The sequence below is a fragment of the Tachysurus fulvidraco genome, chromosome 12, assembly GCF_022655615.1.
Source record: "Tachysurus fulvidraco isolate hzauxx_2018 chromosome 12, HZAU_PFXX_2.0, whole genome shotgun sequence".
Classification (NCBI taxonomy): Eukaryota; Metazoa; Chordata; class Actinopteri; order Siluriformes; family Bagridae; genus Tachysurus; species Tachysurus fulvidraco.
The window spans coordinates 5,672,193-5,793,475 of record NC_062529.1 but is presented as its reverse complement, the minus strand read 5'-3'; the positions used below and the strand labels follow the sequence as shown (position 1 = coordinate 5,793,475).

Here is a 121,283-nt window from a genome sequence, read left to right as displayed (position 1 = left end):
ACAGATACAGGCCAGCGGTTTTGAGTAATGTTCACAAAGATAACCACTCTGTACAGTCGTGCATCTCAGAAGGTACAACACTTGCAACCTTGAGGTGGATGGGCAAAAGACCAGAATGAGCTCAAAGAATGAGCCAAGAACACAAATCTGAGGCTGCAGTTGGCACTGTACTGCTGAAGACTGAAAAAACGTCTGCTGAATCTAAATTTGTGCTGAGGCAATATTTAGTGCCAACAACATGAATCCATAAATATTACCTGCCACAAAGATCTTAATATGTATTGAGAGCAAAGTGAGGCCTTACCCAGTGCTCAGTGGTTTAGTGAGTGTTTATATACGCATAAATACATACATACATACATATATACTGATTTGTGCTGCATGATTAATCATATCGCAATCGCGATATCAAGCCTGTGCGATTATTTGATGCAAAATGCTGCGATTTTATGATATAAATAAATAATAAATACATGCATGTGTGGACATGACAACCCATTCTCTCTGAAAGCTGTTTGCCTATTTAATACACTACACCGCTATCCGCTAATAAAAAAAAAAGACCAGTGAGTTTCAGTTTAGGCAGTGGCACGTGTGGCGCGTATGGTCATGTCTTGACTTGTTCCAGTGTGCAGCGCGGAACGGATGGAGATGGATGCCGAGCAGAAGGACACTGAACTGGCACTGACACTGAACTGGTGGCCAGAAAAAATGCTACCTCTGTTATACGTAGTGTAAATTTCGTCAGACGAGACGAGACTAAATATGTTCGTCAACAACCTTTTTTTCATGACTAAGACGAGACGATGACAAGACTGCGCCGCTGTCCAAAAACGCTGACTAAGACTAAATTAACATGCATTATTGTTGACGAAAATGTTTTGTATAAATATTTTGTTTTCGTCTACATTTGTCTCTGCTTCAGAACGAGGCGGCTTCACGCTGTTGCTCAAGTTACATGTCTCATACGCCTGTGGCTGCAACACGAAACTGCTGAACAATTGTATTGCTTCCGCTGAAGAAAATAGTGCACTCGTCTCTACGGTTAGAATTCAGTGTGTCCATGGCAACGCTCTGTTTTTCATGGCAACGGTGTTATAGTTAGCAGCGGTCTGTTATCAAGAAATAAAATAGTTTATGCGCTGAAAAAAGTCGTCCACATGCCGCTCAAAAAAATAAAAAAATAAAAAAAATAAATAAAATAAAAAATCCTGAGCGCAAGTCCACCATCTAGGCAGCTGTTTGTGTTAAATTATATTTCCTGTCGCTGTGCAGGCGCTTTTATTGTACATGACAGCTTATGTCCGCATGACCGGTCTTTGCATTACGATTAAAAGCAGTATCAGTAAAGTAAAAAATGTGATGTGCAGTCAAGTTCGAGTGTATGTACTGTTTAAACGAGTGTTCTCAACTTCTCACTGATACTTTTGTGATTCGGAGTTTTGACAAGTTTTATAGCCTTGATATTGTTTCTTATTCAAAAGTGGTGAAAGAAAAAACTCTTTACCCCAACCTGGAACCTCTTCCCCTGTCACAATCACATCATAATCAAAATTAATAATTAGGCTTAAAAGCAAAGGTACACCAACAGTTTTGATCTTAGGCTTTTCATTAATCAGCATTAATGTGTTATTTTATATTTTAATTTGAAAACGTTTTGCATTTGTTTGTTGTTGTTGCTAGTTTGAGTTTAGAAATACAAATTTCAGCATTATCAGAAATCTGTGTGTGCATTTTCCTTGAGAACCAAGCTAGTTGACTCATGATACCATTTGTTTATTATATCGCATATTGCAATCGTAATATTGACCTCAATAATCGCAATATGACAGCCCTAAATCGTGCAGCCCTAATACTGATCTAGGACCTTGTTGCATGATGCAACCTCAACACCAAGACCAGGGTTGATGGTGATGGACTTCAGAAGGCCCAGGCCTGAATCAGAGCCTGTGACTATCAGTGGGGACTGTGTGGAGTTTGTAAAGACATACAAATACCTAGGAGTGCATTTGAATGAGAAACTGGATTGGACTGCTAACACAGATGCTCTGTGTAGAAGAGGACAGAGCAGCTTGTACTTCATCAGCAAGCTGGTGTCCTTCAATAACTGCAAAAGTCTGCTGCAGATGTTTTATTAGACTGTTGTAGCGAGTTCCCTCTTCTATGCAGAGGTGTGCTGGGGAGGCAGCATCAAGAGGAAGGACGCCTCATGTCTGGACAAGCTGGTGAGGAAGGCGTGTCAATCATGGACAATCCACTACATCCATTGCACAGCAACATCTCCAGGTGGAGGAGCAGTATTCTACATCACCCACAATGCATTTCAAACAAAACACACCCACCCTGTATTACTGCAGTGTATATATGTATATATATATATTGAATGAAATTCTTTCTTTCATTCATTCATTCATTCATTTTCTACCGCTTATCCGAACTTCTCGGGTCACGGGGATATATATATATATATATATATATATATATATATATATATATATATATATATATATATATATATATTCACACTGCAGTAATACAGGATGGGTGTGTTTTATTTGAAATGCATTGTGGGTGATGTAGGATACTTATAATTTGGAGTCGTTTCTTAGTCGTTACTGTAGTACTACATATCCCAGAATGCATTGTACAAAAGTAATGGGATGGGCTGACTTCTTTGCAGACATACGACGATGATGTGGCGAAGTCTCTCATCATTGCACCTTTAGTCGTTACACAAACGGTCTGTAGAATTCTTTGTGGCCCAACATGTCGGACGGTGGAGGAGACGACAGTGGAGGCACTATGGAGGTCTCTGCTGCTGTGCAGACGGTCGCTGATGCCTCGGTTCTGCAGAAACACATCCGCAAACTGGTGCCTCTGCTGCTAGAAGATGGCGGCGAAGTGCCGGCCGCACTGGAAACCACCCTGGAAGAGAAGAGCTCCGTGGAGCAGATGAGGAAATTTCTCTCGGATCCTCAAGTTCACACCATTCTAGTAGAACGGAGCTGTCTAAAAGGTCTCTTAATGTTCTTTACAGAAATGACAAAATAATAGATAAGATAATATAAATACCAAACTGATTAAAATGGGTGGTGTAAGTGACTCAGTAATGTAAACGGTTGTTTATTGTACTGGTCTCGATAAGGAGAGTCTGTTTGTGTCACAGCCATTAGACTTCTGATGTAAACCTTTCACAGTAAATCACAGGACCGCAGTGACGCCTTTATTAGTTAGTAAACAAAGGCTTTAATGAGAAACACAGCTGGATGACGACATAGTGTTCAGTTATGTAGACCATTAATTTTATAGAATGTCGTCGCTGGACGTTACATTTTGGTTGTAGAAAGATTTATTTATTTATTTTTATTTTTTTATTAAATTAGTTATTTGTGATGGAGCACGAAAAACTAGTCCTTTTTGCTGAAGACAAAGCATGCGCATGCGCAATGGCAGCTGTGAACAGACAAGCAGCAAGGCGTGTCTCAAGCCGCATAATGATCGACAGTATTACCAAATGTCCATGACAATTCCACGCTGGAACACATTATATATGCTTATAATCAAACGTTTGTAATGTACATAGTGTTTGTGGTGCTAGTTTGTTGGATGGAATGCTGTAACAATGGGGAGCTGGATATCAAACATCATTGATCAGGATCAGGTTTTGTTTTTAGCTCTTATCACGCATGAGCATGGGCTTCTTTTGTGATTGTTCTTCCAGTCAGGCTCTTAAGAATAATAAATTCAACTTAGAAGTAGTGGAGACGGTGACCGTAGTCGTTAAAGGTTCAGAATTGAAGTAGGCAGAGACTTTGACAAGGCCCCAAGATACATTCATGAGGTTCAACGCATGTTAAAAAAAAAAAAAATCCCTTCGTCATTTATCTTCAGGAAGGAAAGAAACTAGCTAGGAGGATGATTTGTGCCTTTGCATTGAAACACAGTGAGCGTTGATTCAGATTACCTGGCATTTAAAACCTGTGAGTCAACCCTAAAGTCTTTTAGTCGATTCCACACAATGGAAATGGATTCTAGTGAATCTAGAAAAAATTGAATTAACCGGTTTGTTTTTCTTTTAAATTTAATTTGTTTGATCAGATTGGGGCTTTAATTGGGTTTAATCATATAGTTCAGAAGAGAACATCGGTTTGTGTCTCAATTATGATTTAGCAAAAATAGTTTATAAGGTGAAGTACTAGTGGCAGGTAGGCATCATGCTGTTAAATAAGCTAAAATGTTAAATAAAACTAAATGTGTTCGTATGCTGCAGGGGTTGGTTGTCTGCTCTCTTTATATGCAATGTCCAGGCTTGTATTTCACCTGTTTTTTCCTTTTGTGGTGTTAAACAAAAAAAAGAAGAAGAAGAAGAAGAAAGTAGTGATATGATTTCCCACCTAGGCATGTTTACAACTACCAGCGTTGACGCATTTCACCCATGTCGACGAATTTTCGTAGTCGAAGTAATCGATGACGTTGGGCATCATTGCAGCACTACTCCACTCATTGATCACTTTTTCACACTGAATAGCACAGTGCAACAACAGCATGGAAGCTGCCCTTTGTGCTTTCTTACTGGCAGCAATTGTATTGCGCAACTGAACCGAGGCTTTTGTATTACAAACAAAAAAAAGTTTGCAGTAGTTACATTTGATTTCAAGTTAAATTGGTGTTAAAGTTGTTGCCTGAAAGAGCAAAACCTCCTCAAGAGGCTTATTTTAACTAGTCCTGTAGTTTCTATAACTTTTATACCTCAGACTTGTTTTGTCCAATTTAGAAAAATCGGGTCAGAAAGAGGTTACAGGGATCTGATGCTAAGGCTAGGAAGAAGGATGAGATGCAGACTTTGGGTTCAGATACACCCATGCCTGTGACATGCTTTTGTTTATGATTGCCAACATACTCTATGGAGATGTTCCACCTCCCATAATTGCTGTACAATATAAGCATAAAACAGCAGATTCCGGTCATGTGGTGACTGTGTGTCAACACAGTAGACCACACTAATTTTTCATGTCAAGCCATGTTCTTTTTGACCAGAAACAATGAGCCTCACAGTTTCTGCGATTAAAAAATGGTCACAGTGCTGCCGCCACCACAGTGTACTGTGTGAACGCTCAGTCTTGTAGACATGGGTGCCTAAAATGTTTGCTGCTTCTGCTCTGCTTTTGCTTCCATTGTGAAACAGCCGTAATAAAAACAATGTTTAGTTTTACATTGATAGCATTATTTACTAGATGGTTTAATGTACAGACATAGTATTTGGTTAAATCAACAACACTGACCATCAGGTCTGTAACTGTTAAACTGGGTTTTTATTAGCTTTACGTGGCTGATGGAGCAAGCAAGGCACACTTTTTGTTTTCAAAAGGCATCCATGTTTTTATTTTCCATAGATCTTAAAAGGTGTGAAATGATGTCATTGCAACTTAAAAGGCACTATGAATGCAGCATACCAAATTAGCAAGTTACCTTGAAATTGGAGGTAGGGCATTGTAAGTTCTTAAACACAACTCTCTTTCATTTTATTGGCCAATTAAAACCTTTTAGTTTTCCCTGTTTTTTAGAAAGAAAAACTTTTTTTTCTGGTCTTGTGGACGACTTCTGTGCTTGTTGTGTGCAAGTTTGAAGGCAGACATCCATGTGACTGGCTGCACATGTCCACAAATAACTGGAGGCAGAAACATAAGCAAAGAGAACTCCTGATATGAAGAGCAAGGTTGGGTAATGTTTAAAAAGTCCCTGTGTTAGGTTTACACTGTCATCTATTGTAGAGACAGTCACAGTGCAATAATCATCCACACCATTCCCCAAAGTGGCTTCTTTTGTGATGAGATCAGTGAGGCAGGGTGAATATTCAATGCCAGCAGGGTCAGCACAGGCTCCAGCACAGAAAGTTTTTTATTTCATTAAACAGTGATGTTCATAATTTAGTCATTTCATGTTTGGTAGCTGAATCACGTCACGTACAGATGATTTAGATTTTCTTTTTCTAATTATTCAATTTTCTTTTCCAATTATTGTGGAATTGAAGTTATTAAATGATTTAGGAAGTTATCTAACTATCTAATATATATAATGTGTTTTTTTTTCTTTTTTAGAGGATGTAGGAGATGAAGGAGAGGAGGAGAAGGAATGCATTTCCTACAGCATTAATATTGATATCCATTATGGGATTAAGTCCAACAGGTGAATTGGTCTTCAATGATTTGCAGTCTGTATACAGTGTTTGGTAAATCATTTCTGATGTTCAAGGCATTGATTAAATTCATATTATATATTTGTTTTAGCCTGGCTTTTATTAAGAGGACTGGAGTCATTGATGCTGACAAGCCCATTTCAACCCAAGTCCGTGTTTTGACACTCAGTGAAGATTCTCCATATGAGACGTTGCACTCTTTTATCAGTAATGCTGTTGCTCCCTTCTTTAAGTCTTACATCCGCGAGTCAGGCAAAGCTGACAGGTAAGGCCAGAATATTGAACTACTGGATAATCTTGGTTAAAGTTATGAGTTTGTTGTGGCCATGCACATGTTTGATAGATGTTCCTGTGTTTTTATTATTGCTCACACTCGGGCCTGTTTTTTTTTTTTTTTTTTTTTTTTTTTTTATAATTTAGGGATGGAGACAAGATGGCTCCATCTGTGGAAAAGAAGATTGCAGAGCTTGAAATGGGTTTGTTACACCTGCAGCAAAACATAGAGATTCCAGAGATAAGTCTTCCGATCCATGCCATAATCTCTAACACTGCAAAGCAGTGCTATGAACGGGGAGAAAAGCCTAAAGTTACTAACTTTGGTGACAAAGTAGAGGATCCCACTTTCCTCAACCAGCTACAGTCAGGGGTTAATCGCTGGATTAGGGAAATTCAGAAGGTATTGATTTTTTTTAAAAAATTTATTTATTATTAATTAGTATCCGTGTTTAATTTAATGTTTTGTCTTGTAGGTGACTAAACTTGACAGAGACCCTGCCTCTGGGACGGCCCTTCAGGAAATCAGCTTTTGGCTTAACCTTGAACGTGCCCTCAATCGCATCCAGGAGAAGAGGGAGAGTCCAGAAGTGCTGCTTACCTTGGACATTCTTAAACATGGCAAACGATTTCATGCCACTGTTAGCTTTGACACAGACACTGGTGAGGGTTCAACATGACGCATTACTTTTGCTGTTAGATTTTATTTATATTTGTAGAATGCAATGATTTTTTATGTTTTTTTTAGGTCTGAAGCAGGCTGTGGAGACGGTAAACGATTACAACCCTCTGATGAAGGACTTCCCACTCAACGATCTGTTGTCGGCCACTGAACTGGACAAAATCCGTCAGGCTTTGGTGGCCATTTTTACACATCTACGCAAAATTCGAAACACAAAGTATCCCATTCAGCGTGCGCTGCGCTTGGTGGAGGCCATTTCTCGTGACCTCAGTGCACAACTTCTTAAAGTGCTGGGCACCCGGAAACTCATGCATGTGGCATATGAAGAATTTGAGAAGGTACTGATCATTGACATTATTCTTATTATTCTCATTGTGGTGGTTTTTAACCAGTAAACAACACCTTTTATTTACTCCTTAGGTGATGGTAGCTTGTTTTGAAGTGTTCCAGACCTGGGAAGATGAATATGAAAAACTTCAGGTTCTCCTTAGAGATATTGTGAAGAGGAAGAGGGAGGAGAATCTTAAAATGGTGTGGCGCCTCAGCCCTGCGCATAGAAAACTGCAGTCTCGCTTAGATCACATGAGACGCTTTAGGAGACAGCATGAGCAACTGAGAGCTGTAATTGTCCGTGTACTGAGACCTCAGGTACTTGTGAATGTCTGCAACATTTAGATTCACTGTGTGATTTTCAGTCAGTGATATATATTTTTTTCTTTGACCATTTGTTCACTTTCCCCCCTTGTATTTATTGGCTTATCAGCCCTTCTCAATTATATTTATTGTTTTTGGTCTGTGATTCCAGGTGTCTGCTGTGCCACAGCATGGCCAGAGTGAAGTAGTAGAACCCCCTGACATGAAAGTGGCTGAAGTCCTCTTTGATGCTGCAGATGCTAATGCCATTGAAGAAGTTAACTTGGCTTATGAAAATGTAAAGGAGGTAGATGGATTGGATGTCTCAAAGGAGGGAATGGAGGCATGGGAAGCCGCGATGAAGCGGTACGATGAGCGCATTGATCGCGTTGAGACCCGCATCACAGCCCGTCTTCGTGACCAACTAGGCACTGCAAAGAATGCCAACGAGATGTTCCGCATCTTCTCCCGCTTCAATGCTCTCTTTGTGCGTCCACATATTCGTGGAGCCATACGTGAATACCAGACCCAGCTAATCCAGCGCGTGAAGGACGACATAGAGTCTTTGCATGACAAGTTTAAAGTACAATACCCACAAAGCCAGTCTTGTAAGATGAGTCATGTACGTGACTTGCCCCCAGTCTCCGGGTCGATCATCTGGGCCAAGCAGATTGACCGGCAGCTAACCGCCTACATGAAACGTGTGGAGGATGTTCTGGGAAAAGGTTGGGAAAATCATGTGGAGGGTCTGAAGCTGAAGCAGGATGGGGACAGCTTTCGTGCCAAACTAAACACACAGGAGATTTTTGATGACTGGGCCCGCAAAGTACAGCAGCGCAATCTTGGCGTTTCAGGTCGGATCTTCACAATTGAAAGCAGCCGTGCCCGTGGGCGCACTGGGACCATTCTGAAACTGAAAGTTAACTTTTTACCAGAGATCATCACTCTGTCTAAGGAGGTTCGTAACCTGAAGTGGCTTAGCTTCCGTGTACCCTTGGCCATTGTTAACAAAGCCCATCAAGCAAATCAACTTTACCCATTTGCCATTTCTCTTATTGAGAGTGTGCGTACATATGAGCGCACTTGTGAAAAGGTCGAGGAGCGGATTTCAATTTCACCATTGGTGGCTGGTTTAAAGAGAGAGGTTCAAGCCCTCGTTACTGAGGGTATTACTTTAGTTTGGGAGTCCTATAAACTTGATCCCTATGTTCAGCGCCTGGCAGAAACGGTCTTCAATTTCCAAGAGAAGGTTTGTTCCTTGGTTTGATAAACACACCGTCTATATATGAAGTGGAGAGAACAAAAGGTAATAATTGTACTGTACTTTTTACATATAGGTGGATGACCTTCTGTTGATTGAAGAGAAAATTGACTTGGAGGTACGCTCTCTTGAAACTTGCATGTATGACCATAAGACCTTCTCAGAGATCCTCAGCCGTGTCCAGAAAGCTGTTGATGACCTAAATCTGCATTCCTACTCTAATTTGCCCATTTGGGTCAACAAACTGGACATTGAGGTAAGCTATGTGAAATGGATCTGTGAAAATTGTTCCTAAACTGGTGAATCCACAAAAATGGTTAATCCAGTGAAATTTTAAAATTTGTTTTAATTATGATCGTTGACTTTTTTAGATTGAGCGGATCTTGGGAGTACGTCTGCAGGCTGGACTCAGGGCATGGACACAGGTTCTTAGAGGACAAATGGAGGACAAAGCTGATGTGGACATGGACACCGAAGCACCACAAGTCAGCCACAAGCCCGGAGGAGAGCCAAAGATTAAGGTGAAATATTTTCAGTTAAGGATGTAGAGACTGCTGTAACAAAGATGTTTTTTTAAAATTCTGATTTATTTTTTTAACAGTTTACAATATTAATATTGTGACACATTATCTCTGTATAGAATGTGGTCCATGAGCTCAGAATTACAAACCAGGTTATATACCTGAATCCTCCTATTGAAGACTGCCGTTATAAACTCTACCAAGAAATGTTTGCCTGGAAGATGGTCATTCTGTCTTTACCAAGGATACAGAGTCAAAGATACCAGGTTGGTATAGCAATGAAACCTTCTTTACTTGGGTAAAGTTCGAAGTGACTGATTTTTTTTTCTTTCTGTGAACAGGTTGGTGTCCACTTTGAGTTGTCTGAAGAGGAGAAGTTTTACAGAAATGCTCTGACTAGAATGCCTGATGGTCCAGCAGCCCTTGAAGAGGCTTACAATGCGGTCAAGGAAAATGTCTCGGAGGTTGAGCAGTATGTCAAGGTAATACACAGCCTTCTATTTAGATCTCTGTTCAGTTATATACTGTTGCGCATATATATATATCAGCCTAGAAAGATGCCCCCAAATTTTTTTTTCTGTCTCTTGATTTTAGGTTTGGCTGCAGTACCAGTGTTTGTGGGATATGCAGCCTGAGAACATCTATAATCGCTTGGGGGAAGACCTGAATAAGTGGCAAGCTCTATTGGTGCAGATCCGAAAAGCAAGAGGAACCTTTGATAATGCTGAAACTAGAAAGGAATTCGGCCCAGTGATCATTGACTATGGCAAGGTAAATCCATCCACATTAACTGTGTGTAAATATAATGTGTGTGTATATGTATGTATGGTTGTATGTGTGTGTATATATGTATATATAAAATAAATACATTTTGCACAAAATCATATATCATATGCACAAAATATGTCGCCATAATGAAGAATGTCATGTTTTTATTTTTATCCATCACATATTAGGTCCAATCTAAGGTGAACCTAAAGTATGACTCCTGGCATAAGGAAGTACTCAGCAAATTTGGGCAGATGCTAGGTCAAAACATGCAGGATTTCCACTCACAAATATCCAAGGTATATGGAGTTGTAATAGTTGTGAATGCTTGTTTTTATAGTATTGATGCACTAACTTTTTAAATAAAATGTTTATGCATTTATTTTGTTATTCCAGTCACGCCAAGAGCTGGAACAGCATTCTGTGGATACAGCCAGCACTTCTGATGCCGTTACCTTTATTACATATGTGCAAGCCCTCAAGCGGAAAATCAAGCAGTTTGAAAAACAAGTTGATGTAAGTAGCACCATAGAGTTCACTCATCATATATATCTGATTTGCTTACAGGCATGACTTGACTTCTGTGTTGTGTTCTTTAGCTCTTCCGCAATGGTCAGCGTCTCCTGGAGAAACAGCGCTTCCAGTTCCCGCCTTCTTGGCTGTACATTGACAACATAGAAGGAGAATGGGGAGCTTTCAGTGACATTATGAAACGCAAGGATACTGCCATCCAGCAGCAAGTGGCTAACTTGCAGATGAAGATCGTTCAGGAAGATCGTGCAGTAGAGAACCGCACCTCGGATCTACTCACAGACTGGGAAAAGACCAAACCAGTTGCTGTAAGTTAAGAAGTTTTTGGAGATTGTTTATATGCTTTTTGGCCAATCTCTACCAGATAGATTACTTTTCCCTTAATTTTAGGGCAACCTTCGTCCAGAGGAAGCCCTACAGTCCCTCACCATCTATGAAGGCAAATTTGGGCGACTGAAGGATGACAGAGAAAAATGTGCCAAGGCTAAGGAAGCTTTAGAGTTGACAGACACTGGCCTGTTAAGTGGCAGTGAGGAGAGAGTACAGGTATAGTCTAAACAGCCACATGCTGCTTGATCTTTATTTTTTGGTTCTTTATAGTTCCAGTACATGCTTCAAAGTTTGTGTGGTTTTGTAGGTTGCATTGGAAGAGTTGCAAGATCTGAAGGGTGTATGGTCAGAGCTATCCAAGGTTTGGGAGCAAATTGATCAAATGAAGGAACAACCTTGGGTGTCTGTGCAGCCACGTAAAGTAAGATTGGATGATGTTTACTATCTTGCTTGAATAGGTAGCCTAAGGCTCTTATTACTCTAATATTCTTTGTTTATACCTGTAGCTGCGGCAAAGCTTGGATGCTCTTCTCAACCAACTAAAGAACTTCCCAGCACGCCTTAGACAGTATGCCTCCTATGAATATGTACAGAGGCTTCTAAAAGGCTACATGAAGGTTTGCAAACACTGATTCATATAAACAGATGGGAACAAATTTATGTAAAGGTTTTTTCCAGAAACGTTTTAAATCATCTTGTTGGATCCACAGGTGAACATGTTGGTGATTGAGCTGAAATCCGAGGCTCTCAAAGATCGTCACTGGAAACAACTGATGAAGCGCCTGCATGTCAACTGGGTGCTCTCTGAGCTGACACTTGGACAGATCTGGGATGTGGACCTGCAGAAGAATGAAATGGTGGTGAAGGATGTACTGCTGGTGGCACAGGGAGAAATGGCCCTTGAAGAGTTCCTCAAACAGGTCTTGAAGCTGTAACCTCTTTTATAGTGAAATTAAATTACATTAAATATGAATGTATTTAACTTCCTTTCTCTGTACACCTTAGATTCGAGAAGTCTGGAACTCCTATGAGCTTGACTTGGTCAACTATCAAAACAAGTGTCGTCTGATCCGGGGGTGGGATGACCTGTTCAACAAAGTCAAGGAACATATAAACAGTGTGTCAGCCATGAAGCTGTCTCCATACTACAAGGTGGAAGATCTTTTTTTTTTTTTTTTTTTGGGAAGCCTAGTTTAATATGGTTGAATGTTTTTATTAATAGATTTAGGATATTGTAGGAAATGTGACTCTTACCGGAGTACATGTGAGATGAAAAAAAGCCCCACAATGCCATTTTAACCATAAAAAAATATATATATGTAAATTTTAAATGACTGAGTATTAATGTTCACTATATGCTCTTACAATAAAAATGAAAGGGTCTATGGATATAGAATATGAATATGCAGTTTTGAAACCCAAATAGAATGTAGGAAGGAAAAGTTTGGAGCCAGAATACAGTGTTTTTCTTTTCTGTAGGTGTTTGAAGAAGATGCCCTAAGCTGGGAAGACAAGCTTAACCGCATCATGGCTCTGTTTGATGTCTGGATAGACGTGCAGAGACGTTGGGTCTACCTGGAGGGCATTTTCACTGGCAGTGCTGACATCAAACATCTTCTTCCTGTGGAGACACAACGGTTCCAGAGGTGAGCAGATCGCTAGAGGAGTGGGCTGCAAATTCTGTGAATGGAGATGCTTTACTTAAATGTGTTGTGTGGTTTTTTTTTATAGCATTAGCACAGAGTTCCTGGCTCTGATGAAGAAAGTGACTAAGTCTCCACTGGTCATGGATGTCCTGAACATACAGGGTGTTCAAAGGTCATTGGAAAGGCTTGCAGACCTCCTAGGAAAGATCCAGAAGGCACTAGGAGAATATCTTGAAAGAGAGCGCTCATCCTTCCCCAGGTTAGGAGACCTTCATTTTGGTTTTAGCTGACTGGAATATCCTTAAAATATGTGTTTTAACTATAGTGTTTCATTTTAGATTCTATTTTGTTGGAGATGAGGACCTACTTGAGATTATTGGCAACAGCAAAAATGTGGCCAAGCTGCAGAAGCACTTCAAAAAAATGTTTGCTGGAGTGGCCAGCATTCTGCTGAATGAAGATAACACTGAGGTTCTTGGTATTTCCTCTCGAGAGGGTGAGGAGGTAAGAATAGAACTGAATTTAATTGTGATCTTTTAACACAACACTTTGACTTCTCTGTGTTGTTTTTTTGGCATGATGAATTTATTATTAATCTTAATTTTCAGTATATGTCAGGCCTATGAATATAGAGAACAAAAATATTCAGGCATTAAACTAAACTGGGACATGTTTTAGATTCTCTACAAGACACCAGTGTCCATCTTGGAACACCCAAAGATCAACGAGTGGCTGACCCTGGTGGAGAAGGAGATGCGTGTCACTCTGGCTAAATTATTGGCTGAATCAGTCACTGAGGTGGGGGCTTTTAACAAAGGCACTGCCATTGATCTTGGTACCTACATCAACTGGATCGACAGATACCAGGTAATTGTGGGACAACAAACATTTACTCATTATACATCTACAAGCTTTTTTGGTTCTGCGTCAAGAGCGAGAGTTTATTTATTGTGATAAGCTGTTTAATAATCCAGAATTATTGGCTTGAAAAAACTGTTAAAAGAGTAGTTTCACTATTTCCAGTTTAGGACGAGTAGAGGTGTAATATGCACTTTAATTTATTAGCTATTTATTAGGCAGTAATCCTCTGTAAGAGCCAGCCTTTGCTCACAAAGCCGTCTCTATTCTTTGTGGCTTGGATTCCTCAAGATGGTGAAAACTTTCATTTGAGATTTTGGTCAAGCTCGCCAATTCCCTCATGCAATTCTGGCAGATTTTTTCAGGTTCACTTTCAACCTGTTAATCTCTTGTACTGTTACTTTCAAATGTGTTCTATTAAATTCAGACCCAAAGATGTTTATGCCAGTTGGGTTTGTTTCCACAAACAAAATATAAGAGAATCTTTGGCCCAACCATTGATCTGCAGAGTCCAGACATTTTGTGACCGATGCCTGCTGGCTGTTTGTGTAATTCAGTGTTGATGGAAAATCAGTTACAGATTAGCACATTGATGCAGCACACTAAATTTTAGCTTTGTTCCTGAGAAATTGATACTCCATTTCTTTTTGTTGGTTATACCCCAACCTTTACATGTCACCTCCTTTGCCAGACTTTTAAAGTTTGTGTAAATTCATGGAGGTGTTCGTTATAGCTGATTGAATAAACAAGCACCGTTCCACTTTGGCTGATTGGTACGTGGCCGCAAAACTCTTTACAGATTTAAACATTTTTTTGCTGAATATTATTGGGCCACCAGAGTTTTTCTTGTCCCTTCTCCCTGGCTTGATCTTTCCAGTGGTCGCTGCTGCAAAGTTGTAGCCAACTAGCATAGTTTTGATCCATATTTGTGGGTGCTTGAAGTATTTATTGCTGTTGGCAGTTTATCTTTGCACTCATTTTCCAACATATGATTTTGTATCTGTTAATCATCTCTTCACTGACCAGATCAGATTGATTCCAGAACAAACACTGAATTTGTGCTTTGAGTTCAAGTTCAAAGTGTTTATTGTCATATGCACAGGCAGATAGCATGTTTCCCTGCACAATGAAATTCTTACTTTGCTTTGAGTGAAGGTTCTTGAGATAAATTTCCAAACATAAATAGTTGCACTAGACTGCCACTCTCGAGCTGAGGCCGGTACCTTTACTTTGTTTGAATTTAAGTGCTTAAATTCTCGCCAACACTGTGTTGTCTTATTATTGTTGCGAGACATATCGGTATAGTCCTAAAAATAGTTTGCAAAGTCAAGCAAAAAGTCTGACTGGGGAAAGAATCTGAGTGCACTGAGGATTTTTCGGAGAACCCAAGGAATCAGTGGAAATAAATTTTGACTGTAGAATTCAAGGGTTATGTGACATGGAACAGAATGAAAAAGCCTGCTCAATAGTTCCAAAATTGGGTTGATTGGGCCAATATCACTTGCCTGAGCATCAAGAGGTGAAAACAACCTTGTGACTAACTTTCATGTCTATAGTATTTACTAATTGGCCCTAGTCATTTGAAGGTAGAAGAAGATCTTGACACTAACATTAAGGTTCAAAGGTGCAAAGGTTCACTTTGTGCTTGGATGACTAATAACAAAAATTTAAAAATAATTGGCCAATAAAAATCTAATATAGTTGAGTCTAAGTAGTGCCCCCAGTGGCCAATACGTGCCAAGAAACTGCTGGGATATGCTTTATGAATATGAAGATTTCTAATTTGAGTAAGACTGCATTAGCTACAGTACTAGTAGGTCCCTGAAACTAATTAAATATTTTGAGGAACCTTGTACAATGCCTGCTAATACCTGGTTTGTGGTCATGATTTATCAGTATCTAGGGATAATTAAAAAATTGACATTAAATAAGGTGTATTCTGATTTTGATCTTTTAATATCACTGCCTTAATACATTCATTGTTTGTATATATTGTTTGTGGGGCAGAAAACGCTGAAGGGTAAAAAAAAATCCATTTGGATTATTGTAGCGTTATCTTGCAGTAGAAAGTGTTTAAGAGAAAAAAGCTTGGCGCACACTTCCCTGTCCTTTCCCCAACAGAAGTCCACTGCGATTACATTAAACACAAAACTGTCTGTGCTGGGAACTTGCCGTTGACGGGTGCATCATGCAACAAAAAAATGTTTCCATGTGGCGTGTGCTCGCATGCATGTGCCTTTTTTTCCACACAAAGTTCCCCAGATGGAAGCCTTTCTATTTTTAAATTGTATGAGTTTTTCCCTCCAACATGTGATAGTTCTCACATAAAATTCATTCATGAAATTTGAGCCGTTTGTTGTTACACCGTTGTAGGTTCTTAAATCTTTACAGATTTACAGGTAAAAGCTTGTTTGTAGGTTACTTCAAACCAGGTTAAATAGGAGACTCGTATTAGGGAAACCTTCATTAAATGTTAACCATCATTTCTGTTTTCTTCTTCTCTCTTTCAGTCCCAGTTGGTAGTTCTCTCCGCACAGATTGACTGGTCTGAGAATGTAGAGACAGCTCTGACAACCATCGCTGGTGGTGACGACATGACTCCTCTGCAGGCAGTGCTGACAAATGTGGAAGCCACACTGAACCTACTGGCTGACACAGTGTTGATGGAGCAGCCTCCTATACGCAGGAAGAAGCTGGAGCATCTGGTTAGAATGTTTGAAGTCTTGTACCTTTTCCCTGTAATATAAATGTTACATAATGCACATTGCTAAAGTTTTTTTGTTAGTGAAGTTTTCTCTTTTGTTATTTAGATCACAGAGCTTGTTCATCAAAGGGAAGTGACTAGAACCCTCATCAAGAACAAGATCAACAACTCCAAGTCCTTCGAGTGGCTGAGCCAGATGCGCTTCTATTTTGACCCCAAGCAGACCGAAGTGTTACAGCAGCTATCTATTCAGATGGCGAATGCCAAGTTCAACTATGGCTTCGAGTACCTGGGTGTGCAGGAGAAGCTGGTACAGACCCCTCTCACAGACCGGTGTTACCTCACTATGACTCAGGCTCTGGAGGCTCGTTTGGGAGGATCTCCCTTTGGTTAGTGGATAAGGATAAGGCCTAATTTTCTTTTTATTGCATTAAGGAAGTTGGGCTCTGTAGCTTATTATTCCAGTGCAACTTAATTCATTATTGCAAGTATTTCGGATGAAGCAATGTGTATCAGAACATTTTGGTATTGACTGAATTATTTTTGGACGTAGCTCTTGACAGTTTTTTTCTAATGTTTGCCAGGTCCTGCGGGGACAGGAAAGACCGAGTCTGTCAAGGCTCTTGGCCACCAGCTTGGACGCTTTGTCCTGGTCTTCAACTGTGATGAGACCTTCGATTTCCAGGTATGTGATTTGTTTCTATCTAAAATGGCTAGAACTAAAAAAAACTAGACGTATACAATTTACTTATTATTGGTTCCTGATACTAAGTACGGTCAACTGACTGAGTCACTATAGAGTTGTGCTAAATCTGTGCCATTACATGATTTATGTCTGCTTTGTAAAATGTACACAAGTTACTGTAAGAACATCTAAGTGTACTTCATTTCAGTAGTTCTGAATAGTAGAAGAGTATTCAGCCTTTTACCCTTTTCAGATTCTGTGATCTTTTGAAAGTAGTTAGTTTAAAATTGTGTTAGGTCATAGTTTGGGGCCAGAGAGCATTAATTTTATTCCATGGTTGATAATCGCTCTATGTATGGATTGTTAAAATTATATGGTCCACTTGTAATTGCTTTTTTTACACTAATTGGCCATTTTTCCTGTCAGGCCATGGGGCGTATATTTGTTGGGCTGTGTCAAGTTGGTGCTTGGGGCTGCTTTGACGAGTTTAACCGACTAGAGGAAAGGATGCTGTCAGCTGTTTCCCAGCAGGTTCAGTACATCCAGGTGGCCCTGAGGGAGCACAGCAACCCCAACCGTGATCGCAGTATGTACTCTAGATCTTTATGAACACAGTATACAAAGAAATGTAAATATTTTGTATTGTATTATATAACACATTTTGTAAGACTACTTGGACCCTGCAGATTGTGCTGGATTTATGTTGGCATGAAAGAGTCAATATTCGGTTCTTCTTAGCTGTAGCTGCTGCTGCTTCTTCTATGTTCAATGTTCATAGCAACCAACCAGCAACACTTTTGCAGTCCCTTGGAATAATATAGCAGTGTTTTACCATTTGTAACATTTAAGCATGTTTCAGCTTTATCGTTTTTCTTTTTACATTTTAGAACGTTCATTCGTTCATGAACTTTTTAAACCTTCTAGCCTTTTGTGGCTGTTAACCTACATGTGTGCATGCATGTGTGTTGCTCGCAGTCTAGTTTACAGTGATTGTCACTATTTTAGTTTGTTAACTGAAATTCTGCTTGAAGCACATCTCATAATAATAATAATATTATTAGTAATAGTAATATTTACTCTTGTAGGTTATATATGCAGTGATTGTACTATGATTAAGTGGAGCACCACTGGGGTGGTTTGACAACATGGAAGATGTGCACTGCATTGTTGTAATTGTTTGTTATTATATTAGGCGCACCAGTCACCACTGAGCTGCTGAACAAACAAGTGAAGGTGAGCCCCGATATGGCCATCTTTATCACCATGAACCCTGGCTATGCCGGACGCTCTAACCTGCCTGACAACCTGAAGAAGCTTTTCCGCAGTTTGGCTATGACCAAACCTGACCGCCAGCTCATTGCCCAGGTCATGCTCTATTCACAAGGCTTCCGCACTGCTGAGACCCTTGCCAAGAAGATCGTCCCCTTCTTCAAGTACTGTATTAGTCATTATTTGACTATTTTTTACTATTTTTTATAAAGCAGACCGTGTAGTTATTTACATGTTTCGTGAATACAAGTTAAAAATGCAACTTTTGTTTTTCTAACGCTGCAAAAATGTGCTTTAATTTAATACTTCATCCTTCAAATGAATGTAAAGCTTGTATATATTGTGTTTATCAGGCTGTGTGACGAGCAGCTTTCCTCTCAGTCTCACTACGACTTTGGCTTACGAGCCCTGAAGAGTGTGTTGATCAGTGCTGGAAATGTGAAGAGAGAGCGCATCCAGAAGATCAAGCGGGAGAAGGGCGAGCGTGGTGAGGTGGTGGATGAGAATGAGATTGCAGAGAACCTTCCTGAGCAGGAGGTAATGAGCGAGAATTGTTAGACTTTCACTAGGGCAGCAATTCTGTCTCATCATATCTCAGATTTACAATATAGCATTTGATGCAGAAACACCCAGTAAAGGGGATATGAAACTGAAAGTTTGTGACAGTCAGAAACATACAAAACTTTGGGCCTGTTTTGGTTGCCTAAACCCAAGTGTAACACCCTCCTGAACAGATCCTGATCCAAAGTGTGTGTGAGACAATGGTGCCCAAGCTGGTGGCGGAGGACATCCCTTTGCTATTCAGCCTGCTCTCGGACGTCTTTCCAGGTGTGCAGTACATGCGTGGAGAAATGACTGCTCTCAGGGAGGAGCTCAAAAAGGTCTGCTCTGAGATGTACCTTGTGTATGGAGATGGTGACGATGTTGGCAGCATGTGGGTTGAAAAGGTAAATAAACACAACAGTATTTAAACATTTTTGAAAATATTTTGATGACATCAGAATTTTGGAGGATTTATAACCCACAAAATAGTGTATTTTAATTGGACTCTCCTTCCATGAATTTTATAGTCAAGATTTCTCTTTGTTTATGTTGTTTATGATTTTTTTTTTTTCTTTTTCCAGGTTCTCCAGCTATACCAAATTACCCAAATCAATCATGGGCTGATGATGGTGGGTCCATCAGGCAGTGGGAAGACTATGGCTTGGCGTGTGTTGCTCAAAGCATTGGAGAGATTAGAGGGTGTTGAGGGAGTGGCGCACATCATCGACCCCAAAGCCATAAGCAAAGACCACCTCTATGGTACACTAGACCCCAACACACGTGAATGGACAGATGGGCTCTTTACACATGTACTCAGAAAGTAAGCTCCTGAAGGCCAGCAATCATCTCAATACACTTCAGAATGTGGACTGAATTACTTATTTTTATTTATTTATTTATTTATTTTTAAACCCAAGTGGTGATTTTTTTATAATGAATACTATTTGATTTGACTATTATAAAAGTGTAATATTAATATGGACTGTTTTGTCTTTTGTCAGAATCATCGATAATGTGCGTGGGGAATTGCAGAAAAGACAGTGGATCATTTTTGACGGTGATGTAGATCCTGAGTGGGTAGAGAACCTGAACTCTGTGCTGGATGACAACAAGCTCCTGACGCTGCCCAATGGAGAACGTCTCAGCCTGCCTCCAAATGTATATAACTTTCCTTTTTGTAGTTTCATAATATAATTAAAAAAAATAAAAAATATAATTTTTTAAATTCCAAACTGCTTAATATAAACTTCTGCATTTCTATATAAACCATCTGCCTTACAGTTTGTTGAACAGTGGTTTAGGGTGGAGTGTTTGTTTCTGTGTAGGTGCGCATCATGTTTGAGGTACAGGACCTTAAGTATGCTACACTGGCCACTGTGTCCCGTTGTGGCATGGTGTGGTTTAGTGAGGATGTCCTCAGCACCGACATGATCTTCAGCAACTTCCTGTCCCGCCTGCGCAGCATTGCCTTGGATGAGGGTGAGGACGAGGCTCAGCGCATGCGCAAGGGTACCGAGGATGAAGGAGAGGAGGCTGCCTCCCCCATGCTACAGGTAACTGACCTTCCTTTAATTAAACCTTATTGGTAACAGCTTTTTATGTCATGCTTTAGGTAATGTGTTTGCAAATGCAGATAAATTTTCTTACTGGAAAATGGTAATCCATAGCCATATGTTTTGTGTGAAATATACATTTATAATTTAACCAATTTTTCATCTGTGCTGCTCTTTACTTTTTAACCCACAGATCCAGAGGGATGCGGCAGCCATCCTTCAGCCTTACTTCACTTCCACAGGGCTTGTGATCAAGGCCCTTGAGCATGCGTCTAAAATGGAGCACATAATGGACTTCACACGCCTCCGCTGTTTGGGCTCCCTTTTCTCCATGATGCACCAGGCCTGCCGCAACGTAGCTCTATACAACAACAACCATCCTGACTTTCCTATGCCTGTTGACCAGCTGGAAAAGTACATACAGGTCAGTGTTTTTAAATCAGGCAGGTTACATGTAGTAAACAGCATGTCTACATGCACCATGAAACAGATCAAGTTTACAGTACAGAAGTGACTTGTGTGTAACTACAACATTATCTGAGTGAAACTGAGCCTGTGAAGAATTCTTGTGACTTCCTTTCCTCTTTCTGTTGCCATACAGAAATATCTGATCTATGCTGTGCTGTGGTCCTTCTCTGGCGATGGCAAGTTGAAGATGAGGGCAGAGCTCGGAGAATACATTCGGCGCATCACAACTGTGGCTCTCCCTTCTGCACCTAATGTGCCAATCATTGATTATGAGGTGACATATTTAAAAGTTTTTATTTTTGGCATTATGTAAAAAAAAAAAACATTGAGCACTGAGCAAATTCATTATATTGGTGTATTTATCGTTTATCCTATATTTTATTTTGTGTATATTTGGATTTTTTTTGTATATAAAAATATATTATGTATATAAAAAAAATCTTATTCTTGATAAGCACTTTAAAATTGCTTTCTGCTTTAATATGGTCATATATTAGGGGACTCCAGTATTTTAGAGAAGCAGAGCTGAACTTTTCTTAAAATAAAACCAATATTAAACAAGTATCAACCACATGATGTAAGCTGTCTGGTGGATTCTAGGGGAAACAACTCCTATTGCTCCGTCATCAATGCATGATGCCACAGCCATTTAAAAGCACACAATTACACCACAATGACACAAACTGTATCTACTTATTTTTAACTAAGATTTCCATTGATGCTGATAATAGAAAAATTTCACAGTTGGCAAATTAAGGTCAAACTGTTATTAGAAATACAGCAGATTTACCACCCTGTTTTAACTTTTTTCTCCCAGGTGTCCATCACAGGTGAGTGGCAGTCATGGCAAGGCAAGGTGCCTCAGATTGAGGTGGAAACTCACAAGGTGGCCGCACCTGATGTGGTGGTACCTACTCTGGACACCGTGCGACATGAAGCCCTGCTCTACACCTGGCTGGCTGAGCACAAGCCTCTGGTGCTGTGTGGCCCTCCTGGATCAGGAAAAACCATGACACTCTTTAGTGCTCTACGCGCCCTTCCTGACATGGAGGTGGGTGGTGCATTAGTGTGTTGATGGCATATAAAGAGGAATGAATTTCGTAGGATCACAGTATATACAGGCTATAAGAATTAGTTGGCAAAATCAACAACAGTGGCATGGATTGTCCTAGTTTATTTAAACAAACAGGTATAGCACTCTATATAGAATAAAAATGATCTCAAAATTTTACAAAATAATGGCATAGACTACATAAAGTTGAAAGAAAGTCACATGCAAAATAGTACGGATGTAAATGCTATCTGCAAATTGGATATGGCTATTAATAGTATAGTAAATTGACAGTAGCCTCATGTTTAATGGATCTAGGCTAGAGCGCTGAACTCTGAAACCTAAACTTTTAAAGAGTGATTTATATTAATACAAATGTGTGTCTCTGGTCTGGAGTTCACGTGTCAGTGTTGTTATGGAGTCATTTTTATTTATGTAACTTCACTTCCACAGGTTGTGGGTTTGAACTTCTCCAGTGCCACCACCCCAGAGCTGTTATTAAAGACTTTTGATCACTACTGCGAATACCGTCGCACACCCAACGGCGTTGTGCTAGCCCCTGTTCAACTGGGCAAGTGGCTGGTGCTATTCTGTGATGAAATCAATCTGCCTGATATGGACAAGTATGGCACACAGAGAGTCATCTCTTTCATTCGACAGGTATGCAGATGCAGGTGTAGTTTTGTTACTCAGTCCATCAATATTTTGGGCTGCACCTAAATTTTTATTATTTCCACATGTGTGTTACAGATGGTAGAACATGGTGGATTCTATCGTACCTCTGACCAGACCTGGGTAAAACTGGAGAGAATCCAGTTTGTGGGTGCCTGTAACCCCCCAACAGACCCTGGTCGAAAACCTCTTTCTCACAGGTTTCTCTCTCATAGATTTAGATACATTAAAAATGAATCTTATTTTACTACAGATGCTACATGGCCATAATGGTCAGGTAATATGTTTCAAACCTTACTCACACAGTACTGTATTTCAGGTTCCTGCGTCATGTTCCAGTTGTGTATGTGGACTATCCAGGCCCTGCCTCCCTCACTCAGATTTACGGCACCTTCAACAGGGCTATGCTCCGCCTCATTCCCTCACTGCGTACCTATGCTGAGCCTCTCACTGCTGCCATGGTGGAGTTCTACACAATGTCTCAGGTTGGACTGGTGTCATGCAGCTGACATAAAGACAGGCTTAGAGTTTTGCTTCCATCTGGTCCTATGTTTAACCAAACCATTTTCTTTACGACCACAGGAGCGCTTTACACAGGACACCCAACCACACTATATCTACTCCCCCAGAGAGATGACCCGCTGGGTAAGGGGCATCTTTGAGGCACTGCGGCCCCTTGAGACACTACCTGTGGAGGGGTTGATCCGTGTCTGGGCCCATGAAGCATTGCGCCTCTTCCAGGACAGGTGGGACAAATGATTGACCTTGTTTCTAGGGCCTTAATAATATGATGCATTGTTTTGTTCATTTAGTTTTATTTAGACTCTTGTTTTGATATGTCACCTTATCAAACAATAAATTCAACACTACATAATAAAATACATGTTTTCTGATGGATGTTGTACGTTGTGAGTTCAAATACCAGCACCAGAAAGCTGCCACTGCTAGGCACTTGAGCATTGCTTTTAACCCTCAACTGCTCAGTTGTATAAATGTAAAAAATCCTGATTATTCCTACAAATAAAAAATCAAAGCACAACATACTTGCACAGTCTCATGCTAATGACTAAAGCATGATGGTTTATTCTGATAATTGACCATATTATTTCATGTTACAGGCTGGTAGAGGATGAGGAGAGACGCTGGACTGATGAGAACATCGACAGTGTGGCTCTGAAGCATTTCCCCAACATAAACAGGGAAAAGGCCCTAAACCGGCCCATACTTTACAGCAACTGGCTCTCAAAGGTAATTTCAAGGAATTTCAAACTACAGCCCCAAGAAGTAGAGCTATAATACCTTCACGGTACGTTAAATGTGTGAATTGCTTGTAGGACTACATCCCAGTTGAGCAAGAGGAGCTGCGTGACTATGTTAAGGCTCGTCTAAAGGTCTTTTATGAAGAGGAGTTGGATGTTCCTCTGGTGCTCTTTAACGAGGTTCTAGACCATGTGTTGAGAATTGACAGGTGAGTAGTGTTTATTTAAATACTGGTTGTATTTGAGGTGTTGGCACGCTTATAAAAAAAAAATCCTGATTATTTTGATATTATTTTTACAGAATATTCCGTCAGCCACAGGGACATCTTCTCCTGATTGGTGTCAGCGGTGCAGGAAAGACCACACTTTCACGTTTTGTGGCTTGGATGAATGGTCTGAGTGTCTATCAGATCAAGGTCAGCAATAAGCAAAGACCATAAATAATGTTACTGTTAGTCTTGTTTAGTCTCACAGATTATAGGTGGGAATGGATTTCACCAAAACTCTTTTATTTATTTTTTTAACTTTAACAATGCTTTATGCAGGTCCACAGGAAGTACACAGGTGAAGACTTCGATGAGGACCTGCGGACTGTCCTTCGAAGGTCTGGATGCAAAAATGAAAAGATTGCGTTTATCATGGATGAATCAAATGTGCTGGACTCAGGCTTCCTGGAACGCATGAACACACTGCTGGCCAATGGAGAAGTGAGGCTCAAGAAAAAAATATATATAAAATGAATATAACGAACTATTTTTTGTTCTCATATGCCATTTTTTGCATAGATAGTGTGTGTCTGTGTATATGCATGTGTATATGTATATGTATGTGTGTGTGTGTGTATATATATATATATATATGTATATGTATGTGTGTATATATATATATATATATATATATATATATATATATGCACGCACACGCACACACTTCACATTTATTTATTTATTTATTTATTTATTTATTTATTTATTTAGCTAGCTAGCTAGTTACTTCATCATAATAAAAATTGATTTTGTGCAGGTGCCTGGCCTGTTTGAGGGTGATGAATATGCTACACTGATGACCCAGTGTAAGGAAGGGGCCCAGAAGGAGGGTCTGATGTTGGACACTCATGAGGAGTTGTACAAGTGGTTCACTAGTCAAGTCATTAGGAACCTGCATGTGGTTTTCACTATGAACCCATCATCTGAGGGATTGAAGGACAGAGCTGCCACATCTCCTGCTCTGTTCAACAGGTTCTTTTTATTTATCTGTCATGTGTGTATAGCATTTATGAGACTGGAATATCAATATAGACAAAAGTAGACATAACTGCTGCATTTAGAAATCCTTTTTATATTATTACTGAGGTGATAATCCCTTCTTTCTATACACTTGCTTTTCCATTATATGATTGATTTTTTGTATAGGTGTGTGCTGAACTGGTTTGGCGACTGGTCCACTGAGGCGCTCTATCAGGTGGGCAAAGAGTTCACCAGTAAGATGGACCTGGAAAAGCCCAATTACAAAGTGCCAGACTACATGCCCACTGTTTATGATAAACTGCCACAAACTCCCACCCATCGTGAGGCAATTGTCAATGGATGTGTGTTTGTTCACCAGACCCTACACCAGGTTTGAGCTGACCTATATTTCCTTTATGCATCATAGCGTTTATGTTGTTTGGATGAGGGTTTTGTTCATCAGTGCCTTTAGTTTACTTTTTGCTCCTCTGCGTCATAAGGCTAATAATCGCTTGGCAAAGCGTGGTGGACGCACCATGGCCATTACTCCACGTCACTACTTGGACTTCATCAACCATTATGCCAACCTGTTCAATGAGAAACGCAGTGAACTCGAAGAGCAGCAAATGCATCTTAATGTCGGTCTGCGCAAAATCAAAGAGACTGTAGATCAGGTAACCTAGAATGTACATCTATTAACACTCTTTTTCTTTTTTCTTTTTTGAGAACCATTGACATAATGTTGGGTCTGTTTGCCAGGTTGAGGAGCTGCGCAGGGATCTGAGGATTAAGAGCCAGGAACTAGAGGTAAAGAATGCAGCTGCAAATGACAAGTTAAAGAAGATGGTCAAAGACCAGCAGGAAGCTGAAAAGAAGAAGGCAAGACAATTTTGCTTACTCGACAGCAGTTTGGTAGACTTTATTTTTTTCTGTTGATTTAGGTGCTGAAATACAAGTGGGTATTTTCATTGGCAGGTTATGAGTCAGGAGATCCAAGAAGCTGTCTACAAACAACAGGAAGTTATCAAGGACAAACAGTTACGAGTAAAGCAAGACTTGGACCAAGTGGAGCCGGCTGTCATTGAGGCTCAGAATGGTATGGCTGCATTTTTACTGTCGTCTTAAAGTATGTGTCTGTTTTGTTAATATAATTACTACTTCTTTTAGAGAAAAGATGAATAAAACAATGACAAACAAGTGACGTTACATTCTTATGCTTTGAAGTCATAATTTTCTGCTTTCTGCATATGCTGAGGAACTCTTGTCTTAGCACAAATTTCCTGTTACCTTGTGGTTCTTTTCCTTCTCCTTTGGTACTTTGTTCTGATTATTAATATTTTCTTTTGTCTACGCTAACACCTATGGCCTTCTTCTTTTCACGCTTTCTTTATTTCTTTGCACCCTGTTGCTCCAATATTCCCCTTCCTTGCCTGGTTGGTTTTTAGCTGTTAAGTCCATTAAGAAGCAGCATTTGGTGGAGGTGAGGTCCATGGCCAACCCGCCTGCAGCGGTCAAACTGGCTTTGGAGTCCATCTGCCTGCTGCTGGGCGAGAGCACCACTGATTGGAAGCAGATCCGCTCCATCATAATGCGCGAGAACTTCATCCCTACTATCGTTAACTTTTCTGCTGAAGAGATCAGGTGACCGCAGTGGGTAGCATGGAGCCACAGTTGGCCTGTGTATGAGACAGAGGTGGTTGTCACATTTTGCATTTGTACTCCGATCCAAGATAATCCAAATTGGGTTTATTTAGAGGTACAATTCGGCCTTCGTATTTCTAAGCATATAATGTGACTGAAACAAATAGTCCACTTTCTCTTGCACTACGGCTGTTTGGCCTATGCCACACCCCCCACTCCCATCAGTCCTGCATGATTTTTAAACCTGCCCACCCTTTCTCCATCCCCCTCTCCCTTCTTCTTCTTCCCCCATTCCACCCTCCCTTACCTCCCCAGCTGTCAGCTCTATAAAGAAGCAGCATCTTGTTGAAGTCCGGGCCATGGCCAACCCACCTGCTGCTGTTAAACTGGCTCTAGAGTCTATCTGCCTCCTGCTGGGGGAGGAGACTAATGACTGGAAAAAGATCAGACAAGTTATTATCAGAGACAATTTCATCTCAAGCATAGTCAACTTTGTCTCTGAGGACATGAGGTATTGTTTCCATTCATATGTAACTTGGCTTGGTGTAATTGCTTAGAGTTATGTATTTGATTGGCCATTATTTTGCTCTTAACAACCAAGTAATTGTGCTAGCTTTATTCCTTTGCACAAAAAAGGAAATTTGTTGATCTTTTTGAATGACAGATGATTCCAGCAACCAATAAATCTTTTCCGCACCGGATAGAAAGTACGGTTAATTACAAACATCACATGGTGGTAACTTAGCTTATAAGTCCCTGTAAAATCCTCATCATTCTTTCCCCTCTTACATCCTGTAATATCCCACCCCTTTTGGTTTGCCAGTAATTCAGGCACGATTGAAACCTGACTTATTAATGACTTGTATGTTTTGGGACACAGTGATGCTATCCGTGAGAAGATGAAAAAGAACTACATGTCCAACCCCAGTTACAACTACGAGCAGGTCAACCGAGCCTCCCTGGCATGTGGACCTATGGTCAAATGGGCAATTGCACAGGTTAGTTTTATTGAACTGATATGTCTAGACATCTACAACTTTACTATGTCAAATGTATTTTTATGTACCCTACAGGCCATTATTTGGAGAAACACAAAACAATTTTCGATGTCCTCTTTAACACCTGTACACTTGTTGCTCATGTATGCAGTTAACCAGTCAGCCAGTGTGGCAGAAATACATTTGCATACATTCATACAGATTACAGACCTTCAGTTAATGTTCAAGTCAGAGTAGGGGAATAACTGTGTTCTGCGACTTGGTATTGAATTTGAATTTGCACATAACAGTCTCTAGAGATTACACAGAGTTGGTCTGAGCAAACAGGACTTAGTATACTATAGTAACCCAAACAAGCACTCTGTGGTGCGCAGAAAATCATCTCCGCATGCACAACACATCTAACTTTCATGTGGATGGCCAAGCACAGCAGAACACTACATTCGGTTCCACTCCAGCCAAGAATATCATTCTAATGCGTAGAGGTACAGGTATTCCTAGTAAGGTGGACAATGAGTGAAAGACAGCATAGAGCATAAAGACATACTGATAACATATTTCCTTACTTCAGGCAACTTCAAAATCAATAAAACAAAATCACTGCTTAGTGTCTGTCTGTCTGTCTGTCTTGGCTATAAAATAAAAATTGACGATATTAAAATGAACATACTTATTTAATGTCTGCGAATGTCTTGAATTAACTGGATGCTTTCCACCTGCATTAGTTGGCATCATATGAAACAATAGCACTTGGTCCAGCAGGTTCTGTTTTATATAGTGAACAGGAAGTACAATGGCACAAAGCAGCACCTTGCACAGGGGTGAAACTCAACGTTTAAAAATGAAGGAAGTGACCTGACCGGCCATGATTTTTTATTTATTTATTTATTTATTTTAATGCACAATTTAATGTGATATTTTAAAGTAATTTTGTCACATTTCATCCAAATTGTTAATTAAAATAAAATTGTTAAATTAACAAATGACACAGACCAGATCTGTCCTACAGGTCACTGAATGATTGTAAATGGATTCATTTTGGTAGATTAGGTAGGTTTTAAAACTGCAGTAGTGTTAAGTAGCTTTACGTGTCTGTGTGTAGTTGAATTATGCAGACATGCTGAAACGTGTGGAGCCTCTAAGGAATGAACTGCAGAAGCTTGAAGATGATGCCACGGACAACAAGACCAAAGCAGAAGAAGTAGAGCAGATGATCCGGGACCTGGAGGCCAGCATTGCTCGCTATAAGGAGGAGTATGCTGTGCTCATCTCTGAGGCTCAGGCCATCAAAGCTGACCTGGCGGCAGTGGAGGCCAAGGTGAGGCTCTTCCATTAAACCACATCATAAAGTTTCCATTCAAGGCATGTGAACTGCATTACCACTCTGTTCCTTTTACCAAACACTACCGTTACAGGTGAACCGTAGCACTGCACTATTGAAGAGCTTGTCTGCTGAGCGTGAGCGCTGGGAGAAGACTAGTGAGACTTTCAAGAACCAGATGTCTACCATTGCTGGGGACTGTCTGCTTTCAGCTGCCTTCATTGCCTATGCTGGTTACTTTGACCAGCAGATGAGACAAAACCTGTTCACTACTTGGTCTCACCACCTCCAACAAGCCAACATTCAGGTACCCAGTCCTCAGTTTGAGATGCAATTTATTTCCATCGGTAACCATTGATGTTTAAATGCATTTCTTAACAACAATGATTTTTATGAGTTGGATTGTACCCTTTAATGCTGAGATATTCTAATGTTAAATTCCAGTTCCGCACAGACATCGCCAGAACAGAATATTTGTCAAATGCCGATGAGAGGCTGCGCTGGCAGGCCAACTCTCTGCCCGCTGATGATCTCTGCACTGAAAACGCCATCATGCTCAAGAGGTTCAACAGGCAAGTAGCAGGGAATTCAGCTCATGTGCTTTCTTTTATAGAAGTATCTATGGAGTACTTTTTACCATGTCTGTTCTAGGTACTCTGTTTTACCATGTATTTTTTACCATGTCTTTTCTAGGTATCCATTGATCATTGATCCATCCGGCCAGGCCACAGAGTTCATAATGAATGAGTACAAGGACCGCAAGATCACACGCACTAGCTTCTTGGATGATGCCTTCAGGAAGAATTTGGAGAGTGCCTTGAGATTTGGTAACCCTCTACTTGTGCAGGTACGCATGTTTGTAGTTAAATCGCCTGCAACACCGATTACCATGTGTTGAACCAAGCAGACCGAGACAGCTAATTTACTCAGCAAAAAGGGGATATATATATATATATATATATAAAATGTACAGTATATAGTTTTTCATCATGGGAGTTCATATTAACTGATCAACTTAATATATGTTGCCTTTATAAGCACAAGATGTATTTGTTTACGTTTCCAAAAAACATTTTAAGCAATTTAATGAAAATACAATACCACAGCTTTAAGACATTCTTTAAATATACTTTTGTGTGGTGATTTCATGGGATTGGGGGCTGATTAGGGCAATAGAGTCTCTCTCTCTCTCTCTCTCTTATTATATGTTATATAAATACACAATACAAGATCCCTTCTAGTGACCAAATTGTTGAATGGTCTTTACTGATCCACTTTTCTCACTACCTTTCAGGATGTGGAGAGCTATGACCCCATCCTAAACCCTGTCCTCAACAGAGAGGTTCGCAGAACTGGTGGGAGAGTTCTCATCACCTTAGGAGACCAGGATATTGACTTATCTCCTTCCTTTGTCATCTTCCTTTCCACTCGAGACCCAACGGCAAGTGCATGTTTCCTCTCCTGTGCTTTAATTCAGTCAGATTTCAGTGCACAATACTGTAAGTCAACCTTTCTGTGCAGCTCATAATGATTTCTAATCGATTCTATAACAGGTGGAATTCCCACCAGACCTTTGCTCACGTGTAACATTTGTAAACTTCACGGTGACCAGAAGCAGTCTGCAAAGTCAGTGCCTTAATGAGGTGCTGAAGGCTGAGCGTCCAGATGTGGATGAGAAGCGCTCTGACCTTCTCAAACTGCAAGGTAAGAAATTTGTTGGTGAAACTCTGGCATTTAATAAATCTGTCCTTATGACGTAATCCAGTCACCATTCAAAATAATCTGATTAGGTACTTTGTCATCAGAAATACTAAGCCTTTTGTTATTTATAAGGGCATCACAAGTTGTTTTAAGTAGTGAACTATGTAAAGAAATTGAGATCTGGACAAATTCTGATTGAATGTCTTGACATTAATAGTCGTCTTTATACTACACTTAACTGCTACAAAGGAAAGGACCACTAAGTGGGGAGCAGTAATCTCACTTCCACTAAAATGCTCTAGAACACTGATTTGATCATGTTCAGGTGATGGGACCACGCTGTGTATCACTCAGCCAGGAAAGCATTCATTCAACTTGAAGGCATACGTTTCTCTGGAGACTTTCAGATCATCACCAAATCGGAGTTTATATGTTGAGTCAAAGAAAAGACATCTCAAATTATGTTCACATTTACATTTCTGCCATTTAGCAGACACTTATCCAGAGCAAATTACAGAATTTCTTTTGGAGTCTCTATTAATACAAAACAAACCATGCACCATAACATGAAGAAAAAAAAACTTTACCACATCCTAATTATTAAAAACAACAAATTCAAAGTATCTGAGAATCGTTGTCAAACACTATATACAATATACAGATGGATCAAAATGATCATAAAAGTGGAATAAAGATTCCCAGTTTGTTTTTTTTGTTTTGTTTTTTTACTGCAGATGCCACTGCGTTTATTATGGCAATGGTTCATAGTAAACTTTTCATTTTTATTTTTAATGACTGAATGTTGAGTGAATATTTAAGAATTTAGAGTTATTTTTGTCCAGTACAAAGACAATGAAAAGTTCCATGGAATGAGAAAATGTATATGCTGTTGCCCTATTCATATACTTCAAAATTAAAACTGTTATCACTGTCTTCAAAAATGAGCAGTTGGGATCAATGTAGCACAAAGAAGCTTTACAAAATCAATCCCTTTTGCTGGTAGACAACATGGTTTATATTTGGATAATCGCTGGAATCTCCTCTTACTTCTACTGCTGAATAGGTTACTCCTGGCTCAAGTTTTTGTTACAAGTTCAAGGCACTCCAGACCAAGGCTTCTGGTTTGGAAAGATTGACACTTGCCGAGTGGATTATTTTTATACACTGACTGCAGACTGCTGTGTGACATCCGTGTATACAAACGGAAAAGAAATGTTAATAATGGGGGTGTCAAGAAGCATCATTTCAATACTGAGAACTGAATTGTAATTAAGTGTAATTTTCAGACCTTGTACAAAATTTCAGCATTAAATCTGGTGATTTTCAGGTGAGTTCCAGCTGCGTTTGCGTCAGTTGGAGAAGTCGCTCTTGCAAGCACTTAATGAGGTCAAGGGTCGCATACTGGATGATGACACCATCATCACTACACTGGAGAACCTGAAGAAGGAGGCAGCAGAGGTGACCAGGAAAGTGGAAGAGACGGACATAGTCATGCAGGAAGTGGAAACCGTGTCGCAGCAGTATCTGTCACTGTCCTCTGCTTGCAGTAGCATCTATTTCACCATGGAGTCTCTCAACCAGGTCTGACTGCAAATCTTTGCTTGGCAGTTTATGTAGTGCAGAAGCCAAATAAGAGAAGACATATAGTGGATAGTTCCATAGTATAACGTTCATCGTTGATGTATGCTATTGATCATAAGGAGACATTGTTGGTCCTGTTTGTGGGTGATTTAAATAACATATTCCATAACAAGACACAGTCAGGGTCACTTTTAGGTTAAAGTCATGCAATATTAAGTAATATTTCTTTTCCCTTTTGCAGATGCACTTCCTTTATCAGTACTCCCTCCAATTCTTCCTGGACATCTACCATACTGTGCTGTATGAGAATGCAAACTTAAAGAGTGTGAGTGACCATACGCAGCGCCTGTCCCTCATCACCAAGGATTTGTTTCAAGTAAGACATTACGATACTTGCCCTACTAACTGTTAGTATTGTCCTACAATTTGCATTTTATAGTAAATGCAGTACTTGAGCTAGTATTACTTGTTTCTGGTTCTCAGGTTGCTTTTAACAGAGTGGCTCGAGGCATGCTGCACCAGGATCACATCACTTTTTCCATGCTGCTGGCTAGGATCAACCTAAAAGGCATAAGCAGGTAACCAGTGAACTGGAAATGTACATATTACTATCACTGCTATAAGGGTAGCATACAATATCATGCCTGTAATAAATAGGTTGCCGATCGTACCCCTTTGGTCCCAACACACTTGGGATTTTAAATGATGTTTACATAGCAATTGAATGTATATTAAAATATTTCCATTTTACAGTACATTGTGTAAAATCCAAACCTGTTCCACTTCACTGATCTGGTGTTGTCCTCAGTGTTGTCAGCCAAGCTATTGTCAAACAAAACAAAGGAGAATAATAAGCTAAGGAACTGCACACCCTTGGCTATTTATTTCTGTGTTGTTCATTTGTCTGTTAGGGACACTGTGAGCCAGATAATGTGCCAGACAGAACCAGGGTAGAGGGCATGTTTTTAACTTTAATGAAACTGTAAAAACCCGCTTGTTGCATTTCAGTGAACCGTCCTATGACTCAGAGTTCCAGCACTTCCTGCGTGAGAAGGAGATTGTCCTGACCGGCACAACTGCACCGAAGGTGAAGGGCCTGACCACAGAGCAAAGCGAGGCCATGGTGCGCCTCAGCCGCCTGCCTGTCTTCAGAGACCTGGTGGCTAAAGTGCAGGCTGATGAGGTGAGGCAAATTAAAGACATAATGAAAGGTGTTCTGAAAGACAGACGCTTAAAGACATTTATCAGGGTAATAAATGTTTGGAACTGGACAGTTATTTTAGCTTTACACCACTGTGTACTGGGGTTGAAATTATGTTGTAGTGCAAAAATTCATCTTATAATTTGAGGATATTTAAGTCAATCTTGAGTGAACGGAGTAGGAATTGTAGCTCTTTATGTATGGTATATTAAGGGACCGGATGTAATTGGACAGTTGCTCGGATGTTATTTCCTCATTGCTGTTACTCTGTCACTGATAGCTTTTTGTGCTTTATATTCAAATTAATCACCTTTTACCAGAATAGTGGAAAGAGAAGGGCATAAAGAAGGGAAGGAACTGTTCATGATTCAAAGCATGCCAACTCCTCTTATAGCGTGGGCATTTATGTTTGCCGTTAGAACCATTTCCCTTGTGTGCAAAGCAGGAGGATTTGAATGAACATATTATGGTCATATTTTCTGCCTAGTTTCTGCCCAGAGTTTTATCAGACTACACAGTGTTGTCTATACAGGACAACACGGAGCAAGTGCTTTCATTTCTACACCATTCATCTAATATGGATGTACAAACCATTAGGTTAAAGCTGTATGTCTGCACTGTGAACTCATTTATTAATTAATTTTAACTCCACTATCCTGTAGTAGCAGCTAAAATAACCTTAAGTTTTCAGTGTGAATTAGACTATATTAGAGGGAAATGCATGGCAGACAGACAGATTGGGTTTAAGTTTGTCATTTGTGTCTTCCAGCAATTCTTCATGTGGGTAGAGAGTAACTCCCCTGAGCTCTCTGTACCATACCTCTGGGCAGAAGAGAAGACAAACAGTAAGTTGTGGTAACATTTTTGTTTGAACTAGTTTAAGATAAACCTGGTTTTCTGTTGTTGTTGTTGTTGTTGTTTTAAACTCGTATTTGTGTCCTATAGCTCCCATTGGCCAGGCTGTGCACCAACTGCTGCTAATCCAGGCATTCCGACCAGATCGTCTGCTAGCCATGTCCTCCATCTTTGTGGCTATGGTCTTGGGAGAAAGTTTCATGTCCATTATTGAACAGCCATTAGACTTGGGAAACATTGTGGACAGTGAGGTAAGGACTATGAGGCTTTCACGACTTTACCATGGTCATGCTAAAAGCTTTTTTTTATTTAATTCTGCTGAAATATCTGAAATCTTTCTAAATTGTCAGTCATTGTATTGTGAACTACACGATGGAACTTTTCTAGGTGAAGCCAGGAACTCCAGTGCTTATGTGCTCTGTGCCTGGTTACGATGCCAGTGGCCTGGTCAGAGACTTAGCTGCTGAGGAAAACAAACATATTACCTCCATCTCCATTGGTATGAAATCCTCTTCCTACCTGTAGTTTCAACAGTCATACAAAGATGGACAATCTTTCTACTTGACTTTTGTGCACAGGTTCTGCTGAAGGCTTCAACAAGGCTGACCGGGACATTAACACAGCAGTCAAGTCTGGAAGGTGGGCAGGACTGCCAGTAGTCAGATCTCTCTGCAATAAACACAAAGAGCTATTAACCTTTGGGGGTTTAAATGTGAACACTTCTTTTTGTGTTGTCAAATAGATGGGTAATGTTGGAGAATGTACACCTGGCTCCTGGTTGGCTTATGCAGCTGGAGAAGAAGCTGCACTCCATGCAGCCTCACGCCAGTTTCCGCCTCTTCCTCACCATGGAGATAAACCCCAAGGTTATCATTGCTGATCTCTATGTCCATCTACATAATGGAATGTCCATGGAATATTAGATTGTATTTTATTAGTTGAAAAATGGCTGTCCCTCTTAGAACTGATAGTATATAAATTACGTTGCTTGTATTATTTTACCTAATTTGTGAAAAGCTGGCATTTTGTAAATTTAGCAGAACTGGATAATCAAAGCCTAGAGATACTTGACTGTCACTTAATAACACTGATTTTCTTCTGCAGGTTCCTGTGAACCTGTTGCGTGCTGGTCGCATTTTTGTCTTTGAGCCACCTCCTGGTGTGAAGGCCAACATGCTGAGGACTTTCAGCAGTATTCCAGTTGCACGCATGTGCAAGGTGAAGACTGAGAATTTTTTAATTTGTTTTTTTAAACACAGCTTAAATCCTTTCCTTAATTTGTTTTATGTTTAGTAGTGTTGTTACAGGTATAAGCCTTAATTAATTACTAAGCAATCATACATTCTGTTTCAGGCTCCTAATGAACGTGCACGGCTGTACTTTCTCCTGGCCTGGTTCCATGCAGTCATCCAGGAACGTCTCCGCTATGTGCCACTTGGCTGGTCAAAGAAGTACGAGTTTGGAGAGTCTGACTTACGCTCGGCCTGTGATACTGTTGACACGTGGCTGGATGACACTGCTAAGGTCTGAAATCATAAATTTTTTTTTTTTTCAAATAACATCTATGTTTTGGTTATGAATATTTCTATGGCCATTATGAGTATATGAGTGTTTGTGTTTTTAGAAATGACACAATATGGATTTCTGAGCAATTTTCCCCTAATTTTGTTTGTAACAGGGTCGACAAAACATCTCTCCTGACAAGATACCATGGGCAGCACTGAAGACCCTAATGGCTCAGTCTATATATGGAGGCCGTATAGATAACGAATTTGACCAGCGCCTTCTAAACACTTTCCTGGAGCGCATCTTTACTACTAGCAGCTTTGACAGTGAATTCAAGCTGGCATTCAAAGTGGATGGTCACAAGGATATTAAAATGCCAGACGGTATTCGGTCAGTGAAAAATTAAATCTGCTACATAGGATTTAAAAAAAACCTTAAAGGGTTGGCTCCATTCTGTTCCTTTTATAAGATTAAGTACTAATAATGTATTTATTTTGCAGACGTGAAGAGTTCATGCACTGGGTGGAGATGCTCCCAGATACTCAGACTCCATCTTGGCTCGGTTTACCAAGCAACGCTGAGAAGGTTCTTCTCACCACTCAGGGTTTGTTTATTTATGTCCTGTCTTTCATGTCCTTTATATTTGTGATTGGTGGATTTCCACTCCTCTTTCTGATTGCCATGGATACATCTTTTGTCTCCGATCTCTTCTATTAATAACGGTTTTTGTCTTCAAAGAGTTTCCCTAATGTATTCTGTCAGCATCCACAGGGCCTTAAATGGATTGAACATTTTACACAGGATTCGTTTCCATTTGCCCTGAGCTGAATACACAATCTCACATGTGTATGATCTCCAGCAGCTCATGTTGGTTCAGTTGCTTTGTGAAGTATTATTTCTCTAAAGAATTCTTTTTAGATGCCTGACCATCACAGATGCACTTTTTAAACAGCCCCTTCCAGATTTATAATTACACTTACTCTTCTGGAAGGGTGTTTCACTAGATCATGGCTTTGGAGATTTGCCCACTCAACCACAAAAGCATTGGTGAAGTCAGACACTGATGTTGAGAAGTCCTGGGATACCCTTGTATGTGCAGGGCTTTTCGAGTTCTTCATCTCCAACCTTGATTACCATGCTTTCACAGATCATGCTTTGTGCACAGGGGCATTATCATGCTTGAACAAGTTTGGTCTAGGCCCCTTTGTACCAGAGAGGGGATTTTGTAATGCTAAAGTATAAAAAGTGTGCTTCCAAACTGTGGCTCAAATTTTTAGGAAGGCCCAATTTCGGGCTTGATAGTCAGGTGTCCACAGACTTTTGACTACATAATGCCTACATACCTTTTTCTATTTCATTCTATTCAAAGAAAATATGGATTTTATATCTTTGTCACACAACAGCAAGAGGCACCATGCATGAGTTGTACTTTGATCATACACATATAGAGTGTGTGTCCTTCTGAGGGCTGGGCTGTGTCCTGACCCTCCAGCAGCTGTATTTCACTGCCATCATGTCAAAACATTCTAGCTTCCAGCCTCTATTCATTGCTTTGTCAAACCTACTTCAGGCTGTCACCCACTATGCATGATATCCCTGAAATATGTAATGTGTGATGTACCATTTGCATGGTGACCAGTTGCTTGCTTATTAAACTGGGCTTTGGAGTAAAAGCAGACGATGTCATGCGACGTTTGTCAGCCAACATATTTAATTTTCCCTCCCTAATTTATTCTCATTGTGGTTATTTTGGTACCTTTCGTTTTTGTGCTTATCCACCTCAACACCCTCTGCCATGGTCCTGCTTCCATTCCCTGCTCTCCCCAGGCACAGACATGATGGGTAAGCTGTTGAAAATGCAGATGTTGGAGGATGAGGACGATCTGGCCTATGAGACAGAGAAGAAACGGCGTACAGCGTCATCCTCAGATGCCCAACCGGCATGGATGAGGACGCTGCACAGTACTGCATGCAACTGGCTCCAGCTTATCCCACTGTCTGTCAGTCCACTTAAACGTACCGTGGAGAACATCAAGGTGAGTTCTGAATTACAACTGTCCTTATATTGTAACCATCAGAAGAGAGTCCAGTGGTGGCTTGTCCATGGATATAATCGTTCAACAAATATTGATCTTCACATTTACAGCTCCATAACTTTTCTGCCTAGTTACCTTCCACAGATTCCTCATTATTGCACCTAGTCATCAATAATGGGACCGACTTCAGGCCCTGATAGGCGCATTTGCTTAAGAATCGCACTGCCTGATTTTTGGCAAAAGAGGGTGGACAAAACAGTTAAGATATTTAGTTAAAGATAGTTCAAAATATTTGTGAATGTGCAGAAGTGGCAGCAACAAGAGCATCATTGTTCACATACTGTGCTGTGTACCTTGTGGAGGATCAAGAGGAGCAGTCACTAGATGGCACATCAGAGCCTGAACATCCTTGTCCACCAGGTTTCCAAGTAAAAACTGCAAAATGTTTAGAGATTTCATGCACGGTCACAATAAGCAGACTACAAGCTCTGTTTCTCTTTAAAAAAAAAAATGCATTGCAATATCTGCAATTAAAGTGATTGTCATGAGCTGTGTCTCAATTAAAAATGGTCTTGCCTTCAAAAATGTTTATTAATATAGATCTAAACTAAAAAAGTAGGTTTTGATGGCTAAATGAGACAATTTAAAAATTCAACAGTAACTAATAGGAAAACCTAAGTTTGAAACATGCTAGTTTGTTTCACGGAGGTAGATGGACAAGTGTAAAGAAAAAAGCTTCTTATTTCAATGTGATTTCCAGTAACAATTTAAAAAATAGCACACAATCTATCTCTTATCTGTGAAATCCGAAATAACAAAACTCACACTTCAAACTAATCATCTAAATATAAGCATTTAAAAGCAACATTCAGTCATGTTAGTTGCTTATCTGGATCTTTATAAGCAAGGCCTAGAGGTTTGTATATTTTAGTCAAGTACCCCTGGTGTAGAAGACTGATAGCAAAGACTGTGCACAAAGAAGCTGTGTAATAGTAATAAAGTGGTCTGTAACACTACTTAACTACTTAAACATCCCAGCAACCAGCATTATCAGCCAGTCCCATGCTGACATCATTGTTGCAATGATTGATTTTATTAAAAGTTAGAAACGTGTTTAGACAATATATATAAATGAAATATATATATTTCATTGTTTTAATTTTTTGGTTAAAGGTTTAGTAAAAGATGCTGAATCTGATACCAAATGATTTGATGATTTTTAAACTAAGAAGTAAAAATTAAGAGTTAAGTGTATTTCCCCTCCCTTACTTTGTAGTGCATAGTGAAGTAACACATGGCATATTGCATGGTTATATAATGAGAATTCCTGCCAGGGTAGTGTCATGAGGGGGATGAAAACATTAAACATGTAAAGGATTTAAACATTTCTTTAATAATAAACAAAATGCCATGTATTGCAACTGTTTATAGTTAAAACTTGTGGAACATGGTGTTTACTTCCTCCATGTTTATTACTGGCATTAGGTTATCTGGAGTGACCTCCATACTAGTGCCTGCTTATGAGCCGTCTATAGGACGAATAAAGTATTCGTTAGATTAGAACACATTCCTTAATATAAGAAGAGGGTTTGTATAACAGCCAAATGCACTGTTGGTTAAATTGACATTATTTCCATTGTGGTTCCAAATATAGGATCCCCTTTTCCGTTTCTTTGAACGAGAGGTTAAGATGGGCTCTCGGATGTTGCAAGATGTACGTCAGGATCTCACTGACGTTGTTCAGGTGTGTGAGGGCAAAAAGAAGCAGACCAACGTTCTTCGAACACTAATCAATGACTTTGTCAAAGGTGGGTTACATTAGTATTTCTTATTACAGTGATTGGACACTGTAGTAATTAACTTCAAATGAATAAATCGCTTTCTAACTAGGCCAGTAAAGATCATGAAATGTCATAAAAATAATTGCAATCAAGGAATTGGCAACTAAATCCACCTGGAAAAATTTATTTCTTTCACTGTCAAGAGTGCTGCACTAAATCAGGAGGAGATTTTGTGTTGATTTATTAAGTGACAAATGTGAGATATAATGAGGTCCTCCCCAGTCTGGATATAAATAAATTATAAAATAAAGTTGAGAGTTGAGGCCTCAACAGATCAGGCTTGTTTGTCCATTACATCCCAAAGAAACCCCATTTGTTTGAGATCTGGGGAATTTGGAGTCCGAGTCAACACTTTGTCATGTTAGTTAAACCAATTCTGAACAATTTTTGCAGTGTGACAGGGAGCATCATCCTGCTGAAAGAGGCCACTGTCATTAGGGAGTACCGGTGACAATATTCTTGGTTAACAACAATGTCAATCACATTGCCTTGGACTTCAACTGATTCAATTGCAATGCCAATCCTGTTACAGCAAAACAGTTCCTTTTTGTGTCTGGTTCCCCTCAACGTTTCTCTGGTTTTTCATTAAGGAGATATAGACAAGGAAATATATTTAAGGAAAAAAAATACTTTCTGAATGAATTCTTTGGTATTTATAGGAATTTTGCCCAGTAGCTGGGGCCGGTATACTGTCCCTGCATCCATGACTGTGATCCAGTGGGTGGCTGACTTCAGTGAACGCATCAAACAACTGCAGCAAATCTCACAGGCAGCAGCCACCGGAGGTGCTAAAGAGCTGAAGGTGAACCTTTTTAACAAATTAAAAGTTCAGTCCTAAATCAGTCATAGGCTTGGGGCTTTCATGAGAAACTAATAACAAAAAATGGTTTCTAAATATGTTGAGAATAGTATTTGATTTAGAGCATATGACACGATTTTCCAGGCAATTATGGACGTTCCACTAGGTCTGTCATCAGCAGAAACGCATTAACCTGGTAGAATCCTGACACTGGCTTTCTCTGTTATGAGGATGTTTTGTTTTCTTCCAAGTGGGAATAAATTATTTTGGAGTAGAGTAAACAGACATCTATTTAATAGTATTAAATATGAAACGTACTATTATGAAATGTACTATTAGGTTAGATGGACTGTTGTACCAGACAGACTGATTTAAATATAAACATGAAATATTAGCTTGTGCTTTCTTTTGGAGGTATAAAAATGTAGAAACACACTACATACAAGTGTTGAAATCTATTTTAGAATATTCACGTGAACCTGGGCAGCCTGTTTGTGCCAGAAGCCTACATCACTGCAACTCGTCAGTATGTCGCTCAGGCTAACAGCTGGTCTCTGGAGGAACTTGCTCTGGAGGTCAACGTCACCTCAGCACAGGGCGCAACACTTGACACCTGCAGCTTTGGTGTCAAAGGTGAGTAAAACAACACAAATTTCCTAAATGTCTAACTCCATTTCAGTAAGGAATAATTTCTACTGTGCAGCTCAGAGTGCCCTTTTCAACATGATATATTTTACATGTGTTTCTGTATAGGCCTGAAGCTGCAGGGAGCAACCTGCACCAACAACAAGCTCTCTCTGTCCACTGCCATCTCCACTGAGCTGCCTCTCACACAGCTGCGATGGCTGAAGCAAAGCAACTTGGAAAAGAGGAACATGGTAAGGCCTCAATTACTTTTTCAACAGTGCTGAAGCATGAGTGTTTAAATCTCTTATTATAAATTGGCCTCCTTTTATTCTTTGTCTTCAGGTGACCCTACCAGTGTACCTGAACTTCACACGTACAGATCTTATCTTCACCGTGGACTTCGACATTGCCACAAAGGAGGATCCACACAATTTCTATGAGCGTGGCGTGGCTATCCTTTGCACTGAGTAGATTATTGCTTAGCTTAAGTGTTGTTATTAAATGTCATTCCTAATTGTCTCCTATTCATCTGTGATTCTTTATAGCTTGGTAGGTAACTACTTTGAAAGTGTAACCTTGCATTAGACATTTAACCATTTATCTTAACAGATTTGAAAGTCAAGGAAATGTTGATAAAATGATTGTCAATTGATGGGAGATTTGAAACCCAAGGGTTTTTAAAAGAAGGAAGCTGTATGTGTTTCAAGAAAGAACAATGAATGTTGATTAAAGTTTTGCATGTACGTTTTGTTGGCGTAGACTGCACGGTAGTGCAATTTGCTGACTTTTAGAATTCAGGCTTGAGGAGTTTTGAAATTATCTTAAAAACCTGCTCATTGTGCTTAATGTCTTTCTCATGAAATGTGTATTGAATTCCAAATAAAGTCCATAACCTGTCTCTTGTACTCTTATTTTTATTTGAGCATATGATGTGTATATAAGAAATATTTAATATATTTATCAATGATTAATTATAAATATAATTATTGTTCACCCAACAAATTTGTGGCTAAAAGCTTAATTGGCTCACATTTTTTAAGAACACCTCTGCATTGCCAATATAAATCTTCCCCAAAATATGTTTTTAATGTGAATAATTTCCCATGATGAAACCAGGATTTCTAAAGAAATGCTTTATAAGAAACCGTATATATTTTCAGGTGGGACTGACTCCAGCAACGAGCCATACACTAAATTTTAGAAACAGTGGGATACTTATATAATTGTATATAGGCTTCTTGACCTCATTAAAGCCATAATAGTACTTTTAAATTAGTTTTTATATTTATTTGGGTAGACTGGTTAGTTTTCTACCAGTTTTATGTACTGATAAATATTCAGAAATAGCCATGACATTAAAACCAGCTGGCTTAATATTGTGTGAGGAAAAATGTGATGAGAGCTGCACAGACCCCCTGATGGTGTGCTGTGGTATCTGACACATGTTAGCAGCAGATCCTGTAGGTCAGAGTAACATCTACATTAACGACAGGACCTAAGATATATTACATATGAGTTCTACAGGGAAGCCTAATATTGTATGGCCCATAAGTGTCACTTCTCCCTGTAGTGCAGACTGTGTAACACCTGGTTCATCAGACCAGGTCACCTTTTCCCATTGCTCACACTGCTACTTTTCTCACATGGCCTTATTGCAGGTGCCTTTGGCGCTTCACAGGAAACTTCTCGTTCACCCTAAAGAACTCCTGGCCTAGATTAATATTATTCACCAAATAATGGCCCTGTTGTAATAATGTAGATGACCTCCAGCTACCTGTTGCAGTAGCCCGTGGTAATAATTGTTTTGTACAAATGTGCAAACACTGGCACAGATTTACGATCCATGGAGTGTGTCGCCAAGCCCTTCTGTTCTGCCCAGTTCACTTGCATGTGCAAAGCAAGTGTACCGCGTGCTCAGAACCCGGCGAGTTACAGAGAAAACCACAGTAAATGCATCCGCTGTGCAGTCTAGGTTGGACGGTATTGCGCATGCGCGACGCGTAAGATCCGGGCCTGGGGAAGGATGAATGCAAATTTCAAAGATGGCGGCGGAGGGAGGAGGGAAGGAGATGAACGAAATTAAAACTCAGTTCACCACTCGAGAAGGCGCGTACAAACTCCTCACACACTCCGAATATAGCCGCCCCAACAGGGTGCCTTTTAATTCCCAAGGTTCAAATCCCGTCAAAGTCTCTTTCGTGAACGTCAACGACCAGTCTGGCAACGGCGACAGAATCTGCTTCAATGTGGGCCGGGAGCTCTACTTCTACATCTACAAAGGCGTCAGGAAGGTAAACACGACGCACTCGCATCTTCATTTCACTCCATACATTCTCTAAGATGACAAAAACAGTAAATGAACCATTAACATATACCGGCCTTTATCCGTGGCCGTTACACGCTTGTATGTTTTCATGGCTGTTTATTTTTATTTTTTAACCGTTATAGCATGTTTGCTACATAGCTAGCCTGCCCCTGCTACACTCTGTTATGGTATGCAGAACAGCTAAGTTGCTATCCGCGTTTTTCACACCTATATTCAGAAAGATCCCAATTCCGAAGCCCCACTATTGGCTTTTTCGTTGAGTTTGATTACGAAGCAACCAATGAGATGTTTGCTTCTGAGTTGCAACTTTCGTGTATGAGGCGGGAGTTGTCTAAATATGGGTGGAGAAAATAATCCCTACTAGTTAGCTAGGCAGTTTGCTAGCTGGCTAGTCACAGCTTCAAGCCGACTAACAAACTGTCAGCACTGGGCCTAAATACACCTGTCATGGGCGCCACAGAACCAGCACATTCGATGGAGTCTCTACCCTTTGAATGATGTTAATGATCTCGCGTTTATTCTTGAATGACCTTTGGTTGCTGTCTGCTGTCAACGTTAGCTTATGTTATCCAAGTAGCTAGCTAACGTGCATGTTGGCCGATATTGGGATGTCCAGTTAAGCTAAATAGTAGCGGTTTGTTGAAACCAATGACTGTGTGGTCGAGAGTCATCCTGTCAGAAACCCCTTTATTAACTGTTCTCAGTAGCTGTGTGCGCTATGATGCAAACAGGCTAAAGATCAGTGTTGTTAAAGCTGCATGACATCATCTGTTGGGGTTTTTCGACCACGAAGTTCTGCATCTGTCTTTCTTGCGTGCGGTGATTAATCTCTCCCGTTTAGACCCACACGCAGAGTTGTGTACATGGATTACTGCATGTAAAGCGCTGAGTGGCTCAACTTTTTGCCAAGTTAATAGCTGAACGGTTATGATGTAAAAATGTCACTGTGCCATTATATTGTGCCGTGCATTCCAGGTGAAATACATCACGTGTGTGAGTTGAGGTTTAGTGTTTATGGTTTTTATTTGTTGGTTGCTGCTTGGTTTTTGTTATTCCCAGATTTTGCTATATTCCTGCCGCTCTCGTGTCACAAGCTGACGTTGCTCTGACGTTATACATGAGAAGGAAATGGAGTTTAACACTTGTTTATGGAGTGATGTTACATGAACGTGGCCGTGTAAAGTGCACCTGCTTTATTCTACTTTTAAATTGGTTTATAGAAGAATCGGCTTTAGATCAGTTCATATAAAAAAGCACTGTTCAATCTATGACACTAACCATGCAAAATGCTCCTTTGAGTAGGTAATTAACATTAGCTGTTGTCCGCTAGTGATGTGCAGCAATTCAAGTTCTAAATGTCGCAGTAATGTTTGGAGTTCATTACAGTAGAACAGTCGACATAGCAATAATTGTAAAATTAAGTACTTTTTAGATTTGGATGCTCCGACAGAGCAAACACACAAGTATATCCTACGGTGAGAAAAGTGAGTAAGTGTTGCAACTACTAGTTACAAGTCAGTATGAATGAGCCTCAAGCAATTATGGCACTATGGCTATTTCAAGTGTGAGTTACAGCAGAGACCTGGTTCTCTGGTTCTCAGATAACAGGCTGAGAACAGGCTGAGATGACAACTATACTTGTTTTGATTGTAGTGTATGCTGTAAGGGTGAATGCTGAGTTCAGCTAAACTCAGAATTGGGAGTTTGTTTACTGTTCATGCTGTGAGCAGCCACCATGTTCATTTGACATCACTTGCTGGCGTTGGCTTTTAGGAGACTGAATAGGAATTTGAGTTGGGTTCTGTTTTTTTCTTAGTCGTGAGTGACATCCTTTCATTACATTCTTACAAGTTAGAACCTTTAGTTGAATGCAGCATAAATCACAAAAGTCTGCAGGTATTTGAATAGCATTGTGGGTAATGTAGGTTACTAACATGTCAGTGAAAGAAGTTTAAACAAACTGAACATGGATTATAAAAATTAATAATTAAGTCATTCATAGTGGACTTTTGCTTTGAGTGCTTTCAACTATTGAGGCATGGACTCCACAAGACCTCTTAAAGTGGGCAGTTACAGTTAGTTAGGCCTCTGACAATGTTGGCAGCAGATCCAAGTCCTGCAGTTGCAAGTTGGGGGCAACATGGATTGCGATTTGTTTGTCCAGCACGTCTCATAGATGCTGAATCTTATTGAGATTGGCATTTGGAGGCTTTAAACTATTTCTGAACAATTTTTGCTTTATGACTGGGTGTTTTAACCTTGCTTAATGAGGCTGCTGCCATTAGGGAATACCTTTGCCATAAACACTTGATGTGCAGCAGTATTTTGTTGTAAAGTGGTATGTATCAAAGTACTATTCATATGAATACAAGTGTTCCCAGCAGAACATTACCAAAGAATCAAACTGCCTCTTCTGGCTTACCTTCTTTCCTTAGTGCATATTGGTGTCCTCTCTTTCCCAGGTAAGTGACACGTGCATATAGCCATCTACATGATGTAAAAGAAACTGTAATTTATCAGATCAGGGCCACCTTATTCCATTGCTCCATTGTCCAGTTCTGATGCTCACAAGCCCATTGTACAGTACATGCTTTTGGCATTGGTCAGGAGACAGCACTTTGACTGGCTGTTATACAGCCCTATACAGAGCAAGCTACAGTGCATTTTGTGTTCTGATACCTTTCTGTCAAAGCTAGCATTAACTTTTCAGCTATTTGTGCTACCGTTGCTCTTCTGCAGGATCAGACTAAACAGGCTTTCACTCCCAATGTGAATTAGTGAGCCTTGGGTGCATGTGAGCCTGTTACTGGTTAACTGGTTGTCCTTCTATTAGGTACTTTTGGTATTAAGGTATTATCCTTAAGGAAACAGAATTATCCTTCTGGTGTGCTGTCTGTTGTACAGGTCAGGTATCATCTGAACAATGGATTCTTCTCTCTGTTGCAGTCAGGGTAGTGCTTTCACTCCCTAAAGACAAACAGAGATAGTGTGAGGAGGAGCTTCTTCCCACAGGTCATTCAGGCTCTCAACCAGGACAACACACAGGCCTACTTGGACTAGTCTGCACAATACCTACTACCTTAACCTGATTTTTGCACAGCATGCATATATTGCTAAACTAAAACTGGAAAACATTTTATTCTATTTTTATATCATGTGCAGTCATGTACTGTGCGACAAGTAAAATTTGAATTTCAAAATTTAAATTTATAGTAAATGTGGTACAAACACATTGATGTTAGATCATGCCAAACAAAAGAAATAGAGCTTTTCTGTCACATTGTGTCATATGGCAATCATTTTTTTAAAATTGCTTTCTCAATATGAGTATGTAAATATATCCTTCACATGGTCCTTATTGGGCTGTAACATTATTATACCGTAATAATGTTTACCATAAATGCCATTTTTACTGTATACACTAATAGTTTATTGAACTGATGTAAGAAAACTAATAAGCATGAAAACACTTTCTGCACAACAGGTTTAATTTCTTTGCAACATTTCATTGCTTTACCGTTTCCTCAAGGAACACATTTTTATAAAGCTTGCTTTAAACTCCATAAATTATAATACTACATTATAATTTTAACATTATAATATTTAAAATTTATATTCTATTATATTGTTCTCAAAATCAAATGTCTTGTGTGTTTTTCGTCTACAGGCTGCTGACCTAAGTAAGCCAATAGACAAGAGGATATACAAGGGAACACAGCCCACTTGCCATGACTTTAACCACCTCACTGCCACAGCTGAGAGCGTGTCGCTGCTTGTGGGCTTCTCAGCTGGACAAGTACAGCTTATTGACCCTATCAAGAAAGAGACGAGTAAGCTCTTCAATGAAGAAGTAAGTCTGTGAAGGATTGTGCTAGGGTTTCAATACATTTTTACTTTGTTTTTTTATGGCTGTGTATGCAAAAAGGAAAAGAAATGCTAAACATTCGGCCATGATGTATAAAGATATAAAACATGATACAAATTCTTTTTTTACTGCACCTTTAAATCTGTTAGAGTTGATGCCATTAATGATATTTGTGTTTTTAATTTTGTACATATATAACCAAAAGTTGAGCAATATGCTGCTGACCTCCTAACAAAAGTTTCTCTTTTTCTCCCCCCATCACCCACTCTCAATCTTTAATGACCCCTGCCAATGACCACCCTCAGAGACTTATAGACAAATCTAGAGTGACATGTGTGAAATGGGTGCCTGGCTCGGAGAGCCTCTTTCTTGTAGCCCATTCCAGTGGGAGCATGTACCTGTACAACGTGGAGCATGCATGTGGTACTGCTGCACCCCACTACCAGCTGCTCAAGCAAGGCGAGAGTTACACTGTGCACACATGCAAGAGCAAGTCAACACGCAACCCATTGCTGAAGTGGACAGTAGGTGAGGGTGCGTTGAATGAGTTTGCTTTCTCACCTGATGGCAAGTTTGTGGCATGTGCAAGCCAGGATGGTTTCCTGCGAGTGTTCCACTTTGATGGTGCTGAGTTACATGGAACTATGCGCAGCTATTTTGGTGGCCTGCTTTGTGTTTGCTGGAGCCCAGATGGTCGCTATGTAGTAGCGGGTGGTGAGGATGACCTGGTAACTGTGTGGTCATTCAGTGAGCGGCGTGTGGTTGCTCGAGGACATGGTCACAAGTCATGGGTTAGTGTGGTGGCCTTTGACCACTACACCACCAGCGTAGAAGAGACTGAACCCAACGAGTTCAGTGGCAGTGATGACGACCTGCAGGAGCAGGCACTAACGGGCCGCGAGCGTGCCAACAGCACACACTCGCGTCTCTCAAAACGAAACTCCACAGATGGACGACCACTCAGCGTCACCTACCGTTTTGGATCTGTGGGACAGGACACTCAGTTGTGCCTATGGGACTTGACAGAGGACATTTTGTTCCCACATCTACCGTTATCTCGAACGAGAACCCATACCAATGTCATGAATGCCACAAGTCTCCCAGTCTCTGGAAGTGGAGGAGGAGTAAGTGGAGGAGGAGTTGGAACAATAATCACAAGCATCAACAACCCAAGTGCCAATGGAGGAAGCAGCAGCAGCAGCAACAGTGGCTCTAATACACCAGGCAACTCTGTGCCTGCACCGCTGCCACGCTCCAACAGCCTTCCTCACTCAGCTGCCTCCAGTGGCAGTGGCAACAGCAAAAGTGGCACGATGGACAACACCAATGCAGTTCCCTCAAGTGTAAGCAAGTTTGCTACACTGGCGCTGCATGAGCGTAAGGAGCGACACCATGAAAAGGAGCACAAGCGCAACCACAGCATGGGCCACATCAGCAGCAAAAGCAGTGACAAACTGCATCTGCTCGCTAAGACAAGCAGAGCAGATGCAGCCAAGACGCTGGGCACACCGCTTTGTCCAAGAATGGAGGATGTGCCACTGCTTGAGCCACTCATTTGCAAGAAAATAGCACATGAGAGGCTCACCGTACTTATCTTTCTTGAGGACTGCATAGTCACTGCATGTCAGGAGGGATTTATTTGCACGTGGGCCAGGCCTGGGAAAGTGGTAAGTTCCATCTAAATCCAAATTGCATTCAGATTTTAGAAGGTTATTCTGCCTTATTCTTCCAGAAAAGCCAAACATTTATGTGTTTGAATGCTTTTAAATTAAATATTTTTTTAGTATTAAAATTTATTATATCTCCACCCCCTAACTATTACCAGTTGACAATGATCTTGCTCATAGTTATGGAAAGTTGTAAAATTTAAACAAAAGGATTCCTGATAAATTTAGGAAGAAAGTTTTGTTTAACTCCATTTAAGGCATACATATGAACAGTACTACAAAATTGGCTAAAAGGACACGCACATTCTAAGATGCAATACTATTTTGTGAATCTAACACTGCAGGCACCACATTTTCGCCCTAATGAATTATGCAGCAATAAATCAATTTATAAATTTAAATGAAGTTTTGAAAAAACACAGTAAAAAAATAAATTGGGACACACACACACACACACACGCACACACACACACACACACACACACACACACACACACACACACTTCTATACCTCTGTGTATAGGGACACTTCTACACTGTCAAATGATGCATATACTAATTGACCTACAAATAATACAAAGACCTGTAATAATGAGAGCAACACAACTGTTGTTTTTTCCAGAAACCGTTGTAGCATAGAATGATTAAACTTAAACACTAGATGCAGATCCATGATTTGTTTTGATAAAAGTAACGAACAGCTTGTTCTGATTTAAGAGGAAGGAAGTACAGGTTTCATTTAAGGTTTAATGTTTATTTCTCATAAAATATGATGAGCAAGCTTTTTTATGCATTCTGTTGACTGTGTTGTTTAATGTCCTGATGCATCGAACTGAGCAGCTTGTGTCAAACGAAGTGATCCATTACGTCATATGATTTTATTTAATTTTTTTAAATCATGAATTTTCTTAGTGAATCCTATGGTTTAGTTCTAATTCACATCCCTGTGAATGAAATTCATGTCTTCACGTTTTTATACATTAAAGGTTTGGAATTGCTCTTACAATGATATTTGTCTTCCTTTTCAGGGTTTATTGTCATCCCAAAATCAAGCCAACTCGCCCAGTGGAACAGTAGTATAGCCACAATATTTCTGCTGCTAAGAACCCTACATCACATCAAGCTGTCAACATACAGAGCCCTGTGCTGCTCTTCACGTTTAGAGCATTGCGTCTTTTTTGTTCTCTCTTTCTGCCTCACGTCTGTTGTATTTTCCCCAATTTAAAATGTCATTGGTTGCCTCACATGCACTGTGGACATGCGAATACTGTGCACAAATGGAAACAGTGTGGTGCAGTGATGGACTTTGGCCATGGTGGTGTTGTGCCCCTTCCTTTTTCTCTTTTCAAAGAAAAGTATTTATTTTTGCTTCTTTTCTGTCTAACACAAACATTTCACATTTCCTTCCTGATGCGAGTGTGACTGTGTTGAGGAATTCAGTTGGAAGCTAGGAGCTAAAGATAATATAAGGTCTTGCTTCCATCCAGATTATTTTTTTCTTTGTTCTTTTCTTACATATGGAATCACTCCCCCTAAACCCCACACTTTAAAAACTTTGCACTGATTTTATTTTTATTTTCTCTTTTTTGTAACTACTAGAAAGGATAAAAAGACAAAAAAACAAATGATCTAGGGATGGCCTTGATGCACTTGGCTTTATTATCCTCTGGCTTGAAATTTGAATCTGAATAGCTGGATGCTGCAATCAAAAATTTTTGTTTGTTTGTTTTTTCCCCTCTTTTTATTTTTTTCCCCCCGTCTTCCCCTTTTTTTTTTTTTTTTTTTTAAAGAAAATTGTTTGCACTTAATAGTTTATTAGAAGAGAATGGCTTTACATTTTGTGTGCAAGGACTCACAGACTGGTATAACGTGGAGAAATGAAATGATTTAAAAAAAAACAAAAACAACTTTGTATCTATTGAGCATTTATTTTAATATTGTTTCAGAGTAAAATCTGCTTTGTATTATATGTATAATATTGTAATTCAGTGATTTAACGGGGCAAAAGCAAATGATCAGTACTACTCTAGTGGACGTTTTGTCATCATTAAAGGAAATAGTGATATTTCTAAGGCAGAAAAATTCACAATGATATTAAAAAAATCTTGAATATGCAGATTTCTGCTATTTTTTTTTCTTTCCTCTTGACTTCATCCAGATGTATTTTGATATAGGAGATTTATGTGTCAAAAGGCTTAAACCTTTTAGCAAATATGTTTGTTATAAATTCACAAAATGCAGTGTTGTCTGCAAACAGCTGAACTCGAAAATTCTAATGTGTGAAGCTCAGGAAGTCTGGCAGACAAAAAAAAGTGTGTAATAAGAGTTGGTTTTTTGTTTTTTTTTGTTGTTGGTTTTTTGTTTTTTGTTTTTTTTTGCTTAGCAGCAGCAATGCTATTCTGCATAACGCTACTAAATCACCCCACTAGGAAATGACTTCAGTAGTTATGAAACTGATTGGTAATACCTCACCATGTGACAACACCTAATGTTTTAATGTACCTTTTTGTGACTACCGGTCATTGTTAATACACCACACAGTGAATCCACACTAACTGGGGAAGGCGAGGATGCTACAGTGGTCACATTTTATGTTGTTAACATTTTTACCGTTCACATTTTGTTCTTCATTAAAAACAAAGTTCAGTGACCTTTGGCCTTGTGCGTTGATTGTGATTCTACACTGTGGTGTATAATTCAATATGTTATCTGTTCCATTAAAATGAAAGGCCACTTCAGAGGGTTCTTATAAAATAATCTATACCATTAATATAGAGTGAGTTTTCTTAGGCCACTTTTCAAAAATGTTTTCTTCTTAACTTGGAGAAAACATGATTGTGGTTAATAATATGCCTACATATTACATTTAACTTGGGTAAATTCAAGTTGTGCACATTCAAATTCTTTGGAAGATGGATTTAAAGGACAAAAATTGAGATGTCAAGTAAAAATATTCATATCAATAGCAAGTCCAGATAGTATCTCTGATGTATAGAACCAATCTTTTGTAAAACACCCAGAGATGCTAAATGAATCTCCACAACACAACTGAACACACTGGTTAAATGAATGGCATTTGGCAGATGCAGAAGTTATATTTATCTCTTTACATGTGTGTGTGGTAATGGGGTCCTGCTGGTTTGTTCAAATGCTAATTACCTCCTTTATGATTACTTTTATGCCTCATCAAGAGGCATTCTGGTTTCAGAAGTAATATAATTGTTTAATCTAACCAAAAATTACAGAAAGCACCCCACGAGATATTGGGTCAAGGTCTCCACTCTTTATTGATAGTTATTTATTATAGATATTTAGAACTCGAACTCTCTCTCTCTCTCTCTCTCTCTCTCTCTCTCTCTCTCTCTCTCTAAGTTCCTTTTTATCCTGCTGAAAAGTGGAAAAATGTTGCCTGGTCTTTTGCCGATGTTCAGCTGTCCAGTTTTGGTGAGTCTATGCCCACAGTACCCTGCTGACTGACATTGGAACAGTGGAAGCTGATGTGGTTTCTGCTGTTGTAGTCAGTCTGCCACATGAATCAGTGTGCTGTGTAAAGATCCTTCACCACAGTTGGAAATAGTGGTCTCTGAAAGTCATCTGGTATCAGCAACCATGCTATGGTCAAATTTCATTGACATGTTCCCGCTTCTGATGTATGACATGAGCATTAACTGAAGCTCGTGCGTCTGCACAATTTTATGTATTGAGCTGCTGCCACATGATTGCTGACCCAATAATTGCATGAGTGAGTCGGGCACAGCTGTTCCTAACTGGCAGTGACTGCATAAAGAAAAAGGAAAGCTTTAAAGATAGATATAATATATATAAATAATCATATAAATAACCATACCATGGTCAAAGTCACTGAGATTATATTATTATTCTAATATCTGATATGGACGTATACTGATGGGAAATTTAAATGAATTAGAAGGGCTATAAGTGGTCTTAATAAAGTTACCAATGAAAGTCTATACATTCACTGTGTATATAAATGTGTATACACAAAAATCCTGCAGTTTTGTTGTCATTTAAATTGAAAAATATAACTCTTTATATTTTTATACATGGCACAGGGAATTCCATCATGACCATGAAAAAAGCATGTTCCATCTTTTGTACGTTAGGGATATGCTCACTTTACCTGTCCACCAACCCAACCACTTTGTGTTGCTGTGTTATATGTAACATCTGGCATGTGAAAAACAATGAAAAACTCTTCTCAAAGGGTCATTGTTAGGGTTTGTGTTCATTATGTCTGTACTTTTGAGTCACCAACTGCTGGAACCAAATTCCTTGTGTGTGTCAACATACTTGGCCAATAAACCTGATTCTGATTCTGATTCTCTCCCCAATTCAGTCCAATTCTCTCCTACAGCTAATTCTTCCCTACTGTCAGTTAGGGTTTCTCCTTCAAGATACAATGTTCTGTCAAAGGGCGGCATAACAGTCAGAGGGACGCACTCTCCTCTTCTGCTTGAAACACTAGCCACAACTAAGCGGGGAGAAAGAGTCTGTCGCACAGAGAACATAACCAGTCTTGTTTGCTAAGTTCCTAACCATGAATGACTGTGTATTGTTGATGAGATTGGGCAAATGCTCCTTTGTTGTATGACTTGGCAGCCTATGTAGTTTTAATCAAATCTAGATAACGTTAGCATCCAAACTCAGTTGTCCAACAGATTTAATATGAATCCATTTGCCCTCAGAATCCTCTGCCCATAAACATGTTTCCAAACCAAAAAAAACCCCAAAAAAACAAAAAAACAGGAGCACAAGATAGAAGGGGTGATTCCAGAAAAAAAAACTGTTACTGAGCACAGCAACAAGACACAAGGTAGTTACACTGGATCTGCAGGGTCTCTCACAGGCTAAGATTTTAAAGCAGACTGGGGCTTCAGGATGTGCTGTTCAAGCTATTTTGTAGAAGCACAAAGAAAAGTGCAATGTTGAAGACAGTTGATGCAGTGCTTTGGCAAGGAAACTTAATGCAGCAGATGAAAGACACATCATGCTTACTTCCCTTTGATATCTGAAGGTGTACAGCCATGAGCAAACCAGAGGGATCCAAGTACACTCATCTACTATGCAGAAGTGGTTTTCATGAAAGGATTGCAGCCAAAAAGCTGACATGTAAACAAGGCTAACTGACTCAACAAAACCTGTACAAAAACATAGGAACTGGGGTGCAGGAAAATGGCAGCAGTTGCTTAGTAGTGATGAGTCAAAATTTGTAATATTTGGCTGTAGCAGGAGGCTGGTTGTTTACTAAAGGACTAGAGATCAGTACAGTAATGAGTGGCTGCAGGCAACAGTGAATTATGGTGGAGGTTTGTTGCAAGTTGGGGCTGCATTTCTGCAAATGGAGTTGGAGATTTGTTCAGGATTAATGTTGTCCAGTGCTGAGAAATAAAGGCTTAAATAAAAGATACTTATCCATCATGCAGTACCATCAGAGAGGCATCTGATTACCTCCAATGCCTACAATCATTTGAAGACATTGACGAGAAGAAATTATTGTTAGGTCTATGGTGAACTCAGAGTTTGTTCCGACCCATTAGTTCCTCAGGAGTACTCGGTTACACTGTTGTTGAAATTACATTATTTACATTTACATTATTTACTGTAGAGTGTCAGTTTTAAACTTAAATTGTATGTAATCTTTTATTTTTCTTCTTATTATATATATATATAATTTTCTCTTCTGTCTCTATACTTCTGTAAAGCTGCTTTGAGACAATGGGAATTGTTAAAAGCGCTGTACAAATAAATTTTCATTTTAATTTGATTGGCCCCAAATTTATTCTGCAGCAGGACATTGACTCCAAGCGTCAGAACTGTCCTGGAAGTCCTGGAAATAATGGTTTGGCACCACTGTGCACTGACCGAGTCTTCATCGAGTCTGTCTTGGTTTACATGAAGAAACAGAAGGATTTGAAGCAGCCTACATCCTCAGAAGATCTGCTGGTTAGTTCTTCAGTATGTTTGGAACAACCTCCCTACTGAGTGCCGTTAAAAACTGTGTACAAAGTCTGTTTTTTGGTGGTCACACCAAATATTGATTTGGATTTCTTTTCTGTTTATTTACTTTCCATTTTGTTCGATAATAAAAATAAAATATTAATACTATTTTTGAAACGCATTCTTATTTTAATAGCACATTTTCACACCTGCCTAAAAGTTTTGCACAGTACTGTGTATGTTAATATAATATGATATATTATGCATATATATGTATTATTAAATACAATATTACTGCATTTTTATCTTTCATATTTTGCATAAAATGACCCCAGTAGAAAAGCTTCAGAAATGCTTTTGCTGAGAATTTCTCATGAGATTTTTTCCTCTCACAAATACAAGTAAAAGTAAAATGTTTCCTAAAGTAGGGATTTAAAGTGTTGTATATTTCTTATTTTCAATGTCAGTAATTTCAGTAATTAAAGAGAAATTAAAATATAATTTTCTTTTTAATCCCAAGTATTTTTTTGTTTTTTTTTTCATTTTGTATTCAATTCTATAAATCGGATATATTATTTTTTTACAACCACAATACTTATGGCAGGATATCGACAACATACTATAATATAAATTTATTTCCCCTGTGGACACGTTCACGTTCCACACAAACATGAATACATAGTGAAATACAGTCTATGCCTGTATGAACGCAAACCACTTTATCATGATCCCCTACACAATTACCTAAATGCAGGAAGTATAAAACTGCTGTAAATGAAATTGTTCACTCATTCACTATTATAAAGGTAAACATCACTGAAATACCTGCTATAGAGTACTATATAGTGCATATACTGTACAAATACACTCATTTTCATGAATCATTTCATCAATTTGTCCGAAAACCACATATACGAAGCTGTCAGCACTGATATCTATTTGAGGGTAAAATATAGTATAGTAAATAATAGGGCTGAAATATAACATTTATTTACATATAAACAAGTTATATAGCCTGCAGAATTAAGTAGACAGGTCAAAATCTCAGTTGTGCACAAAGGGCATGTTGAGAAGTTGGGAAACAAGTAAATTTACACAATTCCCTTTATGATTCTATTTACTGCAGCAGGAGAAAAGGGCAAAGAAAAGAATAGCTACAGAGGTGTGCCTGCTGCTGTATTTTCAATGGCAGGACAGAAAGTAATAAGGGGGGAAAAGTCAGTAAAAGTGTAGCTAGGAGCAACCTATTGCTGTCATATGAAAATCCATAGATTTATCACACTTTGGAAAAAAATTACGAGGCAGGAGGGATATGGGGTTTTCCGAGAAGATTAGGAGGTATTAGCCAGTACCTTTCGAATGCATCTGCCATGTACTATGGCTTGTGTCCAAAGGCAGTGGGTTAAACAGTGAAAGAATCATGTATGCCTAGACTAATTAATAGATAGTCTAATATATGTTATTAAGCAATCAATCAATCAATAAATACCGGAGGTTAAGAGCCTGGAGACATGGTGCCAGATGAACAATCTCCTTCTCAATGGCAGCAGGACAAAGGAACTTATAGTGGACATGAGCACAAAGCAGGAGAGAAAATACCAGCTGCTAACAATCAATGGGACCCCAGTGGACAGAGTGAACATTTGGTGTTCACATCTTGCAGGACCTGTCATGGTCATGTCACATCAACACTCTGGTAAAGAAGGTTCGGCAGCGTCTCTTCCACCTCAGAGGCTTAAGAGACTTTCAAATGCCCCTAAGGTTCTAAGAACCTTCTACACTTGATTGTTGATTGAGAGCATCCTGAAGGAAAGTATCACACCTGGTTTGGAAACAGCACCAAAAGGACAGACGAGCTCTCCTGAGAGTGGTGTGGTCAGCCAAAAGTATCATCCGCACTGAGCTCCCTGACCTGAAGTCTATCTAGAGCAAGCAGTGCTGGACCAAAGCCAAGATTGTGAACCCATCCCAACAATGGACTCTTTTCTGTGTTGCAATCAGGAAAGCATTTCTGTTCCCTGAAGGTAAACACAGAGAGAATGAGGAGGAGCTTCTTCCCACAGGCCACACGAGGCCTCAACCAACACCTAGAACCAGGTTTCATCTTTTGCACACCGTACCTTGCACACTGCACACATCACTATGGAACGCTTCTCCCACTGGTCACTTTACATTAATTTACTTTGCACATAATGTGTTATACATGTACATGCCATAGATCTAAATTATATATAACATACTCTTCCGCAGTCCATCCCATTCATTGTAAATTATACAGACCTGTTTTTATTTTAACTTTTTTTTATTTATCCTTATTTTATCTTTTATATATATTTATCTTTCTTATAGCACCTACATTTTAATATTTTTTATTTGTATTTACTTCTCACTAAAAGGAACAGTCATAAAACACATTTCACTGCATCATACAGTGTATGTTAATGTATGTGACAAATAACATTTGAATTTTAAATAAAAATAAAATAAAATAAAATAAAACACCTTTGCTCCATGTTCTTATTTAAACCTTTTTTATTATTTAAGTTAATAAATCTTATTTACATATTTTATTTTGAAGGATTTAATTATATCTGATTAAATTGTTAAAAGGGGAATTTTAAGATGTCACATAGTTATGTTACAATGTAACCCTCAAAGGTTAAAATGGCAATTTTTCATTTCTATTCATTAAGGCTGAATAATGAAAAAAGTTACTTTCATAAAACAAGATCACGCAAGAAGAAACATTCTTTGAAGACTTAATTAGAAACTAAAAAACTGCTAAAAAAAAGTGTGTTAAATTGCGCCCTGGTCTTCCATATATTACTATATCCTATTAGTGTACTTAGTACACACACTACTATGTAGGAAGCAGTGTTGATTGATTGTGCACTGCATGTATGGTCCGTTTACAGTGAACTAACCAGTGAATACAAGTTGCCCACTGACAATTTGGTCAATGCAAGAAAACAGGCCCAAGTGCACTTTATGGTGAATGGAGAATAAATTCCGACACAGCACAGGGATGAAGCACCCATTTGTACCAGGTTAACAATTAATCTTGGGTTTTGACCACTCGACTCCGTTCATTCAATGTCAGCTCCACCATAGATAACATAATCTGACATGTCATACTGTACAAGCCTGGGTTAACATTCTTATTTGCATATTTGAGTGTTAACAAACATGATTGAATAATTACAGAATATAACCGGTAAAATGTCTTAAATAACACCTTTTCTCATGCTTTCACATCAGTGAAGAAAAAGGAAGGTCTGCCGTTTGGGCCCAAGCAGGTATTATTAGCTTTCATAGCTTTTAATTCTTTTTTGGGATGTTTAGGTTTGTCGTGTAGTTCACCAGGTGTTTACTGATTTGCAGCTTTTGCCAATTTTAATGTGACATATTTCCCTCTCACTATGGCACACACATTTGTGGTGTTCTTGCCACTCTGTTTTGCCACTGGGGTTAAATAGCTGTGTTGCTACATCCTGGTTTTCATGTGATATGAGGTGTGTGCTGTTCAATTTCTGATCAGGGGTCTGTTGCCAAGCCATAATGTTCTAACACTTCAGACGTTTGGCACCATAATGCAAGGTTAACATAGCAAAAGCATAGCTAAACCCGGCTTCAGAGCAGGTTTTTATACAAAGCAGTACTTACTCTGCTTCTAAATTAAAGGTGGGGTCTCCGTTGTTTGAAAGCCAATGTTGACATTTGAAATTACCAAAACAAACACGCCCCTAACACAAATGGGTCCCACCCCTGTTTTGATAGCTCCGCCCCACACATACACCAGACAAGTATATCCCAGACAAGTATTGTGGCGGAACCTGCTGAGGGAGCTGACCGAGGGTATATTTTTTCAATAAATGAATTCAATGAGTAATACAATGGTAACACAAATGTGTTTTTGTAGTACTGTGTGTTGTACATGAAAGGTTTATCTCCGTTTCATGTTCAGTTCTCTCCAGCGCTGGAAAGCTGATCCTATATTATCACGGGTCCTGCTTCTTGCCTTATCGTAAGTCTTTCTTTGCTTTCTTTCTTTGTTTTTATCTGCCATGTCAATGTTAAAACCGCTTTCTGCTAATGTCACACATGCGCACTGAACACTCTCTTTGCCCATATTGACAAGACATGCCCCTTTCTGCTCATTGGCTACACGTTTGTTTTGTTTTTGTTTTGTTTGGCGGCCCAGCAGAGTTTTCTGAAGCATTTCTCAAACAACAGAGACCCCAAATTTAAAATTGTGAAACTTTCCTTTACCTGCAGTTAAGTGTGAAAAGCCCTAGATTGCACTATTGTATGTACCTTTGAGCAACTGAAAAGTTGTGGCCATATGATTGGAGTTACTTGATGGAATGTGTCTCTCAAGAGAATGACATTTTTTTTTACTTCAACATTTTAAATCTTATACATTTTTTGTTTACATATTTTTGAACATTGTTTATATGCACAGTTGCTGATTCATGGGCTGGACTTCAGTAACCTCCACCTTTTCTCTCCAGCGGAGGCATGTAGTAGCTCTTTAAAGCTGAGCGGTGTGGCTCTTCTCTGGGCTGTAAAAATGTCAATAAACAAAAATAATAACACAACCTTAAGGTGAAAGGGAATAACTAGTACCCCAGAAAATTCTATACATACAGATTATTGACAGCATTTACCTTCACTGAGCGAGAATGGCACTTTCTGGAGGTGATGGCTGGCAGCAACCTCTTGTGTGGAATGGCCAATGCAGGCAGACTGGACACAGGGTAGGGCACTTTAGGAGTGGGTAATGCCACGTTCAGCTTTGGGAGCTCCATAGGATAACTAGGCAAAACACGTCTGCTGAGTGGTTCGGCTACATGCTTTAGCTGCTGCTGAAAAATGATGGCAGCCAAAATTACCACGTCATCATATCTATTTTTTTTTTGTTGTTTGTAAATAAGATGTTAACAAAATGGTCTCTTTTCTCAGATTCTTTTACACAAATGCAACAAAACAAATTTCATGTTTTTATCAGCAAAACATTTCTGATCGTTTTCAAGGATCAGTTCTAGGACCTCTGCTTTTCTTAATATACATGCTTCCATTAGGGAACATTATTAGAAGACATGGGATTAGTTTGCACTGTTATGCTGATGATACACAGTTATATATCTCATCAAAACCAGATGAAATAGCCAAAGTGTCCAAATTAACTCAATGCCTTAGAGACCTAAAAGACTGGATGAGCTGCAACTTTCTGTTGTTAAACTCTGATAAGACAGAAATACTTATAGGTCCAAAAACCAGTACACAGAAGCTCTCACAATTTAACTTCCATTTAGAGGGATGTTCTGTAACTAGTAGCTCAACAGTGAAAGACCTGTGTGTTATATTAGACAGCAACCTGTGTTTTGAAAATCATATCGCCCATGCTACAAAAACAGCCTTCTTTCACCTTAGAAACATTGCCAAGCTGAGAAACATCCTGTCTGTATCTGATGCTGAGAAGCTAGTTCATGCATTCATGACTGGACTATTGTAATGCATTACAAGGTGGTTGTCCTGCATCTTTAATAAATACAGTAGGTTACAATTAGTCCAAAATGCAGCTGCCAGAGTTCTCACTAGGACAAAAAAATATGATCATATAACCCCAATTTTATCATCTCTACACTGGCTACCTGTTAAGCTTAGAATTGATTATAAACTGCTGTTACTTACATACAAGGCTCTTAATGGTTTAGCTCCCATGTATCTAACTAGTCTTCTAACACGTTACAATCCTTCACATTCTATGTGATCACAAAACTCAGGACTTCTGGTAGTTCCCAGAATATCTAAGTCTACTAAAGGCGGTAGAGTTTTCTTATTTAGCTCCCAAACTTTGGAACAGTCTTCCTGATAGTGTTCGGAGCTCAGACACACTTTCCAAGTTCAAAAGCAGATTAATAACTCATCTTTTTAGTCAGGCATACACACACATAATACATCCCATAAACTTATGCACCATTACATTAGACTTGCACATTTTTATGAACAGCAGATATGTTAATCCCTCTACACTGCTTTTCTCTTTCACACCCATCCCGAGGCATCCAGACATTGTACCAGCTCTGATCATCTTCCGTGCGATGAAGATTTTGGACCTCCACTGTGATGAGACTGACTCTGAGAATCCTGAGACATCTACAGATCTACCAGCTCCAGTTGGACTCTATGATACCAAGAGGAGATCTGAACTCCATGTGATCTTTACACCAATTCAACATTTGTTTGACTGTATATTTGTAATCACACCCTCTAATGTCACCCATATGAGGATGGGTTTCCCTTTGAGTCTGGTTCCTCTCAAGGTTTCTTCCTTACCAATTTAAGGGAGTTTTTCCTTGCCACTGCTGCCTGAGTCACCTCAGACTTGCTCATTGGGGATAAATACATATACATACATACATACACACTGAACTATTTATATCTTGAATTTTTACTACATTAATTCTCTATATTTCTCTTTATGTTTACCTTCTGTTCTATGTTTATGTTCTGTAAAGCTGCTTTGAGACAAAGCCCATTGTAAAAAGTGCTATACAAATAAACTTGAATTGAAAACTTAAATTGAATGTAAAAAAAAAAAAACATTAATTCAAAAGTTTATATTAGTTTCAAATAAAACCAAATATTAACTACAGCTAAATTTAGGTTTCAAATTCTAAGTTCTGAATGAGGTTTATGGTAACTGTTGTAGGTAAAGCAGATAAAACAACAAACCTGGCGTCTCCCTTGTCGAGTATTGCGCCAGAATTGCTCTACTGATCCTGGAGTCCTGCTGCTGCTATCTTCCATAGTTCCAATAGTCCTGTGAAGCCCTAGAGCTCTCCTTTCTGACAGTCTAGGAACAAAATCACACACAATGGGTCTTATATTTAACATATTAGTCTTGCACATTGTACGATTCGGCAGTTAGTTCATTCGGATTTGGTAATGCAAAAATGGGGGCTTGGTCATGAGGAGGCACTCAGTAATGCCTGCTGAACCACTAGGTTTATTAGCTGTAATCTCCAAATGTGTGTGTTTTCCTCTCAGTAGATTCTGTGAGCCAATGATGGCTCTTTGAGCATGTAGCAGCTGTAAGGAAATGGCTGAAGGATCTCCTCCCCTTGCTGTTGGTGGTGACTCAGCTAGTGCTGGCACAGGTCAGCCAAACATTTGTCTATGCAGTACAACTAATGGCAGAGGAGCAGGGCACTAATGGAATGCTCAATCTGTTGGCACTGTAGTTCATTCATTCATTTTCTACCACTTATCTGAACTCTTGGTTCATGGGGAGCCTGTGCCTATCTCAGGCGTCATCGGGCATTAAGGCAGGATACACCCTGGACGGAGTGCCAACCCATCGCAGGGCACACACACTCTCTCATTCACTCACACAATCACACACTACGGACAAATTTCCAGAGATGCTAATCAACCTACCATGCATGTCTTTGGACCGGGGGAGGAAACCGGATACCCGGAGAAAACCCTCAAGGCACGGGGAGAACATGCAAACTCCACACACACAAGGCGGAGGCAGGAATCGAACCCCCAACCCTGGAGATGTTAGGCGAACATGTTAATCACTAAGCCACCATGCCCTCCACTGTAGTTCATGTGGCTTCAATTCCATTCCCTAAACAAAGCCACCCAGCAAACAGAGGATCAACTGATGGCATCCACAGCAGCAAGCAGCTCTTTGGTCTTTTCTCTTTCTGTCTCTTTCTCTTCAATCTCTATTGTCCCCCTTCTCCACACAGGAGAACCTCCCATGTCTACCAGGACTAGGCAGAGTTTCTTGTGCTGGTTAGAAGCATGGTTGTATGCAGTTGCTACCAGTTAGCTACCACCCCGATCTCCTGAAACCACAGAGAGAGGCAGTTCCTGTGGCTCTAGGGTTGAAGCTCTCAAGAGGGATGAATTAGGACTGGAGGTAAATCTAAAAGGTGAAGCTCAATTCACACTGTGGATACCACCTCTCCCTCTCCCAGTGAGCACCCGTTGGTGGGGCAAGTCGTGGCCTAATGGTTAGAGAGTCTGACTCATAATCATAAGGTTGTGGGTCCGAGTCTCGGGCCGGCCACGACTGAGGTGCCCTTGAGCAAGGCACTGAACCCCCCAACTGCTCCACGGGCGCCTCGGCATAAATGGCTGTCCACTGCTCCGAGTGTGTGTTCACGGTGTGTGTGTGTGTTCACTGGCACCGGGTGTGTGTTCACGGTGTGTGTGTGTGTTCACTGCTGTGTGTGTGCACTTCGGATGGGTCAAATGTATGGAATAAAAACACTGTCAATAATAATCGTACGTAATTCAAAGCATTTGTGTGTAAATTTTAATTTTGCGAAGTTGGATCCCAAAATTTACGGCCACAACAGTTTACAGAGACGAGATTTAGTGTGTTTGTTCAAATACAACTCCAAAATGTACGACTATCACAGTTTACACACACAACGCTTGTTTTCACAACACCTCTTTTTCACACACGAAAACGGTCTGCGAAACAACTGTCAAAAATACGTCATCACGTTCACAGGCATTACTATCCGAGGGAAGATGAATCGATTCCACGAAGTGCGCATGCGCCCCGCCCTCTTTTAAACCACTGGCGCCAAAATGGCGGATCAGCATCCAAGCGCTCACTCATCGTCTCGGGTAAGTTGTTTTTTCCTTCCAAATTCGGGCATGTTTAAGGGTTAGTTATCACTAATAACAGAGAGGAGTAATATTACAGATATAGGTTAACTATAGTAAGTAAGATTAGCTCTCAGAGTAAGGTTACATTAGGTGCTTAAAGAATACAGCTGTTTAGGAGGTCATCACTGCAGTCTGTAGCGTGATGAGATAGGCCTACATAAAAGACACACACACACACACACACACACACACACCTAGCCATTTCCTGCTGCACTGACTGCCCATTTGACTTGGACCTTCTTACTTGTGCTGACTGTCCACTGATATTGGACTGGTTCCCCATTTTCTGTTGTCCAACACTTAAGGTGTTGGTCAACATCGACACCAGATTCTGGGCTGAGTGCAAGATGTCACCTAATGGAACCTGATAAACAATAAAATATGACTTTAACACTTAAGCAGTGAACACATATTGCATGACCTGTGTATTCCAGTGCATGTACACAGCTGTTAGTAAGTTAACACTTAAAATTGCTAACACTTAATAATTGATAAAAATTGATAACACTTAATTTCACGTATCTGTACTTTACTTCGCTATTTAAATTTATGTCAACTTTCACTTTTACTCCACTACATTTCCTAGATAAAATGTATACTTTTAATCCGTTATATTTCCACTAAGCATCTTCGTTACTACAAAATAGAATCAGAAGAAATGTGTGTGACTGCAATAAGAGAGGTTTGGTGAATCACTACTCCTAGATTGCAATTTCACTTCTACCAAAGATCCGCCATTTCAGCGCCAGTGGTTTAAAAGAGGGCGGGGCGCATGCGCACTTCGTGGAATCGATTCATCTTCCCTCGGATAGTAATGCCTGTGAACGTGATGACGTATTTTTTGACAGTTGTTTCGCAGACCGTTTTCGTGTGTGAAAAAGAGGTGTTGTGAAAACAAGCGTTGTGTGTGTAAACTGTCATAGTCGTACATTTTGGAGTTGTATTTGAACAAACACACTAAATCTCGTATCTGTAAACTGTCGTGGCCGTAAATTTTGGGATCCAACTCCGCAAAACTAAAATTTACACACAAATGCTTTGAATTACGTACGATTATTATTGACAGTGTTTTTATTCCATAAAATGCAGAGAACGAATTCTGAGTATGGTTCAACATACTTAGCCATATGTCATGTCACTTGTCACTTGTAAATTGAAAGGGGAATTTTCTGGTGTTTTTTACACCTGTACCAGGTTACACGGACCACACAGAGCAACAAAAATAAACTCCTCTAGGTTTCATTGTACACAGACACCTCTACCGGCACCGTAAACACAGGACAAACTTAAAGCTATGTTAACCTAGGAGTTTTGGCTGTTTCCTTTATTTTGAGGAAAAAATAAATAAATTTTCCACACCTCTTTTTCACCCTTTCATTTGGGTGAGGTTGAAGCACTAGAAATGTTTCAACATATTATGGACAGAAGCCTCAGTCTGTAAAATTTGTATGTGCTGCTTACTTAGAAGATATAATTCAATTCAGTTTTTTTTTTTTTTGTATAGTGTTGGTAATAAAGACACTGTTACAAAACAGTTTTACAGGAATGTAAAGATTCAGATTAAAATGATGAAGTTTAAAATGTAAGTTTATACAAATCCCAAAGAAACAAGCTGGAGGCAATGCTGACAAGAAAAAAATTCCATAAAATGATATTAGGAAAACCCTTTATGAAGAAAATAATAACAAGGTCCGTGACGTCGCCCGGTATGGCGCAACCGGGGCCCCACCCTGGAGCCAGACCCGGGGTTGGGGCTCGCATGCGAGCGCCTGGTGGCCGGGTCTTACCCCACGGGGCCCGGCCGGGCTCAGCCCGAAGGAGCGACGTGGGGCCGATCTCCTGTGGGCCCACCACCTGCAGGAGAAACCGTAAGGGGCTGGTGCAATGTGGATTGGGTGGCAGTCGAAGGCGGGAGCCTCGGCGACCCAATCTCCGGACATGGAATCTGACTCTAGGGACATGGAATGTCACCTCGCTGGGGGGGAAGGAGCCTGAGCTGGTGCGGGAGGTTGAGAGATACCGACTAGAGATAGTTGGGCTCGCCTCCACGCACAGCTTGGGCTCTGGAACCCAACTCCTCGAGAGCCTTGCTCATAGCCCCCCAGCTCAGCAGCCATGTGTTGGAGTTCACCCCGGTGAACGAGAGGGTCGTTTCCCTGCGCCTTCGGGTCGGGGAGAGGTCTCTCACTGTTATTTGTGCTTATGGGCCAAATGGCAGTGTAGAGTACCCGACCTTCTTGGCGTCTCTGGAAGGGGTGCTAGAAAGTGCCCCGACTGGGGACTCCGTCGTTCTACTGGGGGACTTCAACGCTCACGTGGGCAGCGACAGTGACACCTGGAGGGGCGTGATTGGGAGGAACGGCCCCCCCGAACTGAACCCGAGTGGTGTTCTGTTATTGGACTTCTGTGCTAGTCACAGTTTATCCATAACAAACACCATGTTCAAGCATAAGGGTGTCCATCAGTACACATGGCACCAGGACACCCTAGGTCGGAAGTCGATGATCGACTTTGTGGTTGTTTCATCTGACCTCCGGCCGTATGTCTTGGACACTCGGGTAAAGAGAGGGGCGGAGCTGTCAACTGATCACCACCTGGTGGTGAGTTGGGTCCGATGGCAGGGGAGGAAGTTGGACAGACTTGGCAGACCCAAACGTACTGTGAGGGTCCGTTGGGAACGTTTGGCAGAGTCTCCTGTCAGAGAGATCTTCAACTCTTACCTCCGGCAGAGCTTCAACCAGATCCCGAGGGAGGTTGGAGACATTGAGTCCGAGTGGACCATGTTCTCCACCTCCATTGTTGATGCAGCCGCACGGAGCTGTGGCCGTAAGGCCTCCGGTGCCTGTCGTGGTGGCAATCCCCGAACCCGGTGGTGGACCCCGGAAGTAAGGGATGCCGTCAAGCTGAAGAAGGAGTCCTATCGAGCCTGGTTGGCTCGGGGGACTCCGGAGGCAGCTGATAGTTACCGGAGGGCCAAGCGAGCTTCAGCCCGGTTGGTTGCAGAGGCAAAAACTCGGGTCTGGGAGGAGTTCGGTGAGGCCATGGAGAAGGACTATCGGTTGGCCTCGAAGAAATTCTGGCAAACCGTCCGGCGTCTCAGGAGGGGGAAGCAGTGCCCTGCTCACACTGTTTACAGTGGGAGTGGGAATCTGCTGACTTCGACTGGTGACATCCTCGGACGGTGGAAGGAGTACTTCGAGGATCTCCTCAACCCCACCAACATGTCTTCCATTGAGGAAGCAGAGGTGGAGGGCTCGGTTGTGGACTCGTCGATCCCCCAAGCTGAGGTCACTGAGGTAGTTGAGAAGCTCCTCAGTGGCAAGGCACCGGGGGTGGATGAGATCCGCCCTGAGTACCTTAAGTCTCTGGATGTTGTGGGGCTGTCTTGGCTGACACGCCTCTGCAACATCGCGTGGCGGTTGGGGACAGTGCCTCTGGACTGGCAGACTGGGGTGGTGGTCCCTCTGTTTAAGAAGGGGGACCGGAGGGTGTGTTCCAACTATAGGGGGATCACACTCCTCAGCCTCCCCAGAAAAGTCTATGCCAGTGTACTGGAGAGGAGAATTCGGCCGATAGTCGAACCTTGGATTCAGGAGGAACAATGCGGGTTTCGTCCTGGTCGTGGAACACTGGACCATCTCTATACCCTCACCAGGTTGCTGGAGGGTTCATGGGAGTTTGCCCAACCAGTCCACATGTGTTTTGTGGATCTGGAGAAGGCATTTGACTGTGTCCCTCGTGATGGCCTGTGGGGGGTGCTCTGGGAGTATGGGGTCCGGGGCCCTCTGTTAAGGGCTGTCCGGTCCCTATATGACCGGAGCAGGAGTTTGGTTCGCATTGCCGGGTGTAAGTCAGACTTGTTCCCGGTGCATGTTGGACTCCGGCAGGGCTGCCCTTTGTCACCGGTCCTGTTCATTATTTATATGGACAGGATTTCTAGGCGCAGTCGGGGGCCGGAGGGAGTCAGGTTTGGGGACCACAGGATTTCGTCTCTGCTTTTTGCAGATGATGTTGTCCTGTTGGCTTCTTCAAATCAGGACCTTCAGCATGCACTGGGACGGTTTGCAGCCGAGTGTGAAGCGGCGGGGATGAGAATCAGCACCTCCAAGTCCGAGGCCATGGTTCTCAGCCGGAAAAGGGTGGCTTGCCCTCTTCAGGTTGGTGGAGAGTTCCTGCCTCAAGTGGAGGAGTTTAAGTATCTTGGGGTCCTGTTCACGAGTGAGGGAAGGATGGAGCGGGAGGTCGACAGGCGGATCGGTGTATCTTCCGCAGTGATGCGGTCGATATACCGATCTGTTGTGGTGAAGAAAGAGCTGAGCCGCAAGGCGAAGCTCTCTATTTACCAGTCGATCTACGTTCCTACCCTCACCTATGGCCATGAGCTTTGGGTCATGACCGAAAGGACAAGATCCCGGATACAGGCGGCCGAAATGAGTTTCCTCCGCAGAGTGGCTGGGCGCACCCTTAGAGATAGGGTGAGGAGCTCAGTCACTCGGGAGGAGCTCAGAGTAGAGCCGCTGCTCCTCCACATTGAGAGGGGTCAGCTGAGGTGGCTCGGGCATCTGTGTCGGATGCCTCCTGGACGCCTCCCTGGGGAGGTGTTCCGGGCATGTCCAACCGGGAGGAGGCCCCGGGGAAGACCTAGGACACGCTGGAGGGACTATGTCTCTCGGCTGGCCTGGGAACGCCTCAGTATTCCCCCGGAAGAGCTGGAGGAAGTGTCTGGGGAGAGGGAAGTCTGGGCATCCCTGCTTAGACTGCTGCCCCCGCGACCCGGCCCCGGATAAGCGGTAGAAAATGGATGGAAAATGGATGGATGGATATTAGGAATAAACCTTAAGAGGAACCAGACTTGAAATGGAACCCATCCTTATCCTTAATGACACCGTCTGATCATTTATAGTAGTGATTGGCAGCAGCATCTACAACATCTGAGGGCTAGTGTAAGATCCTTGAGAGGGGCAGGATTTACAATAAACTCAAAGAATTATCCAAAGAATTGTGGCAGTATCACATCTTGGCTTTCACTTGGACCACGGGCAGGCGCATCACCAAACTTATAAGACAGCAGTGATTGTGGCCTACTTGAGACCCAAGACAAAACAGCATAAATCAATTCCTTGTTTCTGACAAGGTCCAGTGTATAGAAACATGTAAACAGAACTTTGCAAGGTTAAAGCAGCTATGTCAGGGTTTTGCTGTTGCAATCACTTGACCTTTCTCTCCCTTTTGTTCTATAGACAGACACAGATGGACAGGCTTTATCCCAGGTGGGGAGCAGTGCCCCATGCTGTACATCAACCAGAAGATCTTGTTGAAGGTTAGGGTTAGTACAGCACAATCAAGTAAAGTCTGGTCATCAAGTAGATGTCACTGTCCTATACTACCTGCTTGTGCACCCTTGTACCTCTTTTTCTGATTACAACCCACTACATGAAGGATGCCAATGTAAGGATCACTTGTTGGCACTTGGCACTTCAGCCATTTAAATTTGTGGTGGTCCACAGATTTGTGGGTGCACATAGGGGGGATTCGGTGACCTGAGTGGAGTAGTAGGGGCATGTGGCAGCAGGGTTGTGGTCAAGCATCGTAGGCAGACAGAGAAATGGCGGGTCAAACCAGCAGGTAATATGTGAAAATTCTCACCTGTGTCTTATTATTGCAAGTTTCTTATTAAGTGTTTATTATTTCAAAGGCTCCTCTAATTCACTAGCAAAAATTTGAAGTGTGAGACTGACACACACACACACACACACACCAAGAAGCAGGAACTTAAACCTAAGCTGAATGTGTAGCCATTTTCTGCATAGTATTGGAAGCATGCTGAAAAGCATGGACTGAATAAATGGGGGCACAGAACTCTAGTAAAATTCTACTCTGTCTCTTGAGTCTTTCTCCATGGCCTTACACATCGTGTACTACTTACTACACCTTCTAACAAAGTCATGAAGTGGTTGCCCCACCATATTGTGCACTCTTCTTGGTTTCTTTTCTTGGCTTCTTTTCTTGGCTTCTTTTCTGGAACCCATCTTTAGAGGGCAATACTGAAGCCAATACAACGACATTTAGAACTTGAAGAATAGGCGTATGAATGACCTGGAAGCGGAACGAAGTTAATGTTCATGGCTTTGCAAACCTACATTGGCATCCAAACGCGGCGAATCCAATGTGTACCTGCGGCTCGATATAATTTGTATAAATGGAGGTTGCAATCGAGAATAACCCAAAAAAGAGTTACCCTTAGCATGTAGCTACCTACTATCATGTGTGCTGATAATTGATCATATTGCTGTGAAGTAAAAGTGTATTAAACTTTGGTATACTTAAGGTACATTGTCAAATGTGCTAACAGTAGCCCCGCCCACAGCTCCTGACACAAGCGGTTCTTAAGTCTAGACCAGCAACGTTTTGATGCTACTTAAGAACCACTTTTCCTGGTTCAGAGCTGGTGCTCAGGGTGTCGAAAAAGAAAGAACTGATTTTAAATTAGGCTCTGGCTCCGAACCAGCACTCAAACTGCCTTGGTTGAAAAGGGGCATCAGACACTGATTTCTCAAAGCTTCTCTATGCTAGCTGTAATACAACCCTTCTTCTAGACCCTGTTTCCAGTCATTAAAGCCTTATTACCAGCAAGATCATCCTCAACATCTGTCCTCATCTTTCTTCAACTCTGCTGCCTTTGACACTGGGAATAATCAGATGTCTCCAGTCTAGGCATCACCAGAATGTATGTGCAGAATGCAGGCAGATCCCTCAAATCCCTAAATAGATACTTTATATTTATACTATTATTATAATTTCTGTGGGCTGTGATTGTGTCTCATTGCTTCTCTTATTACTGCTATGCTGACAACATTCAGCTCTATTTGACATTCCAGCTTAATGGTACCTCAGTCTCCCACCTCTCTGCCTGCCTGTCTGATATAATTTAACTGTATAAATGACCCCATCATAAACTCAACTTGGCAAACACTGAGCTTCTTGTCATCCCTACCTGCCCCTTTATCCACCAGAACCTCACATTCCCAGCTAGGCCCAACCATACTCAAGACAATCAGGACAGACAGAAACCTTGGATTGATTTTCTTGAACTTTACAGACTGCATTTCTGTATAACATCAAGAAAATCAGACACTATCTAATTGACCATGTCTCAGAGCTAATAGTCCAGGCTTTTCGTGTCTTATGGTTAGACTACTGAAACAAATGGGCCTCCCTTATGCTACATCAAAAATCTTTAGTATCTTCAAAAAAAGTCTCTTTTGTGAATGCTTCACTAACCCCTAACCTGTCCCACTCCCAAAGAAAATAAAATTGCACTTACACTAGTTCAAGCTTTTGATGATTACATAATTATAATACCTTACTCTATAGATCTGAAAGGTTTACACACCGAGACAGATTTTGTAAGCTGGAATGTTTGGATGCTGGAAGCTTGCAGTCTGCTGGTAGACACCTGAACTTCACACACATATATGGGCCTTTTACTTGGAACTAGGGGGCAGAGCCCAAACACATTTACAAAGTGAGTGGTATAAAGACAAATTTGTGCCAAGGTTGGTGTGACAGGGAGAGCAGGCCTGCTCCACTAACATAAATACTAGACCTCATGAATACACTTCTGCCTGAATGGGTACATCACTGTAATAATATGAGGTAATGATGATGCACAAATTGACTTTATTTCCAAAAAACCTGGTTAATAAATATAATAAAAGTTTAATTGTAATAATTAATTGTCATGAAAGTCATTAGTGAGCAGTTTTGTTTTTCAGTGAAATACTAGATAATAGTACACTGTAATATTGATAATTACGTGTCATAAAGTGTTATGATATTTTATATTTGCAAGCACATATTGACGGTGTGGTCAGTATTTTGTTAGGATTAATGTTTCTTCTTGTAACAGCTATATACTTATATCTACTTTTTTGCTGTGTCAGTGTGCCGAGTGATCCTTACCGTAGTTCTCTGAAACAGGCATGCTGCAGTGCTGCTCGTGGACTTATGCGTTCATCTGGGTCATAAGCCAGCATCTGATAGAGCAAAGAGAGGCTTGAACCTGAGCAGTGAGGGAGCATCTTAGAAAGCCCACAGCCTTTCCGAGGCAAGAAATTGAAAGGCATCACTCGAGACCTTAAGTATAAAGAAGAGAAATATATTATGTTAAAATGTTAACAAAAATATAACATACAATATACTAACATATAAACTATGTAAAAAGTGCATGTTTGTGAAGATTAGAAGATACAAAATTATATTGCTATTACCACAGAACCCTCAAACTGTGTGCCAGTCTCTGGCAGTAAGTGTTCTTCTGAGCTCACACCACTAACATTCAATCCTGAATAACTGTAATTTTTTATTATAATATTACTCATTTTCATTTATTCATTGTCATGCATACAGGATAAACCTTTTCAAGAAACCTTTCAAATGTTTAAGGTCTCCACCTAATGAAATACCTCATATTAATTGAATCCACAGAAATTCCAAAGTAGATAGGCAAGTAGGCCTTTAGTATCTTTTCAGGAGAGTAAAAACACCTGATTCTGCTATGCATCTTGGTCATGGTCTGTTTATTGAACTGTTTGGTTGATCATCTAGTTCTTGGAAGGTTTGAAAAATCATGCTGAACTGGAGAGATTGTCAGAATACAAGTGCAAACTCACTGTTTGAACTTTTGGAGAACTGTGCTATCTGGTGTGCCAAAAACATCATGAATTTTGGACACCTGATCCACCTCATTAGTACCTGGAAACAGAGGATTCAAGCTAGAAGACAATGAGATAAAGTAATATATTACAAATCAAATAAGAATGGCAATGTCTTTAGAATACTGGATGTATAAATGCATAAATAACACAGCACAGCAACCTGAGAATTTCAAAGAACACACAGCCTGCACTCCACATGTCCATTTTGAGTGAGTAGTAGCCATCAGTAAGCAGACACTCTGGAGCTCTGTACCACCGCGTAGAGATGTATTCTGTGTGAGGAGGCTTGCAATACACACTCCTAGAGGAGCCAAAGTCTGCCAGTTTCAGGACATCATGCTATTAAGAAAATTATTCATGAGTAAATTTGTATTTAAAAGTATTCAGAGAGAGTATCCACAAAGAGTTGGTTTAATTTATAACTAAACTATTTTTCACATTTTTAGGTTCTCCTTACTTTAATTAAAATATTCTCTGGTTTCACGTCTCTGTGGAAAATCCCATTGCTTAAAAAAGGAAGAACATAAAAAAAGTCAACCTTTGTGTTTTTAAATGTATTAATTAATGTGGGTAAAAAACACAAATTCAAGTAAATTAATAAGTACTTTATGTGTAAATGAAAAGCAATGATAGAACACACCTGTGCATATGGTCCAGAGCTTTACAAAGCTGATACATGTAGTTTTTGGCTTTGTTTTCAGGTAAAGGATACTGTCTTCCTACAGTTGTGTAAAAGTAAATCACATAATTACTATGTGCAGAAAATATAACTAAAAAAACCTATAAAAAAAAAGACCCTTTAATGTATCTAATCTATTCATCCATCCATACATACATTATACAACTAAAAGTAATGTAATGTACAAAAAAAAACAATGTACAACTAAAAGTATGTGGATGCCTGACTATGATCCCCATATTTGGACCTTCCAAAAAACTGGAATACTACATTATGATTTCCAGTCACTGGACATAAGGGGCTAACCCAAACCTGTGGACAAACAATGCCTTTGGCTGAACCACCAGAGCAACATTCCAAAATCCAATGAAAAGCCTTCAAAGAAAGCTATTCTTGCAGCAACTGTGGAACCAACTCCATATTACTGCAATGCCTTTGGAATTAGATGCTAAACAAGCACATTCTGATCATGTTCTGATTCTTGTTCAAATTAAAATGATATGAAATACCTCTAATCAACTCATAGATATTCATCTCCATAAGTTCACATATCAAAGACAAGGTCCTCGTGTCTCGGTCACTGAAAGGAACATAATTGAGCTAAGATCAGTCCTTTGAAATTAACTACATGAAAATAATCCAGAGATGACAACTGATATTAATTTTTTTTTTTTGCAACACAATACTTACAATATTATTTCATGAAGCTGGACTATATTAGGATGAAATCTCAGTCTCTTCATTGCTTGGACCTCACGGAGGTTGTGTGCCTGTTCCAGGCTGGGTACAGAAGTTAGTTGAGCTAAATGGTTAATTACAAATCTCAAAAAATAAAATAAATAAATAAATAAAACAATTTAAAAAGCTATTATTTAGATATAAATTTGAAATTATTCAGCTAGTAAATATGTTCCTTTCATTGCTGATGAGCGCGTGCCGACTCTGCCTGGGTGACCTGGGTCATCACCATGGCGACCCTTAACCTGTTATGGGGATTAGTATGTGTGCCTTTGACTTTGAGCAGCTCTTAAAACTTCACACAAAAAAGAAGAAGGAACTAAAAGCTACGCGTACCTGTTAATGCTCTGCTTCATTGTTTTACAGGCGTAATGTTTCCCGTCCTTGAGGTTTTGCACCCTCGTCACTTCGGAAAACGTTCCTTCTCCGATTTTCTTTATTACTTTGTAATCTACACAGTGCACAGAAATAAAGCTGCGTTCATTTCTAACATGTCACATGGCGGTTATAAGTGTACTGTGTGATGAACAGGATTTATTTGTCTGTAATAACTACCCGGTTACGTTATATAGCATGTAACATTAGCGAGAGAATCATTTATAACGGGATACAGGGCATAACTTACAAACTAAATGCGTTATTACTCATTAAACGTTTTAACAGTGTTTGACTTACTGTCCATTCTTTAGTACGAGCCCGGACTGTACCGAAAGAGCAATAAAGGTTGTTTGACTGTACACATCACTGTCGCTACATTCGACATTCTCTTGGATTGCTTTTCAATTCGAGTCCTTGGCAGCCTCATATTTGCACCGCTTCCTGGCCGCCGCCATGTTAGTTCGCTGGCTACAGTAACCTTGGTAACTGCGCGCGCCTGAACTCTAACCCGTGCTCCATCCCAGATGGGAAACTTAACACACTACACATTATATAGCTGCATAAGCATATGTTCCTCTACAGTCTGTGCAGTTATGCAAAGCTCTATATCACGCATTGCCCCATGTATCTCTGTATACATTATTTATGACATGTATACAACGTGTCAGGGCGGTGGACATGATGTTAATAAGTAAACACACCTTGTCTGGAGAGATGATGTGTGAGCTTGAGCTCAGCTTGTGAGCGCTGATGCTGCTGCTTGTTGTCCATCTGATGCATTGATCGGTTTCCACTGAACCCAAAACCCAACCGATTCTCATTACAACAGTATAAGCGTGAAAAGAAAATGTCCAAAACCATTAGAAATGTCGTTAAAGTCCAGTTTCAGTCCCAACATTTCCTGATGATCCCGTTTTTAGTGGCATTATTCCGATAATATATCTAATATCTGAGTTATGTATTACACAATAATTTTACTTATTACGTGATTTTCAATAAATTTCAACAACACTCTCATAAAATAGTTTGAACTGAAGCACAAATTCGCCTAAAATAAGCTAGGGCCCTGGTGCACGGTGCAGTAATTGTTAGATATTAATACGGTTCTCTCGGTATTTATGATTGACCACCTTCTCCACACATCTCCCACAGACACTTCGCCTTTTTTATTACACGCGCTGTGAAAACACGCAGGCTTCCGTAGAACATAGCGCATGCGCAGTGCTTATCTTTGCGGAAGTGTGGCTCTTCGGCATAGGGAAAGTGATCATTTGTGTAACTCGATGGCACGATGAAAGGCAGATTCAGTACAGTGGACATTAGGGCAGTGACTGCCGAGCTCGATACCAAGTAAGAAATATTAAATACACCCAACATGGGCAACGTTGTGCCACAGTCAGAATCACATGGCCTCTGAAACTCTGCATGTTGAAGTTGCTGATGTTATTTTTCTTTAAAGGCAGATCTGTAAAGATCTCTTTCCAGCTTGTGTAAATAAGCTACGACTTGTTCTTTATTGATTTGGTGTATAAAAAGTAGTGTGTGTGTGTGTGTGTGTGTGTGTGTGTGTGTGTGTGTGTGAGTCACATGAGTGAGAATGAGCTCTCATAGAGACTTCTACACATTGTCTAAGGTGCTTTTGGTCTAATTGCTGGTGCCCCCTGTTTCTTTCCTATTGTTTTTATTTTATTTTATTAAATTATTTTTAATATATCTTTCATGTTGCTGCAGATATGTGGGGATGCGAGTGTACAATGTCTACGACATTGACACCAAGACTTATCTCATTCGTCTACAGAAGTAAGAGAACACAATATTAAAACATGAAAATAACCCAAATAACATGAACCCCCCCCCTAAAAAAAAAGGAAAATGAATCAAGTGCATATATATTTCAGAATTCTTAACATTTGAGATGTTTTTTTTCCCAGGCCAGACAGCAAAGCCGTGTTGTTGATTGAGTCTGGTATAAGGATTCACTCCACAGAATTTGAGTGGCCCAAAAATATGATGCCCTCTGGCTTTGCTATGAAAGTATGTTGTACCCTGGTCTGTGTGCTCATTTTCATTCGCGGTTGTGATTTAATGGGCTGACAGTTTTCTTTACGATGTTGCTTTAGTGCAGAAAGCATCTGAAGTCCAGGAGATTGGTTCATGTAAAACAACTCGGTGTGGACAGGATTGTGGACCTTCAGTTTGGCTCAGAAGAGGCTGCATACCACCTTATAGTTGAGTTGTATGACAGGGTAAGAGTTATTTTTTAGGTTTTCTAGATGGCACAATACTATTCTTTTTAATCAAGTGTGGGCATCAGCTAATATCGGTACCCCTCTGATATTTAGTATTTTAATAATTCCATTAAAAAAATGCAAGGAAAAATGCATAGATAAAAACAACACAACACCATTAAAATGTCAAATCAGTTTAAAATCAGTTTAATTACATCAGGCAAAAAAGCAAGTTACATTGTAAATAAAGTAAAATTTTTACATAGTAAAATATTAATATAATAAAATTTTAATGAAAACTTCATTTGAGTGTCTTTATATATTAACACTATATAATATATACATTATTTTTGTTTATAATTTAGTTAGTTTTGTACTTTTGTATCCGATATCTGATCCATTATTATTTATATATATTTTTTATTTATATTTATATTATATTTATATATATTATTGTTATTATTATTTATAGTCCTAGGTTTTGGATTGGTCCTTTCTCTAATGATTTCTCTCCCTCTGGTTATCATCAACATGACGCTATTCTGTGTTGAGATGCTTTCTACTGCAGTACTCTAATACCCACTGCCATGCAATGTATAAAGTCTTTTGTAACACTGACATTTGCCATATACTGTAACTGACCAATTCATCCAAAGTATATAACCCCTAACTGGAGCTCTTATTGTCCACAGTGCTAATGTAAATTAATATGTTTACAAACTCCATTGAACTGTGAAGATTACATTATTAAATGGATACTTTATTGACTTTGTAATTAACCCCCAAACTAAGTACATTAAAAAAGAAAGGGCAGCATTCATAAGTAACAACCTATTAAGAATAATTGTTAAATAGGCAAAAAATTAAACAGAGAATAAATATTATGGGCAAGTACCTCTCTTTAAAGTATTATACCATATCTGAAAGACACACTACTCTGGAGAGAATAATAATCACTGATTTTACAACCTGAATCTGTGTGTTTGAGAAAATGGTTCTGTCATTTCCAGGGGAACATAATCCTGACAGATCATGAGTATACAATACTGAATCTGCTGCGTTTTCGAACTGATGAGGCAGAGGATGTCAAAATTGCAGTGAGAGAAAGATACCCTATAGAGAATGCCAGGCCTCCTGAACCACCTATCAGCCTGGAGAGGTAAGAGAGTTTATTCTGTCTTGAGCAAACAAGCATTTACATTTACATTTACAGCATTTAGCAGACGCCATTATCCAGAGTGACTTACATTTCATCTCATTTTTATACAATTGAGCAATTGAGGGATAAGGGCCTTGCTCAGGGGCCCAGCATTGGACGTAGGAATCAGCAACCTTTCCGGTTACTTCTGTCTTGCTTCACCATATGTTTGGTTGTTGCTTTTTTGCTGGGTTATTTTGATTAATTTTTAGCAGTTATGTTAGCTTGACACAATTGTTATTATTATTAATAATAATTAATAGACTGGTTTTGACAAGCCAACCTTAAAGTTTGTTGTGGCAACTTTTACCTATATCTAGTTTGTATTGTAAAATATATTGTAACATTGTATCAGGCCATGTGAGAAGTGCAAGATTATAAAATATATAATAATAATTCCCTGGAACATTTTATACCCTTTAAAAATATATACAAATATGATATACATTTTTATTTTCACTTAATTATATATACAATTGCAGCCAAAAGTTTACAAACACCTAGGATAAAGATAAAGATTGTCAGTGTCAGTTTTTCTTTACATTTCATGTTATCATTTTATTTGGCAAGTCAATTAGGGCATCAGCTTTGTTCACATTAGAGACAAACTTATGCAATTCAGAATTAATTTACAATATCAGAATTCCAGGGGATCAAACATTTACATACACCACAATGACTATTTCTTTATGTACCAGATTATAATATATACGCACAGAGACTTGATGATACAGAGACTTTAAAGTTTAAATTGAAGTTGCTACATTTTCTTATCATATGTATGCAATTGGTAGAAAACCTCAATTATGGTAGTTTTTTGCCATTTATGGCTGCTTTCCAAAACTTATCCAAAACAATGTTTGACAGGGTTTTCTGGAAGACTACACATTTATAGATTCGGCATACGCGTAATGTTACTGATTTTTGTTTGTTTTTTGCAGGCTTGAAGACATTTTTTCCAAAGCTCAGAGTGGGGAGCAAATAAAAAGGATTCTAAATCCCCACCTTTGTAAGTGGTATTGTTGTGCAGAATATTATCCACAAAGTTTACATTAACAATGAGCTTTTTAAGGTTAAAGTTTCTTACTTTACTCCCACAGCATATGGAGGAACTCTAATTGAACACTGCCTCATAGAGGTTGGTTTTCTTGGTCTTGGAAAAATGGACAGTCGATTTACCATGACAGAAGGTTTGTTTTCCTGTTATTACGATAATTGAAGATATCCAGAAATGAAAGCAGCTACTATAGAAACTGTATATATGTATATGTATTGCTTCATTGACATTGAAGGATTTAATACAGCGTTAGAATGTGTTATGCTACAGATGGGCCAAAACTTCTGGAGGCTTTGAAATTGGCAGAGAGCTACATGGAGAAGGCATCAAACATCGACAGAAAGGTTGTAATTAATAATGAATCTGAATGTTGTATTACTAACTTGTCTATTATTACATGTTTTATTAACAGGTGTGTTTTTGTGTTTTCCTCTGTGAAGGGTTACATCATTCAGAAAATTGAAAAAAAGCCAAGCATGACACCAGACAAACAACACGAAGAGTTGCTCACGTAGGATCTTTATCATATTATTATTCTTTAGTTTTAATTGCAGTCTTTCTGCTATTTATTGACCCGATCTCCAATTATTTATTATGCTATTTTTGGTCTGATAGGTATGAAGAATTTCACCCATTTTTATTTTCCCAACATTCAAAGAGCCCATATCTTGAGTTTGAGTCTTTTGATAAGGTTTGTGGTTCTGTTTTTTAAACTGATTTTGATATTAATGATTCTGCTATGAGCTTCTTATTCATAATTGTTTCCTTTCAGGCTATTGATGAGTTTTTCTCAAAGATGGAGAGTCAGAAGATTGACTTGAAAGCACTTCAGCAGGAGAAACAAGCTCTGAAAAAGCTTCAGAATGTAAGAAAGGATCACGAACAACGGTTGGAGGCTCTACATCAGGCTCAGGTGGGGTATTCAAAGTGAATCGTTTATTTCATGATAAACGTTTATTTGCTTCTGGTATACATTTGTTATCAAGTTTAATAATAATAAGAAACTAGACTCCACAGACATTCCATAGACCTGACTCTTGAAAAACTGCACTCTCTGACAAGAGACAGTATGTCATCCTGCCCGCACAATCAGAATGACAATCATGGGTGTTTTTGAGCTCAGTAATGAGGAAAGAGAAAGTTAATGCTTTACATTAGTGCTTGTCATTTGGCAGATGCCCTTATCTGGAGCAACTTATATTTAGTTTATTTATATAACTGTGCAGTTGAGGGTTTAGGGCCTTGCTCAATGGCCCAGCAGTGTCAGAAGTGTTGGAATTTTAACTCACAATCTTCCTCTCAGATGTCACGGTCATATGACAGGAAGAGAAAGTTAGAGGTTGTGACAATGTGAAAATGTGATAAACAAGTATATAAAACATTAAAAAATTGCTAACTTACTAATATTGCACAGTAAATATTGTTACTATAAAGAAAAAAATATGGTCTAAATTAAACTAACAAGATTTAACCAAAGGCATTATGACTACATGACTGTCACATTAGCAACATGCGAAGAAAAGGACAGATGATTGTCCATGGTTATCCCAAGGTTGCAAGGGGTGGCCACAGGTACAAAAAAAGCACAAAAGTACACCAGTGCAGCAGGGAGGGGGCAGCATCATGCTTTTAGGGTTGCTTTTCTTCAACAAGAACTGGGGCTTTTATCAATGTGAAGGAAAAATGAATAGCTACAAATACCAGTTAATTTTCGCACAATACCTTCAGGGGTCACTGTTCATCCTTAACAATGGCTCAAAACATGCATACATTAAACAATCATTTTTGATTCAGCTAGCCATAGCCCAGACCTTAATTCAGCTAAGAATCTGTGGAGTTATATGAAGCACATTGTACACAGGAGATACCCATAGACTTAGATGGATATAGAATGTGTTGTCCTAGATTGGGAAAATATTGCCATGTCAAGATACCATACCGATAGTCCCTTACCTGAAAAGACAGAGTGGTGTATAAATTATAAAAGGTCCCTAAAACGATTCAGATTTTTTTAAAACTTTATTTATGTATTTTGCAGTTGCATATATAAGGTGGGAAAAGTCTTGACATGATTAATTTTGGTTAATTATTTTCACAATTACCTGACATTTTAAGGAGTATTCCATTTAGGAGTAAGTAGACTTTGTATATACACATTGTATATAAAGTTCTGTAATGCTGATAAAAGATTCTGCTTCTGCTGCTGCATGTAGATGCAAACAATGTTATATATGTAAGTTGTATGCCGACAATGTCCAGTTTGTACCTTGCAAATTTTTCTACCATTTTTACTGTCAGCACTGAAGTTTATTACACAATACAGAGCTTTTAAAATCCAATTGTAATATCGATGTTTTGCAGGAAGTAGACCGTTTGAAGGGCGAGTTGTTGGAAATGAATCTTCCCATTGTAGACCGAGCTATTCAGGTGGTGCGCAGTGCTCTGGCTAATCAGGTGGACTGGGCCGAGATCAGCCTATTTGTCAAAGAAGCTCAAGCAGCTGGAGATCCTGTAGCATGTGCAATTAAAGATCTGAAATTACAAAGCAACCACATCACTATGCTACTGAAGTATGTTTTTCTTGATTGTGCTATCTATAAAACCCCCTTGGCCTATTATACTACAGATGAGTGAAAACCTTTCTAAGCCTTTTAACACTTAATCTTTTTCTATTGTAATAACTCATTTATACACTCTGCCATAAACTCTGCAACATATAATTTCATTTAATAACAATATTAACAAGATTGAGGCAAACATTCACATATTTATGGCCTGTTGTGATATAGTGTGTGTGCACAGGTGCAAAAGCAAGTGAATATTTTTCAGCCACCTTTGGTCAAAATGATGATAAATTTATAATGTATGCAGAATGAAGTGTGTCAAGTAATGTTTTCAGTTTTGCTACAGTATTTCTAAGATTTAAAATTGAATATTAAATATTGATTGGTATTGCCAATGTTGATTCATACAAAAACTCCCATACACAAAAATTTTAAAGCCATAAATTGACTTTTTTTTTCTTTTCCATTTCAGTAATTTCATTAAATTTCATGTTTGGGCTGATAATGAAAAATAAACTTTCATTACACAGGAATCCATACATTGGCTCAGAGGAAGGTGAGGAAGAGCAAATAGTTTCTGAAGATACTAATGAAGGGTCTGAGCAGCCAAAGGAGAAGAAAAATAAGAATAAAGAAAAAGGACAAAAGGGCAAGGTTCAAAAGAATAGACCCATGTTGGTGGACGTGGACCTTGGCTTATCCGCTTATGCCAATTCAAAAAAGTGAGTAGTCACGTTTGTAAATATATCACATATACTGTAAGTGCATCTGTATGAGATAATCCAGGAATATCACAAAGTTTAGTGCAAAATGAACTATGATTACATCTAGTGACACTTGTACACGTTTGTTACAATTGCATGATGATAATATTATTGAGACTTGAATGATTCTATTCTCTCTGAGACAATAACTTGACTGTTTATAGACATTAAACAAAATATTAAAATGTCTGCCCTCTGTCTATAATCTCTCAGATATTATGACCACAAGCGAAATGCTGCCAAAAAGGAGCAGAAAACAGTTGAGGCTGCAGAGAAGGTAAAAATAAAAGAACACAGTACTTCCAAATTAAATGTTAAATTACTGTGTGTGTATATATATATATTAATTGCTGGACTTTTTCCCCCAAGGCTTTTAAGTCTGCTGAGAAAAAGACGAAGCAAACCCTTAAAGAGGTCCAGACAGTGACAACCATTCAGAAAGCCAGAAAAGTCTTCTGGTGAGACAATTAGTTTAAGGATTATAGATACATTTTTCATATCCCAAAAATTCTGACAGCTTTCTGTTTATTACCAGGTTTGAAAAGTTCCTGTGGTTCATTAGTTCAGAGAACTACCTTATCATCGCTGGGCGAGACCAGCAGCAGAATGAGATGATAGTTAAACGTTACCTGCGATCAGGTAGAAGAGTTTAGCTTAGATTTTGTTTTGAATGTGTAGATGTCCTTTTCCCCTTCAAGTTTCATTGAAAAATGTTTATTACTTAGGGGACATCTACATCCATGCTGATCTTCATGGAGCCACAAGCTGCGTCATCAAGAATCCATCTGGTACAAGGATTTTGTCTAGCCATCTAACTTTTATTAGGAATAAAACATGACTTAGAACATGAATTAGCTTAGATTCCAATAACAGCAAGTTATTTATTCCTCTTATTCAAAGCAAATCTGCTAACAATTACAATCATTTTATTTATTAACTTACATATATAACATATATTATATATATATATAATTACTTACATTCATACTTTTAACCATTTATAATTACACTATATAGTCAAAGATATATGGACACCAACCGTACACCTATATTTGAGATGCCCACATACACAAACTTCTCCCACATAATTGAATGCACAAAATTAGAAGATTTTATTAGAAATTTTGTATGCCTTAGCTTCTCCAGCATGCCACTAATCAGTGGGTAAGAACTTGAGTGGCCTGGACAGAGCCCTGAACACCTATGGGTTAAATTGGAATGCCTACAGTACACCAGACCTCCCTGACCTCACTGATGCCCATGTGACAGAATGTGACATATACACATCCTTGTTAGTTTAGTGCAGTGTCTAGTGAAAGCCTTCCTAAAAGAGTGGAATATGTTATAACAGTAAATGGGGCACCAGCTTTAGAACAGGATGTTCAACAAGCAAATATGGGTATGATGGTCTAGTGTCCACATACATTTGGCAAGGAATAGTTAGTAAGTTTAAAGTTGTCTCTTCTGAAGACTCTCATGGCAGAAAAATTACTGACTTCTTCAAAGCCCTGAGACTTGTGACTCCTCCCATAAGTGCTAACTAAACGTCTTCTTACAGAAAGCTTCACAAGGTCAATGATTATATTTGTTCTTCCTGAGGTTTTTTTTGTACTGTAGTTTTTCTGGTTTCCCAAGTAACAAAATAGTGATCAAATGATTTTGTTAATTAAAGTAAAAATGTCATCCAACAACCACTGACTCAATTTAATTGAGAATTGTGGTAAATTAGACACATCTAGGCTTGATTACTGCCAGCTGTATTGAATCTAAAACATTATATAAACAGAACCTTTCCAGCCCAGAGACGCAGGGTGAAAGATGGTGATTATATAAAAGTTGAGAAATGCAATAATTAAAATAGAAAACAAGGAAAGGTTTACAAAGCTATTTCTAAGTCTCTGGTACTCCAGCGAACCACAATGAAAGTCATTATCTCTAAACCGAGAAAGGAAAAATTAATGAACTTTCTATCTAAAAAGTCCTATCTTGAACACAATTTACAAAAATCCAATCAATGTGTATGAATTGTAGCAATTCTGCCAAAATGTGTAGGCCAAAATACATCAATAACAATGTGAAAGACAGTTATTTTAAGCATTTAGATGCAGTCAGGTATCAAGTTTAATTTGAGAATTTACTGCTCTCTGATTTTTAATAATGAATTTTTTTAAATATATTATTAAGTTGTTTAGTAGAAATAACCTGGTTCATATATTTTTAAAGTTGTTTTGAAATTTGTTGACTCTACTGTTAAATGTTTTGGAATGCTAATAAGATCTACCTTGCATATTAAGGTGAGCCTGTTCCCCCACGCACACTAACTGAGGCTGGAACAATGGCTGTGTGCTACAGTGCTGCTTGGGATGCCAAAGTGATCACTAGTGCTTGGTGGGTCTATAATAACCAGGTGAGCCAGGGCAGGCTTTTAATTTTAATTCAGAATTGTATACAATATTTGGTCTTTATCAGTAGTAATTTGAAGACTTTGGCAGGAAGGAATTAGTGTTTGTTCATGGTGAGTTTGTGCTGACCCATTAGTTCCTCAGGAGCTCTGGCTTGCACTATGATAAACTATAAACTGTAGAAATAACAGTATTTACATTTACATTATTTACTGTCCAGTGTCACCCAAATGAGGATGGGGTTCCCTTCTGAACCTGGTTACTCTTAAGGTTTCTTCCTCGTTTCATCTCAGGGGTTTTTTCCTTGTCGCGTCACCTCCGGCTTGCACATCAATGACAGGGATTGATATAGAATTTTAAATTAATATTAAAACAATTTAATAATTTATTTCATTTATAACTTCTTTTTCTTCTTTTATACAAAAAAAATGTATCGAATGTGATATGAAATATGATATGACTATTCTAGTTTATGCTTGCTGCAGGTGTCCAAAACTGCACCAACAGGAGAGTACTTAACAACTGGAAGCTTCATGATTAGAGGTACGTTTGGCTTTCTTCAGACTCTGTATTTACATCAAACTTGAGTGATTATATTATAAGTGGGAATGTTGAATATATGTATATGAAAATGCTTGTTTGCACAGAAAGGCACATCTGATATATCATTATCTCTATTTATAATTAATTATTAATTAAGCAGTAATAAGTAGAATTCTTATGACTTAGTATTGGTTTTCTTCAGTTGTTGTAATTGAGGTATTTCAGGGTTGTCTACCACCAGTGTTTGCACAAAGAGTTAATAAGATGTACTGTTTTTCCATTTTCTCTTAGGGAAGAAGAATTACTTACCCCCCTCATATCTTATAATGGGATTTGGTTTTCTCTTTAAAGTAAGTATGTGCACTTTGGTTTGTCTGTGATACTGCCGTAGGCATGACGTTGGAGATATAATCACTGTGATGATATTCATTATAAGAGCATGATTTCTAATGTTATATAAATGTTATGCAATATCCAATAAACAAGAAATTAATACTGACAATGACATTTCAGACACAATATGGCCAAATATTTTGTATATTCTTGCTCCATCAATGAAATATAGTATAGAGCCATGTGTATAGTTATATTAAGGGACACAATTTTATCTCAATTTAATCTGACATATGACTAATAAGCAGTTTCGTAACCAGGTGTAGGCTGTTTCCTCATTATTTCATGACAAATTAATAAAATTACAGGTCTGGAGTTAATTCCATGTATTGAATTTCTATTTGGTAGCTGTTGATGGGAACTTGCAATATGTGGTCCAAAGAGGCATAGAAGAAAGTGAAAGAGGCCATCATTTGACTGAAATAGATATAGAAATAGTTGAGGGTCCCAGTCCAGAATTTGGTATATTCAAAATTTCACAATGTGCTCCTCTCTGAAGAAAAACCCCTTTTGAACATCTAGCCAAGTCAAGAACATTCTCAATAAAGTATATTATAAATATATAATATATAATATATATATAAATCAGTATAAATACAAAGAGTTGACTTCAAAATGTAACATTCAAGAACAGAAATGGCAGAACATTTCTACAGACATCACCTAATAAAATTCATCTAGTTTTGGAACCAGATTCTTTGAACAGATAAAAGGTTTGAACAGAGAATGTGTTGTTTAACACATCTACATGAAATTCTGATCCATCACCTCAAATTCTTTTGTTAATCTTAAAGCAAAAAATGAAAAGACCATTGAAGGGAACTGAGGGGACCGAGTCAAGTTAAAAAGCTTTTATTGTCATTTCAACCATATACTGTATGTCACCTATACAGTATATGGTTGAAATGACAATAAAAGCTTGTACACAGTACAGAGTTAAATAAAAACTGTTTCTTCAGGACAACGGTGCTACATAAAACAACATAAAGCTACATAAAACAACACAGAGCTAAGGACCTAAGTCCTTAGCCACATAAAGTGCAACATAGTGCATCAGTGCAAACAGACAATACAAAACACAAGACGTATACACAAAATAGTGCTGACTATTATTGTATTATATAGCTAAAAAATGAACACGGATACAAAACTTATGTAGTAGCGGCAGTTTGATGAGGTATTGAAATGTGGTGTGCCAAAGCAGCAGATGAGTAAGTGATTGATTTGTACAGCCCAGTTTAGTTCAACTACATCTTAAAAAACACCAAATTGCTTAGATGGAAATGGGCTGAATGGGATTATAAATGCATACTGTTTTAGCCAATTGTTTCAGTCATCTATTGTGCCTGTAGGTGGATGAGCAATGTGTGTTTAGACACCGGGGAGAGAGGAAGGTTAAAACTCTGGAGGAGGACATGGAAGATAGCAGCTCTAGAACTGCAGATCTTTTGGAGGAAGGAGAGGAGCTGCTGGGTATTTATATATAATATGGTTATTAATAGAATATACACTCCTGTTAAAATGGCAGGATTTGTGATTTAAAATAAACAAGCCAAAATTATTCCTGTCAGAACTTTCTCACCTTGCAATTACAAATTATAAAAATACAAAAAAAAACCACCATTACTTAAAAGTGGAAAACTGAAAAAAAAAAATCTTAAAATAACATTGCAGCCATCAAGTGTCATCAAGAGCCTGTCGGCACATCTTGACATCTTTTTCTTTCTTGCAAAACCATTCTAGATCCATTAAATTGTACAGGCATCTCCTGTGCAAAGCCTGCTTCCACAGATTTTTTAGTTGGATTAAAAAGTCATTAAAAAACATTGATCTTTACACTACACCTTTGCCCAAATAGAGCTTTTTTCCCTGAAATGTTTATCACTTAATTAAACAGTTAAAATAAAGTAAATTTTTCCACTTAATTCATTTATTTTTAATTATTTGTAAGCATTTGTAATTATAATGTTGTAATTTAAAATTGATGGTGGAAAAACTTCTGACATAATTTCATTTTCTTACAATTTTTACATCAAAAATAATATACTGTTTTGTATTAATTGTACAGGCATACTCAAAACACTTACTCTAAGAAAACGTTACTATTAATAATAATATATTAATAATATTTGAGATCAACTTAAGGAAAAATTCTCTCATGTTTCTGGTTGTAGGCAATTCAACACTTCCTAATAACAAAAATAAATATTGTTGTTCAAATGTTTTGTATTTTAATTCACTATAACTTGATTTGAACTGAGAGCTTATTAACATATTGTGTACATTATTTGCAGTTTGTTAACCCAGTCATACACTATGTTTCTCCCAGGAGAAGACAGTGCAAATGAAGGAGAGGCTGAGGGAGAGGACATGTCAGAGGAGAATGGCACAATAGAAGAAGAACAAGAAGAAGGACATGAAGATATGCTACAGAAAGTGGAAGCAGAAGAGAACATAGAAGCTGATGAAGAGCAGTCAGGTGAAAGCCAGTTTGAGACATCGAAGCAGGAGGAAGAGGAGGAGGTAGAAGAGGAAAATGAGGTGTGTGAACAGAAAGAAGAAAATGAGACTGATGATGGGACTAAAAGTGAGGATGATAGTACTGACATCAGTTTTCCAGACACCACAATCCTACTGACACACCTTCAGTCCAACAGGTAATACTTAACTGTACCAGACTTGCATTTACATTTAATAATTTGGCAAAATGTTTTCAGTTAGTTTATACAAAGTGACTTACTATTAAGACAGATAAATTATAGCCTAGTACAGCTGATCAGTGATGGATTCTCCAAGACTTTTTTCATTATTAAAGAAAAAAACATACAGGCAACTTGTACCTGGTTTGTACCCCATAGCAGAACTACTTCTTATCTATCTTCATCGTCACCTCTTGCCTTTATAAAACTTTCCTTTCCTCAATACAAAATGTTAGTCTTATTTTTTTTGCTGCTGCATTTTTCTTTTTAGGACCCACCTTGCTGATTTACAAGACCTGTACATTTTTGTATTATCTGATAGCTTGGAAAAAGCATTGCCAATGGAAAGTAAATATGTCCTCCATTTGCACTGCACAAGAGAAAGCTGAACAGGAGTCTACACACTAAGCTTGATAAACCAAGATACATCTTGGCATCCAAAACCAATGTATCAGCAGCACAGCTTACCTAACTGGAGATGCTTTTAAGCACCATGTTTTGAGAACAGTGTATCAAATATCAGCATAGAAATATAGCCGTCTTCCAAATGCACTTCTGTGGAGTCCCATTGGAAGAGGACAACATATCCATTGAGGTCACACTGTGTAGAAACCAGATGCACCAAAGGAGTAGTATCAAAATAAATGGAAAGCAAACCATTTAGAGAGGCATTGGTGATTTATCATCAGTGTTTCACTGGTAACAACTTACTACAAAGATCAAATGTATATTTCTGAATTCTGTGTTGGAAAGGCAGTGGTCTACAGTGATGTGCAAGATGATGATCTAGTATTTATACCCACTCAAGATGTGGGAATGTGTGTTGTACAACAACAGTGATGACGTGGTCTCTTCCAGGACGACCCCATTCACATCACAACATTGCAGGATGGGTCATTAAATGGTTTAACAAGAATGAAAATCATGTAAATTATACGGTCACCAGATCGCAATCCAAACATCTTAAGGAACAATAGTGTTTATCCTCACAATACAGTCGCAGACACATATGGCATAATCTGAAAGTGTTTCACATAACGTTTGTTGATTTAAAAACCAGGAAGATATTATTTTGGAGAAAATCTCTTTATAATATTAAGCATTTTTTTATTGCAGGGGAATGATCAGTGCTGGTTTCAAACAAGAAGTTGCAACACGGGTATATTTCATAAATACATTGTTTTTGTAAGCTTACCAGGATCTTTATGGTCTCAGTAAAATTAGGCTTTGTTATCAATTAACTATTATTATAATGAATATTACCAAGTCCAGTAATAAAAAACTGACTTCTCCTTCTAACAGGAAAACACAGTGCCACAAGGGAAAAAGTACATGAGTGCAAAGCAGAGAAGGTAAAATCTTAAATATAGATATAAATTATATATTGTACAGTATTTATGTGGGTTGAACCTGAATGACTGTGTATTTGTATACAGGGATAAGAAAAAGAAGCAGAAACCGGGGAGCATTGAACAGCCAGAAGAAGCTGAGATGAAAAAAGAGGACATCCAAAGTTCTGCAACCAATCTGAGTTCTAAGTGTGGAGGAGCTGCTCAGCCTGTGAAGAGAGGACAAAAGGTTTTATTGCATCACACTATTCTGTGACACATCAGACAGGTTCCTGGACAGGTGTTACCACATTAATTAATTGTATATATGTATGCATATAAGTATTTTTTTCTTTATTTGCTGCTTGAACAAAAAATATACAAAGTCTATAATGTATTTTGACTGAATCTTCCGACCTGGATCTTCCAACTGGGAACAAAATAACCATACTTTACATTTTTGCACAAATTTCTGTACCTCATCATCTATGCTATTTCTCTCTAACATCACTCTCTGAATTTCTTGTTACTTGGAATAATGTTTCTGGAGGTACTGAATACCAGTTATGGCTTTCCATATGAGACATTTCTTTTTATTAAAGGTCAGAAAAGTGATGTTATAACTCACCAAAATAAAAGAATGAACAAGAAAAGAATGAAGTCTGCAAGCAGCTTATATTACATTACCAGTTTTATAGGATTTGACAATGATTAGCTGAAGAATTGCCTTAAATATCAGTATGGTATTAAATATCAGTGCTGCAAAAGTCAATAATGTGGTTTTGCATGGTTTGTGGTTCTTTAGAACAAGCTGAAGAAAATCAAGGACAAATACAAAGACCAAGATGAGGAAGACCGAGAGCTAAGGATGAAGTTACTTGGGGTTGGTTGTGTTTTCTTGTGTGCTTTTGTCCTTTAGTCAGTTTGGTTTGGAATTCAACTAAACACTCTTTGCACAGTCTGCAGGCTCCAATAAAGAAGAGAAAGTGGAGAAAGGGAAGAAAGGAAAGAAGGGAAAGGAAGAGCCTGGGAAGCGAGCACCTCAGAAAGTTGCTCAAAAGCCCAGAGTTCCAGTGAATGTAGTGCAGAAAGCTGAACAGCCGGGGATTGATGTCAATCAAGCAGGACAATACAGCACAGAACAGGATGATAAGGTAGGAGGAATTTATTTAATAGTGCCGAGGATTCACTCTTTTTAATAGAGGCCAAAAAATTGAATTTCTGAGTCATGTATTCTCAGAAAAGTTCTTTGAAAAGGTTTTTCTTAGAAAACCAGAGAAAAGGTTAGTTTTTTACACAAATGTTTATATCCTCAATGCATGGGCGTAAATTTCATTTAACAGTAGGGGGGACAGTAGAGACGCGTCATTATGGTTATTTTCAAAGTTTTTCATCAAAGAAAGTAAAACTATCATAAAAATAATAACAACAATTAAAACAAGGAATAGAAATTGATTATACAAAAAAATACAGTGAGGTCAGTTCGGACGTAGCACAGCGCTCATTTAGTAAATGCACAGCTAAACAATATGCTAATTGTGGCAGTTAATGTTAAGTTAACATGATGCCAAGTCGTCCCAAATAAAACGATGCATGGGAAACGGCTTTGGCGTGTTAGTTACAGTGCACTATGCAACAAGCTATTGTAAACAAGCTAACGTTAACTACATAAGTAATATTTTAACCGCTAATATAGCAGATTCATGGAAAATTACATCGGTAATCTGCATTTTTGCCGCAACTAATTTATGAATGAGTCTGCATCAACTACGTTAAAGAGAATACTTAAGTAAAGTTGGCCCCATATTCCCAGATTCGAGTTTCCCGAGTCAATAGCTCCTGAACTAAAGGGTGTTACTACACAAACAACACCTCTTTTTTATCTTGGTAATGCAGAGAGGCATCTAAAACCAAATTTTTCTCAAAATCGGCTTTCCTCCGCGGTGGACAAAATACACAAGACTCTATGTGCAGACAACTGAGAAACAGATTCCAAGGGACCGTCTGCAAAGTGCAAAACCCGAAAAGCGAATACTATAAAAACAGTCAATAACTTTACTGTAGTACATTGTACTGTCATCAAACTCAGAACACATGATGTCCTAATACATGTCCTAAAACACTTATTTGGGAGAAATCTCTTTTTCTTGATTTTATATGATTTTTCATAACTTAAAAAAATCAATAGCTTTACTGTAAAAAAAATATCATAAAAAATCAACAAAAAGACATTTCCCCCAAATAAGTGTTTTAGTACATGTATTCGGACATCAGTGATGTGTGTTATGAGTTTGGTGACAGTACAGTGTATTACAGTAAAGCTATTGACTGTTTTGTATTCGCTTTTCGGGGTTTGCACTTTGCAGACGGTCCCTTGGAATCTGTCTTTTCGGTGATCGCACATAGAGAATTATGTATTTTGTCCAACGCGGAGGAAAGCTGATATTGAGGAAGATTAGGTTGTAGCTGCATTGTAGCTGCCTCTCTACATTACTAAGATAAAAAAGAGGTGTTCGTGTAGTAACACCCTTTAGCTCAGGAGCTATTGACTCGGGAAAATCGAATCTGGGAATATGAGGCCAACTTTACTTAAGTAAAGAGAATCGCTTTATTTAAAGTGAACAAAATCCCCTACTTAATGGAGTTGAACAATAATTGAGCCGAAGCCGCACACCTGGCTTGTGTGTGTGCAGAGTAGGTGAGATGTACTGGGAAAGCAGGCAGTGGGTCAAACCACTGTGAGGAAGGTGAGGGGGGAACTCAACTGTCTCTAAATGCAGTTTTTTGCGGTTTTTTTTTCTACTTACACAATTAGTAGTAGTAGTAGTAGTAGCCTTTATTGTCACTGGTCACAAGTACCGTGAAATTAGCCATCAACCTGTCCAACATACAATACATACAATATGACAAGGGGGGGACAGGACAGGAAGACAGGGAATTTGAAAAGAAATACAGCATAACATGAGGGAAGGGAGGAGAAAAAAAACAACCCCCAGACTATACTCCAGAGGAAGTACAGTGTGGGAACAGGAAAAACACCTCAGCAACATAAGCACATAAACAGTACGCCATAAACACATGACTTGCAACAGGGGAGGGGAGTGGGGGGTGGAGGTCATCCAGCACAGGCAAGCAGCCATCAGGGCCTGCAGCCTTTAAGCATTTAGGTATACATACATATATTTTTCACAATAGAGAGTGCGATATTTTCTAAATAATTTTTTGGGGGGGGACAACTCTCGGATGGGATTTACGCCCATGCCTCAATGTAAAGGTATCAAACTCATTTTTGCTCTCTGAGATGCCTCTCTAGTGTTTGTTCATAATCCTTTGAAATTTGAAGGTGTTATCTTCAACCATTACAATTCTGTGTAAAGTTTTCCAAAAAAAAGAGGCAAAAACTTTATTTGAAAACATTATTTATTATCTGGCTTGGTAAATATTTTAGGCAAATAATTTTTGTTTATTATACTGATTGAAACCCTATGATAAATTGCTTACATTATTCTGACAGACAAATGCTGGTTATATACCCAACACAATAAATGCCAGAATATTGTAAATTCAGATTTAAAGTTAGATAGTTGTAATGGTAGAACAATGAACCATGTATAAAGACATTTTTAGCAGGTAGGTTGTAAGATTGCCAGGTTGTGAAGGTTCATTTTGGATGTAATGTTTGATATGATTGATATGTTGATGGACAGGTTGACAGATGAAGTCAGACAGGAATCTCTATGGACAGTGATGTTTGCGGATGACATTGTGATCTGTAGTGAGAGTAGAGAGTAGGTGGAGGAACACCTGGAAAGGTGAAGGTCTGCTCTCGAAAGAAGAGGAATGAAAGCACAGAGAAGGGAGATGGTTATATTGGTAGAAGCATGTTTGAGATGGAGCTGCCAGGTAATAGGTGAAGAGGAAGGCCAAAGAGGAGATATATGGATGTGTTGAAAGAAGACATGAAGGTAATTGGTGCGAGAGTAGAGGATGCTGAGGATAGAGTTAGGTGGAAACAGATGATTCGCTATGGCAACCCCTAAGGGGAAAAGCTAAAAGAAGTAGTGTGATTTGATTGATGCTTAATGCTGAGATAATGCTTTTTTTCTCCTTTATAGGATGCTGATGATGTGGATCAGGAGAATCCTGGAGCAGAGGTAATCTTCTACAATAAGTTTAACACCATGCCCCGTGTCTCTAATACTGCTCATAGGTTGTAAACTTGTACAATGAAACACTTTTTGTTTTACATTACATTTTTTCTTAATACAATTTTATGAAATTATTTTAGTATGTGCAAGAAAACAAATAAAAAGAAATATAAAGCTCATTCACATATTCACACATTTATCTCAGATCTTATTTAATTCTTATTTAACTGTCCTGGCACAGTGGGAAGTGTTGCTGCCTAACAACCCCAGGGTCCCAGAATTGATCATGAGCTTGTGTTTCTGTTAGTGCAGAGTTGCTGTGCATGATCACCATTTCCACATAAGTTTTTTTCCAGGTTCTCAGGTTTCTCTCCCCAAAAAATAGCAGTTTCTAAATTCTCTGTTCAGTCATCTGTTCAAAACCATGGAATACATTTTTGGCAGTTGTTCTTACATTCCCTATATTTCTGTTGTGAATGGATGCTCAAAGCTCAACAGTGGGACTCCTGTTCAAATTTGATTTACGTTGATTTACTGTATTTATATTTAGGTAAAATTTTTGGTAAGACTGTGTATAAATTCTTTGTTTTTTAGGAAAATGAAAATTTTCTTGACTCTCTCACCGGTCAGCCGCATCCAGACGATGTACTGCTGTTTGCGGTGCCTGTGTGCGCACCTTACACAGCTCTCTCCAATTACAAGTACTGATCTGTTCTCTTTTCATGTTATTCACATATTGAGTGTACAGTTAACATGCACAGCAGCTGTACCTACTGAATACAATACTGTGTGCAAAAATATAACTTCCATAGCAGGATAGCACTCTTTCACAGAACCTCTTCAAGATATACAGTACATACTGTCATGTCTCTTAAAAGATTTTATGGTATTCTGTACATCATGCACCTAACTTTTCCTCAGGCACAAAGTGAAATTGACTCCTGGGACTCAGAAGAAAGGAAAAGGTAAAATAATATCATAACCATATTTTTTCTTCTTATTTTAATTGTGAATAGAACTTTTCATACCTGAATAATGTCTCTTTAACTTTATCAGCTGCCCGGACCGCTGTGTTTAGCTTCATGCATGCTAAAGAAACCATTGCCAGAGAGAAAGACCTGTTCCGCAGCGTGAAGGTATTTGACTGTGCTAAATTTTCTCATATCATGTACTGTAACTGTTCATGAATAAATGAATTATTCAGCTTTTGCATCTTTTCACATAGGACACTGATCTTTCAAGAAACATGCCTGGCAAAGTGAAAGTATCTGCTCCAAACCTTTTGGCAGCAAAGAAGAAGTAAATGTGTGGAATACTGACTTTGGTTGCAGACAATATTCAGCTGATTAAAAAAAACCTTAGACAGTTCATCTCCTGCATCCGCTTGCCCTTTTGGAGCCTTTACGTTGTGTTTTCAACGTTAAATTGTAACAAATAAAACAAATTTCATTCCATTAAAGTTTTTAGAGGGCAAAGGGGGGCTCCAAAAATGCTTTCCTATATTCATTTAGCATTGAGAGATAAAGTACATTGATGACAACTTTAAAATGTCATCATTTCATTTAGTTATTTTTCCATAGAAAAGCTAAATATTTTGAACAATATTTACTTGATATGAAATACCTTCTACAAAAACGCTGATCGGACAGCAGCTTTTCCATGTCTCCTAAGATAACAGAAATTTTAGAATTTTTAAAGAACAAAATAGTTTGTCCTCTCAAATACATGCAGAAAGGCTTACAGTATGTACTTTGTAAAATTCTTGTGAATAAAAAGTCCTATTCAACTGCATGGCAAAATCAATGTGTAAAATAAAATTCTTTTCTGATCAGTATTTCTACTGAAAATTGCATTCATGAATCAAAAAGACTTGACGTGCGCTATACCAGGAGGTTCTTCTGCTTAAATGAGAGGTGAAGTAGTTTGAAATGAACATGTCCCAAGATGACTAAAATCAGCCCTCATTAAAACAACGTAAACTAAATACATTATTTGAATCACATGTACAGAGTTATGTAGACTATTAAAAATACAAATTTAGCAGGCTGTACATACAGGTTTTTAATGGATGGTAATAATGGATAGTAATTGTATCAGTCCTGAGTCCTTGTCTATCAGATGGATAAGAATTTTCCTTTGTATCAGTACAAATGTACTTTAACTAATGGCACAGCTAGCATCAATAACATTTATCATGCTTCTGATTGAGTGCTAAGGAGTGATAACATCGAATCATACTTAGAATGTACAAGTTTCAAGTCTTACCAAACAACTATAATACAAACATTGAGTTTGGATTAGAAGGGGCCTTTAACCTCCACGCAGCCATCTCTGTCTTTGCATTCTTTTAAACAAGCCTCTCTGCAGTGAAGCCCTGGAGCTGTGCCACACATTCCCAGTATTGCTCCTAGGTTGACAAAATGTGCATGTATGTAGTACTACGACCCTCCAGTAGTGGCTGAATCGAATGTCTGTCGGAGGCTGTCTAGTAGATGTTTGGGCAAGCAGGCAAACCTGCTCTCAAGTTGATGTCTGTGCTGCACAACAACCTCTGTACAGCACCTGTACATACATACACACACACACACACAAAAAAAACAAAACATCATCTCTGGTTACTGAGTAATAATATGACTGCATTAGGTCAATTCTAAACACTTACCTAAGTAGGGACTTTGGTTGAATCCTGAAAGATAGTAGTTCATTGCTATGGGACTGTTGAGGAGACAAAAACAAAATTTGAGAGTCCATGTGGGAAATAAAAACAAATATGCAAAACAAAGTTTCTTACTTTAAAGCAATGAATATTACAAAAACTGTCTTATTTCTCAACGTTTCAAATTTACTTCGGGGTAAATAAAATAATCAGGGATCTTAAATGACCCAGATGTGCATCAGCAGTTTACTAGTAGCAAGAATTGCAGATCAGTTCCTCAAGTTCTAATACAAATGAACAGATGTCTGATCTATAATTAGAAAGACGTAACACTAGAGGAGATTTTCCCGCTGCTGGAGTTAAACAAGTATTCTAATCTTAACAAGAAAACAGCCTACTTCTACTTCAATTTTGATTTCTTTCATTCTTGGATTCATGAATATTTGATTTCTAGACTTTGTGTGACGAAAAACAGGGCATCAATTTTAATTGTGTGCTCAATATTTTAATATAGTCATTGAGTATTTGGTTTGTACACAACAGTTATCCCAAATAATTAAATATTTCAACCAGCACAAACTATTAACAGCATTAAGCTAAAGCAAAAATACTGAGAACATTCATCATTATAAAGAACATAAAACACAGGCAATCATTTTAATCATTCATTACCATTTTAATGTTTAGTCAATTAGTTATTTACATTTTACCCTAAAATGCTTACTTGAAGCAAAACACAAATGCATGTTTATTTAATATTTGGAAGTCATGATCTCTATACTTACTGCTTGCTGATGTGAGAGAAGATTATTAGCGCAGCCCCCAAATACAAACACTTCTCCATTCAGACCTAAGCAGGCTGTGTGCCAAAGTCTTTCCCAAGACACAAACACACACATTAAAATAATGTAACATGAACAGTGTTTATATGATTTTAATTTAAATTCCTTGTCAAATTAATACAACAGAGACAAAAACCTTGGGCTTTTATTGTGGTTGTGTTTAAACTGCTTCCACTCGTTTGTGGTCACGCAATACAGCCATGCATCACCTACGGGAGACAAGCCGTCAAATAGTCCACTCTGAAATTAGGCGCATCTATACCTTTATACCGGGAGTCACTGTCGTATAATACTCACTAAGTGTTTCTCGATCAGTAGTGAAGCCTCCGAACAGAAAGATGTGTTCTGATGACACAGGTGTGAAAGAGTGCCATGATCGGCCAACTGGGCCTTGCCGAGGTACCGACCTAAAATAAGTGCATAAAAATGCATGAACAAATTCAGACTGTAAAAAGAAGTAAAAAGAGATCATGAGATTATGTACCAGCTCACATTTCGGTCCATTCCCAGGTGTCCATGTTAATATAGTACAGGTCGTTTAGCCGATGATGCTGTCGAGAAATATATGCTCCTTAATGCAAAAATGAATTGAATAGAATTCTTCTCACATATTTGAGTTTTTAGATACCCACCATATATCGTCCACCAAAAACATAACCCCTGTTTCCCAGAGTAGCACAAGCATGGGCTGCACGTGGTGTTGGAGCATTTCCCTGTCACATACAAATAAACCAAAATCTAATTGTGGTTTATAAACCTCATTCAAGAAAAATACTTTTAAAAGAAAAGGAACAAGGGATTACTCCTTCAATCAAAATTCACATAAAGACTATGCAAAACAATTAAAATCCCAACACACCATCAGCCAGACAGAAATAAATACATACTACCTTTGTTTTGGGTTGACTCCAGGCTGACATTTCAAGGTTAAGAATGTGAATATGATTGTTCCAGCCCCGTGCTTGGTGGTTACCCTGGAAGAGCATCATCACATTTAAGCCTCTCACTATTATTTCTTCTTTTTATGTAACACTAAAACAGTTTTGCCTACCACAAGTGAATTTTCATCTAATTCAAACGTTCCTTGATGGTCTGCTTCTGCCTCATATCCATAGCCCCCAAAATACACCAGCCTGTGATTGCAAGAAACAGTTCAACAGAAACAATTGTAATGGATTTAAATTTTATGCCCATATAAAATATATATACAGTTATGTGGAAAAAAAAGAACACCCCTTTAAATATTATTCAGTTCTTTATTCAGAAATGTCAACATGTCAATTTTAATGTGTACCTGTTGTGATGTAACTGCTTGTAAACAACAAGAAAAAAACTTTGATTTCACTTTTTAAATCAAAATAAAATCAACAAAAATAATTATTTTAAGTAAGGAAAAAGTTAGGACACCATGTGCCCTAATAGCTGGTGTTTTCTGCTTTGGCTAAAATAACCTCAATGAGCTTTTTCTCGTAGATGCAGAATTCTTTCAGCTGTGTGATTCTTCTATGCTCATCCTTTTTCAAATCACCCCACATAATCTCAATAAGACTTAGATCTGGCTTTTGACTTGGCCATTCCATAATTCTGTTTTTTACTTTTTGTTTTAAAAAGTGAGTCCTTGATAGATTTACTGATATGTTTTTGTCATGTTTCAAGGTCCAGTTAGATTTCAGCTTCAATTTTTTGACATATGCAATGTAGAAACCATGATGGGATGTGGTAGCACAGTGGTTAAAGTGTCGGGCTACTGATCGGAAGGTCATGGGTTCAAACCCCAGGTCCACCAAGCTGCCACTGCTGGGCCCCTGATCAAGGCCCTTAACCCTCAGTTGCTCAGTTGTAAGTCACTCTGGATAAGGGTGTCTGCTAAATGCCACAAACGTAAATAATTCAATTTAAGTTTATTTGTATAGCGCTTTTTACAATGGGCTTTGTCTCAAAGCAGCTTTACAGAACATAAACATAGAACAGAAGGAACTGCCTTAAATAACACTTCTACTTCCATGTTTCACAGTTGGTATGAGGTTCTTTTGAATAACATGCTGTATTTGGTTTACACCAAACATGTCCAATTTTATACTTACTCTTCCAAAGCACATTATTTGTGTCTTTTCCTTTGTCTCGGTGTTCTTTTGTAAACTTCATTCTTCAGGCTCACACTGCAATTTTGTTCACAATTTGGTCGTCTGATACAAATTTGGAAAATCCTAAAAGATTTCTAGAATACTAGAGTAAAATCTGTAGTCTTTGATCAATTGTTTGACGTGGTTACTGGCAGCCAATAAATGGCAGTTGCAATCTGTTTTTTTTCCAAAGAAGTTCTGGCAGTGTCAGAAGATTTCAGACACTTACCTGCAGTGTGACATCTACGATGAGCGCCAAAACAAGAACCAATAGGAGCACTGAACGGGATGACACACTTAGTGCAACAACTTTAAACCACCTCTGGGAAGATGTTGAAACCAGTCAGGTGGACAGTGCAGCAGGAAGAAAAACTAAAAATGCTATAGATTTTTTCGTTTGCTGCTACCTGCCATTTTAGCAAGAGAATGCAAGTCTGAACATGTCATGGACTGATGACATAAAACCCTAGACAAGTCTTCATGTGTGTCCGATGTTCACATCATGGCTGTTGTACAGTCAGACATGATGACAACTGAGATCCTACAGTGTGACATGGGGATCATGTCCATACAGATCAATATCCTTATGTTGACTGCCTATTATAGTTTTACTTAATTTCACATAAGGTATGATAGCATAAATGAGGTATGATGAGCTCCCAACTTAAATTTGTTTTAAGGCATTATTGGTGTTATACTGCACCAACACAAGCTCTACTCAGGAGCCACTGCTGTTCAAAGATGATCCCATTACCACCATGTACAACTGTGATGAATGCTAACCTGTTCTTGTACACCCAACAGCCTAATTTGTCTTTACATGTAGGGGCCAAACCCTTAAGGTCCTTCATTCTCTCCCACTGGAAGTCAGAGCCCCTCAGAGGCATACGATAAACCTGAAAAATATGACAGAGGTGAAATATTAGATACATATTTAGGTATTAAAAACACTTGCAGCTGGATTGTAAACAGTCTTTTTACCCTGAACAAAATTTCTGCCATTAGTAATTAAAGCTTACTTAATGTTGTAGCATTCTTAATTGATATCTAATAAAATGGTATGTGGTTGGTTTTAGTAGAAAAATGATTAGTAATATTTAGTAAAATTTTGATTGTGCTGTTCTGTACTTTACTATTGAGATTAATCTCACTGCTAGCTGTAGGCAGAGTAATTAGATATAATCTTTATCGTGGCCATCACAAAAAGCAAGAGTTTACACTAGCAGTAAAATACACTGCGGATGCTATTACATTTTTAACAGTATTCCAAAAATATACTAAAAGAAACAACAATGTAAGAATGCTGGAAATGAGGCACCTTAAGTGTGTAATCTAATGAACCAGAGTTAATGTATTCAATGGTAAAGAATTAAAAGCACTTTTTTATAAGGGCATCTGCCAAATGATGTAAATGTAGAAATAGAGAAAAAGAAATGGATGACATCATGCTTTTTAACAGTTAATTTTCTACCTAATTCGGCATATTTGGCATTTGACAAATGATTGTTATAAAATATGAGTTTGGGTTTTCAGTTTTTATTCCCTGGTATTTACATCTGCATAATCGAGACACAGGAGTTGCAAGCCAGTGACTTCTGTGCCGGACCCGGATAAATAGAGAGGGTTGTTTCAGGAATGGCATCCAAGAGCTCTCGTCATCAGCAGGATTGATTTTCAAACCTACATACGATTTCTCGCTCTCTAACTCTGTTAAACAATTGAACACAAATGGTTTTTGTAGCAGTATGAATGTGTCATTTTGACCATATATATCTGATGCAGTAAATAGTAAAAAGGAAACAACATTTCTCCAGGACCATGGTGCTACATAAAATGACAAAGCTACATAAAACAACACAGAGCTAAGGACTTAAATCCTAGTCACGTAAAAAAGTGCAACATGTGCAACCTATATCTGATTTCGTGGGAAGCTCAACACAGTTTGTCGTAATCTGGCCAAAGATGAACCTTTGCTTCATAAATAAATAAGTAAATAAATATTCATTTGAAAGCAGTATCTAACTGTACTGAATGCGCTGTTAAACTCATACAGTACCTTGACCATCGGGTCGGGTGCGGATATCTTATTCGGAGAAAATTATGGTGCTGCTTCGGTGACGTTTGAGATGATCCGCACATCTCTCTCAATATATATATATATGTGTGTGTGTGTGTGTGTGTGTGTGTGTGTGCGGCAACATAAGCATACATTCTGAGACATTTTCTGGAAGTGCATAGACAAGACTAACAATAATGATTCAAAATAACTCAACCAACTTTAGACGAATATTAGGTGTATTACTTTGTGCATACACATAGAACACAGACAAACAATCATTTATGTTACAGTCGTAAAGATTTTTATCCATGCTGCTATATAAAATGACTATAAAATAAATAAATAATTCGAGAATTTGAATGTGCTATGGGACAATTATTGAAATAAACACACCTTGGTCACAGAGGATAATTTGTTTTCATTTCATTATGTACTGTACCAGTTATATATGGTCAAACTGACAATAAATGCTTTGTGACTTATTTTACTATCGCTCACATGAAATATCTTAGCTCATGTCACATGTAAGGGGAAATAACCTTACCAAATTAGTATTTCCTCTAGCATGATGACCTCCAAAGAGATACAGAATGCCTTCCACACATACACCACAGCTGCCCGACATTGGGTTAGGGAGATCTCCTCCTGACAGCTGCCTTCTCCTGTAAATATACATGTTTCCCATTTGTTTCAGCATGTAAATCTGTGCTCCAAATTATATTGCATAAAAGGAAATTTGAACATTTATGTACAAGTATTTAGTCTACAACAATGTACCATTTTCCAGTTTCCATGTCGTATATCCAGATTTCTTGCTTTGGTAAGTACAAATCAAAGAACCCAGATGCTTCAGCATTCTGATTAATCAAATAAGAGACAGGCTTGTGATTTTTCTGGAAACAATGATGATGAACTTTATATACAACTGGCATGTTGATTTCCTCCACTTACCTTATATCCTCCCCAGACATACATACAGTTTCTGTCACACACTGCGATGTGACCACTGCGTTCTGCTGGAGTGTCTGAGATGGACTCTGAATCATCCCCATCATCATCAGACCAGTTCAGTTCTCCCTGTTCATGCCACTCAAAATCCCTCTCTTCATCACTCGCTTCTTCATCCTCATCATCATTCAACTCTTCTTGAACATCCTGAATATCATCCTCCTGGTTTGCCATCCTTGCCTAGCTACAAAAACGACCAAAGAACATTGTTTCCTATGTTACATGTCACTACTAACAACCAGCTCTCCTGTACATTTTAGTTCCCCTTTGCTCCAAAACACACACTTCTGCTCAGGAAAGACTCTTCAATAGCCGATTAGTTGAATCCGGTGTTTTAGAGTTAAAGAAAATATGAATATGTTCAGAAAACCTGGTGCTCCAAGAGCAGCCTGTAGACAAACTCCTATGTTAAAGCCACTATAATTTAGACATGTTTACTGTTAACAGGAAACAAAACACTGCCGGTTGCGTCTCTGTTTTTATCTCAAGTAGAACGTAGAAGCGAGTCATGAGCAACCGAACGCGCACAAACAGGAACCGATTCAGAACGACGCGTCACCTGTTGTTTATTATGTGGAAACCTGCACAAAAGCTTAGCTGCGTTCGCTCAGAAACACATAAACGTCATGATACTCACGCGAACAGACGAAACTTCTGTGCTAATGTACTAAAAAACGAGGCCAGTTAACTCGGGCCTTTTAGAGGAAGTGACTCCAGACAACATTGAGCCGCCATAATGATAGGGTCAAAATGTGAACGGCTTACGGCTGAAGAAATGAACACTAGCGTACTAAAGAGTATGTCGCAGTGCCGATTCTGGGCTATTTCCCCCCATACTGCTTAGTGTGATAGTACGGATGCAGCGAAGTGGCTTTGCGCATGCGCGAGTAAACAGTTCGGCGCGGGAGAGTCGCCTTTCAAATAAACAAACGCTGGAGCAGCTGGTTATGTCGGGTCAGTTTATAGCTATACAGGGAAAAACGCACCGATAATACGATTAAACCTTTAGGTTACTAACATCACATCCACATCGGTTTGAAAAGTACAGTTTGCATTGTGGACTAGTAACTTTTCCAGGTTTCTGTGGCGTTGTGAACTAACGTAAGCTAATTCACCACAATGCTGAACATTGTTTGTTTTCTTTTATCCATATCTTCATGTTATGTTATTTAAACTGCCTAATGTTATCTTGTAAATAACTATTTGTGCTGTATTCCATGCTAGCCAAAGGTCCTTCCAGGCTAACAGTGGCACACTTGCTCATGTTAGCATTGCTACTGAACATTTTAGCACAGGTTAGCTAGTTAAAGCTAACTGTTGACGTTCCAACGTTGTGTCCTGCGGGTGAAGCAGGTGGTGTTTGTGTCCGTGTCGCCGCGATGAAGCTGCAGTGTGACGTTGAAGTTGTAAATCGGATGCTGCCTACGTTTGGTGTGAAAAGCAAAGGCAGAGGCTCCAGGGCCGTGCTGTCTATCGGGAAACATGTGGATAAAACTACACAGCGGGCGAATGTTTACTTACTGATATGTACAGCAAAAGACAGAGCGGGATCCAAGTACAAGGCAAGTGTCCTCCTTTTGGAATTGGGCTTTTGAACAGATTGTAGGTTCGTGTTACTGTGACCACAGTAGAGTCTCCTTGCATCAACGTTTCCTTGCAGAAAATGTTACCATAGTATATTAATAATTTTATTGTATTGTTCTAAACCTTAGATTATGTGGAGCATCCAGGGTGTTGTGTTGTCACTATACAAACAATAATGTCAGGGCATTAATATATGTCAGTTTAATTGTAACTGCTCTTACAAAGAATTAATGTCTTGCCATATTCTTTTTTAAAAAAAACACTGCTCTTTATTGCTCATTCTGATTTTTCAGAAGTGTTCATTTTATGCACCAAATGCCACTGATTTCTTGCCTTTTTTTGCTTTTTACATGTAAAGCTGAAGGAAAATATAGAGAAGTTTTTCACATGCTTTGTAGAAGAGGGGAAAGCCACAGTACGACTTAAAGAACCGATGGTGGACATCTGCATGAGCAAGGTAATGCGCCATTGTAATTAAAACATATTTAATATGTAATTAATATATATATGATTCAGTATTTGTAAATCCCCAAGTTATTATGCATTATGCATACTGTTTGTTTGTCACTGTGATTGGCCAGTCCCGATCTTCAAGCTTTCTATAACTGATATGTAAGCTCTCTGTTTACTGTGTGTCTCAACCTCTTTCCTGGAGTTAAAATTTAGTTGAAATAATGATTATTCGCTCAGTCTAAGAGTAATATTAGCTTTTTACCATAGATGTATGGGAAAAACCTAATATAACTCTTAGACTGTGAGAATAATCATTATAATAGTATAATAATAGCACATTAAAGGCAGGGTCTCCGATTTTTGAAAGCCGATGTTGACATATGAAATCACCAAAACAAACAAGTCCCTAACCCAAATGGGTCCCACCCCTGTATTGATGGCTCCATCCACACATACCCAGGCAACTAATGGAAAGAAATGTGTCTTTATCATAGCTGAAGGGAAGAACAATACGATTGCAGATAAACAAACAAGCAAAAATGACACACAAGCATAATCATGCAAAGGACGGCATATATTAGTTCTGTGTAACAAAGCAAAACTAAAGTTACTCACCTATTGAGAATGAAAAAAGCAGCCTTTAAGTAAAGTTGGCCGCATATTCACAGATTGGAGTTTCCCGAGTCAATAACTCCTTAGCTAAAAGGCTCCTTCCTGCTCCTTCAGTTCTCTCCAGCGCTGGAATGTTGATCCTATATTAACACGTCCTACTTCTTGCCTTATCATAAGCCTTTTTTCGCTTTCATTCTTTGTTTTTATCCTCCATGGCAATATTAAAACCGCTTTCTGCTAATGTCACACATGCGCACTGAACACTCTCTCCGCACATATAGACAAGACCCGCCCCTTTCTGCTCATTGGCTACACCTTTGTTTTGATTTTTATTTATTTTTCGGCCCGACTCAGTTTTCTGAAGCATTTCTCAAAAATCGGAGACCCTGCCTTTAAGTATAATAATCTTCATCTAATCTTGCATATAGATAGATTCTTCTAACTCTTTATTCTTTATCTTTAGACACTGCATATTTTTATTACAGAATATTGGCTTCTAGTTTTAATCAGAATATTGAAATAAATTGAAAAAGCCTCAAATTATGTTTCTTCAGGGCAAAACACCCCTGACACCCATTGCTTATCCATATATTGACTTTGTAGAAATGGAAAGTTAAATAAATTTGAAATAACATATGACAAGGAGCCGGTTGTTCTTTATTATAAATATTTATTGTAAAAATGTTATATTTAACTGGCAAGCATGGCTTTAAATTCAGCCAACTAGATGATGGCAGTAGCTAAATAAGCTGCAAATGCAAGAAGCATCCCAATATATGTGGAATGTGGAAAGTTACGTAAAGCTAATTGTTCCTCATTTCCTTTCATTTCCTCATGTCATTTCCTCGGGTGGCCTAAACACATGGCATTTCAGGCTAGAATGAACACAAATGATCATAAAATGATATTGACTTTATTAAATTTATTTTCTTAATGCATCTATTTTAGGCAGATACCACCAGCTTGAAAACCTTCCTCTCAGCTGCTCAACTTGCACACAAAGGAACCGTTAGGGACAGCATTACTCTCTCCACACTTACACCTGTTCGTGCCAGAGATGTGGAGAAACCCAAAAAGAAGCTCACCATCATGTCCAAGAAGGACTATCCCCTCACATCCAGCTTCCCCTACTCTCTCGAGCAACTGCACGTGTCTTACTGCAAGCTAGCAAGGGTGGACCTGCGCATGTTGTCTTTAAAATCTCTGCGAACCCTTGACCTCAGCAACAATCACATCAAGAAACTTCCAGATACCATTGGCGACCTTCACTTCCTGACAGAACTGATTCTTCACAACAACAACTTGGAGAGCTTCAGTGAGGCACTGTGCGCCTCCAGTCTACAGAAATCTCTGCAGCATCTGGACCTAAGCCAGAACTCCCTAAAGCTTCTACCTGCTCGCTTTTGCAAGCTGCGTGAGCTTGTTAGCCTCAAATTGGATGTCAATGAACTGGTACAGCTGCCTTTTCACATTGGCCAACTCACAAAAATGCGTTTCCTCTCAGCTGCCCACAATAAGCTTACCATGCTGCCAGGAGACTTCTGCAAGCTGTCACTGGAGAACCTGGACCTGTTTGGGAACCCCTTTGCTCAGCCCAATCCTCTTGATCACAGCATTCAACTCACATTACCTCTTTCTTTGGAAGAGCTGGCCTCTAGAGCTGTGCTCAACTACAGGTAATATTTTTAATGCATTGCTTGAGTGATGACCACAGCAAGAATATTTGATATCCCTTAAGGTTTTTGGTTTATCTGCTATTCAATAGTTCAGTCTAAGACTGCTGTGAGATGACCCATAGTGAGAAACAGCTTCAGATTCACTATGAAATTAATGGAGTAAAATTTTAAACACTAGACTTCGGGTATTCGGGTATTAGACACTAGACTTCGGATATTGGTCACTTTTATAATATAATGACCTGGGTGTTGTTTTTTTTTTGCAATAGAATCCCTTACGGACCTCATCTCATTCCCTTTTACCTTTGTGGCAACATGGAACTGGCAAAAGTGTGCAACTGCGGCTGCATTTGTGTAAACTCTTACATACGTACAGCTGTGAGCATGAACCTGCACATAGTGTCTCACACTGTGGTGCTAGTGGATGACATGGGAGGCACAGAAGCTCCCATTCAGCGCCATTTTTGCTCACTAACATGCTACTGCCAATTCCTGGATGGCTGTGTGCAGAGAGGACTAAGCTGAGAAGAATGTAAGGTTAAAGAAGAACCTCTTTTTACCAGTCCTGCTGATCGAAGCTCTAGCTGCAGTTTTCATACTCACACAGTGACCTCTGTTATGTTCAGCAATCACAGTTGGTGTTTCTGCTTGTTTGCTACTCTTATGTGTGGTTTTGGGTGATATTGCCATAATAGTAATGGGTTAGCTAAAGGTCACTTTTAGCACATCATGAAACATCATATGGTTTGTGGTCTCATGGTCACTATTTATAATTACTTTTGTTTTTAAAATGACACTCTACAGGTAGACAGTGTGACGAGGCTTATTCTTCAGCATTTGACCAAAATAAAATGAGATACAACCCAGTACATATCAGACTGTTTAAAAGGCAAATACATTATTAGTAAAACAAGATTGTGTTATGAATTGGTCCATAATTGTCTATCATTTTGTGCTGTTTCTGTTCTTAATATTTTGGTATATTATCAATAAATTAACATTTTTTTAACCTGCCAAAATCTTTGCATAGCAAAACAGTAATTTCACATTATATTGAACGAATTTCAAAACCCTTATGGAGTGGAGACAAATTAAATAGTTCAATATTATAGATACTGTCTAAATTTTCTAAATTCTTATTTATATAAGTTTGAATCCCCTCTGAAAATGCCTTGTTATATACAGTACATACACAGCACACTACAACTAAGTGAAATGTATTGGACAACTTTTGGTTAAAAATTAAAGACTGTTATGTAGAAAATTCCCCGGAGATCAGCAGTTTATGAAAGCATAAAAAAATAGCCCTTCTGCTAGCAACATCCTTACCGCATCCTTAAAGCATAAAAGGCCGCAGTTTATCTGCATTCAGATGTTTAATGCTAATTAAAGATCTTGACCTGTACCTACTTGATTTTTGGTGTTGCATGATTAAATAACCGCATGAATGTTTAGGTGTATAGGTATTTCAAATAAAGTGGATGGGTAGTATACATCTATCATCCACAACAGTGAAACTACCTGCCTAATATTGTATGGATCTTACTTGTGCCACGCAAACAGCTCTGGCCCACCTAGGCATAGACTTCACAAGACTAATGACAGTATCCATTACTCTGTATCAGTATTCAGCAGATTCTGTAAGTTCTGAGATGGGGTATTCATGGATTGGACTGGTTTGTCTAGCACATCCCACAAATGCTATATTGGATTAAGAGCTGGGGAATTTGCAGGAACATCGAGGTCTCTTTGTCGTGTCCCTCAAATCATTCTTGAACAATTTATGCAGTATGGCAGGGTGCATTCCACTGGAGGAGGAAGCTGCCATTAATGAATATTGTTGCCAGAAATGGGTGTACTTGGTCTGCAACAATGTTTAAGTAGGTGGTAAGGAGACATTACCTGCAATACCACATCAGGTACCACTCCTGTCATTCAAGAACAAGAACCTGAGTCTATCATGGGCAAAGACCTACCCAACCTGGACAGTTGGTAAACCAACAGGAGCATTTTTCTAATCTTAAGCTGTCCATGATTGCCTCAGATTCTTGTCCTTGGTTGATAGGAGAGTAATCCAATAAGCTTTTATTTTCAGTTCAACCATATGTAGCTGGTACAGTGAAATGAACCAACGTTTCTCCATGACCATGGTGCTAAATACAAACGCAGAGCTACATAAAATAACAACACTTAAAGACTATGTAAAAATGAACAGTTTCATATAAAGTACGTGTCCACAGATGATCTTTTAATGTTTAGCAAAGAATGGTCACTCTATGCTCTCCTGAAGTCAACAACCGTCTCTTTTATTTTGTCCACATTCAGATATAGTTGTTGGCTCTACACCAGGCTGTTGCACCTCCTCGATATTGCTGATGAGACCATAATTGTGTCATTGTCAAACATAATGATGTGGTTTGAACTGTGCATTGACTGTCAAGAGTCAGCAGAGTGAACAACAGGACTTCTGGTGTTGGTGTTGAAGATAGTGTTCCTGATCTAGAGTGACTGATGTCTCACATCCAGTTGCACAAGGAGGTGTTCTTGAGTCACGAATGAATGAATGTTTGCATCATGGAATCCTTTATTATCACCACCTATACATTAAGGCAAAATTCTTTTTACTTCTCATATCCCAAATGAGGAGGTTAGGGTCAGAGCACAGGGGCAGCTATGATACAGCGCCCAAAATTGTCAGCTTGGCATTGCTGGGGCTTGAACTCTGAACCTCCGATCAACAGTTTAGCGCCTTAAGTACTTGCGCCACCACTGCCTACATTGAGTGATGTTGGAATCACAGTGCTGTTCATGGAAAGACATCCACTAGTTGGTCCGCACATTGTCAGGGATGTTGTCTGCTCCAGCCATGGAAGGATTACTACCTTGTGTCTTATTGCTGTGATCAGTCTTGGCATGGTGTATGACATGAAACTGTCTTTCACAACCTCGGCTCAGTACCTCAGCTTGAGTTTAATTTACTGAGTTTTAAGCCTCCTACGGCGCATTTTTAAAAAACATATGAAACTTATTATTTTGTAAATTGATAAAAATAAATGATTGACATTTTGAAGGTGCTGTTGAGTTTTAACCAGATATCGGTAACAAGATAAAAATTTGAAGAAAGCAAAACAAAATAAGTTCAGAAATGAAGTTGAGTCATAAAATGGTATGATACAGGGAAAAGGTACTGAACACGCTTACTGAAATTTATTTCATACTTCATACAAAGCCTTTCTTGGTAATGACAGCTTCAAGGAACCTTCTGTATGGAGTCACTATTTGCATGCATTGCTCAGGTGTGATTTTGGTCCATTCTTCCACAGTCTTCAAATCTTGAAGTGGGCCTCTTCTATGAACGCTGATCTGTTTTGTTTTCTTCACATGGATTACTTGGGTTGTTACCGAAATCTGGTGAAAATTTCATGTCAACAGCACCTTTGGAAATTGAAAATATTTACTGAGAAATATGGTGACATGTTCAGGACTTATTTTACCCACTCTATGTGTGTATGTATATAACACCATATGCCAAAGGCTCAAAAATAATAAAAATAAAGCAATTAAAGCACAGAAAATGTATTTTATTCAGTTTTTGACTTTTATACAGTTTGTGTTCATATATTCAAGATTTTTTTATTTTAATTGTGTGGACCTATGTCAAGTATTACTTATGTTATTCATTACTACCCACAACTTAAAATAAATATATGGAGTTTTTTTGATAAGCAGTCTCATCTGGTCAGACATTTTCACTTCCATGGCTGGCCAGAGACTGGAATCCCATTAGACTGAAAAGGAATGATTGATCTGACTGCTGCTGTGCAGAAACAACAGCAATCTTGCAATCACCCCATAGGGGTGAACTCCAGGTACACATACACATCCACTCACTGACTCAAGCTACAAACTGATCATGACTAAAGCTCAAAATTAAACTGAACAAGAATCCTTGCTGGCTTAACATACAACTGCTTGAGGAAACAATCCCATTATTTTCAACACCATTATTTTCTCATTATTATAATATGTGAACTGTTAATTTCAAAATTATTTTGCTGTTGTTTTATCAAGCGGCTTAGACCTGCAAAAACAGTAAATAAAGAACGAAGCAAAAGTAAAGAAAGTCACCTTTTATTTCTTTGTGGTTATTAATCAGACGTGTACTGTTAAAATGTACCTTACAGAAAATTTTAAAATAAAGTAAGTAAAATACAGTAGAATAAAATAGTGTTTCATTATTCAGAAATACAGAAAATTAAGGATATAGATGAGATCTCTAGGATCCTGAAAGTTTTGAAAAAAATTATATTTACATAAATGTATATTAAATTATATTCATAATAATCTAATATCCATCTATGAGTAATACTTTTTCCAAGATTACATGTCATAAATATTTCTTCTTTATGATCTGAGTAACAATTTCACAAACTGTTAACACATAATAACACATAATACGCAAGTGATTGTTGTCCCTGGATGTATTTATTCAAAGTTTGGAATACAATGTACAATGAAGTCTCCTCCTTAGCCTTACATGCAAACTAATCAATCTACACAGATTACAGAGTATTACACAGATAATAAAGTATTACACAAATTACACAGTAGAGGTGTATCTAAAGGGCAGGCCAGGAAGATGAGGTGTCAGGCAGTTGAGGTGTCAGCGGGGGCAGCTGGGGGCAGCTCCACTATCAACTAAATCTGTGAAAATCAATGTCAAACATTTAAAAACACCAAATCGTAAAATATATATAATTTGAATAAATATATATTTTTGCTGAAAAATAAGGAAACATGAAAGAAGAAGTAGAGAGAGAGAAAGAGAGACAGAGAGCACATTTAATTACCATGGCTGTAGAGAAAACAGCAGAGGATGCGAACAGAAAGAGGTTTCCTATGACACTGACTTTTGTTTCATGATCAGTAGACTGTCCCTTTCTCTGGTCAGCATGATACCTTGTGTAGAAGGGGCGGGGAACAACGTGGCACTAAGAGAGGTAGGTTTCAAAGCCTTATCGTATTATTTACATCACTATGATTGTCTCATATTTTTCATTTATACCACACCCTCGTCACTGTATTCTGTATTGTAAGGCTTTCAGCTAAGAGATTCTTGTAAGAAATGTCGTTAAACTTGAGTAGCCAACTTGAAAAAACAGCCTATTGTTAAATAAAGAAATTAAATTAAATAATAAATATTGATAAATAAATGTTATAACACTCCCAGATTCAACCTGAAGAGAACAATTTAAAATGAACGTTGGACGGCTGAAGGTTCCTGGTGAGTTTCGGTGGGCGGCATTTGAGAGACTGTCTCAAAGATCCTATTATTTACTTCACTACGATTATCTAATTATTTTTTTTTCATTTATACCACACACTAGTCACTTCATACTGTAATGTAAGAGCTTCTTGTAAGAACTGCTGTTAAACTTGAGTTCTGGCTTTGTATAACAACCAACTTGATAAAAAAAACAGCTTATTGTTAATACGCCATGTCAACTATAGGCAAATGTTAAAGATTGTTCCACAACTTGGGGCCATCACACAAATATTCCAAGGATATAAATATCTGAATTTTGTTTTGTCATTTCACACATTTTATTAAACCATTTAAAGGTTCTGAAATTTCTTTTAAAATGGTGTGTTGTGCTTTTGAAAGGAAAATGATATAGGTATAGTGATGAATAAAATAATCAAAATTACTCTGTAATAAGAAAAAATTTAAACATTATTAAAGAATATTTACTAATATTTATTAAGTATGTAAAGTTTATTTACAAAATATTATATTAATACATTTATTATCTATAGGAATAGGGGAGTGGGATAAGAATAAAGAGATAGATTATAATGGGATGATTATTAAGGGAAGAGGGATCCTAGAGTTAAGCCCGTCTTCAGTCCTGGGGTTCACTGCTCAAAACCTGCAGGAAAAAGAGAGATTTTTGAAATCTTAATCAAAAATGGAAATAAAATGAATTCATACTTACCTGTGGAGAGCTTGAGCAATGTAGGGAAAATAAGTGAGGGAAAAGAACGAACATAAAATGAATCAGAAGAAGAAAAAATAAAGCAATAAAATAAAGACATTGCTCAGAGCTTCTCCAAAATGTCCATCATCTGCTGGACGTGCTTCTTAAGAAGATGCTGAACCGTGGCGGCTAAGGTTGCTGGGTCGCTGTAGAGCTCCAGAGGCTGAGTGAACAGTACTTCAGCAAGCTGTGTTAGGTGATCCTGTTAACAAATTACACACACACACACACACACGCACACACACACACACGCACACACACACACACGCACACACACACACACGCACACACACACACACGCACACACACACACACACACGCACACACACACACACGCACACACACACACACGCACACACACACACACGCACACACACACACACAATACAGCGTCACTGAGTTTAAGATACAATCCTAAGAATTTGTGTATCGTGGCATTAGAAGATATTCAAACACTTACAATAAGCACTGTGAAGTACAGCTCTGCTGCAGGCTCCCACACGTCCACATCCCACATGCTGACGAGCTCGAGCAGGCCCTCCAAGAATCCTCCCTTAAACTTTAGGAAAGGAAAACAACAAGCTTCATTAATGCCATGTCCTATCAGGGTTAAAGTTTACATCTTCTGAATTTACATTCAACATCGCCTCTGATAAATCTCCTGATCAGTCACTTACTGTCTCAAGTGTTGAGCCACTTCTGAAATGGCGGAACAGAATCAGCTCAAAAAAAACATCCAGGAAGTTGTAGTGGGGGACCTGCACAGAGGAGAAAAGTTACAAAAAGAAATTAGCATTACATATTAGAGTCTTGTTTACTATATTATACAAATCTACTATATTTAAACATGTCACTTCACACAGGCAATTATTAGCTTACACAGGAGGAGATCTCTGCTTCAATCGAATCCTGATGAGAAGGCGTCCTCAGGAATTGAATCAAGGCCTCGTAGGCCAACTTCACCCCAACAACATAGTGTTAAAACAAACAAAACGTGTCTGTGACTCACTGGCTATGGTTTTCAATTTGCTGAGTAACAAAGTATTTTCGTCACTAAAATGAATCGCTCTTTCATCATCCTTAAGTCACCTGGATGTTAGCTGCTGCCATGACGATCTTCTTTCCAACCAGGAACAAGAAGTTCTTGTTGTGGATGCTGACAAGCAGAGTCTGAACACGAGACAGCACATAATATACATTAAAGCCGAGTGGACTTTACCTGCGCAATAACAGCAGCCGAAAAACAGCGAACGCCTCACGGAGAGCGGGCAGCTTCAGGCCGACATCAGTAACCCCTCTGTCTGAAAGATGGCAGCTAAGAAACAGGACATGTAAATGCTTAGTGTATGTTAAACACACAATACGACGTTACACCATTAAACAGTGAAGAGTTTCATACCAAATAAAGGGCACCTCCATCTCCTCTGGGTTAAGGCTCTCGTCACCCTCCTGCAAACCAAATCAATGAATCGTTAAAACTTGCAGAGTAGACTTTACAGCCTCCCGTTGAGGTGAATAGCACCAAATGTAGATACACATCAGATGTGAAACATAGAATTACCGCATATGGAACGGGAACCTCTTCCTTCTCCCAAGTGGAGGTGTCCATTTGCCCATCTTTACCCACAAACATGTAAGTGCAGGTCACATATTTCATGGTTTGCTGTTGAATAAAAAAAAAATTTACACTGCAGACAAATTCAAAAAGGTCCTTCCAACAATACACATTTTATGAAAGTGCAATAAACTTACCACATAATAAAAACCTGGCACGATGTTATCGGTCTCCACTCGGTTACAGGAAATAAATTCTGTAACCCTCCCAGATTCAACCTGAAGAGAACAATTTAAAATGGACACAATTAATCACTGCAATTAACAAAAAATTTGTGATGCCACAACAAATAATCCCTTACCTGTATGCCAGTGAAACAATCCTCTATGGTGGTATGATAAGGGAATCCCTGCAAATGACAAACAGCTGAAACTCAAGATCTATTTCACAAAGGTGCGTATCTAAAAAGCATCAAGGTCAATTCTCTTCATCAGAGTACTTAGGTCTGCGATTACCATGTGATTGATGGATTGTGTCTTTGTGGTTGTAAACCAGCAAAGACGACACTCTGGGCCCCTTATCATCCACAAGAGGTATGTCCTGATGTTCACTGACTAGAAATAGAGAAACAAAACTAAACATTAGAACTTGTAAAGAAGAGTGTTTGTGTGTTTGTATCGTACTGTAGCTGCTACGCTGTAGAATACCTGAGACTGGGAGATGGAGGTGTCTGCAGAGAGGAACTGAATGTTTCGGCAAGCGCTGATCAGCTCACCAGCATAGAGTGGCTGTGAAAATTAGAGCAGGAAGATCATAAGTGCTTCTGATCACAGCAGGTTCATACTGATATTCTGTTCAGTAAAAAGAACCTTGTAATATCCGGTGATTGGGTTTAGTAAATAAACGAAAGCCTTGGTTACCGGAAGAACAGCTGATGGGTCTTCTTGTTGTTCGTTGGGCAGCGAATGAAGATGTGGCTCAACAACCTTAAAACATACAAACTCAATTAAGTCACTGCAATTAATAACATTTTTTGATGCCACAATGAACAATCACTTAGCTGAATGCCAAGTAGTATAATCTGGTATAATAAGGGAATATGCTCTTCTAAAAATCATGTGAAATCAAAAATGTAAATTTTCATCACTAAATATTCATTCGTTCCATAAAGGAAAAGTTTACTTTGTGAGTCGAGTGGTGCATCTCTACGGTTTCGAGCTGACTCTCTGGACCCCTTATCATTCCAGGGATGTCTCTCCTGATGTCCACTGGCTAGAAATAGTGAAACAAAACTAGACATTAAAACTTGTAGCGAAGGGTGTTTGTATCTCAGCTGCAGCACTGTAGAATACCTCAGACTGGGAGGATGAGGAGTCTGCAGACATGAACTGAACATCGCAGCAAGCGCTGTTCAGTTCACCAGCATCGAGTGGCTGTGAAATGTAGAGCACGAAGATCATAAGAGCTGCTTATCATAGCAGATTCATACTAACATCCTTTACAGTAAATGCAACCTTGTAAAATCCAGTGATCGGCTTTAGCAAATAAAGGAAAGATTTGTTTACCAGAATGACGGCTTGTGGTTCGTCTTGAGGTTCGGTGGGCAGCAGTTGCAGAATTGGCTCAACGACCTTAACACACACACACACACTTAGACAAAAGTGGCCTACATGTTTCAAACGAAGTGAAAATGTTACCATTGAACTGATACATACCTGGAGGAGAGAGGGAATATCTAATGATTCCCTCAGCACGTCCACAGGCTCTGCAATGAGTTTTATGTGAATCAGAATTAAAACTTAACTACACAATATCAAAGTTTCCTATTAATGCTTAAACATTAAAAACCTTGTGAATTTGATTATTAATTAGCTTATGAAGAAACAGCCAAATTGTAACATTTGTAATCAGCTTGTTTAAATTCACTGTACATTTGTGACCTGATTAAACTCTCTAAAACATCCTACCACACAAATCTATTAAAAAATCATCCTGAATTGTTAAATCTAAGTTCAGCAAAATAACTACCGTTATACTCACAATGATGTGTAAATGAAATGATTAGTGAAGTTCTCTAGGTAGACAAGCAAGCCCTTTAGATCTGACTAATCACTAGTCTAAGTAGGATTAAGTGTAAATCCAGTAGTCAGGGTTGTGAAAAGTCAATTTTTAATCGTCTTGAATATTATATTGTGGAAATAAACTAAATTCTCGTTAGCTACGTTCATCAACTCCTCTCAGGATTTTAGTATGTCATTTAGTATGTCATTTAGTATGTCATTTAGTATGTCACAAACCGACCGTTAAGGTCGCTAGCAGGTTAGCTAACATTAGGCTAACGATTATATTATATTTACCAATAAATTGTGTAATAATTACAGAAAACAGACAAGTAGATATGATATGAAATACACAAAATAATTCATAATGGAAATAAAATAACTTATTGAGCAAATTGTAAGGATTTTATAGTGTAATTTAAACAAGTAGCCAAGTTCGCTAGCACGATAACTAGCATGAGGCTAATTGTCTACATAGACGAGGTCGCTTGTGAGATACATAACATTAGACTGTATCACTGTAACATCAGCAGGATTTATTGTAAAAGCAGTGAAACATTAAAGTCACATGGTAGGATAAAGCTCCTTCTACCGTGAGAAGGCTGAGTGCGGTCCGGAGGAGCTCTTTCTCTCCGTAGGCTGCGGTAAATGCAGTAACCCGCACCGGCAGAGAAAGCGACGAGACCCGCAGCACGAGCGATCTCGCCTACAGTCCAGCTCTTCAGGTCCGGCAGAAATCCTCTTACAGCCTTCGTGTCTTCGGAAGTCTTTCGTCGGAAGATGTAGAGTTGAGTTGAGTCGGAGGTTGTAGAGTGCTGATAATCGAGACGATGTTTATCTGCGAACAGGCAGTGTTTTAATTTAATCTACTATCACTATGGAGCCAGTTTAAATATAAATAAACAATTATACAACAACAAACACGCAGATGACGTCATAGATGGACAGGTTCAGGAAGCTCTTATTGGCTGAGCTGCAGAATTGATGATGAAGATTATTATTATTATTATTATCATTATTATCATTATTATTATTCTTATTATTATTATTATCATTATTATCATTATTATTATTCTTATTATTATTATGTTTGCATTTGTAACACATACACTAATACATTTCAGTTACACTTATATATTAATATACCTTATTATAATAATATAATAATATAATATAATATATTAATAATACCCTTACTTAATTAGTTAATGTACTTTATTATTAGTTCTTTCAGTCTATTGGTTTATTTATTTTATTAGAACTTTAAATAAATATATTTTAATAATAAATAACATTTGCTTGTACTTTTTTTTAGTTATACTGATTAGTTCTTAAAACAGTATGAAAACGTGAAAAATGTTCGGTATATACGTTTAGTTTTGTTGAATGGTGAGTTTGAATGATATAAGAATTCATGAAGTTTGAAAGCTGAGGTTATTCGATGCTTTTGCATAATGCAAAGCAATGAAAGGTGCTTCAGTCCCCATAGACCGTTGTTGTGCTAACTGTGTGAAGAGGTTTGTAAATATGCACACAGTACTCATAAATGCAGGTCACTGACTGTAGAGAAAATAGTAAAGATCCAAGTAAATATAAGAATCCAAGAATCCTTTGCCGCCATCTGCTGGCTAAACGCTGGTATGACATCATGTTTATGGAGCAAATTTTGTAAACGTTTTCTGTCATTAAACATATCCTATAGGACAGTTCACTGGGGCTCTGTGAAACACACAGGACGTTATTATCTCTATAATCATCAATAATTAATTGTCTATACTTTCTTTTTCGCACTGTATTCTGTAATACGTATAAGAAGCATAATTAATCATAATTATATTCATATCATTATCTTCTTCACTTTTTGCATGGCATTCATACCCACTGAACTTTTTCACATTTAGAACCACAAATAAAAATTTATTTTATTAGGATTTTGTGTGATATTCCAACACAAAGTGGCACATAATTGTGAAGTGGAAGGAAAATGATAAATGGTGTCCTAATTTTTTTTTTACAAATAAATATTTGAAAAGTGTGGCATGCATTTGTATTCAGCCCCACGGAGTCAATACTTTGTAGAACCACCTTTCGCTGCAATTACAGCTCCAAGTCTTTTGGGGTATGTCTCTACCAGCTTTGCACATCTAGAGAGTGAAAATTTTGCCCATTCTTCTTTGCAAAATAACTCAAGCTCAGTCAGATTGGATGGCGAGCATCTGTGAACAGTGATTTTCAAGTCTCAGGGTGTTTTCAGGGTGATGTGCAGTGTTAGGTTTCCGCCACACATAATGTTTTGAATTCTGGCCAAAAAGTTGGTCTCAATTTTGGTCTCATCTGACCAGAGCACCTTCTTCCACATGGCTTGTCGCAAACTGCAAACGTGATTTCTTATGGCTTTCGTTCAACAAATGGCTTTCTTCTTGCCACTCTTCCATAAAGACCAGACTTGTGGAGTGCACGACTAATATTTTTCCTGTGTACAGATTCTCCCACCTGAGCTGTGGATCTCTGCAGCTCCTCCAGAGTTACCATGGGCCTCTTGGCTGCTTCTCTGATTAATGCTCTCCATGCACGGCCGGTCAGTTTAGGTGGACGGCCATGTCTTGGTATGCTTGCTGTTGTGCCATACTCTTTTCCATTTCCGGATGATGGATTATACAGTGCTCCTTTAGATGTTCAAGGCTTTGGATATTAATTTGTATCCTAATCCTGCTTTAAACTTCACAACTTTATCCCTGACCTGTCTGGTGTGTTCTTTGGTCTTCATGTTGCTGTTTGTTTACTAATGTACTCTAACACACTTCTGAGGGCTTCACAGAATAGCTGTATTTATACTGAGATTAAATTACACACAGGTGCACTCTATTTACTAATTAGGTGACTTCTGAAGGCAGTTGGTTTCACTGGATTTTAGTTAGGGGTATCAGAGTAAAGGGGTCTGAATACATTTTTCAGATATTTATTTGTAAAAAAGAATTTGGACACCATTTACAGGTATAATTTTCATTCCACTTCACAATTATGTGCCAATTTCTTTCGGTCTATTTCATAAAATACCAATAAAATACGTTTTTCTTTGTGGTTGTTACATGTCAAAATGTGAAAATGTTCAGTGGGTATGAATACTTTTGCAAGGCAATGTATATATTAAACAAGAATAGTTTATAATAGTAATACTGTATATTGTATAATCATAGTAATAATAATATATGATAGTTGTTCAGACTGTGAGATAAACTACATGATACATAGGTATTCTACAACAACTCAAACAACTCAATTCCAAGTAACCAACATTCAATATTTCAAGATAAATTCGCAAAGTGTAAACATAGTTAAAAAAAAACAATAATCATAGAAAAAATAGACTATCATAATCTAGACCAAAGTGCTTATTGTCTTTATTAATTAATTAATTAACTAATTAAGCAATCAATCAATCAATCAATCAATCAATCAATCAATCAATCAATCAATCGATCATTTTATTTATTTATTTATTTATTTATTTATTTATTTATTTATTTATTTATTTATTTATTTATTTATTTTTACAAATGATCATTTTAATTCCTGACCCTGTACCTATCCCTCTTTGTTACAAATGCAAGTAATCTGTGTGAAGTAAGTAATGTCTGCATTGAGTGCATATATGAATAAACCGAGGACTGAATATTCTATTGCCTTTCAATTCTCCAGTTTAGAATTAGTTAACTGACACAAGGATCAAATAACTGTCACTCTCATTAGTTGCCGTCACAACAAAACGTTCATTTCTCATACCCTCCTCCCCTACCAGTCCTCCTTATTCTGCAATCTGTCATCCTGACGGCTTCTTGTTCCCCCACTAAGTGCCCTGTGGGCAAATCACACGCTCATTGATGACAAGAGCATTTCAGGTTGTCATGCACTAATGCAGAAGTTCCCATGGACCTGCTATTGGATCTATCTTCATCTGCATTGGCTTCATTGGGCTGCTGGGCGATTACCAGTAGGCCCTCCCCTTCTTTGAAAAGCTCTGTCAACAATTTTCCCAAGCGCCTCTCATTAGCTGGTCGTACTGCCACTCAGGTGCTGGTTTGGGCTTTCAATCCAGGTGAGTTATTGTCACTGCGGTGTTCGCAGGACGCAGCCCCTAATGAGAAAACAAGAGCTGGAGCCAGGCCAGCTGAGCAGGATGCAAGCAGTGATTCATTGGGCCAGACCATGCCAGCTTCCCCTGCCACAATGGGAGATAATAAGGCCATTTATATGGGTGTCAGTGGATGGGAAACAAGCACATCTGGGCTTTGAAGGGCAACTCAGACAGTGAAGTATTGAAGGGGCCTGATTTGGGGAGATACTTTTTGGGATATTTTCAGAAAATCACTCCAGTGTGTACAAATAATATATTTACAAGTAAAGGCTTGGACATTTTTCTCTGAAAAGCAAGAGTACCTTTATGAGCAGATATTCAAATTTATATGAAGTAAGGTAATGTTTCTGTTTTGCATACTTTTATATTTGAATACAAGTATCATTACAAATTATGTGACTGACAGCAACTTGAATGAAAAGTAGAACATGCTTTAATAAAAATTAGGCATGAATACCCAAGCCTTATGATCCATTCAAGAGACAAATGTAAGACGAATGTATTTCTGATTACTGAAGGCTGGTTATTTCATTTTGGTCAAAGCAGTGAACAAAGTGCATCCACAAAGAAACTAGATTTAAAAAAAAAAACTCTAGAGACTTGTGTGAAAATACCAGGAGATCATCAGTTTCTGAAATGCTCAAACCAGCCCACCTGCACCAACAACATGCCGCGGTCAAAGTCACTGTAACAAAAAAAAATTGTTGAGTTTCTTTTTTCTTTACTCTTCTTTATCATTTGGATCATATAAATTATATCCTAAATAAAACCACATAGTGCTGAGAACACGGGAGCATACAATCCATGCTTAAAGTAGAAACCGTGCCTTTAAACGTCTGCCTAGTTTTACACACTGATGTGACTACAGAGGCTTCATGGATAGTGTGGAGCCTTAGC

At 38.8% G+C, this 121,283-nt stretch overlaps 7 protein-coding genes across 18 annotated transcripts; 4 read left to right on the top strand and 3 right to left on the bottom strand.

Annotated features, from left to right (window-relative positions):
• Positions 1-2,648: 2,648 nt before the first annotated feature.
• Positions 2,649-42,133, top strand: dync1h1 (dynein, cytoplasmic 1, heavy chain 1). Of its 2 annotated transcripts, none has more exons than XM_047821166.1 (78): positions 2,649-3,016; positions 6,099-6,186; positions 6,288-6,461; positions 6,617-6,872; positions 6,946-7,132; positions 7,218-7,489; positions 7,572-7,799; positions 7,957-9,033; positions 9,122-9,301; positions 9,417-9,566; positions 9,686-9,832; positions 9,908-10,048; positions 10,161-10,337; positions 10,523-10,633; positions 10,731-10,850; positions 10,934-11,173; positions 11,256-11,411; positions 11,503-11,616; positions 11,702-11,812; positions 11,906-12,115; positions 12,201-12,347; positions 12,675-12,841; positions 12,927-13,100; positions 13,180-13,345; positions 13,520-13,708; positions 16,210-16,404; positions 16,510-16,792; positions 16,988-17,088; positions 17,515-17,674; positions 18,281-18,521; positions 18,711-18,894; positions 19,092-19,304; positions 19,482-19,720; positions 19,902-20,058; positions 20,226-20,453; positions 20,647-20,877; positions 21,055-21,195; positions 21,739-21,972; positions 22,426-22,632; positions 22,723-22,844; positions 22,964-23,129; positions 23,227-23,390; positions 23,763-23,892; positions 23,979-24,112; positions 24,205-24,319; positions 24,449-24,610; positions 24,927-25,141; positions 25,316-25,520; positions 25,630-25,803; positions 25,889-26,008; positions 26,105-26,225; positions 27,086-27,281; positions 27,651-27,768; positions 28,871-29,086; positions 29,184-29,396; positions 29,534-29,661; positions 29,783-29,936; positions 30,384-30,530; positions 30,643-30,793; positions 32,118-32,371; positions 32,613-32,747; positions 32,855-32,949; positions 33,380-33,554; positions 34,342-34,417; positions 34,518-34,678; positions 34,815-34,926; positions 35,006-35,066; positions 35,170-35,293; positions 35,532-35,645; positions 35,781-35,951; positions 36,106-36,323; positions 36,434-36,537; positions 37,761-37,969; positions 39,624-39,777; positions 40,470-40,612; positions 41,074-41,242; positions 41,363-41,487; positions 41,579-42,133. In XM_047821166.1, exons 1-78 carry the CDS (start codon positions 2,767-2,769, stop codon positions 41,705-41,707), a joined length of 13,926 nt encoding a protein of 4,641 aa, XP_047677122.1. In that variant the 5' UTR covers positions 2,649-2,766; the 3' UTR covers positions 41,708-42,133. The 2 variants fall into 2 exon arrangements, with proteins under 2 accessions (XP_047677122.1, XP_027029430.1); XM_027173629.2 differs by lacking the exon at positions 27,086-27,281 and adding an exon at positions 26,575-26,770.
• Positions 42,134-43,221: 1,088 nt separating this feature from the next.
• wdr20a (WD repeat domain 20a) lies at positions 43,222-51,744 on the top strand. The gene is made up of 4 exons (XM_027173631.2): positions 43,222-43,527; positions 47,230-47,412; positions 47,733-49,094; positions 50,123-51,744. Exons 1-4 carry the CDS (start codon positions 43,264-43,266, stop codon positions 50,174-50,176), a joined length of 1,863 nt encoding a protein of 620 aa, XP_027029432.1. The 5' UTR covers positions 43,222-43,263; the 3' UTR covers positions 50,177-51,744.
• A 7,681-nt stretch (positions 51,745-59,425) lies between these two features.
• LOC113660316 (MAPK/MAK/MRK overlapping kinase) lies at positions 59,426-75,392 on the bottom strand. Of its 5 annotated transcripts, none has more exons than XM_027173704.2 (12): positions 74,963-75,392; positions 74,220-74,334; positions 73,836-73,925; positions 73,655-73,725; positions 73,107-73,185; positions 72,924-72,972; positions 72,627-72,805; positions 72,422-72,523; positions 71,712-71,885; positions 61,791-61,911; positions 59,720-59,917; positions 59,426-59,614 (listed from the first exon to the last, which is right to left on the bottom strand). In XM_027173704.2, the coding sequence occupies exons 1-12, from the start codon at positions 75,120-75,122 to the stop codon at positions 59,537-59,539; spliced, it is 1,416 nt and encodes a 471-aa protein (XP_027029505.1). In that variant the 5' UTR covers positions 75,123-75,392; the 3' UTR covers positions 59,426-59,536. The 5 variants fall into 5 exon arrangements, with proteins under 5 accessions (XP_027029505.1, XP_027029506.1, XP_027029509.1 ...); XM_027173705.2 differs by having other exon boundaries at positions 59,720-59,914; XM_027173708.2 differs by lacking the exon at positions 74,963-75,392 and adding an exon at positions 74,559-74,750 and having other exon boundaries at positions 74,220-74,357.
• A 60-nt stretch (positions 75,393-75,452) lies between these two features.
• LOC113660315 (ribosome quality control complex subunit NEMF) lies at positions 75,453-95,419 on the top strand. The gene is made up of 32 exons (XM_027173703.2): positions 75,453-75,611; positions 75,993-76,061; positions 76,193-76,295; positions 76,382-76,507; positions 77,500-77,648; positions 78,629-78,696; positions 78,788-78,877; positions 79,015-79,088; positions 79,185-79,255; positions 79,360-79,435; positions 79,517-79,657; positions 81,106-81,314; positions 81,839-82,030; positions 82,286-82,349; positions 82,442-82,530; positions 82,608-82,711; positions 82,798-82,860; positions 84,367-84,479; positions 84,960-85,017; positions 85,309-85,367; positions 86,763-86,883; positions 87,740-88,067; positions 89,226-89,268; positions 89,412-89,461; positions 89,546-89,687; positions 90,243-90,320; positions 90,397-90,591; positions 93,553-93,591; positions 94,180-94,286; positions 94,507-94,550; positions 94,642-94,721; positions 94,811-95,419. Exons 1-32 carry the CDS (start codon positions 75,553-75,555, stop codon positions 94,886-94,888), a joined length of 3,282 nt encoding a protein of 1,093 aa, XP_027029504.2. The 5' UTR covers positions 75,453-75,552; the 3' UTR covers positions 94,889-95,419.
• Positions 95,420-95,631: 212 nt separating this feature from the next.
• On the bottom strand, positions 95,632-103,049 carry LOC113660318 (kelch domain-containing protein 2-like). Of its 4 annotated transcripts, none has more exons than XM_027173716.2 (14): positions 102,911-103,049; positions 102,217-102,457; positions 102,043-102,122; positions 101,810-101,927; positions 99,990-100,102; positions 98,135-98,216; positions 97,974-98,057; positions 97,716-97,796; positions 97,576-97,634; positions 97,381-97,490; positions 97,220-97,292; positions 97,027-97,114; positions 96,248-96,300; positions 95,632-96,147 (listed from the first exon to the last, which is right to left on the bottom strand). In XM_027173716.2, the coding sequence occupies exons 2-14, from the start codon at positions 102,445-102,447 to the stop codon at positions 96,024-96,026; spliced, it is 1,296 nt and encodes a 431-aa protein (XP_027029517.2). In that variant the 5' UTR covers positions 102,448-102,457; positions 102,911-103,049; the 3' UTR covers positions 95,632-96,023. The 4 variants fall into 4 exon arrangements, with proteins under 4 accessions (XP_027029517.2, XP_047677124.1, XP_027029518.2 ...); XM_047821168.1 differs by having other exon boundaries at positions 102,217-102,453; positions 102,911-103,043; XM_027173717.2 differs by lacking the exon at positions 102,911-103,049 and adding an exon at positions 102,559-102,767.
• A 48-nt stretch (positions 103,050-103,097) lies between these two features.
• lrr1 (leucine rich repeat protein 1) lies at positions 103,098-108,003 on the top strand. Of its 4 annotated transcripts, none has more exons than XM_027173712.2 (5): positions 103,098-103,227; positions 103,627-103,835; positions 104,216-104,314; positions 105,871-106,598; positions 106,868-108,003. In XM_027173712.2, exons 1-5 carry the CDS (start codon positions 103,131-103,133, stop codon positions 107,121-107,123), a joined length of 1,389 nt encoding a protein of 462 aa, XP_027029513.2. In that variant the 5' UTR covers positions 103,098-103,130; the 3' UTR covers positions 107,124-108,003. The 4 variants fall into 4 exon arrangements, with proteins under 4 accessions (XP_027029513.2, XP_027029512.2, XP_027029514.2 ...); XM_027173711.2 differs by having other exon boundaries at positions 103,099-103,227; positions 103,624-103,835; XM_027173713.2 differs by having other exon boundaries at positions 103,202-103,374.
• A 4,339-nt stretch (positions 108,004-112,342) lies between these two features.
• LOC113660267 lies at positions 112,343-117,116 on the bottom strand. The gene is made up of 18 exons (XM_047821117.1): positions 116,844-117,116; positions 115,907-115,956; positions 115,757-115,822; positions 115,544-115,624; positions 115,374-115,463; positions 115,112-115,177; positions 114,899-114,979; positions 114,707-114,805; positions 114,553-114,600; positions 114,389-114,469; positions 114,198-114,299; positions 114,036-114,085; positions 113,882-113,951; positions 113,726-113,806; positions 113,516-113,593; positions 113,314-113,394; positions 113,097-113,195; positions 112,343-112,838 (listed from the first exon to the last, which is right to left on the bottom strand). Exons 4-18 carry the CDS (start codon positions 115,574-115,576, stop codon positions 112,698-112,700), a joined length of 1,200 nt encoding a protein of 399 aa, XP_047677073.1. The 5' UTR covers positions 115,577-115,624; positions 115,757-115,822; positions 115,907-115,956; positions 116,844-117,116; the 3' UTR covers positions 112,343-112,697.
• Positions 117,117-121,283: the final 4,167 nt, after the last annotated feature.

Coding starts and splice junctions, on each gene's coding strand:
- LOC113660316 (XM_027173704.2), bottom strand. CDS start 75,122: ATGGTTTTGGACATTTTCTTTTCACGCTTATACTGTTGTAATGAGAAT. Junction 72,524..72,626: donor GTGTTCTTTGAAATTCTCAG/GTTGCTGTGCTG, acceptor ATTGTCTTCTAG/CTTGAATCCTCTGTTTCCAG. Junction 59,615..59,719: donor GCCATTCTCGCTCAGTGAAG/GTAAATGCTGTC, acceptor ACATTTTTACAG/CCCAGAGAAGAGCCACACCG.
- dync1h1 (XM_047821166.1), top strand. CDS start 2,767: ATGTCGGACGGTGGAGGAGACGACAGTGGAGGCACTATGGAGGTCTCT. Junction 23,130..23,226: donor AGTTCTACACAATGTCTCAG/GTTGGACTGGTG, acceptor TTACGACCACAG/GAGCGCTTTACACAGGACAC. Junction 23,893..23,978: donor ACAGCAACTGGCTCTCAAAG/GTAATTTCAAGG, acceptor AATTGCTTGTAG/GACTACATCCCAGTTGAGCA.
- LOC113660315 (XM_027173703.2), top strand. CDS start 75,553: ATGAAAGGCAGATTCAGTACAGTGGACATTAGGGCAGTGACTGCCGAG. Junction 76,062..76,192: donor TATCTCATTCGTCTACAGAA/GTAAGAGAACAC, acceptor TTTTTTTCCCAG/GCCAGACAGCAAAGCCGTGT. Junction 82,031..82,285: donor GCTTATGCCAATTCAAAAAA/GTGAGTAGTCAC, acceptor ATAATCTCTCAG/ATATTATGACCACAAGCGAA.
- wdr20a (XM_027173631.2), top strand. CDS start 43,264: ATGCAAATTTCAAAGATGGCGGCGGAGGGAGGAGGGAAGGAGATGAAC. Junction 47,413..47,732: donor GTAAGCTCTTCAATGAAGAA/GTAAGTCTGTGA, acceptor GACCACCCTCAG/AGACTTATAGACAAATCTAG. Junction 49,095..50,122: donor GGGCCAGGCCTGGGAAAGTG/GTAAGTTCCATC, acceptor CTTCCTTTTCAG/GGTTTATTGTCATCCCAAAA.
- LOC113660267 (XM_047821117.1), bottom strand. CDS start 115,576: ATGTCTGCAGACTCCTCATCCTCCCAGTCTGAG. Junction 115,178..115,373: donor TGCACCACTCGACTCACAAA/GTAAACTTTTCC, acceptor GTATGTTTTAAG/GTTGTTGAGCCACATCTTCA. Junction 114,300..114,388: donor TGCCAGGTTTTTATTATGTG/GTAAGTTTATTG, acceptor TTTATTCAACAG/CAAACCATGAAATATGTGAC.
- LOC113660318 (XM_027173716.2), bottom strand. CDS start 102,447: ATGGCAAACCAGGAGGATGATATTCAGGATGTTCAAGAAGAGTTGAAT. Junction 98,217..99,989: donor TGTTGGGTGTACAAGAACAG/GTTAGCATTCAT, acceptor TTGCAATCACAG/GCTGGTGTATTTTGGGGGCT. Junction 97,635..97,715: donor TTTTTGGTGGACGATATATG/GTGGGTATCTAA, acceptor ATTTCTCGACAG/CATCATCGGCTAAACGACCT.
- lrr1 (XM_027173711.2), top strand. CDS start 103,131: ATGCAGCGAAGTGGCTTTGCGCATGCGCGAGTAAACAGTTCGGCGCGG. Junction 103,228..103,623: donor GGAGCAGCTGGTTATGTCGG/GTCAGTTTATAG, acceptor CTGCGGGTGAAG/CAGGTGGTGTTTGTGTCCGT. Junction 104,315..105,870: donor TGGACATCTGCATGAGCAAG/GTAATGCGCCAT, acceptor CATCTATTTTAG/GCAGATACCACCAGCTTGAA.